Source organism: Osmerus mordax, chromosome 1 (assembly GCF_038355195.1).
Source record: "Osmerus mordax isolate fOsmMor3 chromosome 1, fOsmMor3.pri, whole genome shotgun sequence".
NCBI lineage: Eukaryota > Metazoa > Chordata > Actinopteri > Osmeriformes > Osmeridae > Osmerus > Osmerus mordax.
The window spans coordinates 19,494,644-19,621,549 of record NC_090050.1 but is presented as its reverse complement, the minus strand read 5'-3'; the positions used below and the strand labels follow the sequence as shown (position 1 = coordinate 19,621,549).

Sequence of the window (126,906 nt, the reverse complement as noted above, 5' to 3'; positions counted from 1 at the left end):
GTCGCTCTGGATAAGAGCGTCTACTAAATGTAATGTAATGTAGGTGAGTTAAACCCAATGGCATAAATGCTACACAGTCACTGCATCATAAGAGGGGATGGAGAATTGACACTCTAGAGTTCCTGTGAACACAGTCAGTCAAAGCTGTCTTTTAAAAAGTACAAATTTGTGACGGGGAGAAAAGACCCAGCATTACGTAGGAACATCGGTCTCAGCAGCTTTATTACTGGTGGAGATTTAGAGAGTACTTTATTTTAAGCTGTCAGTCGTAAAACTAAAGGAGAGGAGAGGGAGGTAGTGATATACTAGTGAGGCCGCGCAACATAATCAAACCAAAACAGGAAATCAGTTGGAGGGTCTTTCAGGATGGAAACAGGGAGTTCCAGTGGGATGTCACTATGCAGCTGGATACATGGAGGAGGGCTCTGTCCTCCTACCTCTCTCTAACCCTCACCCCTCTCTCTAATTCTTCCCCTCTCCGTCTCTCTCTTCCTCCTCTCTCTGTCTGACCTTTACCCCTGCGCCTCTATTCCCCTTTCATTATTTTGGTCTGCTTATCTTTTTTCTACACCGTCCTTCCCTGTCTTTCTGTCTGCCTCTTTGTGTTTCCATCCTAAGTTCATGTGTAGCCTACTGGAAGGCTGTTCAGCATACTCGTGTCAGAGCACTCATGTACTCTTATCCATAAGAATGATAATAAGAAAATAAGAGTGATACCACTCTGCGTCGTCTGACTGAAGGATTTATTCATGAGTGTTGCAATGGGGTGTTTTGGAGAAAGCTGATAAGACAAACAGTTGGTGGAGCACATGAAGCCTTCGGGGAGATCCACCTCGTGATAGACACACACAGATAGAGAGAAGGAAAGATGGGTAGGTATGTGTCAAGATTCAGGAGATAAAGTTATCAGCTATTCTGCAATGTCTTTCCACTATCTTCTGAGTAGGTTCAATGCTTTAAATACCTGTAAAGTTCTGTGGAATTTCCCACTGTGTGTGTGTGTGTAGTGGTGGTGTGGCATGTGTAGACTGTGACTACATGTGCTGGTTGTTGGCTACATGGGCCCCTCTCTCGGACAGCATTGTAGAATCACATTGATCTGGCCTGACAAGGCGTTGAGTCTTATCCCTGCAGCGTGAGCTTAGGGGTTGACGCCTCTGGCTGAGTGGGATAGCAGCCGTGGATAAGATGAGGGAGAGGCGAAGATCCACACAGCATCGCCCGAATTAAGAGATGGGAGGAATCTAAAGTGTAAAATCGTACTCTTTTGCGATCAGTTGGGATTTAGCGTTGGGTTGTGGCAGACGGCGAAGCCTCTGAGTTCTTCCTTCTGACAGGGTAATCGCCCAGGGGCTTAGCGCCCCCAGGAAGAACAATACCTCCCACTTCCTCTCATCTCATCTCACGGCTGATCTGGACAAAGTACACGTCCACATCGACCACATCTGGGGAGCCAGGGAGCGAGGGGGAGCCAGGGAGCGAGGGGGAGCCAGGGAGCGAGGGGGAGCCAGGGAAATGACAGAGCAAGGACTGAGAAGTACCGGGGTGTGTTGGCATTGAGGGGAAGGGATGAGGGAGTGTTTGTGTTTATGCGGGTGTGATGTTTGCGCGTGTGATGTTTGCGGGTGTGATGTTTGTGTGTGTGGGTGTTTGTGTGTGTGTGTATTACCAGGAAAAAGAGTGAGAGCGAAGTAGAGGCGAGATCCAGGGGGTCAGTGCTAATCTGGCTCAGGTTTTAGAATCCAGAATCCCTCCTGTTCAGATGAATAAAGCCCCTAAATAAAGCTGTATCTCTGACACATGCAAATGAACCAAAACAGCAGAGAACAGATCAAAAAATGAAAATACAGCTACTACAGTAATCTACCTCCGTGGAGATGAGAGGGGTTTATCTGGCCTGAATTAACTGCCTGATCCGGAGTCCATCAGCTGAAGGATCAGAGGGACGTCAGGTACCAGAGAACCTCACAGTCAGACTTCCAGATGAAACACAAACACACGTGGGGCCTTGGTTTATCAGCACCATGATAACGAAACATAAAGTTTAGTTCTTTACGTTCTCGACGTTCCGAATCAGGATGATATGCGAGGTTGAACTGCTGATCCACAAACTAAATAATTTTCTTTGTTTCAATGTCTGAAGTATTTTAATTTATTTGATCTTTGAGTTAGTTCAGTGCCAGAAATACAGGATACTATCACCAGATACAGTAAATCCTTCATGGGCAATGCTTATCAACAGTGTTTTCTTACTCTGTGTGTAAGATTTTACCAGTGCAGTGTTGACCTAAGGCCATCCTCCAGTAATATTCTCTGTTCACCAACCTCCTAGACTTCTCCAGCGACCAGAAACTCTCTCTCCCCCCCTCCTCTCTCTCTCTCTCTCTCTCTCTCTCTCTCTCTCTCTCTCTCTCTCTCTCTCTCTCTCTCTCTCCGTCTCACTCTCTCTCCCTCTCTCTCTTTCTCTATCCTGTCCAGGTCTGTGATACAGAGCAGACTCTGACCCCTTTCTCTCTGCCAGCTCTGGCCCACACAGACCAGACCAGACATGACTGGGAGTGACTGAAGCTGTACTGGACCTGCTGAGCACAGTGAGGAGGTCTTCCCGCTTCACAGACAGCTGAGTAGGGCTGCTGTGAAGGAGTGGCTTCTTCTGTTAAGGGTCCATAGATATCTGCTACAGGACAGTCTGTTTTATGACGGTGCGTACTGCACTTAGCAGCTAATTGTCATGTCTTTGTGTTTGACACGTGTACCTTGAAGAAGTACCTAATAGTGGGTGTAAATTACCAGGATTTAGTTACATTTAGTCATTTAGCAGACGCTCTTATCCAGAGCGACTTAGTTGCAGAGCCAGAGTTGGTCATTAGACCTCAAAAGGATCACAACAACATTGGGGTGAAGGAAGTCCCTCCATCTTGTGTTCATACTGTTCACTAATGAACACTTTCACACTCACGTCTGTCTTTGACCTATGCCCTGTAAGAGCTGCTAATACCCTCAAACGACTGCCCAACTACTTGGAAACATCAAGTGCCTGACTGCTCAACAATAATGACATCTGCCTCGGACTATCCAATTAGCACCACAAACGGCCACAAGAGGTCCTGCCACAATGTGTGTGTAGGTGTGTGTGAGTGAATCTTTGTGCTTGCTTTCCGCTTGTTCAAGGCTGCTTTGTGTGAGTTACAACATGTAAGGGTGCTTGAATGTATGTTGCCATTTGTGTAAGCATTATGTCTGTGTGTGTCTCTGTGTGTGTGTGTGAGGATGTGTACGTTCATTCATTTGTGTGTGTGTGTGTGTTACCTGCCTCTCTTGGCTGGGAACTGTCACTGTCTCTGACTAATCGGATAGAGAGAACACCAGTGACTAATGCAGCCTGCTGCCATCAAGTCCTCCATTTAAAGCAGCACTGATCTGATTGCTCGACTTTATTGGAAAATGGAGGGAGTCAGAGTGGGCAGAGCCTGCAGTGCTTCTCCAGCTTATTCAGAAAGTGGACACAGGGAAGTGCTTTAGTCTTTACCTAGTTAGCACCCTTATCAGTTAGGGGTCACTTTGGATGGGGAGCTACAGGGAGATGTTTTAATGTAATTTCGTTGTAGATTCTGACAGGAAATAGGCCAGTCAATGGTTCTCTGCTTGATCAAATACACGTAGGACAGGTAGACTTCAGACCAGCTATGGACTGTTGGGGTTCTCAGTTATTAACCGTCATTGAAGCACATTGTTTACTGCTAAGCACATATGCTGCTTAATGTGAGCCACTCTATGGGATTGAACAGAGTGTATCAAGATTGTATTAGTGTGTTGTTTTTTCCCTGGGAAAAAAAGTTAGTCAAAGTTGCTGTATTGTCTTTCTCCACGAATAGAAAGACACATCCTCACTCAGAAAAAAGACAGAATGGTTATTTGGTTTGAACGAATGAAAGATGTGTTGTATTTTTAAATTTTGAGTGGCTATGTCATTATTGTGCGTGTAAAGAAGAATTGCCTGAGAGAGAAAATAGACTGGATGAAGAAAAAAAGTATTCTCCACTGAATTGCATCAGGAAGTGTGTATGTGTGCATGGGTGTTTGTGTGCTTATGTGAAATTGTTTCTTTTAAATCTCTCTCCTTTCGCCTCTCTCTGTCTGTCTATCTCTCTCTCTCTCCGTCTCTCTATCTCTCACTCTCTAGCTTGCAGCCACCTTTTCCCTAGTCCCTGAAGCCCCCACGATCTTATCACCACTTCTGATTTCATTTGGCCGTCGCCAGCTAATCAGGGGCCAACATCTGGATGGTTTCCTTGGCAACCAGCTCTACAAAATATCCAGGGCCTTAAAAGGTGGGTCGAGGTCTAGGAAAAGGCAATGAGAAACAGTGCGAGATTGACAGGCCTGATGGACAGAACCACGGTCTGAATAGTAGCCGTAGTGTGACGTGTGTGTGTTTGTGTACATGCAGGATGTGTGTGTGTGTGTTACCTCATCCCCCATGGGTCCAGTGCCCATCCCAATAATCCATTGGGAGAGGGGGGACAGGGGGGACTTTGTATTTGCAAGTGAGGGTGTGTATGTTTTTCGTTGTGTGTGCGTGTGCGTGTGCGAGTGCGAGAGAGAGAGAACTGGGAGGGCGGGGGGTTCACGGAGGCTAAATGTAAAAATGAAGTTAGAGTAATTTCCCTTTCCCCAGGGCTCTCTGAACCAGCGATGGCTGTGCATAAACAGAATAGGCTTCTGAGTGAGAAAAACAGAAGCAGACCAGGATAGTGGACATACAGAGAGCCAGGCAACACTCTCACTCCCAGCCCTCAGCCCTTCCCAGCCCATGTCCATCCGGATAAGTGTGGATGTATTTGTTTCGCCATTTGCCTAGCCTGTTTAAGGTCCAGCTTCACTGATTGGCTGTTTGATGTATTTGTTTTGTGTGTTCAGAGAACCTGCTGATCACTATGCATTGGTTTCCCTCCCTCTTGTTGGGTAGGCCTCCCTCTTTTGACTGGTGCTTCCCCCCTCTTGCAGACTATGACTCAGTCTTATGATTGGTGCTCCCTCCCTCTCATTAGGTAGGACTCCCTATTTCGACTCTCCTCCCTTATTCATGCACACAGCTAATAGGGTCCATTACACTTGGCTCCCCGGGGCAACTAAAAACCTCATTTAGCATGGCCTGCCCAGCCAAGACGGGAAACGCCAGACCACCTCCCCCTAACCGGATTAAGAACCGGCCAACGGATGGGCCCAGGGACAGGACTCCCTGGTCCAGCCACTTAAGACCACTCCACACCCCTGGAACCTTAGGGGACGGAGGGGGGCACAGAACCACTTGATGAACAATGTTTCCTGATGTAACTTGAGAGTGGGTGACATATTGGTTAGTTTATTTGTTTCTGCTACCTTAAGCTGTATGCAGCAATAAGTTTTTTGTTGTAAAATTGCCTGCTTAAGTACAGACAAATTATAACCAATCTTCTCTGGTCTTGAAAAATGAGTCAAATGTTTATTTTTCAACCCAACCTCAATTATGGTCTGCTGCTGTCTGAACAAGCCAGCACAAGCGCTGCAAGTTTAACTTTTAACCCACAAAGATTCCTGTAAACTGAGTAGCTCTGAGTTGTAACTCTCCTTTCTCTCCTCTCTCTCCATTCTCTTCTCCTTTCTGGTCGTCTATTACATGACTGACTGCCCAGAATCAGAGGAAAGGTGAGGTTCAGAGAGCCCAGTTGAAGTTTTCAGAAGTTTTTCACATGATTTACATCTCTTCTCTAAGTAGGCAAAGACACATTGTGCCCAGTCCAATACCTCTCCACAACATATTTTCTCTCCTTGATACAGTCATGTGACCAATATAGTCATGTGACCAGTCATTTATTTTGTTATTTACCCCACTTTTTTGGGGTTTGCTTTGTGATGCAATATCAATGTTTTGACATGTTCAATTTGCAAAAAGATGTTTTGTTGTCTTCACTTCGCTTTGAGCAAGCCTTGTGCATTGGGTGGGAGAACCCGGCAATAAAAATTTACAAAAGAATATGAGGTAGATCAAGAAGGTATAAAAATATGATGGGGATATAGATTTAAACACTAAGGAAGAGACAGTAAGATGATGTTTGGGTTTGGGCGGCCAGACAGCGGCCGAGATGAGAGGATTTTCCACAGGGATCACAGAGCAGAGGATACCAAGAAAGAGAGACGGAAAGGGAGGGAGGGAAGGATGACACATTTTAGTTTAGCACTAACAGTAACATTGTTTGATGTTGCTGGGGCAGTAATTCACACAACTATAAAATAAAACACTGTTTCATCTCCTCTCCCTCCTTTTTCCTTTTAGCTAGCTCCCTAAATCCATCTCCCAGTGTGCAGTGTTCACTCTTTCAGAGGTCAACAGAGACCCAGAACATCTCGCTAGCACAGAGGTTGTTCCAGCTTGTTAGCCCTCACCAGCTCTATCAAACATGAACGTTATAACACGTAAAGCAGTAATACCCCAAACTCTTTGTGGCAAACATTTCTGTAAATACAGCCCGCCTTTTGCTTCTGGTTCAGTGTGTAGGTGCATCTAAAAAATAAAACCAAGTTCTTAAGAAGGCACTTGTGCATCACATGCATTTCTTTTTATATTGACTGGTGGTGTTTTTATACAGTTATATCCTCTAATGAATCATTGGTCAATTTGAATCTTTCAAATATACACATGATCCAAGCCAGTAGACCCCAGCCTGCTCTAGACTGACTCTACTGAGTACCGTTACAAACAACCCCCTGGGGAAGGAGGGTCACAGCACAGGGGAAAGAGACAGAGGGAGGGGCAGAAGGATAGAGAAAATGAAAGAGAGTGGGGAGGGGTGGGGGGTTTGATATATGTGGAGATTAGGAGACTGGGGGAATGAGTGGATAACAAAAGGAGGGAGAGGTACCAAGGGAGGTATAGATCTGTTATGGTTAAACCGTAATTAAGAGGGACAAACCGCCAGCTGTAGTGGAGAGCAGAGTGTAACTGCATTAGTACCTGTGGTTCGGCCCGTTAGGATCAATAAGTCTCCATTCACATCAGCTCAGACAGGAGCTGTCCAGCCCTGAGTGCTGAGCCTCTCTCTCTCCATCGCTCTGAGGGAGGCTGGAGGCAGAGATATCCTATTCAACAGGCTCACCCACTCTCACACTCAGCCAGTGAGCTGGAGTGGGACACATCAGCTTCGACTCAGCTGGGTCAAACCAGCAGAGCTAAAGTTTGAGCGTGTGCTTCGCTGAACTCGTAAGGCTCCGTGACACGACGAGGATGAGAGGAGTGGAGGGAGGCAGAGGAAAGATAGAAAGTGGTCACAGAAGAAAGTGGGTAAGAGCCCATGTTGGGGAGATGACAGGCAGAGGCAGGAGGACTGATAACCTTGCTGGTATAAAAGCTTCCTCAGGAGCATAATCAGGCTTCCCAATTACACAGACAAGCTCCTGTCCCCTGCCCCAGAGCCTGATGTTCCTACGATAAACACCATTATTAATTAAAGTGGCCAATTGAATCTGTGTCTGATGGACGAGCTACAGGACGATTAGCTCATCCTGGGGTACCTTCCTTCTGATGGAATCTGCTGGGAGTGAGTCAGCACACCTGCAAAGTCATACACACCGCCACACACATGCACACGTACACATCATACTCCAGCAGATCCATACATCAGCATGTACACACCAGCCAACACGAGAAACATAACAGTTCAAGAAGTTTAACATATAATTATTAACAATCATCCAATCAATGGAAATGCATGGTGCCCACGTTGTGCTGCTTAGGCTGGGGAGGCGGTCTCGGTGACTCACCAGGGGAATGTTTGAGGCTGGGGGTGCAGGGGTGTCTGTATGGTTGGTGGGCCGTGTAGAGACATGGCTTGGCTTGGCTTGGCTGGGATGTCCCCCTGGGGAGACATGAGGGATCTGATACGGCAGTGTTCCCAGATCAGGGCCATATTGACGGCTCAGTGCCTGGAGAAGAGTGATGAGCTTGAGATGGACAGAGAGGCCTCTGGGAACGTCAACGCCCCCAAAACATTGGGGTGACCCTGATGTCACTGATTGCTTGATTGAAGCTAAATTCTCCTTTAGGTTAATGGGTATGTGATTAGCATTGTGGGCTCCTTTCGGCACAATTGGAGGGGTGCAGTGGGACTTAACCGGTCTGGGCGGGGCAGGGCTGGGCTGGGTGGGGCAGGGCAGGGATAAGTTGGATGTCTTGGCTTCACAGGTCCTAGCTGTGCTGTTGTGAAATGAGATTGGCCCATTTTGAGGAGATTAAATCAGGAATCTCCTGGGACCCACTCCTGGGACCCACAAACATGGACAGGCTGTGGCAATCAATTAGTGTGAGATAGAAGCAGGATCCATTCTCACACACACCTACATGACCTCACACCAAAACACCAGCAGGGAGGTCACAGGGTAGGGATGGCAGGTCAAACACCCACAGAACACCTTATAACTATGAGAAACAAAGCTCTGATCTTTCCCACAAGACGTGGAGAGTCTACAGTCACCGGAATCATTCAACCGCACAAGGTTTTCACCTGAGACTCTGGCTCCCTAATGTTGGCGTTTGGTTGTTTTCAGCAATTTAATGGGTCACAGGACCATAGTGAATGCTTATGTTTTGGTGGCGTGTAATGTTTTGATTTTGTTTGCTGAGAGAGTATTGCCCCGGGTGGTATGTAGCCTCTCTTTTCTGTATTGGTTGAGCAGAATGCGATGTCAGCTCGAAAGGGGCCACAGAAGGGTCTTTGAGGAGATGTCTTTAGCCTGCCAGTGTAATAATGTTGCTGCAGACACTGTCTGTATTATTCCTCTAGCCTGCAGACAACCTTTCACATTCTGTTAGTGGATAAGGAATAGAGTCTCCACGTCTCTGTCACACACATACACGCACACACACATACATACACACAATTATACACACATGCTCACGCTCCTTATAACCGTGACCTGACCTATTAACCCAATGCACACCAACTGTGTACGTTCAGACATACACATGCATTCACACCCGAATACCCTCCCTCTTAACACACGTAAACGCACAAATACACGAACGCACGCACACACGCTCAAATGCATACACACACACTTGTTGGTCAGACAGACTAACTGGCTCTCAGGCTAATTGAGTTGGGTGTGTGGCCCTGTGTGGCCCCAGTCTGACCCTCTGTAGCCAGGGACGCCACTGAGCCCTGGCTTTGATACATTTGATACGGTTTAAGTGTGGAATGAGGACCTAAGCCTGTTTACATTTGAACTGGATTAGCTTTGGGGTGACAGTGCAGTAACAAGAGTGAGAGAAGAGTGAAATGGAGAGACAGAGCAAAAGACAAAAAGAGCTGCAGGGAAAGTCTTAATAAAGACATGAAGCATGAAGCAACCATGTTACAGGCTGGCTGGCCTTTCCCATACTGTTTCTAGCTTGCATGCAGCTACATTGGAGTGTCACAGGGAGTCAGATGGCTGAGTGGTTAGGGAATCGGGCTAGTAATCAGAAGGTTGCTAGTTCAATTCCCGGCTATTCCAACCCAATGATGTTGTGTCCTTGGGCAAGGCACTTCACCCAACTTGCCTCGGGGGGAATGTCCCTGTACTTAGTGTAAGTCGCTCTGGATAAGAGCGTCTACTAAATGACTAAATGTAAATGTCACAGGGAACAAGGTGACTGTTCCAAGGTATTTCGCTGGATGCATTGTTTGTGTACGTGTGTCAGTCTGTGTGTGTATGTGTGGTTTGCTTGAGCCTGTGTATGCATGCTTTTGTGTTTTCACAGTCCTGGATGCTAATTTAGTTGGTAATACTGTTTATACTGGGTATCACTGTGCTACTATTAGTTAAATGGGTCCCAGCACATTACTATAATAGAGAGACTGAAAAGAAAGGTAACACAATCCCTCTCCCTCTCTCTTTCTTATTTTCTCTCTCTCTTTCTTATTTTCTCTCTCTCTTTCCTCTCTCTCTCTTTCCTCTCTCTCTCTTTCCTCTCTCTCTCTTTCCTCTATCTCTCAATCCACATTTAACTCTCCTCGCCTCCTCTCTCTGTCTCTCCCCCCCTCCCTTTCCTTCGGGAGGTAATGATTTGATGTTGCTAATGGCTTCCTAAATTTTGTGGAAAGGGCAGAACCAGCAACGTCTAGGGTTTCAGATGTTGGAGGTCGGCCAGACATGGAGGTGGGTATCAGAGAGGAGAAGGGGGGCGGAGGAAAGGGATAGGTATAGAGTAGAGCAACATGAACTTAAGATTGTGTTGCCTGTACACTCAACAAATGTATATCAATGAGCATACAACCATATCCATTTCAAATAAACCATAAATTAATACGTCATAACACATTTCCACATAAAGCATCAGCTTTTATGATGACATTGTTAGAGACAATACAAACTGAATCCCAGACAGACCAGAATGAAAGGGATCTATTCATTTTCATAACTAACACAAGTTAACAAAATGAACCAACAAATCCCACTTCAGGCTCTCTGTGTGAGCGGTGTTGTGCTCCAACGTTGTGCTGACATTGAGCCCTCAGGTCCCCGGCCAGCCTGACATGTAGACGGACCGACACACAGCTCTCTGATGCACCACTATAATGGATTGTATTGTTGGAGTTCCCATGGCCACCCCGAGATAAAAGAACTAACCCATTCAATTGATTTGAGTCAGAACATAAGCTTGATATTTGTGAGTTTGTACATATTTTACTTGTGCTTTAACATTGTGTGTGTGTGTGTGTTTGTGCGGGTGTGTTTGTGTGTGTGTGTTTGTGCGTGTGTTTGCGTGTTTGTCACATGATGCCCTGTGGCAACCCTTAACTAACCGTGTAGGCGCCAGTGGGAGGGGGGTCTGGGGGTGGGAGACGGGCACGAGAATACGGAGGGGGGGGGGTAAGTTGCTGGCTGACTCCTGTCACATGATGGGCCAGATTTTGAAGCCAAGTTCCATTCATATAACACAGTATTAATAGTGATGACACATGACCTGGCTGGTGTTGTGCAAGTCCAGTTCTTCAGGAGACACAACCGTCTCTCCTCTGCAGTTACCTAAAAACATGAACCCACTCACACTCAATGCACTTTCTGACACAATTTATTACTTATGTAATAAACTGTGATACCCATTGGAACCTTTGGACATACATTTAAACAGCAGATAATACTTAAATATTTCTCACAATGTGGTCAACGTTTCACCATGAAACAGTTTTTTTTCCCCAGAAGGTGAAATAGAGAGAAAGAAAGTGAGAGAGAAGAGTACATCAGTGAGTTTGGTGATCTCTATTACACGGCTTGGCAATGCTGTCGTCTGTAATGCTCCCAATCCATTAATCATAATGTGTGTGTGTGCTGGTGTGTGTGAATGAGGCATATGTGGTGTGAGTGAATGTGAGTGAGAGTGTACTAGTCCGAGGTGGCAGCGTTTACTCAGCGCTGGATAGATGATTGGCCCCAGGCCTAGGACAGGGGCTGTGAGGAGGCTCTGTGAAATGAGCCTGACAGTGGGTGGCCACTGTCGCATGCTTGTTTGTGTGCGCGCGTGTGTGTGTGTGTGGTCTTGTTTAACTACTCTTGTAGAGACCAAAAGTACCCTTAAGGATGGTAAACTAAGGGGAAAAAATAAGAATTAGGCCCCCACAATTTCAAGTGCTATTTGTATGAGGTTTTAGGGAGTTGCGGGTTAAGGTAAGTTAGAATTACATTGAGGGATTCGTTTAGGGTTAGGGGTTCGAGATAATACGATTTTGAATGAGAGTGAATTATCTGTCATTTCTGGGATAGTAAAATAAATGCGTGTGTTTGTGTGTACATGTGTGTTTGCATGTATTTCTGAGTGAATTAATTTTGAGGTGTGCATGTGCGTTGATCATGAAACACATTTGCTCAGAAATGACCACTGGGTTCTATAAGCCAGGTTCTTTACCTCCATCCTCACCTCCAGAAGCCCAGAGACAAGCAGACAGAAAGGTCAATTGTTCTGCTCCTCTTCCTACCCTTGAATTGGCTCCAGCTGTAGAGGCTGAGAGTGGATGGAAGTAGATCTGTCCACATCTCCCCCCTTCTAAAAACAGTGTAGAGCGAGAAAGAGAGCAACTGACAGACAGACAGACAATGGGAGATGGAGAAGTACAGTGAGAAGTGAGAGAGACAGGACACAATGTGTGTGCGTGTACAATATGTGCATGTATGTGTGTCTGTGTGTGTGGGGAGGGTACAAGTTGTGTGGAAGGGAAATGAATAAGGAAAATGCCTTCTTGACATCCTGTCCTATTTAACAGTCCTCACTCTTCCTTCTTCTCAGTTTCCCCTTTCCTTTTCAAGCTCTTGATCACTTCTCCCCTCTTGCTTGCATTCCTAACGCTTTTGTCATCTTGCCAAGGAAACTAATCAGAAAGCTCTCTCTCCCTGCACTCTTTTGCTTTGTTCATCTGGTTTCTCTCCTCTCTTTCTTTCTCTCTCCCTCTGTCTCACTCACTTAATTCCCTTCTGGAACCAACGTTTTGCCTGGAGTCTGCTATCCCTACACACTCCTCCAGGATTTCCATGACATTGGGGTGTCACACAAGGTACAATGTTTTTTTTGGGAGATGTTCTTGTGAAGCAGTCTTGTGTTCAGCTGTGGAAAACCTTTCCTTGTATGGAAACACCTCACATCACAAACCTTTTTCCGAGTTTCAAATGAACCAAATTAAACTCCATTCCTGAAACCTTATTTTGTGGCTCTGAAACAACCTGCTTATCATATTCCACCTACCTATGCTTGTTTGAAAGTTACCAATAATTAAATGAAGTCGTTTACATCACTGACTTTTAATTAATTTTCATATTTAGTTTTTTTGTCTGTTCTCCAATAGACCATGGCAGAAAAGAAATGTTTTAATCTTAAGACAAAATTGAATAATTCAATCAGTAATTTTGGTCTTGTCTTTTTTCACATGGGTGATTAACCTTGCCACCAAACCAATGAGTGTTGTACTGCCTGGGTGTTCCACACTCTTACTAGGTGTGTGTGTGTGATTGTGGTCTGCTCATTTTTTACATCTGTCAGTGGAAGGGAGGTAGAACTGTCAGAAAAGTTATTGTCCCCAGACTAGATCACTAACAACTTGATCCACGTGAAGTAGACCTAGTGTCCTGGTCCACAGGAGATCTTCTCAAAACTCAGGAGGTGTGTGTGTGTGTGTGTGTGTGTTACCACAGTCCTGTGTGAGTAAAGGGAGTTTTCAAGGCCCTTCTTCTCTGAACTCTGGGTCTCTCCATGCTTTGTAACCTATAATGCCCTGACTGGCTCTGTCCTGAGAGTCTCTTTCGTGCTGACTCTGACTCTTATCTGTCCAGATAGACTTGTGATAGACACTCATACCCACACAGGCAGGACCAGCAGGGGCCACATCCTCTTGATAGACAAGATGTAACACCGTGTGGATGAAGACAGGGCCTTATCAGTCGCAATGGTGATGTCGATGATGGAATGATGACAATCTTCTCTGAGCCAGTGCTCCCTCATGTACCTAAACACACACACACACACTTACATATATAAAGGCATGCATATAGATATATACAGTATTGTATATGCAGAAATTCTATTAAACATGTACTTACAGTAAGCATTTGCTGCATTTGTTATAAATGACAACACTGTGTAAATGATGCACTATATGCAGACGCAAAAGACGAATGATGCATAACAAAATGTTTTCTCTTGTAAATAGTCGAGACGTGCACAATCAACTTATCATCGGGAAGAAACCACAGACGTCAGTTTATGGTGATGCTCTGTTTTTGACTCATCATGTTATTTTTTTCTTATGTATTTTTGCACTTTCAACAAAATGTACTGATACATATCAAACAACACCGCCTGCTAGAGGGAGATAAGACCCAGTTAGCTGCTGGAGTTGCAACATCCCAGTGAGCGAATTTGAGTGCAAAACTCTCTTCTACAGCCTTTCCTCAACAGATAGACCTGCTGGGGTTTGTGTGTGTGTGTGTGTGTGTGTGCTTGCGTGTGCGTGTATGTGTGTGTGTTTGATAGCACCAACAATCTTATTAATATATCTGATCTAGGTACACACACCTGACCTGATCCTCTCCTGGTGACAGTGGGCTAGACGGGGGTTGGTGTGGGGGGGTATCTATCTAGGAAAGGGTCTACACCAGGTAACACCATAACACTTATGTTGAGGGTTCAGTAGGAGAGATCTTGAGGAGTCTCAGGACTCTGATGGACTGCGTGGTCAGGGAATGTTGTTTAGGACACTGCCTCTCGTCTAATGTTTTAACGCTGCATTGCTCTACATAACCTCTTGTTGTAGTTAAGGAGGTACAGTATGTTCCTTGTTAAGGGCCCTGGGATACAGAGTTCCTCTCCTGCGTCATCATAACATTGGTTCTTTCTCCTTCCCAAAAATCAGATAAGGTGTGTTTACCAAGAGGCTGTTCGGGTGCTGAGGGTGGAGACAAAACAAACAAGAGCCGCCAACAAAGAATGACTAGTGTTGTCTAGGAATGCCCTCACCTGAGTAGCAGGATGTATGCACGGGTGGCACGCCAAGGACAACTGAAATGAGGCCTAACCAAATGGCTCCGAACTTGATGTCTCGTGGATGAGGGTGAATGACAAATCTAGATGCTCTGAATACTTTTCATGCATGAGAAGGGAGATCGCTCAAGGCTTGTGCTGCTGTCCTCCTTTATCCTCTCACCTCCAGTTTGGTTATCACTTCCTGGGTGCCAGGAGGACCATCCAGGGGTACGCAGCTGGCTCCTGCTCCACAGGCCTCAGATGCAGCACTGGGCCAGGCTGCTCTAGACTCCCCCCTCTCTACTTGCTTTCTCCAGTTACCTGCTGGTGAAAGCTGGAGAGAGAGAGAGGATGTGAATAGTGAGGGTGCAGAAGAGGACAACAGGTCCAGACGCCCACTCCCCTGAGCCCTCCCCAAGCATTAGTACAGTACTTGCCCCCTGGTTTGAAAATGGGAGCCTTGGATGAATGGGCTCGTTTGTCCACAGACAGTGGGGATGAATTTGTCTGCCTTACAGAGGAACAGCAGGGCCTCAACAAGGCCTGAACGATGCCTGAATGGTACCTGAATACTACCTGTCCCAGGTGAACACTGTGAATGCTGTCTTTCCCAGGTGGGCTGGGGCCTGACCTAATTTTCTCTGGGATCAAGGCGAGGGTGCGGTGTCCTGCTTGTCCTTGCCCAGAGACACCCGCTGCCACCTGGATTACATTCTCCGCTCTAGCTGGGTATGCATGAATGGAGCCGAATAAAAACGGTTGGATGACTGATGCTAATTCTTAATAGTCTTAGTTTGAATTGAAGCAAGTTCATGTGATTAGAGAGCTAGAATAACGTTAGGTTTTCCAGACTCATTTTAACAGGGATTGTGATAAAACAGAATGATCCAGGCATTTTAGCAGAGCAATAACATCTTCATCTGCACTGTGTGGGTTTTTTGATCTGCAAAAGTGTGTTTGAGAGGATAATCATCGAATACAACACACAGGCTACAAAGCGTTGAATTTCAATGCACTCAACAACAGCTCACTTTACAAGTTTTTAGTCTACTCTGTTTAAAAACCACAAAACGTAGCAATTGTTGAGCCCCTACCCAAACCACTAATGAATGATGTGAAACACTTTCTCTCGGTTCCTTCTTTCACTTCTCTGCTTCCATTTACAGTACTGTACACACGCTAATTTAATGCAAAAGCATTACTGTGTAGCTTTATATTTAAAACCCCAATTCTCGTCAATCGTTTCTGCCCATCTACAGTATGTCAGATTTTTAGCCTCAATTGGTCTTAATAATACTGTGTAAGTATTTCCTGTTTGAACTTTTCACTTCCTGTTTTTCTTTTTTTCATTGGTGCTTGGAAAAATTAGGGCGCAGCCAGGCTTGAAGTGCAGCTGTAACCATAGGCCTTTTAAAAGTGGGTCTAATGGTAAAGAAGAATGAGAGCAGGGAGGGGGGCCGGCTCTGAGGGGGGAATCTGACAAGAAGCTTGTGGTATGCAGAAGATAGTTAAACGTTTGGACGACTAATTTGTGACTAATAGTAAAATGTGCTGGATCTGAAACCTCTGTCTCTAAACATCAATGCTGTACATTCCACCAAAGTTTGATATGCACACTGATGAGGAACTGATGAGAGTATTTGTGTATTTGGGGATGTTCTGTGTCATAGGGATGATGACAACACCCCAGGCCTTAATTGTCAAGGGACAGTCTTTCTATTAATCCTCCGAGTGAGAGGAAGTTTACCTATGAGCTAAGATCACATATCTAAACGATGACTTGATGTGGAACCTGGTTTTAACTTGCTTTAAACAGCCACAGATATGGACATGGGTACACATAGAAACAGAGATACCATTTATTTAGGAACATGTACAGCATACGGTATAGTACATTCAGTACATGCCAAGAAATCTGTCTTTGTGAATTATGCTGAACTTCCTTTCATCTTTCATGTCTGTCTCTTTCTAACCCCACTTTGAGAGGGGAGGATCTTGGTAACTTCTGATTTTGCTAATTCAATTTGATGAAAAAACAAATACGTGAAGGGAGTGAGAGATGAGGAAAGAGTGGGAGTGGGCGGTATGGAGAGGGGAGAAGAATAAAAAAGAAAGGATGACAGTGTTATGGAGAGTGGGGAGGGAGAGATGGTACATGAAGTCCACGGTTTAGGAATCATAAACCTTCAAGGTCTTTTCATCTTCTGTATACAGCTATGGTTTATGACCTTTCTTCTAACATTCAGTAATATAATCTTTCATGGTTGCATATTTTGTTCCTTAATGTGTCATACAACAGTATGTGATTGGTGAAAGTTATAATAATTTCTGTCACGTGGTTCCATTCTGGCAGAAGCATCTCCATCCTTAATAACAATAATGTGATACATAGCCAGTCCATTAGAAGGACCTGAGGCAGAGCTAGCTCTGTGCATCTCTAAGTGGGTAGCAGCAGCTATAAGTCCCTCTCCCTATCCCTCTGAGTAAACCAGAGTTTCTCTCTCCCTGTCTCAGCTCCCAGACACTGGCATGCTGCTGTATTATTTTTGGGAGGACTCCTCCTTCCTAGTGGCGGGCCTCGTAGAGGGCTGGCCTCTGGGAGCCTCGCCAAGCAGAGCCATGCAGCACTGAGTCCAGGGTGGCCTAGTCGAGAACCGTGAACTCTCAGTACTGACACTCAAACACACTGCTAGTGGCGTGCAGCAAAGGACCATTCTGATTGAAAATTGACAAGCATTGGCTGAAGTGAATTTCTCAGTGAAAGTCATTTTGAGCGATTTGAAATTAGGCAATCCCTTGTTGTGAGTTGAACGCAGGTTATTTTTCCAAAATGGTTTGCTAGTGCTGTAGTATCATGTTCACTGATATAAATTCACTGATGCAGAGCTGTTTGCTTTAGACAAACAAATCAACCTCCTGAGAAAACATCTATCGTGAAGCTATATTGCCAGGGACTGTTTTGATCTGTAGACAAATAAGGCACTGTAGGGAGGAGTTGCAGTTCTGATTTGGGTTACTGTTGTGTAAGGGCTATGACGATGACCTTAAACTAGCCTGAAATGGCCAGACTTACAGAGTTGACTGTGCTGATGGTGTCCTCAGGTCCTTCAATTTACCTAATGGGAGAATGAGAGAGAAGGAAAAAGAGAGAGAGCTGTTTCCTGCAGCCTTCAGCTGTGAGCACATCTGTGTGTGAGGGGTCCAAACAGCCCCCCACGTGTTTGCTCATGGGTTGCCTGATTGCCTTTCCTTCCTCTTTTCTCTGCCACTAAAGACCTGCTGTCCTTCCTCTCACTCCCATCGCCACAGCCCTGAGAGGGGCATTCTGGAAGAGGCAGGGCAGAGGGACGGGAGGAATGGGAAAGGCTGCGAGGGACGGATAAATTAAGTTAAAATAAATGTTACGCTAATGTGTCCAGTACACATGTGCTTGCGTATGTTTGAGAGGAGGCATGTAACAAGATAAGAACTGTAGTGTGTGCACTTGGAGAAGTGTCATTGTCTATAGTCATGACTATGCTTGTGTGTACGTGTGCGTGTGTGCATGTGGATGGGTGCGTGTGTGTGTGTGTATGCGTGTGTGTGTATGCGTGTGGTTGTATGTGTGTGTGACGTCAGGGCCCTCTGTTCACCCCGACTTTGGAGCCTGCTGTCTGGGTCAGAGTGGTGCACCCTGAGGACTAGGCTCCACAAAGAGGCCTTCTATAAACACCACATCACACAGGGGAGAAGCTGAAACAAAACCATTTTCTGCACTTTTGAGATCACAGAGCTGGCTTCATTACATCTGATATCACTTAAATTTAGATTCAAGAATCGAGTATTCTTCATTTAAGGTTGAATTTATTTTGATTTGCGATCGTGTGTGTGTGTGTGTGTGTGTGAGTGAGTAGTTATGTGTGTGTGTGCGTGTGTGTGTGTTTGTTAGAGCATCTTGCATTGAAAATTGAACTGAACTATGATAAATTTTGCATGAAGAGGTATATCAAATATATATTTTGGTGACACAAATACATTAATTAATTTAGTATTAAACTTTATTTCCTTTATTTTATGAGATGGAAAAAATGATAAAAACGTACAGCTCAGGAACAACTTGTCTAAGATAGGTCAGTTTTTTTCTGTTATGTAATAACAATGACATTAAAATCAATGTGTCTTTGAAGAAAGCAAAAAAGTGAAAATAAGTTATCATAATAATTATAACATCAATTATAACAACAATAATAGCAATTAAGCATTTATAAACATTCTATTTCCTTGTGTCTTTTTTCCATCAAAGTCCTTTAAAAACAGGTGACCAGGTTCTTGGTGTTTTATCCAGCATGTGGTTGGGTCCACGGTGGGTGGTTGGGTCCGGACGTCTTGATCGGCCACAACACTACACAGTCTGTTCACAGCAGCCATAGATGGAGGCAGGGAGGAGAAGAGAGAGGCAGGGAGGATGGGGGGGGTCTCAGTACAAGTTGGAGGTCTAGGAGGTGAAAGCAGTGGTTGTGGAACCTCTTGTAGTCTTCTCTTTCACAGGATGGTGGACACAGGGGTACCAAAGTGACAAAGTACAAAAAGGCAAAACAACTATGAGTGTCCCCATTCACGCCCATCAAGCTCAGACACCAACACACTCGAGGTGAGAAACTCTCTCTTTTTCTCTCTTGACAGAGACGTGATAAAGTTGTTGTCCTTTTCAAAATTCTCTCAACAAGGTCATGTGAGACAGAAAAGTCCTCTACTCGCAGTCTTTCCACATGAAGCTGCACATAAGGCATCCCAGCTCCTGCCCGGGGAGATCTGACACTGGTGGAGATGCTGGTGAAGGGCCTGTGATAAGGGAGGGAGGGAGGCGGCTCTGGGAGAGCTTCAGTGTGGTTCAGCCCAGGCTGGCGACCGATTTGTGTGGTGGGGGTGGGCAAAGGAGGGATGGATGGGCGTGGGCGTGGGCAGCATGTGTCCGGAATGGCTGAAGGGGGTTAGGTGGCTCATATGGGTCATGTGACTAGCCAAGCCAGGGGGACCGCCGAAGGGTGAAGACTTGTCGTGCATGCATTTTGAAAGCTCATCAAAACCATCTCCAGCCCGCTTGCTTCTCTTGGACTTGCTGGACATCTTGCGGTTGCGTGTCTGAATACCCTCCTTCTTCATGGTCAGAGGCCTGTTAACCTAGAGGAAGCAGAGGAGCTGAGATATTACCCACAGAGAAACCAGACAGACATGTAGTACATAAGAATGCAATGTCTTGGTGCATTCTAGCATTTAGCACTCTCAATCATGTTTTTCATTTTCATTTATATATTCAACACAAAATAATACAACCCAAATTCAAGTCAACAATTGAACTTTGACTCACCTAGCTCTATTATAATGCTTAACAAGTCAAAGAAAATTTTATGAATTTAAATCTAGAAAAACAAAAGTCTCAAATATATAATCTACTCTTGTGTGATTTGTGTGACTGCTTTGTCTCGTTTCAAATAAAATGTTACCATCAAGGCGATGAGCCACGCTGAACCTGAAAGGTCTTTCAGACTAGTTTGCATCAGTGTAACTGACGCTTTTGCACTAAATGACAGTCCCACCCTCTATCCTCTCCCGGGAGTAACGCCCACCATTGAAACAAAGATGCATTAATAATAAGAAAAAACGACTGGCTATTCTGCTTGACGGGGAAATCTGGCTCCTCACTCCCGGTCTCTCTCTCCTCTGTCCTAAATCGATGCAAGCTGTCCGCCCACTTGACCAGCTCGACCCGCAGATTCTAACGACGCTGTTGAGCTACTTACGTTATGCAGTTTGTAGTAGAGCCCGCAGGCGTTGCACACCGGGTCGCCATTGCCGTTGCGCCTCCAAAGAGTGGTGGTGGTTGTCTGACAGTTAGCGCAGCAGGTGCCAGCTCGTCTCGCAGCGGACTGGAAGAAACGCATTATGTTAAAACATTATGAATAAATCTATTAAATTGTTTAGCTGAATTGGATCATTATGTTTGAGAAGGTCAACACAGTGAACTTGACATAAATACAATTGACATGAAAACCCATGACCGTCTAACCTAAGAAAATTGTCACATTTTAATGTCGTTAAGAAGTGGTACGTTTTTACTCATTTAAAATTATTAAACCTATTTTGCCATTTAAATTATTCAATAAATTGTTTGTAATAGACTACCTTCTTAATTAAATGCTTTATTTTATTTGGTAAAATACTATAGTCGTATATGTGTAAAATGGTTACGGCATGTTTCACAGTCCACTTTTCAAGGCTTTTTTCAAATAAAGCAGATTGAAACTATAGTCCTAGTCTTTAAATTACTTACAGGGATTTGCCTCTATTGATTCGATTGAATATATCTGATATTTATAGGCTCACAACTTTCATTTTGTATACACTGTTTGTCTCCTTACAGCAATTGCTGCCATAGGCTATTGCATTCAATTGAAATGCATTTGATGGGTGACAGTAATAGTTTGTCTCGTCATTGCAGGGTAATTGCCAAAGATCTTGAGAATCTCACGACCCTGAATGTGGGCCTAGTGTCTTGTCTGCGCACAATCAAGCCACGTGTGACCATTACGGATTGATTTTTACACAAACTAAGAAACGTTTAGGGTCACGACGCAGTAACCCTATTTTTCTATTTTAATCAATTTCAGGTTTTTTACAATTGCTTCATGGCGCTAGAAAAGCAATGATGTAGACTGCAGACATTTAACAGCAAAACAGACAACAAAAACACTCCGCATTCCGACACACATAGATTGTGCCACTGCCAACCGAGCATGACAAACAAGCGACCAAGAACATAAATCCATTTATTTTCCAATCCCCACTGCCGCCATCCCTTCCCCTCGCGTTCTCTCTCTCTCTCTCTCTCTCTCTCTCTCTCTCTCTCTCTCTCTCTCTCTCTCTCTCTCTCTCTCTCTCTCTCTCTCTCTCTCTCTATCTCTCTGTGTGTTGCTCTCTCTCTGTCTCTTTCTCTCTGTTTCTCTCTCTCTCTTTCTCTCTGTTTCTCTCTCTCGCTCCACACATAACTGGGTCCTACAGTGTTGTGATAATCGCTTTACAGTACAGTATATGTCAACGTCTGGCCTGCCGGGGCCATACAAAATGCAGCGGGGTTTGTTGAAGGAGGAAACACCCGGGAGCCGAGCTTCCTTATCGGGCCCGGACAGATATCCGGATAGGAAACAACTGGATGCCCTTTGAACAGAACTCTGAAAACACTTCAGCTGAAAATCCAAAGCTGCAGCCACAGAACCCATGGAAAATGTTATGGACTTCGTCGGAGAACAAGGCTCAGCGAGTGGGGAAATGCTAGGCTACGTGTTAATTCGCAACAACATGCTAAATGACACCAAAGCACCCTATAAGCTTGACTATAAATCGAATAAGTTGTGCTACTAAAGCCGAAAAAAATCTAGGGTCTAGGATATATTTTTCTTTTCTTGTAAACAGAGAAAGTTCTCAATCCTACTGAGGGGTCGGACTCCGATAAAACAGTGCCATTAATAGATTTATAAATGCGTCGTTTAATAACATTTCAGAATGTATTCAAGCCTATTAGCCGTATGGTTTGCATGCCTCATAATTTAGCCTATTTTCGACGCTTCTTCCAAAGCTTTTAAGTGATTAAATAAAATATAGGCCTAGTAATTTCATTAAATTTACCCTACAATAAAGTGATTAATATAAATGTAGGCTAGTATTGGTCTAAATTATGTTTTATGTATGATTTAAGGCTATGTGACGTAGCCTATCCAATGGAAAGTTTGGGTCGACATACAAATACAGTGCCACAAATTTGCTTAGGTCTATTTAGCCAAGGTCTATTTAGCCAATCAGGATCAATATGTCATTATATTTAAGGGTGGGCTGGAAATTAAATAGCTGTACATGGGGTAGCCTGCCTAGCCAACAATTTAAAATTAAAGGAAATATTTAAATCCTCCATCCCCATTTTCATTAAAATTTTCAAATGTTTTAAATGTGAGAATCTTCCAAAGAATCTTCAAAAATCCATCTATAATGTTAAAAAAGTGATACCTGAGTAATAGGTGTAGAAGTTATTAAAAAAAATGGTAGAGCCCAACCATGAAGTATAACCTCACAAATAATTAGGAGATCATTAGCATGGATTCATAAAATGCTGAGTGTGTAGCAGCAGTTTGTTTATTCACTCAAGTCTAGTGATAACTAAGCAGTATTGGACATTGGTATCAGTGACAGTATCAGAAGTACCAGCAATAATGATAGCAGTAACAATGGCAATAGTAGCAGTATTGTCACAGGCTGTGCAGGGGATCACCAGGGGGTGAGAGGGACAAACAATTACAGGAAGATCATAGGGAAAATATAACTTTCCTGGAATTGTGCAGGCAGCATCTGCTTTGTGCTCATATTTAAGACTCTTTCTCAGATGTGGAGCTAGAGAGAAAGAGAGAGAGCTAAAACTCACCAGTCTGCGCTTGGGTTTGATGAGGGGTCGATTCTGGCCATTCATCTTGTGATACAGGCCGCAGGCATTGCACAGGTAGTGCCCTGTCCCATCACGACGCCATAGGGGTGTGGAGGTGGCTCCACAGTTAACGCACTCACGCCCCTCTGAGTAGAATTCAAGTGGAGGAAAGACAAAGGGACATTTATATAATTAAAAAGTTCAGACTCTATTGAAAGACACAGTATTTGATTCATGCATGCAAGACTAACGGCCTGATCTGATTAAAACTGCTGGGGCATCAATTAACATGAAATAAATAGACCACACTTCATTAGGAATGTAATATGAGTCAGCGCTTCCCTGTAGGGGTGCGACACAGCACACAGTACAGGTGTACAGGTGTGCTGGCCAAGAGCAATCCATATGACTGTCATTGGTGCTCCTCTGTGTGTGGCGAATCGCCATGGACACAGACACCTCTATGTAAACTGATCCAGAGTGGGAAGCCCAGAGGCTGCTAGAACGTGTCCAGAGGTGTCCAACGAGAGGAATGAGACACACCATCAAATTAGAGCTTTATAATTCATTAGCTAGATAGAAAACATGAGAGGAAGTGTGTGGTATTTTTACCAGGCCACACTGTGGTCTAAAACAAATATGTGCCCCATATGTCACTTAACAGCTGATAAACTCATACTTTAGGTTGTTTTGCTTTAAAATGGCATCATGAATTGTCTTACAATACCCTTATATTGTTTTAATCTGTTGAGCTCCATTGTGACCACCACATTCAAGGCATAGACCTCTGTTGGGCACAAGGCTGTGCCCTTTTCACCTTTAAGCTTATTTAGACATTTAAGTCAGGTATGAAAATGGTGGGCGTTCCCACTTTGTCCTCTCCCAGGTTTCACTTAGTTAATATGCGCAGTCTCAAATGGGTTGTTGCGAAACAAACCAAAACAGCCCTGTTTAATTCATGTATCCCTCTCCCCAGAGCCCATCCCTTTATTCCTATTATAATGTCAGCGACACCCACCGTCCCACCCAAACTTGAAAAAGGGATCAGGTTTGTACAAAGCCAATGTTCCGTTTTGATGTTCATGCTGAGGTCTGTAACTCGCCCCTCTGTCTCAGGCACGCCCTCTCTTTATGGATGGCAGTGTAGTAGCAATATCAGTGCAAAATCCTCTAGAAGTTGCAAAAACAGTGACTTTCATGTGTTGCACTGTATTGTCCAGGAAAATGTAAAGGTTTGAAGAGCATTGCAGTGCCCACAAGGCTAATGAAGAGAGAGAGAGTCAGAAGGGAAGAGAGACACATACAAACACCCCGTTTTGAGAAAGAATGCTTGAATGTAAGCAAGTCAAGCTGGTTTGAGGTTAGTAAAACAGGAAAACACACAAGGTGTGCTGACTGCCAAAGTGTCATTGTGGCATTTTATACAACAATCAATCACAGCTAATGGCACTGGACTTTATGAGGTCTGATAGATAAAAAGCTTGTTTCATGACAGGTATGACATTTATTTATTTCATAATTGAGGAAAATGTTATTTAAATTAAACATACCCCCCTTGTTAAACGGAACTTGTGAAAATGTATTGATTAGGAATACTTTTTTTTGATAACACTGAAAATCCACCCAAACAGGATGTTCTGATATGAATTGGATTAAATATTGCTTCTGTAACCCGAAAGCTGGACAGTCCGTTTTTGTATAGCTTTACTATTCTGACCAACCAGGCATCAAACCCAAGCCACACTGTAAAATCATGGTTCTAAACTTAATCTACCATCACTAAAGGAGGACATAAAAAGGCATACAAATATTTGCCAGGTTGAAGTCATGGAGACCTATGCTTTTTTTTGTGTTACACAATACGACATGTACTATTGATGACAGGTCATCATAATATTTCCTCATCATTTATTATCTTAACATCAAGGTATTTAAAGACTTTTGTTTTTGCTTTGTTTTCTCTTATGAACAATGCTGGCAGATGTCTTCTTGCTGGCCGTCAATTAGGCTACCTAATTTCAACTAAATGAAAAAAAAACACTGAGAAAGCATTATGTATATGCTGCTATCCATTTATAAGTAAATTCTCTTTTTGTATTATTCAATATTATTGACATATTAACAAGACCTACATTAGTACCAACAGTGCTGAAAAGTTATCCTTTCATCTGGGGTAGCCTTTTCTGGGCTTGATTTTTTCTCGGCATTTCAGTGGGCTGGACCAAGGCCATACTTAAAAACACAAACAGCAGGGCTCTGTCGCCTGTGACGGTGCGTCCCGACGGTGCTTTGTTAGTATTGGGGCAAACAGCGGGCGGGGGTGGAGGTCGTGATTTGTTCGCTGAGAGGTATACAGGATATGGCAGGAGCCAGGGCGTCGTGACTCCTGCATTTTAAGCAATAAAGGCCATATTTGAAAGAAAACAAGCCTAAGCAGACAAGCAAAAGCAAAGCCTAGGTGAGAGGCCAAAGGCAGACTAAATGCCAGGGAATCACGGTAACTGAATGTATTAATGACAACAAATATATAACGACTTTTCAAAAAATAACATTAGAACCACACAGCTTCTGACTAAAGTTTTTACATAAAATTAACGTGAATTTCCGTTTGAAAAATAGGTCCATACGCTACCTTTTATAAACATTTGCCTGATGTCTGAACAGTTAGTAGGCTATTGAACGTTATGTCGCATACATCTTTGACTTACTGTCTAATTTAAATTTCGAATTATTTTGACTGTTTAACTTTAATCATCTCTCCTGTTAAATGGTTTAATGTTGAATATTTGAGTTCGAAGCCTAATCGGTGACCGTGATTAGCCGTTTCATGTTAAATTCCCCCTAAATGATCCTTTTAAGTGGATGATGTTTACAAGTGGTGACGAATGCGATCAGACTGAGATAAGAGCAGCCAGGACTGGTTTGGCCGAAAGAAAAGCTGCGGGCAAATAAACCATGGACCTATATTGTGGCTAAATTGTTCAGACACCAATAAATGTAGGTATAGACTGTTATTTTAAGTATATTGTACAACGTTGTCACATTAGAAATCAGTGAATCTACGAATGAACTCTTTCTTTACAAACAGACATATGAAACTCACCTGAGCATGACCGGGCTTTGCTTTTACACTTCGGCGTAAAGCTGGACGAGGATCCACCTAGCAGGCTCCCGGGGTGGAAAAGACTGCCACCATACTCGTGTGGTGTTGGGAGAGGATATGCTGGGTATGTCGGGATAGGATGGTGAGTAGCTGGAGTTTGGGCATTCATCGAGACTAGGCTGCTGCGTAGGGGACTGCAGTTCTCCATTTTCATTCCATCCGTTAGAGTCACTTGGTACTTGATAGACTCTTTTTCATCCATTCGAGTTGAGGTGGAGATTGGAGATGTAGGGCCAGGGTCTGGAGATACGTCTTTGGGAGGCGTGGGAGGAAAACTGTAGAGGTGTGGGCTGGAGTGGGACGCTGGGGTGAGCGACGAAACCGGGGCTGTGCTGGAGCTACTGCAGGTATAGCCTGAAGTAGCAGGGTGCAGTCCAGGTTTGCCGAAGTGGCTGACCGCCCATGCGTTATGATGGTGGGCAGCAGTGAGAGCCGCTTTTCCAGGGTCCAGCCACGAAATGCCCGGGCTGTGGATGAGGTGTGGCCGACAAACTTGATTTCCAGAAAGTCGAGCTTCAAACAAAAAGTCAAAATGCGAATTAAGTTATGCGGGATCAAATTTGCCAATGCTTAAATTGCGATCAATCCTCACCTGTTGATAAACACTCCAACCTAATTGAACTCGACATTAAATTCCAATACTGAAAGCAATTTCTTTAAATATTGAATTTTCATCGAGTTTTTGGACAACATTTCTTGGTAAAATACAGGCCAATCTAGCAGATGCAAAACGTTGGGTGAATAGAATGCTCAATGAGAAAGAAGGCCGTGCCGGCTATTTCTCGTCATTGCGCCTGTTCGACTCACAGACTAGAGATTGTTATTAGTAATTTTGCGGGTTTTATTTAGGCTGTATCCGGGAAGTGCCTCTCTCCCTCCCTCTTGAAACCCCTGCCCCAATAGAGAGGGGTAAAATGACATACTTCCCTTTCTCATGCTGTCATTTGCTAGAAATTCCTGGGCTACAGCTCAAATATGATGTTTAAGTATGGACAGACAATGCATTTATGGTTGAATATTTGGTTTTGGAAAGCAGTCTAGGCCTATAATTAGCCTATATTTTTTTTTTATTCATTAGTGTAAAATTCGATCCTAAACAAAGCTGCGACCAAGGAGAAATTACAGAAAAGGTTGTAGTTTAGTAATTTAGCATGCGTCATGCAAACTGTAGGCTTTGTATCAGTCTATTAACACCCATTATGCACATGGGTGCTATAACATCAAGTTATAGCTCTAATGCTCTTCACAGATAGAGAGGCCTGTGAAGTCTACTATCTAAAACGCATCGTAAATTCATACGGAGAAAGAAGGCTACGCGTCTTACCATGTGCAGGGCTGTACGTGACTCTGGCCCTAGAGTTGGTATAGTAGGGATTTCCTTGAGAGTCCAAATGATTTAAAAACATGTCCACTTCGTCCTGGGGCAGCAGCGGCGCCATGGGCTCCATGTAGTTGTGGGTCAGGCCGTGGTGATGAGAGTCCGGGTGCTGACCGTTCAGCACGGCGTGGTGATGCGCCATCCACCGAGACTGGTCGGCTGCTACTTCCATGGTTCTGTCTTCCTCAATATTCTAATCTCTGCTTCCAAAAAATAAACACGTTTGTCTCCAAAAGGGCACGTTTCAGTCCAAAGAAGTCAGCCCAGTCAGTACTGAGAAGAGTTGCGGTACTTTCACTGGCTCTCTCCTGCTGTTGTATTTGTTTCAGATACAGAGTCCGTGGATCGTACTCAATGACACCTACAACAGAAAAAAGGGTTAAAAATGTTTGCCCCACACTACAAAACTATGTTGACATTTAATCCACTAACATAGCCTATTATTACCAGCGTAACGATTAGCCTATAAATGTCATGCATTTAGCTACGAGGAAAATAGGCTACTACTTACAGTGCACGGAATCATCGTTGTAATGTTGTTGTCTGTTGGGTTAAGAAAAAAAGGGAAAGGATAGTTTCCACTTGAATTTGGATCTACGATTGCGATCAGCTGTTCTACACTTCTACCTCTGAAACTCCTGCTCCGTGAGGTACTCAGGCATACGCTCATTAATGAAATGTGGCTGTACCCTGATGCGACTGGCGCCAGTATCCATATCTAGGGAGCCGGGGCGGAGCCAGGGTCCGGCAGTGACCTCCCGTACACCAATCACAGATCAGCATAGTTACAATTGGCTAGTGTGTCTCAGCTCTTTCAATTCCCACTTGAAACAGCTTTTTCCCGCATCGAAAAACTAAAAGACTTATCAATCAGCGCTGTAATTTGTCTGGGTGCTTTTCTCTCTCATGAAATTTACTGAATGAGCAATTGACTCTGAATAAAAACATATTTTAACACTTAAATAATTTGATCAACTATGTGAGCTTCCAGCACACAGAAAAAACACTGTCATATAAAGCTGACTATTAGCCTAATCGTTTTTTTTCTCCTTTGGAGCATAATAGTTAATAAACGATTCCGTTGAGTTTGCTCTATGATATGATATTCATGAATCCATGAAGACGGCTTTAGTGTAACATGCCAAATTATTAAATGTGCTTTAAAAACATTCAGTCCCAGAATCTATTGTAATATAAAGTTGTTATGCAAATAAACACTGTTTCCAGCACCTCCATAGAGACCTAATAGAGGCGTTTTATGGCTTTGAAAGTGGGGCTATTGTTATGAGTGCCTAATTGTCCTTAATTAGCAGTCACGACCTTCTTGAGTTTTTGTCTCAGACACAGAGCGATCAAACACATTTTGCATAGTAATGGCGCCCCTTGCTCACTTGGTGGTGCATAGATGGGATTGAGACCTCACCTTCAAAAACCAAATGGTGACCATCAACGAGGCCCTGTTAAAAATTACTCTCAATCATAAAATATCGAATTCAGCACATAGAGAGAAGTTAGTAAGCTCCAAATCCTGCACACACGTGCAACATGTTAATAACATGTTGTACCTGTCCATTGGTCAAAACATTGTGGAGAGAAGGGCTCAAAACCATGGCATACCCTCATCGGTTTAGATCGGTTCAAGTTTCTGTTCAATTACGTTTGTGTTTTATTTATGTAAGTTTATTTTCTACTTTGAGTAGGCTATGTTCCCTATAGCCTGTGAGAGCGCGTGTGTGTGTGCGTTCGTAGCCTACGCGCGTGCGTGTGTGTGATTGACAAGGAATAATTGGAGGGAGTTCGGGGTCCAGACTAGCCGCCTTTCTGACGCCGTGACTTGTAGCCTACGTCACAGTATCACATACAATATCTAGGGTATCACTAGAAAAAAGACTATAGGCTAATCTCTAATCAAATCATCAAAAACATTCTAATCTAACTCCAAGAGTTTGTTACAATGTCTGAAGATGATCTCGTAAAATCCACAGCCCACTTAAACAAATGAAAAAAACGTAGGCCTATTTATGATATTATGTTATCCCGGATCATGGACTTGTGCTTAATGTAAAATGTACATTACAATGTAATTGTTTCTGTCCGTGTTGTTGTAGGCAGTGTGACTAGGACAGAGTGGGTCAGGCTCAGGAAGCAGCCAACCCATTGTTGTTTGCATGTTTGCCAAATGGATTACTCAGCAGGATTTACCCCTCTGTAATTTATACCTTCATTAATCCCATTTGTATCTGTGGTGTAACAAAGGATAGTTCTGGAGGGGGTAGGTGGGTGGGGTTTAGGTTCTTCTCTCTCTCAAGGACACAGCAGCATTGTCTCTCATAGGGAGATATCCTTGCCCTGAGTGAAGCCCACAAATCCTCACTGACTGCATCAAGCACAGAGGTTGATAACAGGTACAACGTGTTAAATTCTATACATCAAATGTGAAAAAAAGAAAGAAATTTGGCTGTTTGGGTCCTGCATGTCAGAGCTGGAGAATCTAGCTACCATCCTTCCATGGGCTATATATTCTAAGCCAGAGAAGCAATTACAGTGTGCTATTAAGAATCAAGATTGTCTTTCTCTACCTGCTTGTTCTCTTTTCCATAGTTTAGCTTTCATTATTCTGGGATGAAGGGTGAGGGGAGAAGGGGAGGGGAGAGTCACAGAGGGGTTTGTGAAGATAAGCAGAACCAGTGAGAGGAGAATGACACAAACCAGCTGAAGCATTATTGTCCTTACTCACGGGTAATTAGATCGAGCTAGGCCACTGAGGGGCTATAGACACAAGCACACTGGGTCCATCCTGAATGTGATCAACAGCGGTGAAGACATATTTCACTGTATTTACACTAATATGGAAACATTTACAATGAATTGACCGCAAGTTATTTGGTTATATAGTCAAAAAATAGCCTACCTCTGAATGACATTTTGTCACTACCCCATTACTTAAGCCAACTGACAAAAAAATAGCCTAAATAAAATTATTGAATACTTCCCGAACGTTTAGGCTGATCAAGTGCCCATAATCAACATATGAGTTAGGCTAAACATTCACTAAATAAAAGTGATTAACTCTTCAACTACAGACACACAGTCACAATATGGCACATTCTGGCGCACGCGCCCCATGCTAGTAAAGGTGTAATTGTATGTGCTGGTAATAGTCTGGTGCAGCCTGGTCAAGACAAACATTGTAGAATGGAACATAATTGAAGATAAAATAGACAATTTAATTGTTACATCTGCGTTCATTAGTCCGATGGCGCATGTGTCCCTAACTCATACCTAGGCTAATAGGCATGTCTTGTTCAAAGGCCAACTACCAAGAAGTAAATTACAGTCTACGATGGCTAATGCACGTTTGTTTATATGCATATGACCATTTATTACTGTGAAGGCATAGGTTACAAATTCAATCGTTTTCGTATCAGGCTAGTAGTCTACCTAAATGACTAATTTAATTTCTCAAATGTTTGACTCTTAATGTGATTAAAAAGGCAAAAAGTTATACCATCAAAGACAGGATATCCATTCATTTGACGGCATTTGCGTGTCACTTACTTCGTGGTTATGCTCGAAGCCGAGGCGTTGATCAAGACGGTCACATAGTCTCGTGCAGCGCTGTCTGAACGCTGTGAAATTAGTCTACTCTCTGAAAAAGTAAGCTCGGTTCAAAGTGTTTCAATGTAGACTCTCTTTCGCCCATACAGTATGTTTATCGCGTTATCTGATAAATTGGTAGATGTGGACAACTGCATGAAGAAGCTTGTTTAAGATGGTGTCAAGGCTAAATGAATGCTGCTCCGTCTTGAAGTAGGACAGCAAGGCTGTTACAGCAGTCCAGTGAACTCGCACGCTGTTCGTTTACTCTATTTTCTATCCCCAGAAAAAGTGAGAGAAGAAAATCCAACAGGCCTAGGGAGCTGTAGCACTGTAAGGCTGCACCAATAGCTACTCTGTCTTCCGTTGATGGTACATTTTTCTGAAATATCTGGAAATATTGGCTATCGAACTGAAACATAAAGTTGACTGTCACTTAGAATCCCTAAGCCACATAACTGATGGTCCCTTTTATGGACAGAGATTAATGAATTCCGTTTCAACAAACTAATAGGCATGTCAGTTACCATATCAGTCCCTTTTATAGGCTATAAATAGGCCTAAATGAATGTGGTTCACAACAAATGCTTTTGTGAAATAAGAGAAGGCTATCATGTAATGTGAAGGCAAACATATCTTTGTCTTTTACTGTCTAATTTTGAGTGCTTAGGCTATCTCGACAAATTGTCATTTAGACTAGGGCCTATACTGTTAGGCCTATTTATTATTTTGGAGCTTGTCTTTTAGGTTAAATGAACTGCGAAGTCTGACTTCAATCAGATTGAATTCCTTACCCACCCATTGAGTTTATTAATGTGTTAAGGAATAAAAACTCGGAACGCTGTGATCGACCATCCCTCCTCCCGTTTTTTTTCTGCTCCACACATTAACAGAAACTTTTAAAACATGCAAAGCCACAAAATCTCCAGCACGCGACCTGGGCTAGTGCACTGCCGCTGAAGCGAGGCAGGTGCAAAGGCGCAAGGACTGCTGCATCCCGGGCTCGTGTCCCCTAGAGTGCACACACACAAAAAGAGAAAACAGAGCTTAGTTAAAGAAAATGTGAACTCTGACAGGATTAATTGAATTAAGTTGAATGCAATCAGTGCAATGCCACTGAAAGCCACGCGAACATTTCCAGTGGTTGTCGTCGTTTCAAAGAGAATTAACTTATCAAATTGATATTCTAAAAAATATTGTCTAAATAAACGTAGATCTACATAAGATATCCCTAACAAACAACGAATGAGAAAGAGAACGTGATAATTCATAATGTAGGCCCGAATAGACTGTTATTTTGATCAGATTTAAAAGCTGTCTTAACGAAAGTCCATTAAATACATCGATCTGATCGAATGTTCTGTTAAGATTAGAACACAATTGGTTACCATCAATAAGACCTTAATCCAACACTAAACAAAAAGCAAAAAAATCAGGGTCGCAAACCTAAAGAGGCTATATTATCTAATTGAAATAGAAATACACTTTTTTAAATGGAAACCAAGATACACCTCTGCTAAAATCAAAATGTAACTCTGGGACTAAATAGACTAACTCATGATATTATGATATATTATTAGTAAGCCTATTAGTAGCCAGGTGTAAGGCCTATTCGCATATTGTTGTTGTGATAGGTTATGAACCTTGTCATAGGCCTACAAAGCATTTTGGATTAGCCTTCCAACAAATGTTTATGTAGGCTAGTAGGCTATATCGTATTTAGGCGCAATATTTTATTTTGTTAAAGCCTAGCCCACACGTTAGGCTATATGCCTATAGACTACAACATAAACATGTTCTGCAAGACGGTTTTGTGAACTGTCTCAGCGTTAATATTTATATGGATGCTGCATTAGATACCAAGGCTCTTCTTCTTCTGATTATTACCGGGGGTAATATTTCATCGGCACTAAGCAATCTTTGTTCTCTGTGAAGATAATAAATGGCCTAATCGTTATCAGCAAACTGCTGGGGGTGTCAGCACCGACCGAGGATGGAAGCGGGGTCCAAAGTGCCGCTGAATAAATTGGTGTTCCTTATCTCCCTCTCCCAGATTATCGCTGCCTTTTCAAACTTGCACAACAAATACATTCAATGCATCTAATGCATCATTTGTGGGGGAGGCGGTTGGGGATGCGGAGATCACATAGCTTGATAGAGACAGATAGGCTCAGGCAATGAGAAATATTTACACATTTCACGCACTTTTTTGAGCCAATATTAGCTCCAATGGTGTTTAGGGTGGTTATGAAGTAGGCCTTTGGTATAGCCTACATCCTTTACATATCAATGCAGGCTTTATTAAACACATATCACTGTGAACTGACATGATGGTTATCTTATTGATTAGTCCTGTCTCCTCATGGCGGCAATATCAACGAAATGGACGATGTTTTTGTACACCGCACCAAAAGTTTGTGTCGAATTTGAGATTTTTTTTTTGTATTAGCCTCTCACATTGTTAAACAACTCAGATAGCTCTGAAGCTTTATGCCATGCTCCCTGAAATTATATCCAATATCAATGATTTATGACATCATGATGACTATAATGATAACAAGAATGGATGATGCGGTTTCATCCTTAGTCTAATAGCCTACATTGTCATTAGCCCATCACACCAGGTAAATGACAAAACGGGCTGTAGCAATAAATGTGGAATAGGCTAATCCTTTGGTCAAATTTACGAAAAGATGCGCCAACTTTTAGAAGTATTTACTTCATTAGGAATTTTGTGATTGCACTTTATATCGAATAATAAAATTTATATTTTATATTTGACTACACAAACAAACATTTTAGGTGATCCCTTCATGTTACTTCACTTTTCTGGGATATAGGCCTAAGCCTACAAAAGGATTCCTAAATTCTCTGCTGAAAATGTTTCTACCCAACATGAAACAGGTTTCCACTTGATGATACAGTATTTATGAGTGACACTCATGGCAAAAAATGTTTTTTTCAATTCAGACAAACTCTTCGTTTAATAAGGTATTTCCACCGACCCTGCATGCTCTGATGGTCTCCCGGACAACTAAGATAACGCAGCAGCAGTTTTCCATATCGGCACCAGGGTCTATTATATTCCAGGATTAACTCTCCTTCCGAAAGGTCATACACAAAGTCATGAAACCTGGCATTTCCCCCATAGTCGTGAAGACATATTCATACAACGCAACGATGTCACTTCATCCGTCATCATAAACCTAATGCACCTAATACAATTATCTTGTTTAAGTTGTAATTGTGCACATATGTGACTTACATAAACTGGTCATTTAGTTTGTATTAATTAGACCTCTTAGACTGAGGAAGATAGTCCTTCAGTTTCTTACATGAAAATCCCTTGCCTGTTGAGGTAGGCCTACACAATGGAGTCAATATGCTGTTATGCAGGGACCTCTGGTGGTCTGATTAAAGAAGTAAGGGAAAGACAAGAGTAAACAAAGAGAAGAAGGACGAAGAGAAGCAGGCACAGAGACAGACACAAACACAGAAAAACAATGACAGAACGAAAAAGTGAGAGAGCACTCTTAGTACTAGAAGGACATATGGAATGTTCCAGCTGGGATTCCCTGTGGCTGGACAGGAAGAGAGTGAAGTTCTGACAGGAAGCGTTTGCTCTGGGAGGGCCAACCAACACTGGGTGGAGAGAGAGGAGGGGTTTTTCCTGTCGGTTCATTAGCCACATTTCAAGCTTTCTAACGTTGCCTTTATATCTCTCAACTTTATTCACACACCATATATAACACAATAAGATTACTATAACATCTTAGTTTACTCCAAACCCATCCCTCCCCCGTATGGAGTCAGATGGCTGAGCAGTTAAAGAATCAGGCTACCAATCAGAAGGTTGCCGGTTTGATTCCCGGAGGTGCAAAAATGAAGTTGTGTCCTAGGGCAAGGCACTTCGCCCTACTTGCCTTGGGGGGAATGTCCCTGTACTTACTGTAAGTCGCTCTGGATAAGAGCGTCTGCTAAATGACTAAATGCATAAATGTAGTATAATAACACGCCTGGGTTTGTGTATGTATGGAGAAGTGCAGTAGAGAAGTTAAGAAGAGGAGAGTGGCTTAAGATACCAGACAGTATACATCAACAGTGGCATGGCAACTAGGTGTCAGCACCTAGATGGGACACTTCCTGACCAACGAGTTAATGACTACTTTTTGGAGTAATTATATCTCATGGGCGTGTTCCAAGCAACAACAGAGTAAATCCAGTCTGAGAATTAGAAGAAAAAAATTTAAGTGGAGATGTACACCAAGTGTGAAAGGAAACATTTCTTTGTCTCTCCTGAGCTCAGTGAACAATCAAAGTTTCCTATCAGCTCTAGAGTAGGGGAAATTGGCTGCCCTGGAAAGGAGAGGGCCACTCTCACCGCCAATGGGAAGTGCCCCTGTCACTCTAATCAGGACTGATAGAGGGAGAGGGAAGTGTGTGTGTGTGTGTGTGTACATCTGTACTGGCTGTTTGTGAAGTGCTGTGTGAGCCGCTTGATTTCTTTCACATTTCTTTTACAAAAGAAATGTCTATTTCACACATTCTGCAGTCATTATAGAAAAATTACCAACATGTACTTTGCTTTTCCTACAGAGGTATATGAGCTAACCGGGAGATTTTCATTTTCTTTTGGCAAAACTTCTCTTACAAGGCATGACCAGCAGTGCTTTGATGGAGCGCCATGTGGCAGAGATCAGGGGGTCTTAGTGGGAGCTGTGGACAGTTACACATAACAGGAGGAGGGCAAGAGGATTACTGTCTCATTGATACAAATCCATACAGAAAGAGAAGAGGCAGTCTGACATCATTACAGACAATAGCTTAAATGTAGGCAGCACATGAACTTTTAAACTAAGCAGTGTATGTAATTTGTTTACATTCACATGACAGTTTTAAACGGTTATCCTCCTGCAGTCCATTTACCAGCCATACCCTGATCAATCACCTCTTTCCAAGACAAGAATGCATCTGTTCTCACCCTTGACACAATCCTCTGTTTGAAGTCCATCTCCATCTCTCTTTCTCTGTGCTTTCCTTCCCCTCTTCTGTCTATCTGTCAGCCATATTTTTCTCCACCCCCTGCAGCTGCAAGGGGGCTACAGACGCTCCCATTGTGCTTCTCTTTTTCGCCCTTGCGCGTCTGCACCCACCACAATCACACCTGCCACCTGCCAAGGATACAGGGCCAGGGCTGGGTACACTTTCATCCACCTCTCCCCTGGCCCCCCAGCCCCACTCCTGTCACTCTGGAATGGCTAAAACAGAGAGTTGAGGTGGAACTCAGAACAAGGGCTGCCGTTGTAGCCTTGATTTCTGATCTTCAAGTCAGGTTAAAATGAGCCTGTTGGTTTAATTTGGTGTGTTTACGCATATTTGGGTGAGAATTTTGTGAACTTTGAGAATTCATATGGTTGCGCATACCTTTGTGTGTGTGCATGTGTGTTATGAAGATGGGGCAGTGAGGGCGGTGTCTCTGTCTAAGTGATTTATGAGCATGCAATATGAAGGCTCCTCAGTGCTGGATATTGTTCTCCGACGGGTGTCTCTGTGGGGACAGTGTGTGTGTGTGTGTGTGTGTGTGTGTGTGTGTGTGCAAGTGTGTGTGCATGTGTGTGTGAAAGACAGGGAGAGTGAGAGAGAGAGAAATTAGATTAGGTAGAAGATTATTCAGGTAAAGCCTTCACATACCAACTCATCACACCACAGTTCTCTGGATTTCCCAAAAGATTTCTGGCATTTTGTTCAGATGTTTGCTCATTCACCAGTTGTGATACATACCACAAATGAAAATGCTTGCACCATAGTACTGCAGCAATCCAAGAAAAGGAGAGAATAATCCTAACCTGAGAGACTATGACAGGCCAACCACATGGTGCCCCTAATCCCCCCCCTTCAGCCTTCCCCCACACCTACACACACACACCATCACACAAACATACTGGTATGTCTCTGCTCTCAGTTTGCCACATCAGGATACAGTGCTGTTCATGAATTCCGGTTCAAACTGTATTTTTCTCCGCTTTTACCAACAGCTCAACCGCAACCCTGATGTGACCGGTAATCACATCTCGTGACAGCAGACACAACCTAACAGAATATACAGTACATAACCAATGTGTACTCACCACAATCCACCACATGCATCAAACAGCAACAACAATGTACATACATTTTGTCAGTCACTACTGAGGCAAGTTGCCCTACTATGTGTACCAGAATATCAAATAGCTTAAAGAATTGCAATGTACATTCAGCTGTGGCCTTTCCCAGGAGACCTATAGTTAGCTTTTACTGCTGAAGTAAATGTGTTATTAGTAAATATACATTGGTATTTGTGTAATTGGTAAATATGAATGTGGAGGTGCCCTAGTGGCTCTCTGGTCAAGTGCACATATCATGTACCCTAAGGCTTTACTGCAGGGTCCCGAGTTTGAATCCAGCCCGGGCCATTTCCTGCATGTACTCCCTTAAATGTCCTGTCTCTCTTCACTGTATTGGACTCAGATGAAAAAATACGTAATACTGAAAAATTATTACTAAGTGTGTGGCAAGTAGGAATGCTACATTTGGTCTAACAAGGCAACCAAAAGCAGGGACGTGTGGCGTCTAAAGCTCTCTGTAGCAGTGTGGTGTGAGAATGATACACCACGGGGGGCTCCCAGCCCTGACGGCAAATCTCCAGTGGCAGTGGAGCACAAACACTCAAACAAAAAAGCTATTGTGCAGCCTTTCATTGCCACAGAGCATCAGTGCTAACAGACATTGTCTTGGCCTTCCTCTACTGTGTATTTTCAGAATGATTATTGTATGGCATGTACAATATGTTAACCTTATCATGGCGTCTAGAGCGGAGTCTGTTACCATGGCACAGGAAATGACCTAGCGTGGCCCCTTGTGACCCATGAGGGAAAGCAGTGACCTCAGACTAACCCATGTCTCATCTCCTGTTTGTCCTGAGCTCTAATTGTAGGTAGGGCGGGTCTCCTCCTATATGGGTGGCAGGGCGCTACTCTGCTGTAGCTGTTTCTGTGAGGTTGTTAGGTGTGTTCTCTCGTTGGAAGGCTACAAAGCAACATTGTGTGCTGGAAACTCCCTATAAAGATTGTGCAGAAAGGAAGACCTGTAGTTATTGTGGGACCATAAATCAAATTTCTCGTAACTATCCATGTGAAGCTGTCTCAATGTCACTGGCACCTAAGAAGATATGCCTTGAATGACCTTGAGGTAACAAATACACGATTGGTGACCATACATTTCAATCTTGTATACTGGGAGCAGGGAACCATGCTGAAACAAGATTGCGTTTGGCCTCCACATATTGCAGAGCAAGAGCACCACTTAGTGGTGATACAATGCGTCTTGAGGAATCATACACTTCACCTTTATGAAGCTAATAAACATGTAAAACTCCAAGTATGGGAAACATCCACTACTGAATTATCGTGTTTTACATTTTTATTTCAAATTTGGTTTATTTTCCCCGCATTCCATTTAGCTCTGGATGTACACATACGTTTTCCACATTTTCCATAGCCCATGCCCTTCCTCAGTCGTTCAATCAACAATCTCATGAAGACAACAGATATCCTACCAAAAAACTATGAAAATAAAGTTCAACAATATCAAAGTGTGACATGATGGTCTACACAAGTATAGGATACATGTATCCATCAGGTTTAGAATCTATATAATATCAGTGCCTCACCTTTGTTCAAACATACAGTATTAAAGAAGGGCAAGTAGTGTTAAATGATTGTAATTCCAAATCGGATAATAAAGATAATCGGTGCCATTTTACTCAGATGGGGCACCTCAGGTTCAATCATTTTTTATTTCTCACCCTTTAAAGTACAGCCAAGATAAAGAGGGCATTCTGAGGACATGCATGGGAAACCCCTTGGAACAAAAAGAAAATACAAAAAAAAATTTTTTACAATCATGAGCATGAAAAAAAAATACAAAAAAATAGGATTCCAAATTGAAACAATGCTTTATCCACACAAGAGATGGCAGAAAAGTTAACACAGGTGCAGTTTAACACTTGAAATGTGTTGTGAGGTGTGAAAGGGTCACTGTAGTGCTAAGCATTTTTATGTCTAGGCACAAAGGCACCAGTGTTTTATGCACTTACAGGTTACTTAGCATGTGTACTTTCTGTCTGGTTCTCAGAGGATGGAGAATGATCGCGTACAAAAGTGTGTTTTGTTTGAAACTATATTTCTACAATGAACGCAGGGCAGGTTCTACATACAAAAGGTTGGTATGTATTTGTGTGTGAGTGTATGGAGAGACTTGTGTATTTGTATTCAGAGAGCATCCAAGAGGCTGTCAATGCGAGTGATCAGCTCCTGTCTCTTGCTGGCTAGGCCCTTTTCATTCTCGATGTAAGCTTCCTTCTTCACCTTCCCTGCCACCAGGCGCTCAGCCTCCTGGCAGGAGCGACACACCAGCTCCTTCACCTGGCCATCCAGCTTCTGCACCTCGCCAACCTGAGAACAGACAGCAGAAGTTGAGACTACACTGTAGCGGTCACAGTACACACATTATGTGTAGAACCTAAACAACATACGAGTATTAATAATGATTTAAACTGAACTTAAATAACATGAGTATTAATAACTAAACTCATGTTCTTCAGGGTTGCCAATTGCAAAAGGTTTAAGAGTGATCCTTGGAACACGCCATTCGACCGCTCTTCTTACCTTGTCGGCAAGGTCAGAGCCCTCTGCTTTCAGACGGGCTTGCAAAGAGCTGATGTCGTTGGTGAGTGTGCGGTGGTCTGCCTCCAGGGTCTTGCGGCCGCTGTTCAGGGCCCCCGTGTCCCTGGACTGCTTATAGCGGTTGACGACTTCGTCCATGTGGCGGTACAGCCCCAGGCGCTTGTTCACTAGAGTAAGAACCTGCTCTGTGATGGAGGCCACCTTCATGCGCACCTCAGCAGCAGGGTCCTATCACAGAACATAGGCAGATACCATCCAGTGGAAGTTGACATCAAGTGAACATTTGAAAGTGTACAGGATTTAGTAACAGTAACAGGCGGTTTGGTGTACCTTTGTGATAGCAAAGTCCAGGCGTACATAGATGATGACAGTGAAGAACAGAATGTAGAAGGCCCCCACCACCAACAGGGGCTCCTGCAGCATCAGGATCTTATTGAAGTTATAATGGACCTGAAAAGAGAAAGGAAAAACACAGGAATTAGACATTGCATTATACAATTATGAGGCCCTGTTTGGAGTGATACATTACAACAACTCAGTCCAGAACAAGTAATTATCTAATAAACACGTTCCTTCAATCCCACCCAGCCCAAACCCTGATATTCCCTGGAAGACAGCCCATGAGATCATTACCTGAGGTTGCAACACAGAAATCTGAAGGCCATCTGTCATTTTGACAAATTAGAACACAGCGATCTACCATAACTTTAATTCACATACTCACATGTATCGATTTGTTTTCTGGCATTCTTTAGTCATTGCATTGGTAGGCTATATCACTACCACCAGAATAGATTGACAGAATTTCTTGTACGACCTACAAGAAAGTCTAGCGCAAACTCTGCTCACCACTACATCCTGGATATGCTGTTCCACCAAGTTGTTCTTGGAGGCTACCAGGACTGGACGGCCGAATGTGTCCAGGTAGGTGTAGTGCAGCTGGTCAGGAATACGGTCAATGGGGTAAGGGGTGTCCACGTGGATGTTCCTGAGGATGAACATAAAGAACATTGAAACAAATCCGAACAATTTAACAAGAATTAAAGTTGCGTATTTCAAGTACAAACAACACACGTCTGCTTACCTGGCACCTTCTGGGAGTATGAGCTTCACAGTGAGGGAGTCAATGACCTGGTCATCATATACATGGTCTACAAGCCTCATTTTCAGAGCATACTGATCACCTGAGGATCAGAAAATTTGATTAAAAAATAACAAACACTGGCATTAGCCTTCAGTGAAATGGACGAGAACGATCCCGGGGATCCCAGTTCATTGCAGGACATTAACAACTCACCTAGAGTGTAGAGGTACTCATAGCTGGGCAGATTGTAGCCGATGATGTAGTGAGTCTTCCAGCCACCGAACAAAGGAAAGCGGGGTCTGACCTCAACCTCTACAGAGTCTTCAAGAATCTGGAGGTGGGAGGTGGAGATGTTGCCAATCTCATCCCGGTAGTACACATCCTGAGCAGAGGCAGGAAGGATGGTCTGTAGAAGAGGGAGACAAGCAGTTATCATGCAATCTGCACAGAGACCACAGACCCTACCAGCTATTGGACAACAACAGAGGGGTCTTTCTGATGTTCAGCTTACCTTGAAGGACTTGACAGATGAGATGCCACTGTCCGACTGCCGCTGGTAGTCATACCGTGAGAAAGGCCCTTTCAGAGATGCCCCTGTGTGTCTCAAGTCAATGGTCTCTTCCACTGCGATGTTGCCCCAGTGAGAGACCTCAATGGTACGAGTGATGCTACTTATGGTAAGGAAGGGGCTGTTGTTCTCGTAATGGACCTTCATGGCATCCTAAAATGAACAGACAACATGAACAGATAATATAAGACCATAAGATAACATGCAGAAAATATTTGTATAACTCAGGAATATATACTGTCAATTGTCTCAATCCATATCTCTATGGATATGAGGATATATGTTTGAGTCAGTCTATGTCTCTATACCAGACAGGGTCTTTAGAAGCTATACCTCACTGAAGGGTCCAATGTCACGGAATGGTCCATACTCGATGACCTCATCGTTCTTGCTTGGGTTACCCAGCTTTGTGTAGCTCTCAACAGTCTTGGAGGCAAGACGGACACGGGTTGTCTGGCCACGGGTTGGGTAGGGAGAGTAGAGGTAGTGGTTACCCTGGAACACTACCAGCTGCCTCTCAGCCTGGGTGATGTGATTGGGGAAGGGCTTCAGAACATGGCTGAAGACAGTCTCCACCTTCACCCGGAGTTTAGCTCCACTTGCCAGACTGGAGGGCAACTGCACCTTGTAGAACTCCCCACTGCAGATAAATCATAAAAGGACTCATGAACAGACCCACAGAATCCCTTAAAAGAACTCATGGTGTTAAAGAACGGTTGGGGGTGAAACACCCCTACTGCCATAAGCTCTTAACATGAATCATCTCCACTTCATGAACAGTGTATGAAGGATTATGCATTTCCATCAACTTGCATTCTACTCCCACCCATCCTTTGTTAGCAACACTTTGCTGTCATACAGACGAAGATTATCTATTTGATTTGTTTGTCTTCTGTGGAGTTAATGTGAGAACATCTGCTATTGTCTGTTTTTCATTGTTACCTTTGACCCTGCAGTGTTGTCTGTTTGAGTTCCAGAATGCCATCCTCCTCTTCGTCACCTTTCACCTGGAAAAGACACTTAGGTCAGCCTAACGACACTAAATCAACTAGAAATCGCTTTTAGACTATGGCCAACGTGAGCATCATTGAGGTACACAGAATGCAAAGCTGCATTAATCAGGTGCACAATGCATACAGTTACACCCTCTCTCACAAGTGCAGGCAATAGTTTACATTGTAAAATTTAAAATCTGAAAACTATAATACAACATTCCAAATATTCACTAGGAGGGTGGTGGACACGGAAGTAGCTTTGCTTAGCGCCTACTACGTGTCATTCGGCCACTGACAACTTGTGCATTGCGGAAGAGCACCCGCTCGCTCGCCACATAGTGCCAATCAAAACGTTCCACGACCACTGCGCCATCATACATTTACCTCGTTGGCTAATGCAAATACTGTATTATCATTTTAAGTAACGTGTCTCGAATAAATGAATCGTTAACAAAAATGGAAAAAAGAGCCAATGTAAAGCTACGACGTGCATATATGGGCTAACCACGTTAAGAAAGCTTGCCAACAAGTTTAAGTAGGTTTTAACTTCGATGTGCATTTACAACGACGTAAATCTTTGTATCACCTCCATGAGGTGCAGACTTGGTTATTTTACAGGACAGTTTTTGCAAATATTTGCTTTGGCTTCGTTCGTACAGATACATGCTTGCAAAACCAAGCTAGCTAAACTAGCTAGCAAGTTCGCGTTAGCTCACTAATATCGGTCAGGCAAATAATGTATAATTCACTTACTGAAGCTCCGATGTACGCAAGATGTGAAACTAGATCTGGCTCTACTGCTAAAATAAAGTTGTGTACAGCAGAGTCACCCTGGTTTGAAAGAAGAATCTCCGCTGTTATCTTAGCAAGATGAGTGCTAAGATCCACCGTACGTTTCACCTCATCGTTGACTAACCCGTTGGCTGCCACTCGTTGGCCTAGAACAGTTATAACCAGAAGACATATACAGCCTAGAAGACGGTTCTTTTGAGCCATGGTTAGTGAGATAAAGGAAGGATTACTGGATATATTGTTTAATTGAGACAGAGAATGAAGAGCAGCAAAGTAAGGCCGCGCGCAGCTCTACAAAGCTGCCTGCAAACGAAGGAAGGATGACGCTTCATTCATTTTCACGTAATGACGTATGACCGGCACTTAACGTAAGGTATGTCTAGACCAGACAGGATCCAGATTGTGCTAAAATATTTACGGTTTACTCAATTCGGTTTACCCCCCCCCCCCCCCTCAATACCGCAGTTTTTTACTGTATATTTTTTGTAATTTCACACACACGTACACACACATCTTTGAAAATGACACAGCATTGTCCTCAGGGCGTGTCCTGAACATCTGTCTGATTACGTCAAGTACCGCTAACACAGAGCAGAGGTTGTTTTGGAAGAAGCTGCTCGCTAACCCAAGCCTAGAATTAAAATTGAGATATAATTGTCACCGGTTAACACGTAGCTCTCGGGCTCAGAGTACAACATTTAACATTACATCGCAGACCTAGATAGGTAGCTAACTAGTTATTGATAAATATTACAGCTCACTACTAAAACTAGCCATCACTACTGTGAAGTAAAACTAGCGAGCTTCGCCGTCGCCTTCGCTAGCTCCATAGCGGCTGTGTTGTTTCATCACAGCAACTAAAAACCTTTGAAGAAAGACCAGTGTCATAAGACAACAAACGGTGAATTTGTTTTAACCAAGGTAAGTGTTGTCATGTTTTTTGTTTAGCTGTTTTGAAATGAGATTTAGTAACAGGCTACTGTAGGCTACTCAGCTTTTCAGCCAGGATGAGGAGGTTTTCAATGTGAAGCTACAGTAGCTTGAGCCCTCAACTAGGTAGTTACTGCTTAGCTAGAATACTAACTAGTTAGGCAAGCTAGCTCGCTGCTATGTTTGACGCTAAACAGCTCGCGGGGTTTGCCTGTAATGAAACGGTGATACACTTTCAGACGTAGACACGCTAGGCTACTAGGCAATATTGCAGTATCTACTAAATATTTGTTCTCTGTTTACCATTGCATCAGATGTACACAAAACAGTTAAGAACAAACTCATGTAGCTAGGCTACATAAACAAGCCAAGCTAACTAACTTCTCTGACACAGGCAGAATTAACTGTGTACATACTGACGTTGTTTGGCTTTGTAGTACAAATTGTACATGTTGTACACATTTTGTAAGAGGCCCACACCATCCAGTAACTAGTCTTATCTGCTTGTCTTGAGCTGGTCAGGAAGGCAGTTTTTTGCCACCGTATAGTAGATTTTCTTCCGAGATTATTAAAGTGAATTTAATTAAATTGAATAGACCTGAGGTGGTATCCGTTTTATGAATGTCAGTGTCGACAAGCTAGTATCGAGGTAGGAAACCCAGTAACTGTTCTCACACTCACAATGAGTCATGAGTTAAAGATTAAACGTCGAACTATCAATTCGATTGACAAGGCAGAGATGCAATAAAAGTCCCAATCATGCATACAGTCCTACCATAACTTTAAAGTATCCAGACTTGCACCCTGTAGGTGAATACATCGATTAGGTTTCTTTTAACTAGGCCCATATTAGTGGCTTCTTCTTGGCAATAATCTTTGTCCACCAGCTACTGCTTTTTTCTATGACTTGCAACACTTCAGTTAAACTTCAGAAAGTCAGTTAATAATGAAACTGATGATTTATATATTTATTTACTAGCCTATATTTTGCCAGAATTCTATGTTTCTGTTTGGGGGTGTCCTTTATGTGACTACAAAGACCATTTGCAAGTGTTGTGAGCTTAACTTAATTGAGAAGTGACAGAGTCAGCTGTTGTGTTTGTTGTTGTGTTAAAAGTTTTTCTCTATCTGGAACATGCTTGACTTGGTTACTTTCTGTGAGCTGTTCCTACTTGGAAGAATTTCAACACGGAACACACTGTGCCTGTTGTCCAATTATGATTTCTGTTACGTGTGCTACACGTTAGACTGGCAGGCTGACTTGAATATGAATGCAGATTGGATTTAACCTTGATTTGTGTTTTGTGAAGTCAGTTAGGCCGACCTTTACTTTGGAGTGAATGTGCTGCACTGACATGGTGTCATAGACATTTGACTCAATGACAGTAACAAGATATGGTTAGCATATCTGTTCATACATTTATATTGTTGTATTTTTTTAAACTATTTTTCATCCTCCCCGTTTGCTGCAGCACTATGACATCTAGGAAGAAAGTCCTTCTTAAAGTCATCATCCTTGGAGACTCTGGGTTAGTGGCATATCTACCTTCCACAGCGATAGGCCCTAAATGACAACTGGTTAAAAATCTTACAAATTAAGGTCAATTGAAATTGAAAAATGTAGTATTTACTAATCTGTCCTTGTCTCCCTTTTTTTTCAGAGTTGGTAAGACCTCATTGATGAACCAGTATGTAAATAAGAAGTTCAGTAACCAGTACAAAGCCACAATAGGAGCTGATTTCCTCACGAAAGAAGTGATGGTGGATGACAGACTTGTCACAATGCAGGTACTGGGGAAGCAAATGCAATTCACTTGCATTTCCTATCTGTATTGAGATAATTTGAGAGCACACAGTATGTCAGTGAGTCCACTTTATAGGCTCGCTCATGTTCCCTTTTCCAGATCTGGGATACAGCAGGGCAGGAGAGGTTCCAGTCACTGGGGGTAGCGTTCTACCGTGGGGCTGACTGCTGTGTGCTGGTGTTTGATGTGACGGCTCCAAACACCTTCAAGACCTTAGACAGCTGGAGAGATGAGTTCCTGATCCAGGCCAGTCCCAGAGACCCAGAGAACTTCCCCTTTGTGGTACTAGGCAACAAAATCGACCTGGAGAATAGACAGGTCAGTTCTTCCATCCAAATACTGAAATATTTCCTATTTGATAATTGTTTTGAAGGAGTTTCATGTTGGACAAATTATAATGTAATGCATTGCTTTTATCCAAAGAGATGTACAGGGGATATTTCAAGCCGCAACCTTTTGATCCGCAGGCAAATGCTCTACCCCCCCCCCCCCCCCCATCCCCACACTGCTGTTTCTCAACACTGCTCAGAATACAACCTTCCTATTTTCTTTGTCCTGTAAGGTAACAACCAAACGAGCACAGGCCTGGTGTCAGAGCAAGAACAACATCCCTTACTTTGAGACCAGTGCCAAAGAGGCCATCAATGTGGAACAAGCTTTTCAGACTATTGCGCGCAACGCTCTGAAACAGGTAATCTCAAAAGGAAGTAGATGAAGGCTTTGACCAAGATGTTTTATGTTGCATGCTTCTCTTGTTTTTTGTCTGTATTTTATTGTCAGTCTTCTTTCATTTCCAGGGTCGTTTAAATGTATGTATGTATGTATAAAATTGTTTGTTTTTTTCCCCCCTCTTTTGTGGGGTAGGAAACTGAAGTGGAATTGTATAATGAGTTTCCTGAACCAATTAAGCTGGACAGGAACGAGCGAGCCAAGCCATCTGCAGAGACCTGCAGCTGCTGAGGGCCCTGAGGTACACACTGGCCCCACTACCCTCTCTTGCCTTGTCTATACCCTCTCCCCACACGCCACTGTGTGCTCCCCTCTGCCCCAATATTATCACTGGCCTTTGTAGATAGGAGCAGGGTTTCTCTCGTAGAGTATACCACACACACACACACACAAATAAAAACACACACTGTACTCACATCCATATGTACACAACACTCACTCGCTTTGAGTCTCTAAGGCCAAAAAAACACCCATAGGAAAATGACCATTTATTTTCAATGTATTGTAATACCCCCTCAGATAAGTTTTCACCAGGCTCAGACACCTTTCTATCCTTGTTTCCATGGCACCATCAAGCCTCACGTGCACTGACTGAAATAAATTCCCATGACAGTTTAAGGGCAGGTTTAGACATGGCTGTTCTTTCCCAGTGTTTAAGTGTGAAGAAAGGCTGTTGTGACAGGTCAGAGTGAGTAATTTATATCAATGTGTGAACGTATGTGTGTGAATCCTGTTGATGTGCAACCCACAGATACAAGTGATAATTGGCTTGGAAGTGAAATGGCAACTCTGACAAACTGTTTTGTTTGAAGCATTACCTTAGCACTTTTTCATTTAAACACAATCAAAGACTTCAGATGAAATCCAAGTCAAAATTAACTATTTCAGCTCAAAGCTGTAGCAGTGTGGAACACTGCTCCTTTACCTCAATGATACCCTAACAAACTAGTCATTTGCTGTTTCTGAATGGTCAAAATGATGCTTTGCCTCAGATTGGAAGGTAAGTCATTTTTGGTCAACATTCAGAGGTTTAACGTGAGGGGTACAAAGGAAGACCCTCCATGATGTATAACATGGTACAATTGGAGAAGTGACAAAGTGTTTCTGTAACATGAATGTGACCACTAGTCATATTAAGTACCTCTGTATGGTCTTCTTTCCTCTATCAACTGTTGTAAGACTTTGTACATCTGCAAACCTCTTTCAAATTCATGGCAATGGCAAAAAAGCATGTCTTTGCCAAACTCCATATCTCTGCCGATAGCTCAAGTTGGCAAACAATTAAAGTGCTTGATATTTCTTTTAACAGATCTGATCTTTTATTGTTTGTTAATACGTTACATTTAAAATTAAATGGCATCCTATCGAAAACTGTAAAACCATGGGGGAAATGTAAGGATTCATCATCTTAAAATGGTAAATGCATAGCATCTACATTCTTTGAAAAACTATTTGCCATGTTTGAGGTAATAATGATAATAAAACAATTCTTGAATAAAATGTTTTAATTCAATATTGTACAAACGTTTAACAGACCAAATGCATACCTACCATAGGCAGACATGGCCTTGCACATCATAGTTTAACTACAGAAATATATACGTTTAATGAAATAGGGCAGGCTAACCAGCCCTGTTACTGGAGACTTACAGTGCTGTAGGCCGCTGGATACATGACAAAGGAGGGTTGGAGACAGAACCTGCATGATGGTAGCTCATCAGGAACAAGATTGGACAGCCCTGCACTAAATTAAGATGAATAATCTGCCCTGCTCAGTTAGTCCGTGGCTTCTTGCCAGCTCCCTGCAGCCACTGCTGGAGGGACCCTGCAGGCTTGGTCTTCTTCTCTGGACTGGTCTTTATAGGGAGGTTATGAGCTCCCATATGCTCCTCCTCTTTGGTCTCCTCAGAGTCTGGCTCCTTCCTCTTGGAGGATTTGCTACCCTTCAGCCAGCTCATCATCATTTTACTGCTGGCTGTGGGCTTGGGCTCCTGGAATAGTTGTATAGATTTCAAAAGAAGATTAAAAGGTAATGCATTTTTGATTAACTTTGTTTAATGGATATTTGTTTAAGGACATCTCCGCCAGAAACCATTTACCACTAAAATTTGACATTTATGTTATAAGATATAGTTTATTAAATCAAATAATTTGAATCTGTGACAGTTACCTTCTTAATCTGAGGATCCACAGGTTGCAGGCACTCAGGAGAGTTGTTGCGTGAGTTGTTCACCAATGACGAGACACAATGATAGGTCAAAGTGTTTTTAGACTGAAGCAGGTGAAGGGCTTCTAATGACTTCACCTCACCGTAATCCAGCCATCTTCTAATCTCCTCCTCTCCATCCAAAATAGCGGGCATCCTACAGTCAAAGTATAGTTCAGTGTTAATATCACTCATAAGAACTTTAACCTGTTGTTCATACTGGTTTACAAATGTTGTTGGTAACATTCAGTCTTACAATGAGCCTCCCTTCTAAAGCCCCCAAAATATTTTGACAAAGCAAACATGCACAACACATTTTTGCAAGCTGTTGCTGCTGGTGAACAATGGGATGCCTGCCCAATGGAATCGTCCTTACCGGTCATGAATGCACTGCAGGTTAGGGGATGCATCTACAGTGATGATAGTGTAGGTGTAGAGAGGATCTCCACCACCTGGGGGCATCCAGCAGTCAAACAACCCAGCAATGGTTAGAACCTTCCACCCTGTCCACTCTTGGTCTTCCTACACAAGACAGCAATGTTGTAACTAAGCAGAACAGACACACAAATTCAGACATAACTGAATGTTATCAGTGTTACTATTGTTAATGGAGCAGGTGAAGATTGAGCAGACCTTTTTTTAGCGCAAGAGAACATACCTCTAGAGAGCACAGTGTATTCTCCTTTAGAAGGGCCTCCGGCTCCTCGGTTTTCTCCTGCTTGTGTACCTGTGGAAAATATATAAAGAACGGCTGCTTGTCTTTCTCCTGTCTCCTCCATTCATAAAAGCCATCGGCCAGAATGACACACCGCTGCCCTTTCAACAGGGGATCCTGGGGAAACACAAACATTGGCTTACAAACACAAAACCAAAGTTGTCTACAGCGAAAACACACTGTGGAACATTATCAGTGGGATATTTATAACAACTAGGTAACGTATGACTCACTCAGCACCTTGTACGACTTCTTCTCTAGCAATGTATCACTGCGGCAGTTGTTAGTATTGTATTGCATCTTTCTTGGGTCACTTTCTTTGAACCAGGAGGGAACCAGGCCCCAACGCATTGCTGCCAGCACACACTCGTCAACTGGGGCATTCTTTAGAAGAAAAAAATTGTAATTGTGAATTGTAGCAGATTTTCTAACAGGGTGGGATGGAATTGGTTGATCTGGATAACCTCATACCTTATCAAAATGTCTCAGGGATAGCAAGACGGGACTCATGGACTGAGGACTTTTGTTGTAGGAGGGTCGGTATTTGTCAGAATCCCCATCCTTCCATCTCGGTTGTCGACGTTGCCCCGCTCGGTCTCGGTAGCGAGAGGCACGACAAACTTCGTCTGGCGCTAGGGTGCATGCGGTCCTTCCGCACATCTTCCTTTACCTCGTTGCTGCACGACTACAGACAAGTCGATGCTACAGACACACAAAAACTACGGTCGCACGATGATACTAGTAATGCAGCATCTGGTCTACGCTGCCCCGGAAGTGACACACACAGGAACGGAAGCGAAGCAGGACACCCAGCTAGCTTGACAGTGGAGAGGCAACTAGCTGTCTGCAGCAGTAGCTAAAAACCCTACCATTCCAACCAAGCTTATTTCATTTTAGCTGTGGACGGTTCATCTCGTTAAGGATACAACTCCGAAAGGCAGAGCCTCTAGAAAAAGTGATACGGGGTACGTTTGTGAAGCAAATATTCCTGCCACACAAGCCACGTAGCTAGCTAGTAGCTTGTAATAGTGTGAGTGGCAAGTGTTTGTTTGACAGCTAAAACTAGCTCTGTAGCTTCTAGCTCAAACGTCAAGTACCCAGCTTGTTCTAGTGCTAGCTGCCGGGCAGAAGACGTGGTGGTCATGTGGTGGTGGCCTTGACTGTCGTAGCATTGATTTCGTGTTTCGTTAGAAAAATTGAAGGTGTCAGACTAGGGTAGCTTTTAAATATATTTGTTTTATTTTATAAGTTAATGCTGACTACAGTCCCGGGTTCTATAGTATGACATAGCAGGTGTAACAACTAGCTAGCTTGTTGTCAGGCTAACGAATAACGAGGAGCCGAGTACGGCTCCGTTTGTGTGGTTGAAAGGCTAGGCTACGCGTAGTTACTAAGTGAGATCAGGTGGCTAATACTCGTTAGCTGCTACAAAGTTAGTAGAATAAGCAGTCTACCTAACTACTAGCATTAAGCTGGTTAAACTAATGACTAGACTCAGCGTGCAATGGTAATTCAAGCTAGAGATGGCCTGTTACTGACTGGGAAACTTTAAAAAAAAAAAATTCGTTTGATAGTTAGGAAGCGTTATAACGATTAGAGGCCCGACCTGTCCAACAATGTCTATGTTTGAACATAACAGTGCAATAATACACTAATTGCTGAAGATGACAGGCGCATATCTCTCCCTCTGTCTCTCTCTACCTCTCTACCCGAACTGCTCTTTTTCGCCCCATTATTCTTTAGACTAATTTGCCTTCAAAACTGTGTGCGTACTCTGGAGTGCTCTTTCAGAGGGCTACCTGCGAATCACATCACCATTGGGGGCACTACGGCCACGTAAATAATGTCCTACAGTTGAAGATGGGAGGTAGTGGCTCCAAAAACAAAGGTTATTGGCCTTTTGCTGGCTCAGGAAGTGTTGATGATCCAACCAAAGAAGGAAATGAGCAGTCATTGGCAAAACTTCGAAGTTTCCGAAATGCGACTCCGTTCGTGTTTACTAGACGAAGGTAAATATAGCCGCTGAGGCATGCTCTCAAGGCACATGCAAGCCAGATAACTATTTACTGGGAAGCAGTTTTATGAAGGCAATAGAGCAAGACTTATTGCACTCAAAGAAGTAATGGATCAACATGTATTCTGTTGTACAGTAGTTCTGTATCAATTAATGACACATAAGACATCCAAGTTGAATGAATTCTAAAGCATTTCACACACTAAATTCAGTGTTATAATGTATCTTGTCACATACATTTAGACATTTAGCAGACGCTCTTATCCAGAGCGAAGATACACGGTACACATACAATACAATATAATTAGATGAGTGGAGAGGAGCATGATCAAACATTCAAATGTTCCTGTAACTTTACACTTTACACTACGTTACAAATGGCAAATAATGATTACCGTGTATCTTTTGTCTGCAGCTCTCTATACTTTGATGAAGATGGTGACTTGGCCCATGAGTTCTACGAAGAGACAGTTGTGACAAAGAATGGACGTAAAAGGGCTAAGTTTAAGAGGATTCAGAAAAACCTTATACCTCAGGTAACAGCCATATCGCAAATCCTTCTGAAGCCAGAACCATAAGGACTGCAATAGCATAATGTATTTTTCTGTGTACAATTAGAGAAAATGTACTGCCTGTATTGAAATGGGGAGACAATGTCTCTGTTTGGTAAGTGATTTTGTTCGCTTTTCATCCTCCCCACAGGGAACCATAAAGCTGGAGAACCCCTGCATCCATGTGGATTTTCCAGTTGTTCTCTGTGAGGTTTGATTCAACCTTGGGCACATTTTCAGACCAGACTCAGACTAGTCACTGTGTCAACTCCGTCCCAGTTTCCCCTTCAACCTAGCCTACACCTGGATGCCCCCACCCGGATGCCCCCACCCTGCTATGAAACGCCATGGTGTCCTCTTGACGATATTTGATGCCCCTTTGTGGAAAGGCTGTCTTAACAAGTGTTGAGCCTCTGCATGTGAACTCTATGGTGTGGCTTCTGTGCAGTTTGACACAGTGGAAGGAGGATACTCATGGAGACGTGATGTATGAATGATGTCTTCAACTATGAGAACTTTCTTCTTTTATGTTACACTAAACATCAATATATACAGTGCAGGTCCTGTGTGTATGATCGTGTTAGTGAAAATAGGATGACGGCTAATGGTCCCTTTTTGTTTTACAGCAGTGTCTTCTGGTATAATCCACCAATCCCAAGGAGAATGTACAAGTCTAGTCTAAATTGAACTGTGGGCGTTAAGATGATGCTTCCTTATCTGTAAACCATGTCCTAGGGAGGGATTGTCCATCTGTACTGAGAAGCAAGGGGCATTGTGTAGAATTATGTGATTTTGCTGAAAGCCCTCAGAGCTTTCAGAAAAATGATTAGGATTCAAGATCAGGGTCATGGGGTTTGAGGCATGTGTTGTGGAAACGAATGCTTTCAAGGCCTGCTTAAATTACCATCATGCATGAAGCTGGCTATGCTTATCAGTAATATCCCCATGGAGTAGACAATCACTGGTCATTGTGATACGAATAATTCAACATGATGTTGTGGTGTTCGATAAATTGGCTGTAGTGATCATGATGTGACCAGGACTTAGAGACACATGCATGTACAGAGTTTAAATGAATCCCACAAGAGATCCTCTGTTCCTTTGCTGCTGTGGCAGAAAACATTTCACTGTTAATTTATTACTGTTACAATGGCATTGTTTTTTTTAATAACAACTCAATGTACTACTATGTCTGGGTCTCTTTTTTTATGTAATCACAAAGCCAATGTTTCTCTACCATGGTTAGGATATTTGGATATATATGTGACAATGGATGATATTTGGAATAGTTGACTAAAACTTGTGCTCTTAGCCTTTTATATCCTAAATTAACTGTAAAGTATAATGTAGAGGCATAGTAAACATGTTGTCACTGTATCGCACTAGTCCAAGTCATCATTTGTGTACTAGTATATCTATGTTTCAGATTCAAATTGTGTTTGTATGATTGCCACCAGATGATCCTCAACAATGGCACTGTGACTTAATGTACTTTAAGAAGCTAAGCTAAAAGAAATGTTTGTTATTTCATCTTCACATTTTGTTTTCTTCCCCAATGTTGGCTTGGAAACGAAATATGTAGCCTACTACACTACACTTGTGTATGTTTTATTGTTGTTTTGACTCATGCACTGAATGTGGAAGCAGGTTTTTCCCTGAAAGCAGCAGGTGCCCGCCCAGGGCCTGTATAGTGGACTGTGGCATGTCCTTGGCACCGGGGCCTTTCAAGGCATTCTAGGACACCTTACAGCACAAAAAAAACAAGATGAAAACAATACAATCAAACATACAGATCAAGGAATAAATTCAGTAAAAGCTATTCTAAACATATGTTTTAATCGCTCTGGATAAGAGCGTCTGCTAAATGACTAAATGTAATCTGAGTTTTAACCTAGGAAAGTTTGCAAGTCTGTGTTGATGTACTGTGTGGTTATCTCTCACATTGTCACGATGGGCACAGTCAGGCAGTGTTCCTTTGTTTTTGTCAGGCCTTTCCTGTCCTACTGTCCTGCATGAATCCAGAAGCACAGAAGGGAATGTGTACTGTAGCTCAGAGAGGACTGCAAGTACTGCACAGGAAAGAGCAGCTGTGTGTGTGATGGTGTGTTATTGAGAAAGAAAAAGACACAGTGTGAAGGATCTATGACCATGCATCCTCCATGGGAAAGGGTTTCCTGTTAAGCTGCCTGTGTTTTTGTTTTCTTAAAAGATAAAAGAGTATTGGATTTAAATCCACTACATGTTATTAGAATTATGTAATGGTTTTGGTCTATGCAGAGGAGCAAAAAACTTTTACTTAAGAGACTTTGTTTGCTGCACCACAAGAGGGAAAGGTAACAGTGCAGTGTTATTTGAAGATATTTCCACAAACAAATAGGGATTGGGTTAACAAAAGGATGCATATTGGTAAGTAATCACATTCACTGTTCTACAAATGTGCCCTCTTCATTTGAATATGTTTTTAGTTACATGGTAAGTTACATGGTAAATGAGGAAACGGGTTGAATGATTTTGTGTGGACTCCCTACACAATCTGAGAGTTCAGGCAGCTTCCTTACGACACTGCATGTGTTGTTGAATGAAAGATTATTCCCAAGAGTTGCAAAAGCATTTGTGAAAGCAAATGTACATTGTCCCAGTTGAAATACATTACGAAAAATACATACATTTGTAAAACAATATTGTATAAACTTGTATGTCACCCTTAGTTAACATCTGGACAAACTTCTACTTTACAATTGTTCAGTGTTATATCAATCTATTTGTCATATGAATAAAGTCCAACAGCAACAAACTGTGCATGCATTTACTGTTATTCACAAGTCCATGTTTCTCTTATGATAGTTTGGCAGTAACCGTTGACTCATGCGCTTCTGCACATGCCCTGGGTACAAGACCAACTTTTTATTCTGTACATTACACATTACACACCGACGGTAAACTTGATCACTCTGTCCAAGCCAGATAGCAATTGTAATATAGGTCTAAATACAATACAGTGCTAGTGAGCTTCTATTACAGAGCTTTATTTGTGCATTGATGGTAGCCACCCAAAGCATGGAACAGAAAGGCCAGAAACATCTCTTTATACACTCTAACAATAGAATAGATGCATAAGTAGACTACTTTCTCTGGATAGATTGAATTATGGTTATCTTGCGATTTCAGTTCAAGAAAGAGGTCAGTTTCTGTGGGAGGGACTGAGGTGGGGTCTTGGAGAGGTTGCAATATAATTTGAAGGTGGATTTAAGACTCAATCTCTTATTGCCTCTACTGCCTATAAGCAAAGAGTAAAACATCCCCTTCAAGAGGAAAAAAACTACGCTGAGAGAAGGACCCTATTATTTGGCAAGTTACACATTATTACTATGTATGTCGACAACTGTGTGCCTGTATGACATTTACCTACCAATTATATGGTCAGAGTATGATTGTTTTAATCCAGTAGGACTTAACCCTGTAAGACCCAAATATAAAAACAATGTCAACATTTTTTTGGTTGTAAGTCAGATGATGTTGTAGGAGTCCTCTGATGCAGATAATGAAGGATTCATTTTAAAAATATGTTTTTGTACGTTTTTAAGGAAACGTTGTAATATTGCAACGTTGGGCCTAGTTGGGAGCAGAATTTCAGCATTTGCTGTCAAACTGTCAGAACAAATACACAAAACAACTAATGGTTAATTTGGAGTGTGGATTGCTTACATAGCACTATAACAGTACATATCATTAATAATAATCACCCAACAGTCATATTTTGATGAATCAGAATGTATTTTTTTCCCTCTGAAAAGCAGAGACGGAGATTGCACTTTCTGCAGGGCGTATTAGAATATCCTTTTACGCAGTGTCTACAGCGTCCTCTCGTTGTCTTCACCATGTTGTATGTTGCAAATACAAAGTAAGACGTGAAATCGTATGTGGCAAAGAAACTGTCAAAACTGTGAAATTGTATTTGTTCACACTTCTTAAAGGTAGAATAAGAAGGAGTTTCATTTATACCAGATACTCATATACATTTTTACATTGATATACATACTGACTGTGCATGGGCATGTTTCCCTCATATTATTAAATATATTGTTGGATTAAACCCCCATTCAATTCGATTTTAGCATTATAAAAAGTCTGGCAGAGGTAAAAAGAAAAATGCTTTGCCTTAATGGTATGACTAAACCAATAATCCTTTTGAGAAGGGGGACCAAGCATGTGTTAAATCAAAAGCTAACATTATTTAGGGTCTTTGTAAATATTCTGTGACATTTTAATCAGACCAAAACGTCAGTATTTTTTTAAAATTATATATATATATTTATATGCATATAAAATTGTATTTTACCACACTACATTTGAATGTATGTAATATTGTGTTGCAACCCTGTACCCGGAAGCAAACAGCAATGAACTCACCCAATCACGCTGTGCTCTGTGATCAACCCTTTTCACGAAAATTTCGCCGAAGATGCCACGGAGGGAGGAATATACAGAGAGAACATTTGATGGATAGGCAAGCTTAAAAGGATGTATGGGAATAGATCCATCATGCTTGGATACACAGGTGCATGTATGGGAATTTATTTCCATTTAGTTATTTATTTGACCCCCCACGAATCGAATAAACCGGTGTCCTGAGATTCTCTCCCTCAAAACAACAGCACAGCAGCAGGTCAGAGTAAGTGGGACCAAAAAGTATCCTAAAAGTTACCTAAATACTTGTTATTTAATACTTGCTAGCCATGATCTATGTGCCGCTGCTAGCTTGTAGTTGACATTACCCCACAAACACTTTCACCTGTCTGCTGGATTTATAATGTATGATTTGTAGCTAAAGATAGTGTCATGCTGTTCTGGTTTGTATGCTACAAAAGTAGTTGCTTTGGTTAGCTAGCTACTTACGTTATTATACTTTGAAGTTTACGGTCTTGGATTTGTGCCAGACAGTACTCATTTTTTAAATTTCCTGTCGGTTTATTAAGCATGCTGTCTATGATAGCTCGCGTTACTTAACTGGGTAGCACTCGCAAGCTGTAATCGTTAGCACCAATCATCGTCCAAAGCTAGCAAGCCACGTTAGCCTTCCTAGCTAGCCACGTTTACTGTTCAGCATTACCAAAACTATTTAATATCACAACAATGTAAATCTGAACATGAAAAATACTTGTACAACACATGGGCTCAACTTAATGTCGTGATATTAAAAAGTAATGTAACCTATGTCTTCAATTGGGTTTAAAGTTGATACTGTATGGAATAAGGCGCCTGGTGTGGTCTTGGCAATGTCCACTGTTGAGCTCCTAAATTTGACATTTGGGGAGGATCTGCCCTTTTGTTTGGTGTAACTATACATATGTCTTGATGGATGATGAAATTAAGTAGAATATAGTATTATAAAGTGTATTTTCTTTCTTATTTTCTGTCTCCCCCCACCTCCCAGGGCAGATGGTCATGGGTGTTGCATTATACCCTTTCTCAGCCCTGGTTGGCCTGCTGCCCTGGTTGCTTCTGGCTATACTCGCCCCTTGGAATGTCCTCCTTGCTGAAGAGCTAAAGCCAACTACATGGCCACTATTTCCCCAAAAGCCTGTGCTCCTTGCATGGAATGCACCAACAGAGGATTGTGGCCCACGGCATGGTGTTCATTTCCCATTGGAACAGTTCCAGATTGTCGCCTCACCTAATGAGGGGTTTGTTCGGCAGAATCTCACAATCTTTTATAAAGACCGTCTGGGGTTATATCCTTATTATAATCTAGATGGCACTCCAGTGAATGGAGGCCTACCACAGGCTGCCAGCCTCACAGAGCATCATGAAAAGATGCCTGAAGGTGTGCAAAAATACATACGTGAGACAAGCGCCAAAGGACTTGCTGTCATTGACTGGGAGGAATGGCGTCCTCTGTGGATTCGTAATTGGGATGTGAAGGACGTGTACAGAAACAGATCTCGTCAACTGGTTGCACAGAAAAACCCAGACTGGCTCCCTGAGCAGGTGGGCAGAGTGGGTCAGCAAGAGTTTGAGCTGTCAGCCCGTAGGTTTATGCTGGAGACCCTGCGACTAGCCAAAAGCCTACGGCCCAACCAGCTGTGGGGGTTCTACCTCTTCCCAGACTGCTACAACCATGATTACAGGAGTGGTCTACTGAACTACACTGGTCGCTGTCCTGACGTGGAGATGGGCCGCAATGACCAACTTACCTGGCTGTGGACTGAAAGCACAGCCCTTTTCCCGTCTGTATACCTGAGTACTATGCTGCGCTCCACCACTTTTGGACGTCAGTTTGTCCGCAATAGGGTGAAAGAGGGGATGCGTCTAGCGTCTGTGGGGGATGGATTGGCACGTCCTGTCTTTGTCTACACCCGGCCCACATATTCCAATGAGCCGACACGACTAACTGAGGTGAGATTACACAAAAGGATGAAATTGACTGTTTAATACACTTTTCTTGTTTCTAACTTAAAATGCATGGTGTTACGTGGCCTGCTGAAAGAGATGATACTGAAGAATAAAACCTTTTACCAAATTTATCTTAAAATATTGATCAATTGAGAGCATTGTTGGATCTAATTTGCTCAATGCAAACAGTTTCCAGTGTGTGTTTTTATATTTTTCAATAGGGTGCATTTTATCTACCTACAAACTTCTGCCAGTACTGCAGATACTAGCATGTACAACATGTGGCTTAATGACTTTAGGACTATGGCATACCTGCATGAAAAATCTGTCAACACAATTATGTCTAAAATGATTAAATATAGAAAACACACATTTTCTATTTACTTTCTTCCTGTTGCATGTGGTCAGCTCAACAAGAGTGGCCTCTGTTTCCCTCTAAACCTAAATATGGCTCAACTACATCTACATCAAATAGCATTAGGCCTACCCAGGGGCATACACACCAGAATGCCTGTAGTGTTTTTTTGGCTGTAATAATAATGTGTGTAAAAACATTGGGTTACATCTTATATATATTTAATACTCTACCGAACTGGAATAAACATGAAATTGTCATAATGTATTATTTGGCATAGTTTTCCAAGAATGAATCAGTTCTACAGTATCTGAATTGTAAATGAGATAGCTTGAATGAACACTCAAAACTTTCAGAGGTTTTTGTGGGCAACTGTGGATGAATGAGCTGCTGTCAAGCAGCGGGGGCGTCAATGTTTACTTTCTTACTGGAGCCCTTTCCGCTTGGACACCTGTCTGAGAGCGCAGGAGAGAGAGCTTGCAGATTTTACTGCAGTACTATTGTTATGCAAGCCTATATTATAAATGGTAAGAACTGGTGAAAGACTTAACCAGTACAGGTGTGGTGCTGAGGAGAGGGGAATGGCAAGAGACATGTTGTTGGAAGAGAGGAGGGGTACGCTGTGTTGGAGTAAATAATTGTCCTATGGATTGAATTGTCAATCCTTTTTTTGTGTCTGCAGACAGACCTGGTGTCCACTATTGGCGAGAGTGTTGCACTAGGAGCAGCTGGGGTGATCTTCTGGGGAGACTCCACCTATACCAGAAGTAAGGTAGGTGTCTTGACTTTAATTGGCATCTGTAGTAGAGAGGCTACAAGCCTGCCTATGTCATCTCTACTCTTATGCATCCATTATCTTCCAATCTGTCTGTTTTGCTTTGTCTCTTTGTTTGGATGTTTTTAATTTACTAACTCTGTACATTTGTGTTTGTCTACAGGCCAGCTGCTCGAGCCTCAATGAGTACTTGGGGGGGCCGCTGGGTCGGTACCTACTCAATGTTTCCACAGCAGCAGGACTATGTAGTCAGAAGCTGTGTGGTTACCATGGCCGCTGTCTACGCAAACACTCAGAAAGCGATGTGTACCTGCACCTTAACCCCTTATCCCACACCATCAGCAGCCAGGGCAGCAGCCTGAGAGTCACAGGCCAACTTGGGCCAGAGGAGCTGGGACTTTACCGTACCCACTTTCAGTGTCAGTGCTACAGCGGGTACAGGGGCAAAGGCTGTGCTCAGAAAGAGCAGGGCCAGAATGGAGCTTCACCCATCCTAACTGTCTGGTCCCTAACTCTAATAATACCATTGGGACTCCTCACCCTGCTACACTGATGCAGCCTGGCTTCAGAAGTTATATTGCACAATGATGGAGAGCCGAACCATACAGCAGAGGACACTGAGGTTTCACAGCTGGCTCAGCGGGAAAGGAGAGGTTAATGAGGTTAAACTAATTTCTCAAGACATGATAAACAACATGGAAGGTTAAGAGCAATTACTAGAGCTTGGCTTATTATGTATACAGTAGTAGGAACAAAGGACAATGGTAACTTATTTCTGGCAAGGAAATGTATTGATCCATATTGTAACATGTAAAACATGCAAACTTAAGGAATGAAGATTTAAAATAAATGTCTGGATGTTTTGTGTGCCAGTAGCCTAGTTTCCATTCACCTGATTTCAGATGTCATTTTCTTGTCTTAAATAGGTGGATGGAAACCTGGAGGTCTGTGTATGATGCTACTGGTGGAAGTTTGTTGCAGTGGGTTTGTTGAATGTTAACATGTCAAAGCAGTAGCAAATGTAATAGGTTACACAGAAATGCTGCAATTGTAGAGGTGCCTTTGCCACTGTGAAGCTTTCATTTGAAGTGAACTGTGCTATTATACTACCTCTCTTGGCTCTCCCACGCAAATTGTAATCAGTAAGAGACAGACTTTTTGTCAACACTGCCTTATTCTAATCATTTAGCATTTTCATTGGTCATTGACTGTCCTCTAGCAGTAGAAGAAAGAAAACTGGAAGTACTTTTCTATTGAAGCTTCATACATGCTTGACCTCTGCATGATGTGTGTTATATGGAAGACATTTACATTTTGTGGATTGGATTACTAGATTTTACGTTTTTAAGTAAGACATCACACTTGTTTTTTTTTAATCATGAAATGCATACAGTGCATTTAGTGTTTTATGGGTTGTAAAAAAAAGCCTTCTACACCGTGTTTTAACAGTTTGTGCGCCTTTTATGCTGCAATGGGCTTTTCATGTTTACTGAATATGAAACTTGTGTCCAGAATTCTGCCGCTATGTATCCATCTTTCACCAGTGTTACAGTACTCTGTCTAGGAATAAGAGTGTAGTGTTACTCTTGTCTGCTTTTCATAGTTGTATACATTTTGGATATCAGGATAAACCAAACTTGAGCTTACAGTCACTGTAAGCTCAACTTTGGTTTATGCCATTTTGTCATTGTGTTGCGTGAAACCAAAACTGTTAAATATTCAGTCCTTTGTGTTATTGCCTGCTTTATTTATGTTTCAAACATGACTTCTGTATCCTATGCTTGGATGCAGTTCCTGATTTGTAATTGAATTACAATATTTATAAAATTTGGATTTTTTAAAATAATCAATTATGGAGTGGATTTATGAGGTTTAAATAGTAAAACCATACCTATAGTAAAACCAGTCATGTTTAATACGGTTTTGCTTGAAAATCAAAAATCATGCCATGTGTAGCCTATATCATTTCTTGTTGCTGCTGTCACCAATTGAATGTCTCTTTTAAATTTCACATATTCACAGCATATTTTCCGTTTATATGGGGGGGGGGGGGGGGGTTCATCTCACAGTGCCAAAAGCAATATTATGGGCTTGGGAAGACAGAGAAAGCCCTGTTTCATAACTAAAACCAGACTAAAGCCTCAGCTTCACAAGATCCCCTATACAGTTACTACCCTCTCGCCCGGTCCTGCTTTCTGTCATTGTTCACTCGTTGTCATAATATCAAATTAAGAGGGGACTTTTCTTTTGACTATCTCGTGTCTTAATGGTAAACATGTCGATATCTTACACCTTTTCAAACAAGGAAGAAATGTTTTATTTAAAATTACAAGTAGGCCTACTCTTCTTTTTGAATAAAGTGACTTTCCTGACTAAGAAATCTGCTCAATACTTTATTGTGGGAACGCGGAACCTTTGTGCGCTAGAACAGTTCCCTTTGCCTTCCACTGTCACACATGGGAGCTGTTTACAGACGCGTCAACGTCGATAGCTTGCTAGTTATGGGGGTTGCTAGTTAATCCTCTCTGACGTGAGATTCAATGGACAAGTAATAGCAAACTATCTAGAAAACCAATGGACCCAATGGATTAAAAATATCAGAGACCAGTTATCCAGTCCTGTTGTCGATGTATGTTTGCTTAAGTTATCATTACCTGGCGTCATTGACATTGCTTACTTTTAATACTAGCCCATTAACTAGCCCCATCATCAACTCCTGTCTTCCGATAATTCTGAAAAAATCATTTATCGCGTTGTTCTAACTTGTATTTGATCATGTTGTAAACGTTGCTAACTACTGGTAGACGTGTTGAAGCAGCTAAGGAAGCCATTACCAACAAGCGACAGAATGTAGCTAAATGATGGATAACCGTATGTAAATAATGACGCAGTTAACTATCTAATACACCTCTGCTTTCCCTACCCAGGTCATCTCGCTGAAATGAATTTCCTGCGTAATCGTCTTGTTGTGCTCGGGCTGGTGTTAGTGGCTACGGTGTTGCTGTACCTGCTGCTGCCATCTATCCGACAGGGCAGCATGGAACCCTCCCTTGATGTCCAAAGAATGGGGCTTGCGGTCGCCTCTCCCCCTCCTCCGCCATCTATCAATGTGTCCATTCGCACAGGGCATTTACCTGGGGACCCCCCACTATTCTTTCGGGAAGCTTTGCCCATGGATGTATCTGGTAGGCAGATTCTTCCAAGGTAAACTGACCATCACCAGAACTGACTTTCGGTCCTGCAGCCTATTCCATTACCTAGCCTACTCTTCACGGTTGTTTTCAGTGTAGAGGTTGATTTCCCTACTACAACTTTCTATGTCTGATAGTTTGTTATGTTTTACATAATTTCTTTCAAACTACATCTTATGTAAGATCTGAGATTTCTCCAACTGTCAAATATATCAGGCTACAAATTGTCCTTCTTTTTTGAATACAGGCTACAAATTGTCCTTCTTCATGGCCAGGCCTTCTCCTCTAAAACCTGGGAAGAACTTGGAACGCTTGCCTTGTTGGCCTCTAATGGATATCAAGCGTTGGCAATGGACCTTCCAGGTAGAAGTGCCAGTCACATTCTTCTAACACAATGACAACAGTCTTAACATTTTGTAGACTTTTATCCGAAGTGATATGTTAAAAGTACATTTAGTTAGACAAGAAATTCTAACCATGTTCCAACAGTAATACAGTATTTAGTCACAGGGCACAGTGTTTTAAAGCAGTAAATAGCTTTGAAGACGCATTAGGATTTTCATGTAAGTCCTCTATTATTCATGCAGTACAAAATCAAATAACTACTTGTTCCTGTTTTCATTGATTAGAATAGAACTGAACATAACATGCCTGGCCTAGTGAATTATTTTAATTGTGATTTATCTGCCACTTTTTCATTCTGTCTGACCAATACAGGATTTGGAAATTCACCGGATTCTGATGCTGTTAAGACTGATCAGAATCGGGTGGATCTTCTCTGGAAGTTTATGGAGGCACTGGGTGTTAGAACAGCAGTGCTGCTGAGTCCTTCTATGAGTGGACACTACTCAATACCCTTCCTCATGAAGCACAGCACGCAGCTGCATGGCTTCATACCCATTGCACCTGTAGGAACACGTAGTTATACTCCTGAACAGTACCAGGGCATCCAGGTGAGATATCCTGCAAATGTGAAGATTGAGGATGCTCAAAATGTAGCAATTATATTTCCAATGCATAATGAAACCGTAAAAGCTAATAAGAGACTGAGAGTATTTAGGATCTGTACAACTTCAATTTATATGAAAGCAAAAGGGCACAATTCACTATCTTTATTGCAATTGTAGCAAGAATCTGGCTCATTTTCACTAGCTACCTCTTTCTTCATCATCTACACAACATTTGATAGGCTTATATGAACATAAATTAATAATTTGTAAAAAAAAAAAAAAAAAAAAAAAGCTCAATTATTGAATAGAAAATAACAGTGTTAAACTAAACTGGATGATGCACTCTAGTGGGCAGCCTCCACGAGACACAATTTTTCAAGGTTCACAATGTATATGCTTGTTATCACAGTTTGAGTGTATACGGTCACTGTAAGTTACAACAAATGATTGTAAATATATAATTAATGTACATATGCTAATGGAGCCTTTTTATTTTCAGACTCCTACTCTGATTGTATTTGGGGCGCTTGACACCAATCTAGGGGCCCAGTCCCACAAGAATCTTATTCAGCTCCCAAATCACTCTGTGCTCAAGCTAGAGGGCGCACGCCATGCCTGCTACATGGACAAGCCTCGTGAGTTCCACCAAGCACTGTTGGACTTTCTTAGCAAATTGGAATAAGATGTATCGTAGAAATACCTGAACGGTAACAAGCAAACTTACTTGCAAATAAAGTAAGATGTGGAATTGTGTGCAGGTATATAGCATATCGTATGCCGATTTGAAAATAGAAGGAACATTGGTCCTTAGGGTTTATGGGACATGCGTTTGATGTAATAACCTTTCATTGGTGGTGAGTCGCCTCTGGTTTTGTACTGGACCTATTGAAAAACAATTATAAAAGAGGTATTAAAAATAATAGGTGTTACTAATAGAGTTAAGTTCCTAACGATAACAGAAGATAATTCAGTTAATTCAGTCAGTCAATCTCAACAAGTAAAGAGATTCACAGAATGAAGCATTTGTAACAGTAGGCTAACCAAACCACAATTGTTTAGCCTGTTCCTCATGCAGCATGTTCCACTTGGCTCAGAATTGTGTGATTGAGTGAGGTAATAAGAATATTATCCTCCGAGCTGGACACACTATATTTCAAGTCCTGCCTGTTGAATTATCAACAGGTTGTTATACATAACTTTTCAGAGCTCTAGACCAACAAGCTCCCTTATTGTGCTGTTATTGTCACTGTCATTTCACAACATTTTCAGCAAAATAATGTACATAATGAAGAAGTACCAATAATAACAATATCTGTTACATTTTATTGTGATGAAGATAATTACTTGAGAGTACATTTTTCGTTTTCCCAATGGACAATCAATGAATTTTCAAAGTAAAAAAAACCCCTAAAACAGGGTGTTACGGTGTCCTATGTATATTATAAAGTATTTATGAAACGTGATGTGTTCTTGCGTGTTGATTTTTTACCTGCAGCTTCCTAAATACGTAAACTGTAGCCTACAGTGGTAGCTTGCCTGCCTAGCCTATTTCCTCAATTAAAGACTTTGGTATCACTTAGGGGTGGGCGGATCGATCTAAAGTATCGATACCAACGTTGGTATCAGTATTGATCGATACTCGCGTGATGAGATTGATACTTAAGTTTTAATTACTCATCTCTACATTCAGTACACTACTCCCTTTATATCATAGTGGTTGTGCAAACACCGCTCAAGCTCACTTTGCCCCTCCCCCACCTCCCCTGCTATGTTGTGAGTTGTTGCCGATGTCGTGCTAAGGCATACCCTGTGTTATTTTCTGTGAGGGGTTACACATTATATCAGCTGAAAAAACGGCCTGTATCCCCTCTGTAACTTTTGCTAGAAAAGAGCAGACATCTCCATATTATCTCAGGTTGTTCATTATGACCAAAAGAACACAGAAAACTAGAGAGGGTATGGTGTGCTTGCTTGCGTCGGTTGCACAGGGGTCCGTTTTTAATGACATTTTTACAACTGATATTTCTGTATTTTATATAAAAATGCATACTTATTATTTATAAAGATGACATAGATTTAAAAGCATTTTTTTTTTGCTGCTCATTTACAACTGGAGTCCATTGTGTTAATTGGGTGTGCTCAAGCCTTTGGCGCTTTTTTTGTCCCATTTGGTCACTGAGATAATATGGAGATGTCTGCTCTTTTCTAGCAAAAGTTACAGAGGGGATACACATTATATCAGGCCGTTTTTTCAGCTGATATAATGTGTATCCCCTCTGTAACTTTTGCTAGAAAAGAGCAGACATCTCCATATTATCTCAGTGACCAAATGGGACAAAAAAAAGCGCCAAAGGCTTGAGCACACCCAATAATAATAAATATATGAGAGAGAACAATGGTTTTGCTCGCCTAAGGCTTGAGCACACCCAATTAACACAATGGACTCCTTCGCGAGGATCAGGACTGCGCAGTCGAAGGTTATGCTTGTAGGCAATTGTGGGAATAAATCCTGTCTTTTCTCCCTCAACCTATCGGACGGCCCACACGCACACTATTGTTTGACAGGTGGCTCGTGGCTGGACTGGTAGACCGAAGGTGGTTATTTGGTGCTGCAGCAGCCACCTTGAGATGCTTCGCTGTCTGCAAAAGCAGCACGCAGGCTGGAAAAAATGAAGTAGGAAGTGTCCCCCAGTGAAATTCTTTGTATTTGTCACATGTCACACAGGCCGTTGTAACTATCACCACTTCATAAACTGCTGCAATCGTGTTGACCAAGAGACAGGTTTCAAACAAGTATCGAGTGAACTTTAATCTCCAGACGTAAGGGATAAAGCAAGGTGAGTAATGGCGAACTGTCTTAGCGTGCAAACTTACACGCATTAACGAGTGGTAGCATTAACGAGTGCCTTAGGAGTAATAAAGGATATACTGGCTGGATCAAATCAAGCTATCTTTTTTATCTATTTTATAATCTTAGCTAGATGTAGAGGCCTATTATCCAACATCTCAGTGGTGTAATGGGTAAACTAGCCAATGTCAGTTTGGGTTGTCATACAAATATTTTGATTGTTTACAACCAACGCCCGTTTGCAGGGCAGCGTAGCGTTTGAATAAAAAAAGCAGTTAATTTGCTAGATACCAAACACAAATAGCCTTGATGACCTTGAAACGTATCCCCTGTGTTGTGTCATCAGAAGACCAATGTTGCCTGATAAGGATGGTGTAGATGTACGTGGTGGGGTGACCACTGAGACAGGAGAGGACCCTTCAGTGAGTCTGTTCAGAGAGTACCTTCGTCTGAGAACTGTCCATCCAGAGCCTGACTATGGTATGAAGTGTCTTTGATCCCTCAACACTAACTTGTGAATCCTTTTAATGTATGTAGTGTTGCATGAAGTAATATATATATATATATATATATATATATATATATATATATATATATATACTACATGCAACTACAACTAATATTACATTCTTAATGCAGAAAATACATTTAAGTGTGGCTCAGGAAGGAACCATTGAACATTATTGCATAATGCAATCTAATTAGAATCTCAAATTTGATCACACGCATTTCTTTGATACAAATACATTGGACTCAACTTCCTCATATGCAATATTGAGGTCCAAGTCCATTTTAAGGTATTGGAAACTAACTTACTGTACTTAATTGCAACAATGATCTGTATCTGTTCATATTATAGATGCTGCTCTTAAATTCTTGGATCGGATAGCTGATGAGCTTAAGCTGCCAGTGAAAAAGATTGAGGTGTGTATAACTAGCCCTTTTGGAAATGTTCTCACTAATTGAAGTCATGACAAGTTTACATTACTCCTTTTCTTAGGTTTGCCCTCATCGAGTGGTAACTATCATGACATGGGAGGGGACAAGTCCTACCTTGAAGTCAATCTTGTTGAACTCCCACACAGATGTTGTGCCGGTTTACCAGGTAAAGTGACAGTCCATATTAATGCATATGTTTGTCCCATCTAAGTGTAAAGGAGTTTTAGTCATGACTTTATTTTCAGGAACACTGGAAGTATGATGCTTTTGCTGCAGTCAAAGACGCTGAGGGCAACATTTATGCTCGGGGAACACAAGACATGAAATCTGTAACTATACAGTGAGTTTGGTGTTGCAGTTTCCTGCCTTGTTGGATTATGCAGATATCCAATTGGTTAACCGTATGGGTACCACCAGTGGGCTACTTAATAAAGATAACCAACAGACCCTTAAATGTCCTATATTTGCCTTTCTGGTTACAAGTATGTACTCCTGACTTGCTTTCTCGTTCCTCTTCTGAATATTCCTGTACATACCCCTTTCAAATTCTTATATCTGCTTCATCTGTCCTCAAAGTGTGATCCTCACCATCAGTCACAGGCTTCTGCTTTCCATAGGTACATTGAGGCCATAAGAAAACTGAAAGCAGAAGGAAAGAAGCTGACTCGCACTGTCCACCTAATGTTTGTCCCTGGTATGATTTATGCACCTTTCACACCAACCTAGTAATGGGTAAAACACATGTGAGTTGTTGCTCTGAATGGGTTGACCTGTGTTCACTTACCCCAAACACAAACAAGAAAGTGAATGAAGAAAAGCCATGAAGTTAATGAGCTTCTCTCAATTTGTGTGTTTTATGTTCTGTGCAATATGTTATATTATTCTTTGTGAACCAATAGCCAATGTGGATTTTATGTGCTCATACACTACTTTTTTGTTTTTCAGATGAGGAGGTTGGAGGTCATAAAGGAATGGAAACATTTGTGAATCATCCAGAGTTCAAAAAGTTAAACATTGGCTTTGCACTTGATGAAGGTAAATAGATCATCTTCAAACGTAAATAATTACTTAGAAATGCACTTTAACACAACATAACTTTTAATTCATAACTGACAGTGATCTTTATCCAGAACTTAAAATCGGTGTCCTTTTCCCCTTTCAATTTGCTGACTATTATAATTTGCATGTGCTTGTTATTACAGGTCTAGCTAACCCAGGGGATACTTTCACAGTGTTCTATGGCGAGCGGAACCCTTGGTGTGAGTATCTCATCTGGCAAGGTCTTTTACTCCAAGGATCGATGAAATACTCATGACACGGACAGAGGAGGGGCGTCTCTGGCCTACATTTGTCTGTTTTCTGCCCGTAGGGATAACTGTCCACTGTCCCGGCAGTCCAGGCCATGGCTCCAGGTTTGTGGAGAACACTGCTGCAGAGAAGCTGGTAAGAATAACTGGATAAACGTCTCAACATTAACATTTTCACGTGTGCACTATGACAAAAAAAAAAAGAAGTTGCCTGAAACTGAAAGTCACATTCCAATTTGCCTCTTTTAGCGCAGCATTATCAACTCCTTTCTGGACTTTAGAGAGAAGGAGAAACACAGGTAGGTTATTGGAGGAGAGCTTATGTAAGGTCCCATCTGAACAGGGAAGGGGGATTTAATTTAACTGTGTGTGGCTTGCAGGTTGAACACCAGTGAGTGTTTCACTCTTGGTGATGTGACTACTATCAACATGACCATGGTGAAAGGAGGGATGGCTTACAATGTTATTCCTGCTGAAATGGATGTCAGCTTTGACCTAAGAATACCACCGACAGTCAATCTCCAGGTGTGTGTGTGTTTGTTTTATGTTAACCCTTGTGCTGCCTTCAGGTCACATGACCCAAAGGTTCATAACGAACCATCGTTGTGTTTACCCAATTTTACCCAATACAAAAACAAATAAAAATAATTTTCTTTTAACCTTCGCCATGTGGGGGGTCTGAGACAGCCATACGGTTAAAAGAAACTGCTTTACTTTGTTTTTTTATGCGGTAAAGTTGTCGCAATACGACGGTGGGTCACAACGACTGATGGGTCAGAATGACCCGAAGATAACACAAGGGTTAAATAATTTTAATGGTGTCCTAATATTGTATTCTTTTACATAATTCTCTTTAATATAAATCTCTTTGTCACTGCCAGGAGTTTGAGGAGCAAATTAAACAGTGGTGTAAGGAGGCAGGTGAAGGCATCACTTATGAGTTTGCTCAGGTACGTTTACACATGAAACTGCCTGATGATGGTATTCAAGCACAACAATTGAAATGCTCAGTATACATCATCTGTAACAACACAATTTACAAATATAATTAACTTTTACAGAAACACATGAACCAGAATGTGACATCAACAGATGATAATGACCCCTGGTGGAAGACTTTCAGCACAACCTGCAAAACTATGTGAGGACACACTTGAAGCTTGCTGACCTACGAGCACACTATATTATTTGTATTTTCTTAGTTTACAGAGTTTAAAATAGGAAATTGACACATGTTTTTGTTGTGTTTTTTGTCTATAGTTTATGCCTGCCAAAATGTCAAATTTTCACCCTCTAAGTGCAATGCCTACTTTGTCAATATTCAGGAGATAATTGAATTAAGGAATTCAACTATCTAACTGGCATTGAACAATACATTTGGTTCTTTATTTTTGCTCTAGGAACATTTCTTTGGAAAAGGAGATATTTCCGGCAGCCACAGATAGCCGTTTCATCCGAGCTGTGAGTATATCTAATGTTGGTGGACCCTTGATTTAAATCAAATAGACTCATGATTTTATACTAAGTAGTCCTTTTACATGAAATACTTCACCGTTTCACTCTTCTTGGAATTATATCAAACCATCATGTACAATTTGAAACTTTAAACTGTAATATTGAAAAGTGATTTTTTTTACAGGTTGGTATTCCAGCCATTGGGTTTTCCCCAATGAATCGGACTCCCATCCTACTGCACGATCATAATGAATACTTGAACGAGAAAGTCTTCCTCAAGGGCATTCAGGTCTATGAGAAACTGGTCCTAGCTCTAGCCAATGTGCCTGCCCTGTCTGGAGAGACTTAAAGATTTGTCTGTTTACATCTGAAGCCACACGTCAGTACAAAACATTTTCACTGATGAACTGATACTAAATAAACCCAATGCTTCACCAAAGAATGAGAGAAGTACATCCATAGATATCATCTATAGGTGAACTATTAAACAGCAGTAAGCCACCCGTCAGCATAACAAACGTAACTATTTACTCTAAGAAACTCAGGATCTATTTGACATTACACCAAATCGTAACAGCCTTCTAAAGAAGTCTGTCTAACTGTAGAGTTGCAAATTATGTTTACTTTAATGTTGAAGATTACCATTCCTGTATTATTTTAGAATCTTCTTAAGAATCATAAAATGCTTGCCATCTAACATATTCATTAATGAACAAAGTCTTATTTTGGGAAGTCATTTGTATGCATCCTTGGAACTGATTTGACTGATTTGAATAAAGTCAGTGTATCAATGTAAATGTTTTACTTATTGTATTAATTTGTGGCCTTGTAGACCACCACATACGCCAACTTTGTTTATATTCATGTAAAAGAAAATGTGAGCTTCATCTGGTTTACATTTACATTTAGTCATTTAGCAGACGCTCTTATCCAGAGCGACTTACAGTAAGTACAGGGACATTCCCCCTGAGGCAAGTAGGGTGAAGTGCCTTGCCCAAGGACACAACGTCAGTTGGCATGACCGGCAATCGAACTGGCAACCTTCGGATTACTAGCCCGATTCCCTCACCGCTCAGCCACCTGACTCCCTGACTTTACCTTGGTAACTTTATTTAGTCACAAAATGTTTTGTCGCTGACCTGCCTCCTGGTGAACATAGCTTTTAAACATCATGTTAACATAAAGAACGCAGTGGAGAATGTGAGCAATGCCGCATTTAGGTTTTGTGTCTGTACTTACACGTACAAAACTGGAGTATATTTCGGACTTTAGAGGTTACATGTATCTAAAATACAATGGATCTAACAGAGACACATGGTCTAAAGTGTGCTCTTAATGTGGCATGACATTAGAATATTATTTTAAATAGGACTACCAACATAAATAAGCAATCATAATACTTTTTAATCTACTGTAGATTTTCTCCCCAAAGAGCAGCAGGAGGACTGTGTGGTCAGTAATTAGACTACCCAGTAAGACATGGCAGCAGGATTATCTTCTTGAGCTGTCAGGGAAAGGCCAATATGCCAAACCTCCTTGACTGCAGAGACAGCTAACTGGAGCTGTTCCTTCATAGTCTGTTTGCACAGTGAGTGACTGAAATAATAGCATCAGCACTGCTCACATTCCTAGGTAGAACTAGGGGATGGATAACAGTGGTGTATTGTAGTACAACAGTATGTTGTAGTACAACATAGTGAATGTTGTAGTTCTGACGGTTTCAAAGTATTGATTCAAAGTATGTTTGAAGTAAAGCCTACCCTATATCTGTTGCAACACTCCATTGCATCTTATGCATTGTTCCATTTTTAGTCTCTTCTGTTCTTTGATGCCTATCTGGTGGTCCTTGTCTGTTTTGGGTCATTATTTATTACACTCATATGCCAGGTCAAAGTCCCAATATGGTAATTTATGACCTCTTGTTAATTAACAGGCTGTTAATATGGATGTTTTTTTGCTTACCTGAAAATTTGACTATGGCGTATGCAACATTGGCTACTCTATGGTATGTTATAACGTGGTTTATCTTGAGGTTTCAAGACTTTTGTTGTCAGTATAAAGCAATACAATTCAATGTGCGATATTAGCGATGATTAGTGAGTGCAGCCTTGGAAGCACGACTTGACTTGAGGCTCGTGCAGAATGACTTGACAACCCATAGGATACTGATCAGACTGTTGAAATAGTGGGCGAGTGAGGCAGCGCGAGAGAGCAATCGAGCAACTGCGGTATCTAGTAACGCCGCTGCATCAGTGCAAGTGCAGTCCATTGAGAGTCCATGAAATCGTTTTGTTTTAACGTCGACATGACCAGTGGAACGTAATAACAGAAGCAACTGAGCGTTGCAACCTGACAAGACTTGATCGCATCGTCAACTGTTTATTCACATATTGAAATCCCGTTCCTGAGATTTTTAATGGAAAATGGCGATAGGCATACAGTCTTGCAGCATCGTCTGCTCGGTATCTTTCCAGATTATCTTGATATTCAATGCACCGTGGCCTGGAGCGCAGGGTCTCACATTCCCTCAGCAATACACGTAAGTACCTAAATGTCGTCAAAGCGATAGAAAGCTAAATGTTTACAATTGTCTATATAATATAAGTGTATGCGACTTAATATAATTTTGATCTTCAATCAATTTCTCTTCAAGTATTGGTGATTTAGGAGACGCTCATTGGGTTCTCTTTGGATGCACTGTCGTTGTATAAGATCTGCATTAGGCTCCTATATCCAAATGCAAATCAGTTTTTATTCAGGTTGTTACTGTTGTTTGTTAACATAATACAATAAATCAAATAACAGGAATTAAGTGTTATGTGCATGATTCAAGAATAATGATAAAGAAAATGTTCAATAACCTACACAATTTATATCTTTGCAATTAAATGATATATGGTTTTAATTTTTCGAATCTGAACACTAGGGAAAATATATCCCTGCGTAACTCCATTTGCAGTAGACCTATTCTTTGGGAAATTCTTTTTGGGAAATTCATATATAGCCAACCGTACTCAACATAAAATCAAAAATGTATGCTGAAAAGAGATTTAGTAGCCTAGTTAACTTTCTCCCAGATCTTGATGCTTGTGGTGACCATTTCTCAATGAGATCAGTAACATAAGAAAATGTTATGTAACAAATTGTTTATTTGGGATTTGGAGAACGTTAAATCATGTATGGATAACTCAGGTTATGGAATGAAACAACCACAAGGATTAACAGAAGCTGATCTATCCTATACAGTAGAACATGGGTTTGTATTCAAGTTAACCCTATTTCCAATCGGCCTGCAGTGGAATCTGTTTACTACTTTTAATTATCCCCTGCTCGGCTCTCCCTTTTCCCCCTTTAAACCATCACTCATAAGAACAGCTGGCACATGACAACAGCTATCCGGGCCTTTCTCCAGGCACTGTAGTCAGGCAGCATCGGTAAGAAGAGTCGCCAGATGGAACAGAGATCTTTAGGACTGTGTGAGGAAGTTCTGGCCAATCACAGCTGCAGTTACTGGGGAAGTCAGTGCAGTCTATGAAGCAGGGAGGTGTGTGTCCGTGAGTGTGTGTGTGAATATATACTGGGTGTACATGAGGCGTTCATTGTGTGATGAATTGCCAGAACGGTAGCCTAATGTTCCTCCTGATTTTCTGCTGAGTGCCTTAAAACAACACCACTCTGTCTGCTCTGGGTCTCTTCATGTGAGCTAAATGAAGCAGAATCACCACACTGAAGAACAGCAGCTTCTACCAATTAAGAATTAATACTGCAGCAGTCAGGATTTATTCCCTCTTCTTCTTTCAACCCTCTAACCCTCCCTCCCCTCTATGGCTTTCTCCCACTCCCGCCCTCTCTCACGCCCCTCCCTCTCTCGATCTCCCTCTGTCTCTCTCTCCCATCCTGTTCCATCCTTTTTTCCTCCCTCCTTCCCACACCTCTAAGTGAATATGGGTCACATCATGTAGTGTTACTTTCTTCCTCATCCCAGGGGTGTGTATATGGCCGGTAAGAAAGAGTAAGAAAGATGTGGTTCAGTTCCATCACACGTCTGCAATACAGGGTCCCACAGGGTCTTGGAGGAGAAGAAATGGAACACACTCAGAAAACACAGGATTGTACTTCAGCTGCTCTGAGTCATACAGTTTAGGTCTACTCTGCAGATCTGTGGGCAGCAGTCATGTAACAAAGACTCTTTAGTAATGCACTATCATTTACATTCCCTTATCACTCTCGATTACAGCATATTGTATTATTCAAACGTTTCAGATTGTTTGTCTTCTATTACACTACAACAGTGTCCCTGCATCTTATTTTTATGACAGGACAATAGGTTTATTCACTGAAACAGTGGTGTTGTTTTTCTATTTATGTACTTGTCTTCAGCTGTAATGGTGTACGTGACAGTACATTATGCTACCCATCCAACCAAAGTGTAAATGGTTTACTTTGAATGTCATGAAGCATTATATTATCTTGTTTCAGTCATACTTTGTATGTACTATAGCCTAATCAAAGGAGTAATTAGAAACCTTTTCACTGATACCACATATTTAACATGCATTATTTCTTCTGTCAATTCTTTAACTTGCATTGTTCACCTAAACCTAGTCTTGTATTGTCTCCAGGATAATGCACTGGGCCAGGCGTATCGAACAGGAGATTGACAGAGTCTTCCAGCACATCAGTGGAGCCCAGCAGCTGAAGTCGGTGAGGACGGTCTCCTGTGCCTTTATAAATGTACTCAGTAAAAGAAGCTGTGTTTTTCTCTGAGAGTAGCCATGTGGAGTCCTCTGTACTTTGATTTGGTTTGTCCTTCATGCTGTCAGAGAGTGAATGAGCCTGTCATAAACCTTCACTTGTCAAAAATCGAACCCTAGCTCTTCGGTTAGCCACAAGGCTACTTTTGCTGTTACTCCTCCCGCTGTGAGAGATGCGTGGGAGCATATCCCTTGTTGTTTGAGTAATGACTGATGGCCATGGCTCGTGTCCTCTGTGTTTGTGTCACAGCAGAGCAGATGGTCTGGCAGCCTGTACTAATGCCTATATGTGAGCCATGTAGTTTCATTTGGTCATTCATCCATAATTCTAGCCAGTGTCTGAAACAGGCTGGATGTAATGGGGACAAGGTCCCACAGCCTCATTCAGCAAGCACACCTCACAATTTCCCCAGAAATTGTATCCTCTCTAGTTATTAATTATTTGTACATTAATTTGATGTTGACAGAGCTTGAAGACATTGTATGACTCAAGATTACTTAATATATCTACTGGCAATACAATTTGAGCCATAAATGACCATTGCGACTGTGACTTTACATTAAGGTTATATTAACTACCATGTCACAGCATAACAATACATATAGTAACAAATTTGTAGGTACTTAAAATTGCTATTTAATTAAATGGCATTAAGTGTTACTGATATAGATCATTCCAAAAGTGTTAAGTCAGGCACAGTATGGGTGAGGGGTGAAAGGTTAAGTGGAAGTTGTAAAGAGGCAGGGGAAAGTTGTGTTACCAAAACAAGATCAATGTTAACATCCACTAGGCCTTGGAATGCCCAACCTCAAAGTTGATACTATACTTACTGCTATAAATTTATATGGAAGTTAATGTAACGTTATGTTATGTTGCCCATTTCTGTAAGATTGAGTTTCCAAATGTCTTTCCAGATCTACAATGAGAAAATAAGGCAGTTCAGCCTGGTGAAGAATTCACCCCGAGAAATTGTGGAGAAGGTGGCTTCAGATATAGAGAAGCTGCTGACCAAGAAGAGGGAAGCTCTTGATGTAAGTCAGTAAATTCTTACCTTCACAGAAACAGATAATAATGAGATAAAACAAATAAAATATCTCATAGGAACCCATTACAGAATCTCAGTAACAGTTACTTTTCATTTACTTTATTGAAAAATGTAATGTATTTACTCCAGATTTAGTTTAATATCTGCAGTGAACATATTAAGTAATGTCATCCTGTGTGCAGTATTAATAGAGGACTTTTAAACACACATTCTTCTCTAAGTTGAACATATTTGATTTGCAGAAGCTGGCAAGAGAAGCAGAGCGCCTTCAGAGGGAGCATCCATGGCAGGATAGCAAGGTGAACCCCAAAAGAACACACTGTATTAGCCAGACACTATCCTACTCAGCAATCCTCAGTCAACTGAGAGTGACAGTTAAAAGTTTGAGTAAGTAGTGGAATAAGTCATCAATGACAATTTATAAAATGTTAACAGTCGTTAACAACCGTATACATCACTCATTCCACTATCCATCATCCTTAAACAGAATGAATCATAATCTGAGTCCGGAGATGATCAGTTAGGCAAAGCTAGAAGATGAGCTGGTTCCTGTAGTGCTATACTGGCTGATGCAGCGGCCTGAGTGAGCTCAGCCAGGGGGCTCTGTTGAGCCCGACACACATTGGCATTTCACTTTTCCACTTGGTTTGGCCCATTAGCCCACTGATGCAGGGCTGGATCTATGGACTCAACCACATTTTCCCACGTGAACTCATCTTTCCCCAGGGCAGTGACTCTTGTTATGAGCATCACCACAGAATAGCAGTCCCTGTATTTGGCTGAGTAAATCACTGGGATAAACATTCTCCTTTTGCACCAGCCCTTTGTTTGATTGTTTTCAACACTGTCAAGATTAATGAACTGTGATGTGCAAACCATGACTCTTATTTAAGATCCGTTCATGGTAACCTTTTTTCTTTGTTCTAAGTTACAATTGTGATGTCAAGAAGTTACACCACACTACCACAGTAGTGATAACAACTAAATGGATTTAACTACACATCACATGGAAAGTGTTCAGATATTTAGATAAATATTTAGTTACCCTTATCAGAGGACTTGATGCTTGAAGATTTGTGTTGCAGTTTTAGTTGCAGTTAAAAACTGCAACTACAGATACGGATTTACAATAATTTTTCTGTTTGTTTTGTACCTTTTTTTAGGAATGGGACATGAAGTATTATGACTCAAAGGCAGAGTTGGATTATGTGAGTCTGTACTGTGTGTTCATAAATTTGGCAATTTGTTAGGATTTCTTTTGCTAATGTATTAAGAACATTCTAGTCACACTCTTGATATTTTTAGCATCGGATGTTTCTGTTTTTGTGTGTCTGTGTGCTTGTGTGTGTTTGCTTACTCATGTATCTCTGTTTTTGTTTATGTGTGAAGTATTCCTTACAGGATGGTGAAGGGGAACCCAAAAATCCCTATCACCGAAAGTTGGAGTTTGTATATGACCCCTACTTCAAAAACAATGTTAACTACTCTAGCACAGCAGTTCAGATCCCCACAGACATTTACAAAGGAGGTACGTACACATTTTAGCTAGTGTTTAAAATTGCAATTTGTTAACAACTTTCTCTTGAGAAAACACATATGTCCACAGTTGATAGTTTTTTGTGGAGTTAAGTGTGTGTCTCATTTAGCTCCAGTGATCCTGAATGAGCTGAACTGGACTCAGGCATTAGAAAAGGTGTTCATTGAGAACAGTAGAGAGGATCCCTCACTTCTCTGGCAAGCGTTTGGGAGTGCTACTGGAGTGACCCGTTACTACCCAGGTAGGTTCCCACCTGTCAGCAGAGCCTCAACACACCTCAGACACATTCCTGTGAAAATAAGCTGAACTAAATGAAACACCTCAATGCCTGACTCTACAGCCACACCTTGGAGAGCTCCTGATAAGATTGACCTATATGATGTTAGGCGGAGACCCTGGTATGGAAAGATTTCTTATCTGCTAAAGTTTTAAATAAACAACTAATTTAAATATTTCTAAAATGATTATCTGAGAATGATCTACTGTGTCCCAGGTACATCCAGGGGGCGTCATCACCTAAAGACATGGTTATCCTTGTGGATGTGTGAGTGGCCTTTATAATGTTTACAGTTTTCTGGTGGACATGCATACGTGTTGTGTGTTTTAAATTATTAATACTTGTGCTGATCTTATTCTATACCCACCAGGAGTGGCAGTGTGAGTGGACTTACTCTAAAGCTCATAAAGGCATCAGTTATGGAGATGATGGACACCTTGTCTGATGATGACTATGTCAATGTTGCCAGGGTGAGTTTGTATTTAATCTTTACACTTTTATCCCTTTTGTCAACAATTCCACAGAGTCTTTCTGCAGACCTCACTTGTTTGTTCTCAATTATATTTCCAATTAACATTAATATTCCAATTATGGGATGATATATTGAAATGTTCCCCTTTACTTTTTGTGTGTTTCAGTTTAATGAGAAGGCAGAAGCTGTGGTCCCGTGCTTCACACACTTGGTTCAGGCCAATGTCCGGAATAAGAAGATCTTCAAAGAGGCAGTGCAGCAAATGCAAGCTAAAGGCACCACAGACTACAAGTCTGGCTTTCATTTTGCCTTCCACCAGCTTTTAAATGTAAGTAACTAAAACCTCTACATTTAATGCACTTCTATGGATGTCCATATTTATGACTTCTATTTAATCGGTTGTTTGTGTCGTTAAAAAGACAACTTGGGGTTTATATGTAGCTTTGGTCTGATTAAATAAAATCATAATAATAATAATAATAATAAGTATAGTAATTATTATAATAATCTATTAAGTATTGTGTAACAACTTTCTACTAAATGACTTTCTTCATCTTCATTCTTTCTATTTTTTTAATCTTTATCAGAAGACTAATGTTCCAAGAGCCAACTGCAACAAAATAATCATGCTGTTTACTGATGGTGGGGAGGACAGAGCTCAGGATATCTTTGAGCAGTATAACAGGCCCAACAGGACGGTTGGTTTGTCAAAAAATCTATTTTTTATTATATGTGTTTGTTAAATGTTTTGTTGAACCTCCTCTGCACTTTCTGACGTTCATTATTTGCATTAAACTTCATCTGTGGTTCAACATGTCTTTCTCCCAAGGTACGAGTGTTCACATTCTCTGTGGGACAACACAACTATGATGTCACACCCTTGCAGTGGATTGCCTGTGCCAATAAAGGTGAGTGGGCGTTTGTAGAGGGTCTTTAATCTAAACAGGTTTAGAAGATGCCTCCTCTTTAAAAAATCCTTGCATTATAACCCGCTTGGTTATAAGTTCCTCACATACTGTAGCTCTCAACGTTGGCCTTTCTTATATAGTAACAGCCATAAATATGTGGTGTTTCTCAACCTTCCTCTCTCCCTCTATCTCTCTCTCTTCCTCTCTCTCTTCCTCTCTCTCTCTCTCCCTCTCTCTCTCTCTCTCTCTCTCTCTCTCTCTCTCTCTCTCTCTCTCTCTTTTCTCTTTCTCTCTCTCCCTCTCTCCCTCTCTCTCTTCCTCTCTCTCTCTCTCTCTCTCTCTCTCTCTCTCTCTCTCTCTCCCTCTCTCTCTGTCTCTCTCTTGCATGCTAGGTTACTATTTTGAGATCCGCTCCATCTGTGCCATAAGGATTAACACCCAGGTGGGTTTGTCTAGTGCCTTTTACACAGCTGATCCCTGGTCACTGTCCCTTGTTCTTCTTGGGATTCTGATTTCTGGAGTTGTTTTTGCAATGGAAACATTTAATGAAGCGAGTAGTTGTATGCTACACTGTATGGTGCTATGAGTGTTTTTACGTTCCTATGTGTATGTGTCTTCAGGAATACCTGGACGTGTTGGGCCGCCCTATGGTTCTGGCAGGCAGCGTTGCTAAGCAAGTTCAATGGACAAATGTCTATCAAGATGCATTGGTGAGACCATCTAAATGAGATGTTATGTTATATGTTATGTTTGCTTCAACTACCAATGGAAATTCAAATGAATAGATTTTACACAGTCATCTTCCATTTCCTGTAATTAATGCATGTATCTTTTTTAGTTTGCTACTATCAATAAATATTATGTTTTTCCTTTTTAGGGTCTGGGGCTCGTTGTGACTGGGACCATGCCTGTATTTAATCTGACGGTGGAAGGCAACTCACAGGTACAGTTTAAAAAGAAAACGTATATTGCCCTTTGCTGTTGTATATCCCCCTGTTATTTTCCAATATACATATGTGGTGATACAATAAATAATAATATCTTATTGTCCCCCAGAATCAACTCATATTAGGAGTCATGGGAGTGGATGTACATCTGGATGAAATAAAGAGGCTAACACCGCGATACAATGTCAGTGCAGATCTCATGAACTTTCACTTCCTCACAGTCTATGCAGTAGATTTACAGGAACAAACCTTTTCTGTTCTCCTTTCTTCCTCAGCTTGGAGCAAATGGATATATTTTTGCTATTGATCCAAATGGATACCTTCTTCTGCACCCCAACCTTCACCAAAAGGTGATTCGACTTTTGATAGAACGTAATTCAAAAATTCTTATCAGAAAATGACTGTAAATAATGTGCAGTACACTGCACATTCCGTAGTCGTATTATACATTTTATTTTAAAAATATTCTCTCATTGATTATCTCAGGATCATCTTTGTAAAAAAATATTTTTTACTTTTTGTAATTTATCTTTTGTTTGCCCATGTGACATTTACTAGCTTGTGGATCTCCCAGAGCCTGTAACGCTTGACTTCCTGGATGCAGAGGTGGAGGACAGCAGCAAACAGGAGGTGAGGATGGAGGTTCTGGAAGGATCTCTTCTGCTTTGACCTGCTGTGTGCAGGCCCAACTGATATACTGGTTGTACAGGTACCACAGGGTGAACAGTTACTATGTTGTTATGTTTTTTATCTCCAGATCCGTAGACAAATGATTGATGGAAGGCCTGGTGAAACCCAGATAAAGACGCTCATCAAATCCATGGATGAGGTATGTCATCGCTGTCTTTTTGTGTGACGCGTTCAATCATTCAGATAAAAGCGTATCGTCATTTATTTATTTATTCCATTGCAGCAATATATTGATGAAGCATTTCGAACTTACACTTGGACACCAATTAATGGCACAGATTACAGGTGACTGTGCATTGAATTATGTTTTCAGAATACGCTAATGGAAGCAAAATTGTTAGATATTTCTAAGAGTCTCGACTATTTACCTTGTGTGTGACATCCATCCCTCTGCAGCCTGGGTTTAGTACTGCCTACCTACAGTGAATACTTCATCCAGGCAGACTTGAGTGATGTGATGCTGCAGCTTAAGTGTGAGTATCTGTCTGTTAAACCCCACTCTTATCTCCCTGCTCGACTGCCAAAAGAGGTAATACTCTGATACCTCTCCCACTCATATAGATCTACAATCACTGCTGCCCAGCTCCTTTGAAGAAGGAGGTCATGTGTTCCTGGCTCCCAGGTAATGTATGCATGTGTGTGTTTATGTGTGTGTGCGGTTTGTGTGCGTGTCTGTAGAGGCTCAAGACGCACTTGTTCCGGGAGTACAACGGTACTTAGGAATGGTTCGCTTGACCCGATGTTAGTTCCCTCAAGGATCACAATGACTCTTGCTCAGAGACTTGTTGCTCTTGTGGTTAGTGGTAACTGATTTAAAATTGTTTGTGCTCGCTGTGATATATTGTTTTTTATTATTGTTGCTTGTCTTTTTTTTTCCACAGGTACACTTGCACTTATAGCAGTTCATGTTGTTTAATTGTAACTTGTTTAACTACATGCTCTTATGGTTCTTCCCTTTGGCACTTACTTTGGTTGTTCACAATGTGTGCTTCATGTTTTTGTTACTCGCAATGTTTTGTGGCTATCTCGTTGTTATGATCAGTGACCTATGCACTTTGTAAAGCTCTCTCTTGGAAGTCGCTTTGGATAAAAGCGTCTGCTAAATTAATAAATGTAAATGTGTCTGCAATATAACAATCTCATATTTATTTGATCTTTCCTCCAGAGAATACTGCAAGCGCCTGCATATCTCTGACAACAACACACAGTTTCTGGAGAACTTTGTGTCCCTCATGGTAGAGATTACCCTGGAGTCTGAAGATTGTGAGTTAATCTGTTTCTATGTACTTGAAGAACATGGATGTGTGCTACTTAATCATCAGTTTCACTGACAACATGCATACACTCACGTCAAGAGTGGACACTAACATGTTGACAGAATTCTAAGCCATTTAGTTATCAATGGTGTGTGTGATCTTAGGTGATCAAGGCCTCATCCACAACCTGATCTTGGATTCTGGAATCATGTGGCAGCTTGCATCCAGAGTGTGGAAGAACAAGGATCTAAATTCGTAAGTGGACTAAATATAAATTGGTAGCACAAATAAGCTTTGCATGTGTGATTGTTTATTTTTTATAGCTACATAACATTGTTTCCCAAAGTTTCTAAAGCTAAGACTAGGACCTTTGTTTGATACAAAAAATGATTGGTTCCGTAATAGGTTTGGTTTTGGTTATTTCCAAAGAGAGAAAAAAAAGAGATGAATTTTGAATGTTGAATATGGTTTGTGAGAGTTTGTAAAACATCATACTTATTGTCTCTTGTCCTACTGTATTTTAAAGACAGTGACACTACTGTATCATGTGCTCCAGGTATGGCTTCCTGGCTTTATTTGCTGCAACAGATGGGGGAATTACTCGGGTTTTTCCAAACAGGTGAGAGAAGAAGTGGGTTATGGGACGAATTCTGCTTTCATGTTGTGTTACTTGACTGTATCCTGATGCTGCTCAGCTAGTGAATGAGCTCTCTTTTATACGGCTCAGTGCTGCTGAGTCATGGGATGAGGACCCGGAGCCCTTCAATTCCAACTATTATCGCCGCAGCCTGGACAACAAGGGATACATGTTTAGACCACCTCTTAGAGCCTGTGAGTCCACATTTATGATACGTGAAAGATATCTTAGATCTTGTAGATCAAAGATCCGTATTTTCTATTTGGTTCAATGTAAACCCTGTCAACCTCTTGTTGTAGCAAAGGAGGAGGCAGCAAGCTCAGAGAATGGCTCTTTAGGGATTCTGGTCAGCTCCTCAGTGGAAGTTCATTTTGGAGTCAAGATTCTGAAACCAGCAGGTGGGAAATATTTATCATTAGATTTTTGTGAGATTATTTAATGTCTGTTTGGTGCAGAGCAGCTCACAGTGTCTTTCTTGTTTGTCTTCATTGTTAGTGGTGGGAGTGAAACTGGACTTTGAAGCTTGGGTAGATAAGTTTAAGATCTTGGCAAGCAATGTTTCAGACAGTCGCCAGGGCTCACACAAGGTACCTAAATGCATATGCTCAATGTAAAAAAGAGAAGTTTTTGGCATGACTGTGAAGTGGTTTTAACAGGCTAAATTTGTAGTCAGTGTAAAGAGAGATGATTTCAGTTTTGCCTTCCTCTGGACAGTGTGGTCCTTCCAGAAGCTGTGAGATGGACTGTGAAGCTAACACTGATGTAAGAATATATTTTTCTGTTTAAAACATGATTTATGCCTGCAGCAACATAGAAACGACAATGTTGTGTTGGATAGGGTTTAAATTAATAATAATTTAAAGGAGGGAAGGGAGTAAGATTGTCAGATGCCTTAAGCATCTGTCACTGCTGTAATAATCCGTACAATGCTTTGTCTGTAGGACCTTCTGTGTTATCTGATTGACGATGGTGGGTTCCTGGTCATGTCTAATCAGAGGGATCACTGGAAAAAGGTACGCTGTGTCATTTGACTCGTACAGTATGTAGCTCGTGTGATTAAACTGGTTGTCTTTTCAGAGGATCAAATAGACCAAACCGACTGAATAGGGTCTTGAAATCAGGTTACAAAAAAAGTTTCTATTACTTTTGCAGGTGGGCCTTTTCTTTGGTGAAGTGGACCCCTTCCTGATGCACGCCTTGTACAACAACTCCATCTACGCCCGACGCCAGTCCTTCCAATACCAGTCAGCCTGTGAGCCTGTCAGCAGCAGCCACACAGGCGCTGCACCGAGGGGCATTTTTGTGGTCAGATACCCTACATACATCCTATTATGTTACATCATCAACATAGACGTGCTCTCGTTACCATTATAAATATGAATGTTTTATTCTCTGTCACTCCTTTCTCAATGGGATGTTTTAGCCCTCAATTGCAGACATCCTGAGTCTGGCCTGGTGGAGTTCAGCAATGGCATGGTGAGACACTCTTGTTAGCCCTCATCATGATCTGGAGGCATGGTCAGATTGTAACTGAACCTACAGAGTTGTGTTTGCTATGGCCACAGTAGTTCATAGAATGACTGAGAGGCACAAAACAAGCTACGGATCAGCCATTTTACCTCGTCCTTCTCTGGGATAATTTCCTTCCACAATGCCATTGTGCTTTATTCCCGAATTTGTGTGGTAATGTTTCTAGCACATCTCCTCCTTGTCTCACTGTGTGCTTTCTGGTCTGTTTCCCAGGTCTTTAATGCAGCAGCTACTCTATGGATTGGCTTACAACAGTTGGCTTTACTCAGGTTTGTGCTCCCAACACATGCGTGTGTCCTAGCCAGCTTGGCTCATTTGCCATGTTAGTTATACTGTGTGTGGGTGTATTGCAGGCGATATTCTGGCTGAAGGGTTCGATATCAGGGAAAGCAGCTGTGTTACCATCCAAAGTCAGTTTTACTTCACCAATACTACCAACTCATACAATGTGCTGCAAGATTGCGGAAACTGCTCCAGGTTTGTGTGTATGCAATTGCAATTTGTCCCCACCACACATTTTTTGTATACACGCCAGCATTGATGGTTTTTATTTCCATAGGTTGTTCCACGCTAAGAGAATAGACAACACCAACCTGCTTTTTGTAGTGGCTGAAACATTGCCCTGCAGCTCCTGTGAGATAGAGAAACTGACCCAGAGCAGGACAGAATGTATCCTTCCTACGTTCAATGGGTTTAATGACTGAACCGGTTTATAAATGACCCCCTATATTCCCATTTACTGCCTTCATTAACCAGTCAGAAAGCTTCTTAACCCATGTTTACAGTTCAAGAGGAGAACCCCTGTGAGGTTTTGAGCTCTGCACGTTATCGTAAAGGACCGCCTAACTGCTTTGACTACAGTGCTGGGGTAAGGAGATGTGTAGAGTAACAGATATGTTTACGCTGGTTATCACTATCCCAATGTAACACATCTTTTTTTATTCCCTGATGAAGGAGAACACTACTGAGTGTGGGCGAGGCCATTCCCTACAGACTTCCGTTGGAATCCTAATTTCTGTTCAGTTGATCCTGGTTCTCCTTTGTCTCGAACACCTGGGTTAGATCCAAGTCAAGGTCATATTCCTGCCATTTCCGTAACTTTTTTTCATGTTACACATACTGTAATCACCTCAGGTCATTTTTGACCTCTGCCAAAACAATAGGTATGGTGTCTTCCACAAATGAAAATGTATGTGCATCCTTCCTTTCTACCTTGCCATTCTGCCATCTTAAACCTCAAGATTTTTATGACAGAGGGATTAACTTTAATTATGCATATCTCTGAAAAACACTCAATTAGTTTACTTTAATACTTCCACAAAAGCTTGGTAGGATTGACGTGCTTCCAAAAGCCAAGAAGGCTCTGAGAGATCAAAACTTTGATAAGAATAGTTAGTCAGTTGTCGAATACACATTTTGGTCTCTTTAAATTTCCTGTCATCAAACATAATATATATGAACAGATGCACACACTGTGTGACTTCATTATCATACTGTACATTTTGATAACATTTGTTATTACATTTGGAACATTGAAGCCTCAACTTGCATCTTGTACAATAATTAATTTCATCTTGAAAGCTCATGCACTTGTGTATGCTATTGTATGGGGAATGTAGCTTATTGACAGCTTTTGGTGTTTTGCTTTAGTTATGCAGCTGCCATGCTGAACCTTACTTGTGGATTACTTCCTCGTCTGATCTGAGCGTAGCCCCCAGAGCCTTTGTGGATATACAGTGATATTTTTGACAAGCTGTTTTGATGAAATATTTGTACATTTTCTTTTTATGTCCACCTGGCTTTCCAGCCAGCAGTGCCTTGGTGCACTCCTATTGGTTGGCAGAGACTTGGATCTTATTGTTCCCGCAGCCGCTTGTGAACGGCACACAGATTCTATTTGACTCGTGAGGACTGTGAACCAGACTATGAATGACAGAGTTTGATTCTCTGTATTGATTATGTACTAATGGACTGCAGAAGGTAAGCTGGTTCAGTCCTGGACTGATTTGTACATTTCCTGTTTTGGAGCTAAGCACAGTAGACACACAGTTGGACAACAGCTGCTGTATGACTTCTCTGTCCCCGGGGAGAAGAAATATTTTACCCATGTTTTGTTTTTTTATGATAATGGAGAAAGGTGTGGAGCATGGATGAACAAACAGAGGTACTTGGTGTCATCTCTTGGTTCTATGGTTCGAAGTCAACCCGGACCAAAGCACAGACACTGTCCAATGACTGGAATCCTCATTACCTTCATCAAAGTGGTATTGTTTTGCCAATCATGAAGACTCTGTGAAGCAACAGACTGAGGCACACTAACTTCTTCAAATAATGGCTTCAAAGTTACTTGACTAGTATTTTACCAAGGTTTTCAGTATTCATTTTAGTAACATTGTGTTATTGATTAAAACAAATCTGTATGCATTTATAGACAGCATTTTGTGACACTAGTCTAGACTGTTTATTACTTACTTTTAAGGTCAGTGTTATAATTGAATATGTTGGGTTTTAAAGATTCTTAACTGCATGGTATTGTCACAGAAATTACAGTCAATGTGAATACTGTAGATTACTGTAGGTACTTTCTGTTTCTTTTTCCTTCTGAGGGCTCACTCCCTTCCAGTGGGAGTGGGATTTAACATGAACGCCACGTTAAGGATATTTAAGGATATTCATACGAGGCATTTGGTAACAAACAGGACAGACGTAATGCTTTAGGATGGATTAAAGTGGTCAAATGAAAACAGAGACTAGTGTTGGATTACATGATAAATTACCGTCACCGTCTGTCCTCACAGGATAAATGCTACATTTTGCGTGCATGGGTAAGAGTTTGTAAATAAGTGGACTGATTGGATACCTGCCATGTTCTACAGACTGGGGGAAAGGGAGGAGGGGGGTTGCATGGAATTTGATGCTGATGTCATGACGTGAGCATTCTTAATCGTACCTGTGGTCAATGAAGTAAAGTCATTGATTTATAATGCACACAGTTTGTTTTAATGAAATTCAAGGATAGTTGAATGTTTATGAGGGTTTTGGCTGGGCATTGCAGTTTACATGAAGTATACAGTATTTTTATTTATTAAGTATGAAGTAATATGAATGTCAGTGTATTTCTGTGCAGTTGATTTGGTTTGCTGCTACTGTTGTCATTTGCTTGGGACAGAGTTTTCCTCTCTTTGTGCCAGCCATGTCACCTCATTTATTGTACAGCTGACGCCAATCAATCGTTGGATGAAGACCAACTTTGTAAAGATTTACTCAAATACATAATACAATAATATAAATGTTTATATCTGATATTTGGTGATTAAAAGCTGTTCATATTTTTCACTTTAGCTTTATGGTGTGCTCCTTTTCTCATGTCCATCATTTACTTTCAGTAATTTATTTATTTTTTAATTACATGTCTGTGTCCATGAAACTAGTTTATTTTACTGGTAGTGCCACATGACACAACATGGATCTCTTTCTGAAATAATTTGTCGGTTTCGCTTAGTTACTTTTTTGATCATTTACAAAACTATACCTTCAACATATAGTTTGTGGAATAAAAGAATAACTGGCTAAATGGGAATAATGCGATTTATTAGAAACTACAACTAAGCACATTTCTCATTCACATCATATTGTATGATTGATAATGTGGTGACCTTGTCTGAAGGCTTCACTCAGCTGCCTCTTTGCCCTAGAAATAAAGCCAAAGGAGATAAAGTCAGTAAGGCTACCTTCTACACACTTGTAACTACAAAACTCATTCTTCACAGAGCTTACAGTAAGTTACGATGATACAGAAAGTTTTAGATTTTTGTCCTGATTGACAACCACTACAACCTTTACCTTTCCAACATCACGGCTCTTGGCTCTCATCTTTCTCCTTCTGTTCCCTTCCCGCCTGCTTCTTGCGAAGTGCAGCAGCTGTTGATTCATGCTGCAGGGTGGACTCTTCAAGATCACGCCGCAGCTTCTGGAACTCAGCCTCACGCTTCTTGTTCATCTCAATCTGAACAGATGTTGCACCTCCAGCTTCTTCAAGTCTCTCACTGATCTCCTCTAGTTCCCTCGAGAGATCAGACCTCTGCTTCTCCACCTTGGCCCTGGCAGCACGATCAGCCTCAATCTCTTCCTCCAGCTCCGAAGATGTGAGGAGGAGCCTCAATCCTCTTTTTGCCTCTGTAGGCTGTTACAACCGCAGAGTCATACACTGGGAGCCACTTGTAGGGGTTCACAGTGACGCAGAATAGCCCAGAGTAGGTCTGAGAAAGACACAGAGATTGGCTTTGAACAACAGTCAAACAAGCTGTTTTGGCATCAAAGGGAGAATTTTGCGCCTCAATCCTTTCTTTCTCTGGTTTCACTCTGGATAAGAGCGTCTGCTAAATGACTAAACATGTAAATGTAAAATTTCCCAATACACAACTTCTGTGTGTCTGTGTTGCAGTTAAGATATCAGTGCAATAGAGGGAAGCAAAGAGCATTGCATAGCAGTCAGTACTGTATCACAATTAACAAGTTCCAGTCAATCTCCAGCCCTAGTTTAATCAGGCTGTCAAATAATGTATGATTACAGTTCACAATCAGAAACTGTATGGATAAGTAATCTTTTCATCCAAGTCAATAGTGTGAATGGTTAGTCAAAGGCAACAATTAAAAGTTAAAATGTTAAGTTAATTTGTTAACAGCTAATTATTAGCACAAATATACATGTAATCGATATGTACAATAAATGTATCCTTAATCATGAACAAAAGACAACAACAACACAAACAAAAAATTAGCAAATGGCTTTTTGTCTACCCTGTGTTAATATATTTACTGAACGTACATTCATGCAAGTTTAAAAAAGCAACAAATTCTACATTCCTATGAAGCTTTTATTAACATTGTTTACATTTTCCCTCTGTTTAAAGTTTACCCTACCTCCTTTCCTTCCCCAGAAGAAGTGAAACTGTGTAGACAGTGTGATGATACTGCGGAAATAAAACAAATGAATTAGGCACCTTAAAGTATGCACTTAAAATGCATTGTGTTTCTTGTTTGTCCTGCTATACGCACATAAACAAACATGAATGTTTTGATGTCAATTAAATACTCAAGTTAGTTTATTTTTTACTGAAAAGCTGTTAGCTTTCCCAGTGTTTATATAGGACAAATAACTTACCCTGGGTGGTCCTATGTCAGTCCTTGGGGGAGCTCTGTGCTGCGTCTTGTTTAGGGAGATGAGTGATCAGTCAGCAAAACGGTCTTGCTCTTGGTTTTGGTCATGCAGTTTTACACTGTTTGGGCATCTTTGTTTTGTTTTTGTTGGTCTGTGAGAAGATATTCTGTCAGTTTCATAATTGTAAATAAGCATGATTCATATTTCCTCATCATTTCATTTATTTATGAATATTTATAATTGTTTCCCAATAACATATTTTGTAGGAAATTTTTTATTGTAGTTTTGTTACTTATTGCTTAATACTTTTTACTTTGACACATCAACACATTTTACCTAGAGATAGAGCTATTTTATCATCATGGATTTATAAATGTAGTTTATTTCTTTTGTTCCAGAACAGACAATTGAACACTGCTTTCTTATTTTAAAATGGAAGTTGAAAAGACTAAAGGTTATACAGATTAGGGAATGCATTTCAGCATCTAAATATAGTGTGCCACTTGTGATGTGCGACTTGTTTCTTATCCTTGTGCAACAGTGTGGGAGGGGTATCAGTTACTGAAGTTTAGACGTTGTTTAGGCCTTCTGTTGGAACTAATCTCCTTAAAGCACCTTGGCACTGGGGAAGATCCCTTTTAGCCGTGGAGGAGATCTCAGATGTCACTGACATACTCTTGCAGAAGCCGTGCAAGTCAAGTGACAGAAGAGCAAAATTTGACCTTACAGTTGTCTTTCTGTGAACTTGTGAGAATCATGATACCTCATGACATTGTAGCCAGTTGAACTTGTTTCCACATAAAGAAATACAAATTCAATCAAATTTTCATCTGGTAAACCTAACCAAACAGACAAATGTCACATTGTCTCTTTGTTATGATTGCTTTGAATATTGGTTTTCAACTGGACTCAGAGAAGCTTGTCAAAAGTGTTGTTGCATCAAATTAACCTTGAGACATGACACTTTTACTGGGAAGTATTTGAAATGCTCAACAACAAAAGGACAAGTGTCATTTAGGGGCCCATTTGTTAGCCGTGTTGACGTTAGAAATTCCATTGACAACCTTTATAACCTGCTCTCTAGACACCTCATAACCTGCTCTCTACACTTCATAACCTGCTCTCTAGACACTTCATAACCTGCTCTCTAGACACTTCATAACCTGCTCTCTAGACACTTCATAACCTGTACTGTAGATTTCTGTATTTTAATAAAGAATAATTACAGCACACTGAGACTTCCCCTTTGGAATGCTTTCATCTCCATTGTGAAAGAGGTGTTGATACTGTAGCTCTGATGATGCTGATATGGGGATCTTTTTGTGTTCCTTAATAGATACTGTGGTAGAGCAGAGGGAAAAAAATACGATTATGGTACACAATTGTAGATGACATTGCCACACATATTGTTCATTACCCAAATATCGCTATAAAAGCTGAATGTAAAACCTCCATGGCTCTCTTAATGGTGATAATCTATTTATCTAATTAAATAATCCACAGTGGAATACTTCGAGGGTCTGTACTGTACCTCACTTAATGTGATAAGGATTATGTCTGTCACTGTTGGAATCAGTCACGTGCCATCTTTAACAAAATGCAAACCAATAACATGGCACTAGTATGGAGAATATTTTAAACAGCTAATTAAGCACACCTATAATGTTATTCAAAATGGACTGGATGGATAACTTTCTTTAATCATTTTGGAATAGTTTGGTAAATCTGTTAATGTTTGGAAACACTGCCCAAAGGATGACAGATCATTTGTGGAGTAAACTTTTCTTTCTTTACAATGTAAAATAATCCCCCATTGTTAGACACGGAATCCTAAGAGAACAGGTGCATGCAACATAGTTTCCAATTTAGTCAGAAGAACTAACAGTCTAGTCTTGTCTCAAAGGGGAAGGTTTATTCATAGACCACTTTTAATAATGGTGTTGGTTCAGTGTATCTTGATGAATGAACTAGAGACAAGACTGACTTTGCAGCTTGACCTTCTCTCTAGTGTCAGTGTACATGATGTACGGGAGGTCTCAATATTTTCCCCAGGTAAGTTGACACTGAACTGGACTAGATGCTGTGTGGGGGGTGTCAGAGTCTAAATTCTGAGGAGGTCACACATGATAAAAAAGTAATATAACCTCAATAAAAACCTGATACTTGATCTTCTATCCTTTGGTACATTCTTATTTGGGTGAATTACATATATAGCTGTCTGTCTCAGCCAATTCTCTCAGAGCCTAGCTATCTGTCACTTGAGCTTTGAGCCTTTAAACAACCTTTGATATAAAAGTGTCTTGCCCTTTACTCTGGCGCTCTTTTCTTCTCTTTGGCAATGCACTGTAAGTCACACTTTTACTTTTAATTCAAGGAAACTTACATTAATACACATACGTCCTTAAAATGTGTTAAATTCTTTTGTTACACTACAGCCAACAATCAGCCTACTTAACATACATATTTGCTTTTGAAATACTATACCTGTCTATGGTAAATCATGGATTTGCTTGTCGGACGTATATATCATAAAGTAAGTGGACAGAAGACATTTCATGCAACAATTGTTAGATTAATATTTTACATTTAAACATACAAAAATAATTGAAGTTAGATCAGTAGATCAAAGGTGTTTGGTATCAAGAAAGAACATGTTGTGTTATTGTTCTGGAAGATGCTCTATTCAGTATGCACTCTGGGCTTCTCCGCTACTATTTTACGGGCGAAGCCTAAATCAGGCATGGCACTCGGGCAGCGCGTGTCATTCCGCTCATCAACTACACCTGTGTTATCCTGCTTCAAGCCCATTGGATACGCGTACTCACTACCGGTTGTTATATTATTGTGCTGCTGCCACTCTCCACCATCCCCCTCTCGCCCGTTTTGTCTGTATGTTACTGTCCATCAGGTTTATACTCTATTTGCTCCCTGCCTCATATTTTATGTATGTTGCTCGCTAATGGTAAAGGCAGGGAGTTCTTACCCTACATCCACTCCGCCAAAGTCAAACCTATTTCAATGTTTATGGTAATCAATAAATGCTCGAATCAAATCACTTGAGTGTCTGGACTGAAATTGTGTGTTTATTTATTTTATGCATGCTATTGTGCCCCATACGTTAGCTAGCAATGCTAAGAATGTAAAAAATATCAACTTGAAATATGGAGTATATGCTGTATAAAATGTCAATGTGACAAATCACCTTCTCTAATTAACTGAAACTTTCAGGAGTGTGTGTGGGGCGGGACAGCAGAGAGAGAGAGAAAGAGCAGCTGTCCATGGAATGGAGAGCTGTTCAGGAAATAATTTCAATGTGTTTGCAAATACGTTTTAAATATTGATGACTTTCATTTTAGTACAATAAAAGGAGACTAGGTATTTATAGTTTCCAGATTTATTTATAGTTTAATATGCAAGAACAACAACCAAAAATCATATTTTATGATCTCTTGGTACTGTTACTCGTGACTTCATTGTTCATTCCTCAGCCTCTTTCCCCTATAAGTGAATTAAAAAGAAAAACAAAACTTGTCGTCAAAGATCAAAACTTTTCTCGTCTTTTCTTTGCATTCTGAAATATAAGTCTAGATTGTTTAATTGATACACTGTATCCATTCTACCATCTTCAAAGTGATCAGTTAAATATAAAAGATTTTGTGAGAACTTTTTATCTTGATATTTTCACTAAAATACTGTAACACATTCATGGTGTCTTTGGAAGTAAATGGCATTTTCCCTTTACCTTTCCAATTTCACGGCTCTTGGCTCTCATCTTGTTGACCTGGGACTCAGCGATGTCAGCACGCTCCTGAGCTTCCTCCAGCTCATGCTGCACCTTCCTGTACCTGGACAGGTGAGTGTTGGCTTGCTCTTCCTGTTGGAGACATAAAACAAAAAGTTTGTAAGAGGTATATCCTATAATTTAGGATGACTTTCAATCTGTAGTACTGTCAATTACATATGAGTGTATGAGATGACAATCAATCACAAAACATTTTGGACAAGACGATGTAAACAATTATCACTACAAACTTTTTATCACTAAAAAACTTATGGAGATTACTCACAGCTTCCTCAGACTGCCTCTTGTATGCTTTTACTTTCAGCTGCAGCTTGTCCACCAGATCCTGAAGTCTGGTCACATTCTTTTTGTCCTCTTCGGTCTGTAGTGTTTCCAGCAGATATATATATTACATATCCTTGCTCATGATCCTCGAAGTACATTCTAATCCTCCTGTTTTTCATTCTCAATAGTTTTTGTTTAACTTTACCTGATAGCTGAGCTCCTTCACTCTCCTCTCATATTTACGGACGCCTTTAACAGCATCAGCTCCACGTCTCTGCTCAGATTCAACTTCAGATTCCAGTTCACGGACCTTAAATATTGAAATTACAATCTTAGCCAATAAAATCAATCTACAGTGTGGTATTTCAGCATCGACAATATGATTTGAGATACTTATTATGCCCACTGAATGTACATACCCTAGCCTCCAGTTTCTGGAGTTGTTTCTTTCCACCCTTCATGGCCAGATTCTCAGCCTCATCCAGACGGTGCTGCAGGTCCTTGACTGTGACCTCCAGGTTCTTCTTCATCCTCTCCAGATGACTACTGGTGTCCTGTTCCTTCTTCAGTTCCTCTGCCATCATGGCAGCCTGTATTGTTATTTTGTTTTGTATATTTAATGTGCATGTAAAAAGGCCAACTCTATGGATACTATTATCTATAATAAATTACTATATACATTATTATCATATACACAGAGAAATGTAAACTTACATCAGTGATGGCTTTCTTGGCCTTCTCCTCTGCATTTCTTGCCTCTTGGACGATATCTTCTATTTCACCTTGAACCTGGGCAAGGTCGACCTCCAGCTTCTTCTTGGTGTTAATGAGACTTGTATTCTGATTAAATTAAGATCAAGCAATAATACATGAAAACTACATTGTTTTCACCCCATCTATTACTATAGTATAAAAATAAAACCATATTTCTTTTGTTTAACTACCTGACAATGAAGCAGTCCCACACGCTCACTAGCATCAACCAGCTCCTGCTCAGCCACTTTGCGGCTTCTCTCTGTCTGCTCCAGGGCAGCCCTCAGCTCTTCAATCTCAGCCAGCATCAGAATGTTCCTGCGTTCGACCATGGCAACCTGCTCCTTCATGTCTTCCTGTCCTCTCAAAGCTTCATCAAGGTGCAGTTGGGCATCCTGATGTCAAAATCATTTACATTAGAGACTTTTATCCCACAGTGAACCTTCCACAGTGTATATAGCCTACAATGAATGTACTTCACCTTGAGATGTCCCTGGACATTCCTCAATTGTTTCTGAGATTCAGCAGCTTGACGGTTGGCATGGCTCAGCTGGACCTCCATCTCATTGAGGTCTCCCTCCATTTTCTTCTTCACTCTCAGAGCATCATTCCTGCTCCTGATCTCTGAGTCTAGTGTGCTCTGCATGGAGTCAATCACTCTCTGGCTGTTCCTCTTGATCTGCTCAATCTCTTCATCCTTCTCAGCCAGCTTCCTGTCAACTTCACCTTTAACCTGTGTGAGCTCCAGCTGGACACGAAGAATCTTGGATTCTTCATGCTCCAGTGTAGCCTTTCCAATGAAAACAATAATTATGTTAACTGAGTCTCCATGAACTTAATAACTGTGTCTTTAATTTTACAGGTCAATTTTGTGAATACCTCTGCCTCCTCCAAAGCTGTCTGGAATTCTGCCTTCTCAGTCTCCACAGTCTTCTTTCCTTTTTCTAGTTCATGGATGGTCTTTCCAGTTTCACCAATTTGTTCAGTGAGGTCAGAGATCTCCTCTGTTTAAATGAAAAGCACATTTATATCTAATTTCTATTTATACACACACATTTTTATATAGCATTTGTATCCCAACCCATTTCTCATACGTTGAAGGTTCTTGTTTTCTCTCTTAAGTGTCTCCAGGTGGTCTAGGGCTTCTTCATAGGAGTTTTTCAACTTGAACATCTCCGTGCTGAGGGAGCGAGCCTCTTTCAGAGACCCCTCCAGTTCTGCCTGAGCCTCCTCGAACTTCTGCTTCCACTCTGCTATAACCTGAAAGCATGATGACATAAGTAAACAAATTATTTCTGTTTCAATGTTCCACATTACATCCTGTACTCGTGTCAAACTCTTACTTTGTCAAAGTTTCTCTGTTTCTTATCAAGAGCTGCAGCCAGACCATTAGCTCTCTCTACATCAATCATGAGGTCCTCCACTTCACCCTGCAGTCTCTGCTTGGTCTTCTCCAGGGAGCTACACTTAGAATTCACAGCCTCAATAGATTCCTCTGCATCCTGAAGACGCTGGGCCAGCTTTTTCCTATATATTTTAAATAAACTTGTGTATTAATAATGGATACATTTACATGATAAACAGATTGATAAACACTATGTAATTGGAATTACTTGGCCTCCTCAAGCTCCTCGGTGCGCTGGATGGCATCAGTCTCGTATTTGGATCTCCACTGAGCCACCTCACTGTTGGCCTTAGACATGCCACGCTGCAGCTCAGCCTTGGCCTCCTGCTCCTCCTCAAACTGCTCTCTGAGCAGGTCACAGTCATGGCGCGCTGATTGCATTGAATGAGCCAGGGCGTTCTTTGCCTTTTATTCAGAAACAACATGTATAACAATTTTAAATGAAATGGACAAATATTTGCTGTTGCTGTTTACAGTATAAATTATTATGATGAAAAGAATTACATAATAATTGATGGAAAGAGAGATTTTAGTACCTTAACCTCCTCTTCAATTTGTCTCTTGAGCTCCTCAATCTGCTGAGTGTAGGCTTGTTTACCCCTGGTCAACTGGGAGACAAGAGATTCTCTCTCCTCCAGTTGACGGCTAAATTCACCTGATCACACAGATAGATAAGAAATTGGTTTTTGATAATGGATTGATGCTAATAATGTAATATAATGTGTGTGTCAATATATATATATATCCCACCAAACCTGATAACTTGGTAGAATTTGCACTTACCATTCTCAGTCAAAAGCCTTGCTCTTTGCACACTCAAGTCATTGACTTGACGTACATGTTCGTCATTTTTGGTCTTCAATTCGCTTAGCTGATCCTCAAGGGTGCGGCACATTTTCTCAAGGTTACCCTGTCACCAATTGAACGTTTTAACACAATTTTATGATCAAATTTTTTTAATGTAAAAACATTTATGTAATGCCTAAACCCGGCTTTTACCTTTGATTTAGCAATAGCCTCCATATTGCTGGAGAGGTCATCAATCTCCATCTTGTATTCACTCTTCTCCTTCTCCAACTTCTGCTTCACACGCTGAAGGCTGTCGATCTGCTCTCCCAGTTCGGCCACACTGTCGGCCTGCTTCTTGCGAAGTGCAGCAGCTGTTGATTCATGCTGCAGGGTGGACTCTTCAAGATCACGCCGCAGCTTCTGGAACTCAGCCTCACGCTTCTTGTTCATCTCAATCTGAACAGATGTTGCACCTCCAGCTTCTTCAAGTCTCTCACTGATCTCCTCTAGTTCCCTCGAGAGATCAGACCTCTGCTTCTCCACCTTGGCCCTGGCAGCACGATCAGCCTCAATTTCCTCTTCGAGCTCCTCAATGCGGGCCTAAAATAAAAAGTTACAAACACAGATTATGTATTGCGTACATGCATATAAATAGTTTATTTCAGGGAAAGCCATTTGTAGAATTTTTATTTGTGTAATTGTTAGATCCACCTGGAGTTCCTTGATTTTCTTCTGAAGCTGAGCTCCAAGAACCTGTTCATCCTCAATCTTACTGAGTAGTTGACTTGTCTCAAAGTCTTTTCTATTTTGGTAGTAAAAAACAGGCAATACAGTAAGAACAATTAATTATTTTGGGGATGTAATATACAATTCAGTATAAAAAAATGCCATACTCTGCCATACTGATCATTATTTAGTTATTTACTTTTTAATCTTCTCCTCTGACTGTTGTTTGTCATTCTCCAGATCCATTAAGGATTCCTGAGCAAGTTTCAGATCTCCCTCAAGCTTCCTCTTAGCTCTCTCAAGGTCCATGCGGAGCTTCTTCTCTTGCTCCAACGAACCTTCCAGCTAGTGCATTGAGAATATAAATGATGAGTTACAGTGTGCTGAGCAGAAGTGCTTTAAATGAAACATTTTACATAATTTAATATATTTAACAACAACAATAGCAAGTGAATCCAATGTAACTCACATCATCCACTTGCTGCTCCAGCTTGGTCTTCGCTTTGGTCAGAGTGTTGACTTTGTCTTCCTCTGCCTGGAGATCATCAAGAGTCTGCTGATGGGCCTCTTGGAGGGCTTTCTTCTCCTTGGTTAACTTGATAATGGTCTCATCTTGTGATGTCATCTCTTCAGTCAAATTTTTTACCTACAAAAAAACAAACAACACAATTTATATATTTTTTGTCATACAGGTTCGATCACCAGTAAATTAAATACTAAAATATCATTAACCTTGTTTTCAGTGGCATGTTTCTCCTTCTCCACTTTAGCTAAAGTGAGCTCTAAATCATCAATGTCTTTTTTCAGCTCAGAACATTCATCCTCCAGCTTCCTCTTCTTGGCTGTCAGCTCAGCATTCATCTCCTCCTCATCCTCCAGCCTCTCGGTTGTCTCTTTGAGTTTGGCCTCGAGCTGGATCTTACTCTTAATGAGCCCTTCACACCTCTCCTCAGCATCGGAAAGGTTCTCGTTTTCCTATAGAAAACATTTGCATTACACCTTCACTACTAAACAATATCACAGGGTCTGAATACATTGGAGCGAACTTGGTCAAACTGAAGTGGAACATTGATCAATAAAATATTTTCATAATATTCTTGAAGAGTGCCTTAACATCAGAATTTAAGAAGAGGACCAGTTCACTAAATGTTTATTTAACACATCCGTTTTCGAGTTATCTATTGGGTTTTTACAGTATTAACTTACAGATTGAACTTGTAACAGCAGATCATTCTTTTCCTGCAGCAGAGAAACCATCTTCTCTTCAAGTTCCTTCTTCTTGGCCAGTGCCTTAGCAAGATCTTCCTTTGTTTTTTCAAAGGTCTCCTTCATCTGGGCCATTTCCTTTTCAGTCTCAGCACTCTTCAGAAGAGGCTTGATCTTGAAGTACAGCTTCATCCATGGCCACGTTTTGACATTCATGAATGAGCGAATATTGTATTGAATGGCAAAAATTGATTCTCTGGGGGGGGGGGGGGGGGGAGGGTAATCTGTTTACTCTATAAAATTGCTAAGTATTTCATTTCATAAGATTTTTCATCTTAATGACAATTAACCACTGTACCTCCTTTCCATCATCTTGACAAATTCTTTCCTCATGAGATAACCTCGGCAGAGAGCCTGAGTCATGGTCACCAGAGTTGCCAGCTTCTCATCTCTCATCTCCTCCAGGATACCCAACAGACCAGCTTTGAAAAACACCTGTTGGCAAATAACAACAAAAGTTATCTTATAAAAATGTTAGATATGAAACACTTTTGTGTCACCTTCATCTTCAATATTTACGGCATGCAGAGCTTCACCTTTGTGTGCCCAAATTTGTACTGAGTGTGGTCAATGTTGATAGACCCTAAGAGCTTCTCTGAAGCCTTCTTGTTGTCAATGAACTGTCCTTCAGGGATGACACTGGCATTCAGTACTTTGTATCTGAAATGAGTTACATAACAATGTTTTGGTTTGGAAATATCTCTGTTGAATCGTGGTGTAAATCTCCTTTCCAGATGAGTAAACAGTTGATAGTACAGTAATTACCTCTGCTTGAAGTCACCATAAAGGATTCTGCTGGGGAAGCCCTTCCTACAGATTCTGATGCCTTCAAGCACACCATTACACCTCAGCTGGTGGATGACCAGGAAGTTCTCCATCAGACCTATAATAAATAACTCATCAAATAAATCATGACAAACATTGCAATGTATAGAGACCTAATGGATTTGACAGTAAGTATACTTTGATTCTCTCTTGATCTATAAATGCCCACCTGGTGTCTTAGATTCATTTGGAATCAAGCAACGCACAAAGTGAGGGTGAGTGCTCCTTAGATTAGTCATCAGCTTGCCCAAGTTTTCCTTTAAAAGGAACATGATTTATTCGGAATGTGTTGAATTAGCAAATTTTTAAGTTGTGTATTTTCATGACAAGGGCTTGTATCGTGAGTAAAATTATGAAATAAATCCACCTTACCCTGAACAGAGCAGACACAGTCTGGAAGGAACCACCCTTCTTCTTTCCACCACCAGCCTTCTTGCCTTTTGCAGCATCTGTGCACAAATTACACTTTTAAGCCTAGTATGCATTTGTTATCTTAAACAAGAGACAATTTATTAATCATGAACAAATTGCTATGAATAAACTTAAGCGTGAATACCATCGTCTGATGAATGAGTTGCATACAGCAGAGCCAACAGTTTGACTGAAGACTTCTGGTAGAGCTGAACAACAGAGTCATTCAAGGGGTCCTTGTTTTTGTCCAACCAGCCTGTGATATTGTAGTCCACAGTGCCAGCATAGTGCACCAGAGCAAAGTGGGCTTCTGCCTTGCCCTTGCCAGGTTTGGGTTTCTCAAAAGCCTTGGTTTTACCAATATGCTGGTCATACAACTTGTTCTTGAAGGTAGTGTCTGATGCCTTGGGGAACATGCACTCTTCTTCAAGGATGGAGAAGATGCCCATTGGCTGTTGATGTATAATTATAGATCATGTAAACCCCTAAACTTGAAAACAGACATGTATGGTCTTGTAATGTTGACTTTGTAGCAATCTCACCAACCTTTTCGATGAGCTCAATGCAGGCAGCCAAGTCCATACCAAAGTCAATGAACTCCCAATCAATCCCTTCTTTCTTGTACTCCTCTTGCTCCAGTACAAACATATGGTGGTTGAAAAACTGTTGCAATTTCTCATTGGTAAAGTTGATGCATAGCTGTTCCAAGCTGTTGTACTAGATTTGAGAAAAATATGACATGTATTTATTGTTAGTGTGTGAGTAGATTAACAATGATGAACAAAGTACTGACTAAGGACTAACTGAAACATCAGACTAACATCGAAGATCTCAAATCCAGCGATGTCCAGCACACCAATGAAGAACTGTCTGGGCTGCTTTGTGTCCAGCATCTCATTGATACGAACAACCATCCACAAGAACATCTTCTCGTAGACAGACTTACAAAGGGCCATAGTTGAGTTGTTCACCTAAATGAAAAAGATTACACAGATATTTATACATCAGAATGTAGAAAGTAGAATGAGTGATCTTTAGCCGTTATCATTTGAATGTTTAGACAAGCATGTGGAGGTATTTCTGCTCTACCTGAGGCACAGTCTGTCCCTTGGTCACCATCTCATTTCCAACCTTGACTCTGGGGTAACACAGAGCTTTAAGCATGTCTGCAGAGTTCAGGCCCATGAGGTAGGCGATTTTATCAGCCTCTAATGAGGAGAAAAAGCACAGATTTAGAGTTCACAGTTTTTCAGTAAAAATAGAAAAATGTGTTTTTTTTTAAACATGTGGTGTAAGCTAAGGCGAAGCGGGGCAGGTTTTCCTCCTCAGCTTATTTTGTGAAACCACTCTCAATCAAACCCAAGCTTAAGGGAAAGCATGCAAAGTCAGCCAAGAATTGGGGGCACTGTTTCTCTTTTTTCATATTTTTTTATTCTGTTACCTATTGCAGCTTTAATTAATGTTAATTAATGTGTATTGTATCTAAATAGTATAGGTAAAGTCTGTAGCTATATTTTACTTCATGAAAAAATCGGATTTTGGACATGAACTGACAATATAAATAGCAATATCGGTCATGCCCTGAAAGGCTTTGGCATAAAGATCTTAAATTTAAACTCATACCCTCATTGCCATCAGGCTCAGCCTGCTCCTCACGCTGCTTTTGTTTGAACTTCATACTCCCATGATGCATCACAGCACCTGTTAATTTATAGATGCCCAATTTCTCTTCTGCATTGAAGCCCAATATATCAATAGCAGTCTGTGGAAAATGAAAAAGACTGATAAAGCGTAAACACAGCAAAGTTTAATGTTTTTTGTTAATGTATCATTGAAGTTGAATAGAGAAAAATATATTAATGGCTAATAACATTGTTATCACTACAGTTGTTATACTTACGTCAGTGGCAATAAACTCCTCCACATCATCAATACTCTTGACTGTGATTTCACCCTGACTGATCATAGGATAGTCAAAGGGGTTGGTGGTGATCAGGAGAGCCTCTGGACAAGAATAAGTTACTGTAAATACAAGGTCTTTTAAACTCAATTTTCGAGATTTCCTGTCCTGTCAACCATCTCACCAAGAAGTTCTGGCTTGTGGCCTGTCATTAGCTGATAGAAGATGTGGTAGCTCCTCTCAGCTGACAACTGGAATGTTACTCTAGACTTCTCCAGCAGGTCTATGAAATAAGGTTTTGTGTAAACAGATTTTTGCTATCATTTTGTCATTATACAACAGCACATTGTTCATTGATCAGAGAGACTTACATGTTTCAATATCAGCAGAAGCCAACTTTCCAGTGGTTCCAAAATGGATTCTGATGAATTTACCCTAAATATTGCATACAATATGAATTATATTATAACCATCACAACATATAGTTTCTTAACTTCAAGATTTGGATTATAAAAACTTACAAAGCGGGAGGAGTTGTCATTCCTCACAGTCTTGGCGTTACCATATGCTTCCAGCAAAGGGTTAGCTGCAATGATTTGATCTTCCAGCGACCCCTAAAGATGACACAAATTGACATTACCTACATAGATTATGTAAATATCCCCATGCATTTCAATAACTTTTTATTTATTTTGTCACACCTTGATTTTGCCAGCTGCAGGCTCCACTTTCTTCTGTCCTCCAGCCACTGCGATTGTCGCAAAGTACTGGATAACACGTTTGGTGTTTACAGTCTTTCCGGCACCAGATTCTCCACTGGATAGGACATGAATTATTGTAAATATCATGTTAAAAGGCAGCTGAAACATTAACAACCGAAATTACTTTTTGATTCATACTTACGTGATCAGAATTGACTGGTTTTCACGGTCTAGATAAAGAAAGATAAATACAAGTTAGGTGTTTTTAATTGTCATACTTATCATTATATTATTACATCAAACATTGGGGATGGTTTACCAGTGAGCATGGACTGATAGGCATTATCAGAGATGGAGAAGATGTGAGGAGGAGCCTCAATCCTCTTTTTGCCTCTGTAGGCTGTTACAACCGCAGAGTCATACACTGGGAGCCACTTGTAGGGGTTCACAGTGACGCAGAAGAGCCCAGAGTAGGTCTGAGAAAGACACAGAGATTGGCTTTGAACAACAGTCAACATACATTTATTTCATCGATGGCCACATGAACCTTTTGTGGAACTCACATAGATCATCCATGCTGCATAACGCTCTTTGAGGTTATACAGCACAGCAGGCTCGTTGAGGTGGGTCATCATGGCCATGTCCTCAATCTTATCATACTTTGGAGGGTTCATGGGGTGGATATCATCCTCTTTCACAGTGATGGTCTGAAATAAAAATTATTTAAAAAAAAACTTACAATACCAACACGTGAACATAATGTGAACATTATATGCTCACTATCTAAATTGTCGACTTACTTTTCCACAAAGAGTTTTAACAGTGGCTTTGCCACCTTCTCTGCTTTGAAGCACCCCTTTGAGATACATTTCACTAGGCTCAACCACAAAGTAAGCTGATTTGGCATCAAAAGGAGTGTTTTGGGCCTCAATCCTCTCCTTTGCTGGCTTCCGGAGGAATAGGGCCGCTGGGCCAAAGACCTCCATCTCTGCATCCGAACTCATGATGGCCCTTGACAATAGACAACAGACACTTTAATTTGAAAGCAAATACAATACAATTCTATGGATATGTATAAAACATGTTTTTACTAGTCCCATTGAACACCATCATGCACTCCAAAATGTGGGTCATTCCATCCCTCCACATCACTCCACATGTGATCATTAAATGTTAAACACATCAATCAAATATTTGCATGTAAAAAAATGTGTAAAGATTATTACCTTTTTTATGGCCAAGTAATGCAGTTGGTATTGGATGTTGAACTACTGCATAAAAGTCAATACAATGTCAATACAAATCTTGCCAAATTATTGTATTGTGAATCTACAATATTGTGCTGACTGCATGTATAATATTAGTCATACTATAGGTGTTTGCACAATCAAGTAAAAATAATACAAAGGACAATGAAACAACAATGAATGCTACCAGTTACAAAGATAAATCTCCTTGGTCAGTGGGAATATCACAAGAAGTCTTACTCACCGTTGCTGCGTGCCTGCTCTGTTCTAGGAGGAGTCTTAGCCTTCTTCTTATATAGAGACATTTCTGTTCACTCAGCATTCGGCTTTCCTGTTTTGGTCATGTAATTCATCTTCTTTTGGTCATGTATGTCTCCCCCCCATCTCAACTGAATATCACCACTGATGTCATACTCTCCTCTGGAAACAACAAGCATTGACAACATCGACTTGAGCCTCAGGGAACAATGCCAAGCCATTTATAGATTTGGCTTAAGGGATGTTAAGATAAAACACTCCAGAGCTTTGGGGAAAAAACTGTTTGACCTTGTCAATTGCATATTATTATTTTTTCTAAATGTCATGTAGATTGATGAAAATGTCTCTATGTTCAAGTTCAAGTCTTTTATTGTCAGATGCACAGAACAACACAGGGTCAGACTGGGCAGTGAAATTCTTTGGACAAGACAACGCAAAGCAACCTGGAATAACATGACATATATGTTGAAACTCATAAATATACAATGCCCAGAGTGTGAATCTGAAAAGGCAAGTCTGAGTCTCCAAAATGACCTTGATGGATGACATTGTTTCAAGTATTTTCTAAGCATTTGAACAAGAGATCAGTTGATGCTAATTTAAGACCTATTATGCTTCTGCGCCCCATCTTTCTTCCAAGGAAAGATGACACTATTTCCAAAAGGGGTCTGAGTGTTAAAAGTATTCTCTTGTGGCCCTCTGTGTGATGATGTTACAATAAAAATGTGATACTCAATATCTTAGGCTTGTCTTTATGATCTTATTTGGACTTAAAATAAATATAGCCTCTTGCCCATTAATGCCCAAGCACTATAGAGATTGTTGACAAATGCATATAGACTCAACTGTTAAGTATTTGACATACCTTTCAGCATCTAGCTATATACTGTAGTATCCGAAACACAAACTTCAAAACTGGGTGTATGCTTTTGTGTGGCATTAAGCTTCTGAACCTAACAATGGACCTAACTGTTGTCTTTTCTCCAGAATGTTATTTTGAAATTATTTAATGTAACTGTAATGATGTTATACTTCTCTTATAAATGGACACTCCAAGAAACCCATACAATGCTTCGAGGTCCAGGTCCATCAATAGAGGATGTGTAAGTGTGATTAAGTGTAATTTAGAATATACTTTCTATATATCTGTTATCTAATATCTATTAATTAATGGTGTTGCAGGGTATTTGGTACAGTCTGTTCCTTTAGAAGTATGAATGGATTGTATTTATTAATGGAACTTAGATGATACTTTTACTGAAAGTGACGGTGACAAACTGCTGCAACTCGCTAGATGTCATTAAAGCACTTAAGGGAGCAGCTGGTGTTCTCTTGGATGCAAACACAGATTGAGCCCACTGCATCATATCTAACACTTTGTGGTAGGCTACATATTTGATCTGTTAAAGGGATTTAACCTTTGGTTGATCTGTGTAAATCCATTCTACCTAAAATATCTTAATTTCAAATTCAGTTTTTTTCCGTTCACTTAATTTGCATTCATCACACGTGTTTAACAAAACCACGCAAGCCAAACACTTCAAAGATAACATCAGCGCCACAGTAAGCACACATTGTAAAGAGAGGTAACCTGCATAACTACCACGGCAAGGCCATGTCTAGAACTTCTGGTGAAGTTAAAAACGTGACTTTTATTAATCAGAATCTGACTGATCTGTATGTCTGCATGTATGATAGCCTGCAGCTACACCTGGATGAGAGGGGCCTGAGGAGAGAGGTCTGCAGTTGGACACTTCTCAGAGAAGTGAGATGGTTCAATTGCATTCAGGCTTGTTGCCTTACCTATCCTTGGTTTCCCGGATGTTACAATCAGATATTTTGCGTCTTTCATTTTTTGGGTTTGAATTTTTGGGATCTGAATTTCACCATTCGAATTTGAGGAGTCTGATTTTGTTCTATTTCAATTTATGAAGCATTAATGTTTTTGTTGTTGTTGAAAAAACAAAAACTTGCATAGTCCCACTTCAATCCACTGTGCACGCATGCATCATTTCCGCATATTGCATAAGACAGGTCAACAAGTTCCAGTGTTACGGAGAAATCAGTTCCCCTCTTCCCCCTTCATTGCGCGTGCGCAAAATCGTTACAATTCGTTACAGAATACATGTTGTTTTATTATTGTGTGTGTCGTTTTTAATACACAACCTTACGTTTTAGGCACAAATAAACTATTGTACTGTACATTAAGTAGGCAAGTCGGTGTTATAATTTTAGGATACTCATCTGTCATTCATTATTTTACAGTGATCATAATGTGTAATACATTTCATCTATACGCCAGTCCTTTACACTGAGAACACAGTGGGAACAGATTTCCCTGGAGGCCTGAGGAAAGTATAAGTCTTAATTATGGGGGTCAAACCCCCCACCCCCAACCCCCTCAGTAATTCGAACACTGCTCGCACAGAAAGTCGCATTGCCTCTATCTCAATCTACTCAGATCAATTGAAAATGTATTGATATTTTTCAATAGCTCTGAATCTACCACCGACCTAATAATAAGGGAATCTAGGCTTCTTGTTCGTGCGGCATCCATGCTTTTTTCTTCTTGTCCATTTGGGATACACCCAAGAGGCCACCAGAGGTCAGCATTGTACGAGTTTGCTGAATTTGTCTGCTTGCTGTCAGCGCGATAGTTTGAGGTGGCTACGCGATGCTGCGTAGTAGGGCAAAACATGAGATAGTGTTGTCTTCGAAAGCGGCTCTGAGATTTTCTGTCAGGAATTTTGCGTCGTATATTAATCTATACAGATATATTGAAATATAATGACTTTTGCTGGCGATCGTTACAAGTTTTAAAATGACCTGTCTCCTATATTTTGGAAGTCTGCGCAGTCCTGTCTGAAACTGCATGGTAAACAAGAGACGCTTGGTGCTGCGGTTATCTGCATTGCCGTGGTACTGTAGTCAGTGTGCTGTGTGATGATGTGATGAGTCTGCGTTGGAACCAGCTAGCTAGCTAAAGTAAGCTTGCAGGCACAATGCCGTCTCTTTAACCCAACAATTGAATGTGTAGCAGAGATACACTCTGCTTGTTTTGTCGGCTTGCTATCCAATGACTTATTGAGATAGCTAGCTAGCCAAACTAGCTTAGGCAGAGGCTGAGTGAGTTAAACTGTGTCCAGTCATGCGGTAACTTTGAGCCCTCCTCATTCAGCAAGACAACACTGACTTGCAGGGATGGCGGAAGTCCTTATTGTGGTACTTACACATGATCAGAATGGCTATTGATTTCTTTCTGTTTCATCTGATCAAGTTAAAGATGATTGAGTCTCAAGGAAGCGGGGACGATGAAGCCACTGAGACTGCTCCACCGCCAAGTCCAACCGTTCCTCCCCGTCCACGCCAGCGAAACCCCTTGCAAAAGAGTAGCGTATGCTCCCGATCGTACTTCATGGTGGTGATGGTATTTTTTCATGTATACATCATTAATGTCATAGCCCTACTTCTTTACGTGCACTATAACAATGGCCCAGGAGAAATGGTCGTTCCGACTCGGAATGCGGCAAGCGGGACCAATAATCATAAACTCCCGGAGTCTCAGGTTCAGCAACCTGGATCAGAGTTTTTACATCACATGTATCTTCCACGGATTGAAGGGATAAGGGTGAGACATTTGTGACGTTGTGAAAGTTGAACCTGGATTTTTGTCACAGCTCCAGAAATGTATAATTTATTGCACCTTTATTATGGATGCCTTATATATCTCAGGTTGGACATGTCCAGAAAGTTTCACTGCTGCCAAACAAAGTCCATGAGATGCGAACATTGAGCCTTAAACCACTGCTGTTTGGTAAGAGTTGTTTTTCCACATATCTCACCTTGGCATTGTAGTCTTGTTCAACAAAGCCAATAATTAAATGGAAATATCAGTATGGGCCTATGTGAGTTGGGCATGAGGACAGTGCAGGTTCTAACCATTTCAACTGGATGGGGCCAGTTGTATTGTTAGAGGAGCCAGTTACATTCAACATTATTGTTGTCATATAGTTTCCTTCACTACATTGCATAAAGATCATGTTTTTAATTATTTCACAATTTATTTACATGTCCCTTACATTTTCACATTAGCATGACATAATCAGTATCAGTCACACCAACTGTGTTCTACCCAAAAAGATCATGATCCCAAAAAATTATAATGTAATTATTAATAATGACTATAATTATTTCAAACTCTTCATGAAGAGTGTGGGGGGTGACTCTTAACCCCCCACCCCCTGAACGCCCCACCCTGCATGGGGTCGTACTGGATTCAGTTCTTCCTCACTCTCCACTTTCTCATCCTTGGTTATGTGCAGAAATTCCAAACTTCTTGTCTGAGGAGGAATGTCGTGTGGTGATGCAACTTGCTCAGCTGAAAGGCCTAATGGAGAGCCAGGTGATGGTGCCAGAGGGCCAGGAGGAACTGACAGAGCAGCTCAACCTCAGCCCAGAGGAGATCTTCAACCTCCTGGATCTGAATCAGGATGGTCAGCTGCAACTCCAGGAGGTATTGTGTTTGTTCATTTACATTTTATTACATAACATTTTTTAATAAATGTGAGAAACCACAACCACTCTTACATTTATTTCTGGTCTTCACACAGATATTGACCCATTCACGGGTGCGGGATGGGATCTGGCTAACACCAGAGAATCTGCGTGAGATTTATACTGGACTTAAAGCTGACAAGGACAATAATGGTAAGACACCGCACATGTTAATGGAAGCATTCCAGCTCTTAAACTTAGAAACTCAGTCACCATGTATAAACTATTTGAAAAACTACCACATTCAGAAGGGTTGCGTTGATGCCTCCCTTTGTTGCGTAGGTTTGCTGAGCCTGGAAGAGTTCAGGCAACTGAGCAGTGATGCATTCCAGCGTTTCCTGCAGCAGCGTGGGCTGAAGAGCAGCCAGTTGGTGAGGAACAGCAGACACACCTGGCTGTACCAAGGTCAGGGGGCACACCAGGTCCTCCAAGATCTCAAGAAAAGGTGAAAAACCCACACAAAACACAGTGTGACTCCTATAAAGAGAATATGCATATTACTCACTGACATGGGTGTGCATGACGTTTACTGTTACGTTTTAACAACCAAGATACATATAATCTGACGTTTTATTCCTCTTCCTCCCTCTGTGAAGGGTAACACGTCTCACTCGGCTTCCCCCTGCACTGGTGGATCTGAGTGAGCCCCTCCAGGTGGTGCGATATGAGCAGGGGGGTCACTACCATGCCCATCACGACAGTGGACCTGTCTATCCAGAAACCGCCTGCACTCATACCCGCCTTGCAGCCAACACATCCACTCCTTTTGAGACCTCATGCAGGTGAGAGGGGTTTAAGACGATGACAGGTTTAAGTCTTTTTTGACTACTTCAACTTTGACTGCATCCGACTTGCTAGGCCTCCATACAGTACGTGAATGGAGGGAGTCAGGTGGCTGAGCGGTTAGGGAATCGGGCTAGTAATCTGAAGGTTTCCAGTTTGATTCCTGGCTGTGTCAAATGACGTTGTGTCCCCGAGGCAAGTAGGGTGAAGTGCCTTGCCTCGAGGGAATGTCCCTGTACTTACTGTAAGTCACTCTGGATAAGAGCGTCTGCTAAATGTGAATGTGTGTGTCTGGGATTGTTTGTGACTTTAAGGAACATCCATATGACTCCTGAAACTCCTTATTGTGATCATGCAGAATAATTTGTGGAATTCATGTACAAAACATACAGTTGATCCTCTGTTTTGACTGACTTTGCGTGCTGCCACCTGCATGTAAGCTGGTGGACAACAGGTGCCTAGAGGTCATGGTCAGGGTGCAGGGTGAAAATCTTATGTTGAGATAAAATCTCGTTATAGCATCTGAATTTTCTCTTGTGAAAAAGCTTTCTAGTTCATTTGGATGGGCCTCGATGCTTAAGTGTCCATTTTGTGGGGTTATTTGTCTGTGCATGTGTGTGTGTCTGCGTGTTTGTACGAATCAAATCTGTGTTGTACACCCAGGTACATCACAGTTCTCTTCTACTTGAACTCTGTTGAGGGAGGCGGGGAGACCGCATTCCCTGTGGCAGACAACAGGACCTATGATGAAGTGGTGCGTAATTTTGTACGTGTGTGTCTGTATGAGTGTGTACATAGTGTTCATGTCAGTGGTATATCATATGTGCATGAGTGTTTGTCTGTATTAGGAGTGTATCTTTTTGTGCCCTACTGTACAGTGTTTGTGTTTTAGTCTCTGATCCAGAATGATGTGGATCTTCTGGACACCAGAAAAAACTGTGACAAGAGTAATCTGAGGGTGACACCTACGAAAGGGACAGCAGTGTTCTGGTACAACTACCTTTCTGACGGAAGAGGTATAATCCTCCATCCTGCGCTTTAGGGAACTTGTACTGTATGCATAAAACACACAGTACCAATTAAACACCACTGGTGTTTCAGAGCGTCGTTTGAAAACGTATTTTTAACTACATGTACTGGCCCGTAGGGTCTATATTCTGTGTCACGCACATTTGATGGCACAAGTACATTGTAACTGTACTTCATTTTCCTCCTAGGATGGGTGGGGGAGCAGGATGAATACTCTCTACATGGTGGCTGTGTGGTCACCCGTGGCACTAAGTGGGTCGCCAATAACTGGATCAACATTGATCCAGACTACCAGCGCCAGGCTCGCTTCCAGCAGCTGGTGTCACAGCTGGAGAATGAGGACGAGGGGGCGGAGTCAAGCCCTGAACGGCACACTGATACACACCAGGACTTGTAGCCTAGAAACCAAAAAAGAAAGACTATTTCCTGGCCCGTCATTCCTAAAACTTCCCTACCTCCACTACTACCTAACTTGTCCTGTGCACAACTTGTATCATTACACCCCTTGCGACCAGTAAATATGTAAACATTCAGGGACTGAGGTCACTTTGGGTTTATGCAATTGTAAAGATAATTGTTCTTTTGATTTTAATGTATGGGTTGTGTTACCTTATGTTTATGGTTTCTGAGTGATTATTCCATACCATTGTTTACATGAATGCACAATGTCCCTCCCTACTTACATTTGGGAAGGGGAGGTTGATAATTAAGTGTTGATAAATATTGCATGTGTGAGCTGCACAAGTAGCAAAAATATTCATGGTACTGTTCTAGTGTAATTACCTTGAAGTGAATTGTTTAATCACCAAAAGTTGTTTAAGCACTAGTTTTGTCATAGCACTTTAAATGGCATTGCTTTATTTATTTATTTTATTTATTACCTATTTTTAAACATTACGTAAAGTACTTTAACCAGCATTGAATGTGCAGTATATTTATTGTTTACCAGTATATTGTGTACCTTGTTTGTTTGAAAATGCACTGAATCACTTTCCTGTGTTACAAATAAAGTATTCTTAATTTTCTGATAGTCAGAGAAATGTCTTGTTGAAGTGTAGTTATGAAGGAAAATGTGACAATCATACTAATACATTTTAACAGTTTACTTTTGACATCGACTTCAACGACCTAAAGTAAACATTTTAACATTAATGCGGAAATACTTTGTAGTAGAACATAGTTAGGATCCTGCCCTAAGAATTGTCATCACTTGAAACTATAACTCTCCTACTCAATTTACATTTTCCCGAGTGGTGAAATCATCATACATGAAGTATGCAAAATATATTTTACAATAAATAACGGACATTTGTCATGTGACAATGTCCTTCCACACATCCATATTGCATGCAGGTCAGAATCTTCATAGTTTTGTGCTGCTCTGCATATTCTGCAATGAGAGAGGTAAATAGGTTATACAGTATGATTTAACCATGTTGGATATTTGCAGAATGTGTGTATTTGAAGGAAATCACACACCACTGAATCCTCGTATCTGGACAATGGTGATGCTCCATGATGATCTAGACAGTGCAACACTGCATCGTGGATTGTGGCAAACAGAAGTCCTTTGGTGATGGACTTAGAGAAGAATCCCCCCTGCTCCAGCTGCTCCACAACAGAGGCTGCACAGAAAAGGTAGTTAGAAGCACAAGACGGGTACAGTTCCAAATGATTAGCTCATAATGAACTTACAGTGAATGATCTACAAAATAAATATTCTCTTACCCTGACACCCAGCCATGTAGACATCAACATCAATCTCACCAAAGTCACGGAATATCTGTCAACAGACAAGACATAGGTGTGAGATCTTGTCTAGTCTAATGGTATGCTTCTAAACTCTACTCTACTTTCATCTCTTACTCACATTTTGCATGGTCTTGATAGCCACTGTGTCTATGAAGTTGGATGCTGAGAGGTCCAGTATAATGGAGTGAATATCCCAAGACCACTTTCCCAGAGAGCCCAGAGAGACTCTCTCCAGGTCACGGCTCAGGGTATCCTCACTACTGGAGCCCAGAGTTGTGGTGTCCCCGTCCTGCAGTTCAGACACTGACCCCAGAGTTGTGGTGTCTGGATCCCCGCTTTTGAGGTATTCCCAGCTGCAGTGGCTCTCAGGTGTCAGAGGTGTAGTGGGCATGACAAACACAGTGCCATTTCCCCGCCCTCGATACTGCTGTTGGGACTCTGCATCCACATTTGTGTCCGTCCATTGAGCCACCTCTTCCTCCACTGAAAACACTGGCCCTATAGCACCCTGTTTAGCTGCTATCACCTTAACCTGAAGAACACAAGGGTGTGACTGACTATAAAGATAACACTGTCATCCACTTTCAAACAATAACCTACTGTAGGTTTGACTAAAACATGTTGTTGCAAGTTATCCCATACCACACATAGTAATTTGCATAGTGCAGGTTCCAGTAAATGTTTGGTACAGAACACAGTATCTCACCTGTTTCTTGGCTTCACGTTGAGCTCTTCTCTCAGCTCTCTTCTGTCTACGTCTCTGCTTAGCTTCTTGTCTCCTCTTGTAGATTACAATCTTGCTGATGTCCAGTCCACTCTAAATATATACAGGCACAATTGTTGGGTGTAGTTTGAATCACATAATCCACATTTGAGACTGTGACAATGAAGTAAGTTCAAGGTATTGAAAGATTGTTTGGAGTTTTGGAGAAGGGGTTTATAAATGAACAATCTGAGGGTTTTGTGATAGTTTTATAATAATACAACCTTTTGTTTGAGAGCCTCCAGGTAAAGTTCAGCATTGGCAAAGTACACCGTGGCAGACGAGCGGAAGATTGTGATTCCAGGTACTTCTCTCACCTGGCACAGAACAAAAACAACCTTGTTTAATCTTCCTGGTGTAGTACACCAAGTGTCACAATTCATGTCCACTGATCTCACCTCTCTGTTGGTCTCCATATCCAAGTACAGCTCTGTTCCTGGAACATGCCCCAGAACAGAATACCTTGGACTGAAAGTTGATTTATAATTAGAATGCTTACCATAATGTGATCAAGAATAGTCTACCAAACAGTGATGCACATGTCAATTTATGATTTTGCTTTCTCTCTATTCTCACAGGATCATTGAAATGAGTGTGATGTGTAGCTTTGAAGAAATCTCTTACAGTTGGGTTCTTAAGATCACTGTTAGTAAAGCAAAGGCAATGGAAAAAGCAAGGCCCATGTCAAGATTGAACAGCATTGTGGCTGTCCAGGTGAATAACCATAGCACCTGGGAAAAAGGCAAAGTGTACTTGTCATTGTTTAATTATATGACTTCACTTTAATTACATCATGTCTCAGGTAAAGTTTGTGAAACAGTGTCAAATGTGTACAACATTGTGTAATAATCTCACCAGATCAACTTTGTTCGTCTTCCAGAGAGTTATAATGTCATAATATTGTTTAAACATGCTCTTTAGGTTTACTAAGACTAAAGCTGCAAGTGTTGCCTGAAAAAAAAATTAACACATGGGTCCATCAGTAACATTCTCTCCCACCATATTTATATCAACAGACTTGCAAAACAAGTCCTCTTCAAGCACACAGAGTAACTAAGATAGTACCTTGGGCAGTTCTTGGAAGAGTGGTCCAAGTTTCAGTATGGTTACCAGTACTATAACAGAAGAGACTAATCCAGCAATCTGCAGAAAAAATACACTTGGTATAAGAAGGAACACTAAATGTCAATTTTGTCTTTACACATTTTACGTTCAAAATAACTGACTGTGTGACTATGGTGTTCTTCTTTTGTTCTTACCTGTGTTTTACCTCCAGTGCTGTCCTGGATGAGACTGCGTGACATAGAGGCGGAGACAGAGAAGCATTGGAAGAAGGCTCCTATTGCATTACTGAGACCTAACGCCACCAATTCCTTCAACAGGGAGAGAGCATAGACAACACAGCCAGGCGTTGACACAAACTACTCTCCTCTACAGAATGGTATGATATGCTATAGTATGATAAAACATGTTAGGATACCGTCTGGTGTAGTGTGTTGTGGAGGGGTGTTGTGAGATCATGGTCACCTGGTTGCTGTCCACTTTGTAGCCGTGTTTTATAGCAAACGTCTTCCCTAGTGAGATGGAGATGGCATATCCCACCATCGCCATGGCAAAAGCATCCACAACAACCTCTCCAAAAAGGCTGTAATCTGGTATGCTTGGTGGACTGAGGCTGTAATGAACAAAGGATGGTAAAAGGGTTGTGGTAAAGGTATGATGTCATTCACACACAAACAAAAACATTTGCACACCTGTAAGCGCACACACACATACACTTATGTGTAAAATATGTCAAACTAAACCATTACTCTGTGTACTCACCCGCTAGGAATTTCACCCACTACTGAGACAGTGTAGTTGCCATTTAAGTTGGTATTGGATGATATCAACGTTGCCACCACAATCTAAACACAACACACTTCTCTCAGAACAAACAGAAAACTTGAAGAATTTGTCAATCATTTGGCGAAGGAAAGTTAAGACCTAGTTAATCATATGCAGAGTGTACCTACTTATTAGTCATTAATACCATGTATCTGCTGTTTGTGACTGAAAGGTGTTTGCTGACATAGCTGAATTGCACAAGGAGACAGAAATAAAGACTGACTGCTATGAGTTCCACTGGGATGGGTACAGGAAGTCTTGGGCCGAGCAGGGAGTGGAGCTCCTTGGCAGCGATGAGAAACACGATCGATACAGCACTGACCAGTAGAGTGGGAAGGTGGGTCTGAGGTAGCAGGGAGCACACATCCACCAGAGTCTATGGGCGAGAGACATTCATGATCACAACACTTGCATTTACATCAATTGTAAATTTGCCCATGTATTCATTTGCTTTTAGTTTAAATTACTCACGTAAACCAGTGAGAAGGGCCCTACGTGACGTGTCGCTGACACCCCAAATAAGCTCTTAATTTGTGCAACTACCGCATGAAAAGCAGCTGCAGTTGTGTAGGCCCGCACCAATGGCTCGGACAAGTAGGTCCCCACAAAGCCAAACTTCACTAAACCCAGTACCACCTAGAAAAAGACAAAAAGCATTTACTGCCATTACCTTTACCAGAACAATTGTATCACTTGGTGTGATTGTTTCTGTAAGCGTGAACTGATTGAGAGCTGTTCTGTTGACAGACCTGTATAAGTCCTCCCAAGAGAGTGACTGTAGCTGCTACCTGAACCCTATAGGCGTCCCGGGCAGTGATGTCCACCTCCGCAGTAACGTTGGTACCATTCATGATCAAGAAATTCATGTCTGGAGCTAATCTCTCTGTCACACTGCCCACCATAATGCTGACCACTGTAAATGTGCCTGGAAAGAAACCAAAAAGGAGTTATTCAACTATCTACAGGTGCTTTAAAATGCATGTGGATTTTTAGTATAAACTGTTAGCTCATATAGTGAACCGTATAATAAACCAATGTTTTAATTTAATTCTATATGAGAAAAAAAACAATAAGTACTTATTATTATTTTGTCCTCTTACCAATTGAGTTATGACGGGATGTCCCAAAGAATAAGTAGACCAAAGTAGGATAAAGCGATGAATAAAGTCCAAACACTGGGGGCAAGGAGGCCAGTAGCGCATATGCCATCCCTGTAACATTGAAGTACATGCTGTAGAAACATGAACTGTCCCACCACAGTGTAGGTGAATCTAAATGATTTTATTGTATTAGTCCATTTTGATCTGGATTTTACCTTGAGGTAGATGCATGATGCCCACACTGATACCAGAGATGAGGTCAGCCATGCCATAATCAAAGATAGAGTATCTGGGCAGCCAGTAAAGTATAGGCAGACAGCCCACCACAGCTCTCTTCAGTTTGGTTGTTGTGCATCTGAAGGGGTTGGAAGAGCCAGGGACAAACATAAAAGGGAGACGCATGGAAATATTCTCTCACATGCTGATTTAGGAAAAGACAGATAAAAAAAGAGAAGATTAAAATGCTAATCTTTATGAAATATTGCACCCTTTGTTTGCCTTACCTAAAAGAGTTTTTCAGGCGCTCAGTCAGGGAAGGATTAATGTTAGAGTAGTCAATCCTCTGAGCCAACTCCTCCAATCTCTCTTCATCGATGATGCCCCTCTGAACTCTGTATCTCATTTCTCTCTGCCCAGCCATACCAAGTTATCCAAACGAGCGTATTCTGTATGTGTTCTGAGAAGCAAGATGTTATTTCTTCTGTCACTGTCCAAGTACCCCCTTTGGCTCTTGCTCCTCTAAGATGGGTTACACAAAGTGTATCTCAGACGTTTGGATATCACTGTCTGTACTGTCCGTCTGGAAACAGCAGTCACCACTACCACGCTGTCTGTCTTCATCTTTTATGTGTGTGTTTGTATGTGTGTGTGATTGAAGGCGAGCAGGATGCATTATCTAATGTCTAACCACAGTAGGGTAACACAGGAAGTTACAGGGGACATTTGGGGGGGGGGAAGCAACCTCATCATGGAATATGTCGTCGTCGTTACGACTCATTAGTGATGTGAACTAGGTCTTGAGATTTGTGTGAACTCATAGTCAATGTACCCTGCTGCAGAATTCAACAGTTCAGGCATGTCCACACAGAAGGGAGGTATTCAATAACTTACACAGTCAAGAAATTCTACTGAGTCATGAAAATGATTGCTTATGGAAGGCAAAACCATATTGCAGACACAGAGCATGGAAAATGAGAAACCAGGTTTTTTTTATGTGAAGCGTTCGTGCGTCTGCTGCTGTTAAGTATTGTTTCTCCTTCTGACGTCTTCTTACTTTCCTAGTGGGTTCATCAGGGTCATTGTTTAATTCACACTATTTTATGTGCAAATTTTTTTATTGGTTACATTTGTACTAAAATATATTATAGAAGAGTAACATTGTTGGAGAAACCATCTTTGTAGGACTGTTTACCAGCAGATATATAAAAAATATATGTTGGCTCATCATGTTGAAGAATAAATGACGATATATTCCTTTAAGTGAGTTGAGGAAATGTGATTCCAACATGCAGCATGTTTCAGTACCATTCCAGACACACGTGATTGAGCCACCCTGAACTTAAGGACAAAATACTTTGACTGGTTTCTTAGGCTTGAGAAATACAAACTCTGTCTGTGTAAACAAAACACATTTTGTGTTTAGTGAAAACTCCCAGAAAAAAAGAGGAGATTTGCTTCTCTTTGCTTCACCCTTTCTCTGACCCACTTATCATTAGGCACAGCATGGTCTATTTTAAGGTTAGTTGCTCAGTTGTCCAAGGCCGGTAAGGGAGGGTAAACATTCTGAGTTACTGGGGTAAGCTAGGCTCCTCTGTCTATCTAATACTTTTCCATATATCAACAACGACTGTAGCTTGGAGAGAGAATCTACCCGTCTCCTTAGGGTACAGAAAACAGAAGAATTCCCACTGAACGGTAGGAAGTGGTGAGCTCAGCTCAGGGACATTGGCTTGGCTTGGTTGATCAATGGTAAAATGCATGGTGGGTAAATAGCACTTCAAAGGAGGGATCCCATGTTGCACCACTGGGAAGTGGTTTGGTGTTGTTTTTCTCTGTGCTTTTGCTGAATCATTTAGAAATACAAACATAAAAAGAACAGAGAAGATTAAACAAAACTTTTTAAACCACTTTAAGTATTTACCTTTTGTTTTAGTTACTGTTTATTTCAGATATCAAAAACCATTAAATACATAGATTTTTGGACTTTGACACTTTGTACAGTGATGTTGTATTTCCTTCTGCAGTTTCATAAGAATATTGCTGCTAAATAGGGAGCAAAATGGATCTCCGGGAAAAACATGGCCTGGTACTCCTGGACCAGCTGAGGAAGATGAGGGAGACAGAGATGCTGACAGATGTTGTGCTGGTTGCCGAGGGCATCAGCTTTCCTTGCCATCGTCTTGTACTGTCTGCATTTAGCCCCTACTTCCGTGTTATGTTCACCTGTGGACTGCGTGAGTGCAACAACAGAGAGGTTATTCTGCGTGACACCCCTGCAGACAGTCTTGGTCTTCTTTTGAACTACATGTACTGCTCTGAGCTGCCTCTCTCCAATGACAATGTACAAGGGGTCTCCATCGCTGCCTTTCTCTTGCAAATGGATGAAGTGTTTTCCCGCTGCCAACTTCACATGAGAGAGAACATGGATGCCTCCAACTGTCTTGGAGTGTATTACTATGCCCGTGACCTGGGAGCAGAGCAGCTTGGTGACCACGCCCAGTGTTACCTGCGGCAGCACTTTGTGCGGGTGTGCCAGAATGAGGAGGTGCTGGACCTGGAAGCTCACCAGCTGGGGAAGCTGCTGAGCTCTGATGACCTCAACATTTCACGTGAGGAGACCATCCTGGATGTGGTGCTGCGCTGGGTCCGTCATGACGTTTCTGGAGAGGTTGATGGAAGGAGCCGGCATCTCCCAGAGCTCCTTCGAAAGGTCCGTCTACCACTAGTGAGCCCTGACTACCTGAGGGAGGCGATGAAGAGGAATACATCCCTGTTGGCCAATGCAGAGTGCATGGAGATGCTAGAGGAGGCTCTGGAGGTCACAGGGATGCACCCGTCAGCGGCTCCTAGACGCCTGAAGCTTCGCTACGGCATGGAGACGACAGACCTGCTGCTTTGTATCGGCAATGAGGGCGGAGGGATCAGGTCTCGATACGGCAGCTATGCTGAATATAGTTTTTGCTACGCTCCTTCCACAGGCCGCACCCACTACATCACATCTCCACGCTATGGAGAGGCTCTGGGTTATGTGTGTGCAGGTGTTGTCACTGAGGGGAATGACATCATAGTGGCCGGAGAGGCAGGTGCACGCAAAATGGCAAGACAGAAAGACAGAAATGTTGAGATTTTCAGGTAGGCAGCTTTTTTATTTGATTGTTTTATATATCAGTTAAATAACTAACTGTATGTATTATATCTGTTACACTGAGTTTTGTTAAGATTATCTGGATCAACTACTGTCAGGGTAATAATGTGGAGACTACTAACCCTTGAATTTGTCCGATCTGTGTTTCTCCATGGTGGTGTGTTTCCTCCCCAGTTATCAGGTTGATACTCAAGGTAGCTGGGAACACCTGAGCTCAGCAGAGTATCGTGACTCATATGCTCTGGGTTCGCTGGGTGACACTCTGTACCTGTTAGGGGGGCAGATGAAGCTGAAGAACCAATACCTCATCACTAACTGTGTGGAGCGCTGGTCCTTAAAGGGTGGACCCTGGCGAAGTGCTGCCCCATTGCCTCTACCGTTGGCATATCACAGTGTCGTCAGAATGAAAGGTCGTCTTTATGTGCTGGGTGGTCGAACCCCACAGGTATGTCTGTTGTTACATTTATTGTTTACACAGTAGAAGTAGCAGATGTACTGTATATAGAGGCCATTTCAGACTTTTCTGAATACTTTATTGGGGAAAAATGACTAAGTGGTGGATAGGTAAATGAATCCAATGTTTTCTCCCTACCTTTGCACCTGTTACTATCTGTCATGTCTTCCCTGTGGTAGTCCTACCGAATGGATGACGAGCCTGACCGCTTAAGTAACCGGCTGCTGGAGTATGACCCAGAATCAAACAAGTGGACTGAGCTAGGTCCCATGAAGTTCTCCAAATATCGTTGCAGTGCTGTGGCTCTTAATGGGGAAATCTATGTGTTAGGTGAGACGAACAGACCAGACCTCAGTATGATGATGAGAAAACTACAGCACAACACACATTTGTTTTTTCTGATAGTGAACACTGTTGTGCCACAACAACAATAAACAGTTATTTAGTCTTCATGATTTCATGTCATTGTGAAAAAATCATCAGTGATCACCCAGATTTTCTCTGACAGGGGGTATTGGATGTGAGGGAGTGGATTGTGGCCAATCACGTCGCTGCCTTGATGCTGTTGAGATCTACAACCCTGATGGAGACTTCTGGAGAGATGGACCGACTTTGCCCTCTCCCCAATTGTCCTTGCGCACCAATGGTTCCAATGCTGGTGTGGTGGGGGGCAAGCTATACATGTGTGGATATTACAAGGGAGCAGGTAAACATGATTAGTGTTACACATATTTTTACAAATATTTTGGTCACACATTTAAACCTGTTGTACTGTAGCCTTTAGTGATTTCTCCATAATGATCTCCCCAGATCGTCATGACAACATAATAAAGGACATCCTAGAGCTGAACCCATGGGAGAACCGTTGGACAGTTGTGCGCCGCAGTGTTCTGATGCATGACAGCTATGATGTTTGCTTGGTGGCAAACCTCAACCCTAGAGGACTCATGTCCCCACCTGTTGACTTGGTCACAGAGTGACATCTCAGACAAATCAAACTTTCTTTGGAATTTGAGTAAGCAATTGTCTCTGGGCCAGGAGTCAACATAGTGCTGCTCTTTGTGTTGTTTGTGTTTAGATAACTGATGTGGAAGCCCTGAAAGTAATGAGGCAATGTACAAAAAACACTTTATAATTCATTCACACTCAATAAAACTGAAGTGAGAATTTAATGAACAGTGGTTTATTACAGCAAGTTAAAACAATTTTGCCATTTATTTTGTTAAGTTAAACAACCCCCAAGGGTTAATGGATTGGGCATGACCATCACTCACTACATTAGTCAGAATCACAACTTATGTCAAACAGCTGCCAGAAGCCCCTGGCTCTCCCTGTGACCTCAGTTGTGGGATCAGCTGGCAACTGTTCCCATGCAAGATTCTCACTCCCTTTGATGCACAGAGAGCTGTTACTATCCTGGGACCAGGTGAAAGGATTGAGGAAGCCTTCCTTGCCTTTGTTAGTTTTGGTCTCCCTATTGTGTTGTTTCAAAGGTTCTGGCTTGAGACTGACATCCTGCTCTTTGACAGGTGATTTATCAAATTCATCTTTAATTACTTCTGTTGGTTGTTGGCTGTTTTCATCCCATCCTCTGCCCCTGCTCCTGGTCTGTGGTGGTAGCAGTGCTGGCCTTCTGTTCCTGAGAGGCTGCTTCCTGCGGCCTCTTTGAGTGAATCTGTGGCCAGCTGTGATGCTCTTGCCCCAAGGGCCTTTGGAGGGAACTGCAGGCTGACTGTTGTTAGGCTGGGTGAGGTCATGCTTGCTGTAGTCAGGCTGTCTACTCTGCTCAAGCTCAAATGGCCTCTCAACCAGACTTGGCGATGTCTGGACCATACTGTTGGTCACTATGACAGGGGTCGGCTTTGAATGCTTGGAAACCAAAGTGCCTAGTAGGGATAGGGCCTCTTCAAGCATGTTTTGGTCTCTGCCTTGCTCTTGTCTCAAGGCCTCCAGGTTCTTCTGCAAGTTATCCACATTGGAATGCAGTTCTGTGGTGGCCACTCCAGTCTACGACAAAATAACAAAAATTTTGTTTGGAAATCAAAGGATTCTAATGAAATTGATTTTTTACACAAAATGCCTATGTATAAAATCTGGCTTCATAACATATGCACATCACACAAGGTTAACAATTTCTCACCTTGGATACCTTTTCCTCAAGCGATGCAATGCCATCCTGCAGGCTGTAAATATTTTGTTGCACTGCAAAGATATGACACAACTCCAATTTAGAGGCATATACTTGTAGTAGAAAGGCTTAACTGGTTTGAGTTTGTAAACTACAATGCAGGTGAGAGTGTACCCTATTTTAACAATGAATACCAATGATGTCCACAAACCCATCAAAGTGAATCCTTATGATCCCTTTCTAATACAAAGTGACAGAGTGGGGATCCTAAGAGTAACAGAAGTGAGACCAATTTATTTGTTGATCAAGAGCACTTCCTACTGGTCAGAAAATATCCTTAGAGACTGGAGAGAAGATTTATGCTTAATGTTAATGCTAAGATGTTGATAGAAATAGAAATGCTATCTCTGTCATTGTATATCAATTTAATTTTGCTTGGAGGAATTAATGCAATATAATTTCAGATATAAATAATGACATCAGAATATCACATTGTTGGTAAAATATTACTGCAGATGCTGTACTTTCTCTTTATTATAATAATGCAATGTAATTAATTTAGTAACATGCATTGCGGGGTGTGTGTGTGTGGGGTGATTTGAACCTGCACCCTCTTAATCTGCAAATGCTCTACCACTGAGCTAAACTCACACTTAATGGACTGAATATCACTGTATCAGAATGTTACCAAATTCTTAGTTACACCTAAACTTACATGTCTTTGTCACATTTTTTAATTCTTCCAATAAGACTGTTTTGCCCATGGTTGTATTTTCTTCAATGCCAGCAAGTGAGCACTTCATCTGGAAAAAAAGGTTGCTTTATTAATAGATGAACATAATTATCTAAAAAGATTACGTTATGTCATTGCTTACATTTTCAAGGTTTTCCCGAAACTGAAGACATTCTGTGGCAAGGATATCACTGATAAAAAATAAAACATGAACAGGTTATATGCTTGCATTGTTGTGTTAATATGTTGATGAAGAAAGGATTCAAAGGAAATGTTTAGGATTGCTCATACTAAGAGCATTAATATCAGTGTAGACCTTTCCCTTTTTCCTTTTGCCTTTTTCTTGTCCTCTTCGAATCGATCCAGAATGCTAAAAACCTTTCCAGTAGGGAAATGTGGTACTCTGAGTTTGTCCTTGCAGTCTCTCTCAAGTAGGAATGGTTTTGTTTGATAGTTGATTGAGATTTTTGGATCACTTGCCTAAAAAGAAACAATGTCAATATGCCATTGAGAAATTGTGATCTACATGATTCCCTGTCTTAATTGGTGCTACAAAGAGGGATACAGTCGAATTATCAAAGCATGGACTGAATAAACTTTTAGCTAATGTGACCTATGGTGATACATGAGATAGATACATTGACAAATGTTTTGCCATAATTGATAGCAACAGGTTACAGAGCTATTTGAGTGCATAACTTGCAAATCTAAAATGACAAAAATGCATGTTAAATCTTCGCAGAAAAAAACTATATTTGAGCTACCTCCTGTGAACTTTGTTGGGAGGCTCTAGATGAAAACGGTATCTCCTGAGACGTGCCCTGTGAGTTTTCAGGCCAGAATTGAGATCCGAACAGAAACTGTGAGTCTGATATACTGGAGTAGTCACTGGTAGCCCCATTCCTACTTAGACTCTTAGTTCCACTATTTTTAGAGAGAGAGAATGGAAAGAGATTTCAGTATTTGCATATGAACTAAGTAACTTCGACAGCTGTAAATTAGGTTTTAAAAACTAATTTTGTCATAAGTAGTTGCCTACCAAGTTCCAGTTGGGAGGCTTAGGATTTCCTTTATGTTCCACACATTTGGATTCATTTTACACACCTGTTGCGGTGAGAAACATTGTATACTAAGAAAAAACAATGTGTACAGCAGCTAAAATGAACTGGGAAAGTCTGATTTTGATGCATTCAAATACAGCAGTCAGAAATAATACTGGAGCTCAACTGTAGCTAGGCTAACTAGCTAGCTCACTTATTACCGGTGGCTGGCGCGGTCGCACTATTAGACTAGCTAATTTACCACCAACACAGTAACTTAGCAAACAGTACATTATAAAATGAAGTGATGTGTATAACCAATCCAAACGAACATTTATAAACCCATATAGCTCTAACTAGACAAGCTAACGTAAATCTAACCTCACAAAAACTCTACTAGGAAATTCTAAGAAGTGCCCTTCTGTTCATTTGTAGCCGAGCTGTAGAACGCTAGTTTTCCTGTATTGAATAACTAACATTAGCAACTTACTAAAAAACCCAGCTGTGTATTGCTTGAATAATTAGCATAGTTTATTGGAACCCAGAATAGCAGTGAGATGACAACTAAGGACATGCCAACTGTCTATTCTTATTCCCGCCATATCAGCGCACCCGCGCTGTCTCGCGGGACGTTTTTAAAATTAATTTCCCTCTGTCATCCTTATTTAAAACATTGGGACATTCGCGAAAATATGTTCTAAAATTGATTCATGGATGCTCATGTAGGCTAACATGTTTACAATTGTGCATTCTGTAAAAGCTAAAGTCGCAAATGACCGCACATTACTCACTTCAATGTTTGTCTGTGTGCAGTAGACAGCTACATTTGATAAATTGTACAGTTTCCCAGCGCCCTTTATGTGAATTTCTGGAGATTATCTGGAGCAATACAGGAGGCATGGCATCGTGATGGGGAACGACAATCAGTCCTTGGCAATATCCTCATTCAGATTCTGGATGGCCTGAGGATAAAATGTCAAGGCCTCAGGATAGATCCTTAAGGCCCTATCCAAGATAGTGCCGTTATCTTGGATAGGGCCTACTGAATCCTTAATGATTCTGCTGACCGTAACCTTCCCTGTCAGGATGCTTTCGATGGTGCACGTGTTTACGGAGTATGTGGGGAGACGATTAATTTCCTGAAATGTCTGAGGTAGTACAGTCTCTGCCATGTCTTCCTCACCACAGTGTCTGTGTTACACAACCAGGTCAGGTCCTTGGTCATTTCAACACCAATTTACTTAAAGGTATCCACCCTCCCCACTAGGGACCTATTATCTATTTTGGGGGCTGTAACAACTAAAGGCATGACTTACCAAGGACCCATCCCTTATTAGCAACTTTTAGCCTACTGTTTCAGACTGCCTTCAATGCCCTCTTGCAGTATATGAAGTAAGGTCATTAGTCAAAATTTGATTTTAAAAAATTGGGCTATGCATTTCTTTATTGGGCCCCATCAACCACACTAACTTTGACAAAGGTGCTCAATTTGATGCAGGTGGGTATCATGCACCTCACTTGTGTCAGAACTTTTAACTAACTCAGAAGTACTCCTGAAATCAATTATTCTACACCGAAGTATAGGCTACATCATGAAAAACACACTCCTCAGTCCTATGATATCATTAGGTGCTTTCGACTTCATGCAGCGCCGGCGTCGCCTGCAGCCCGGCTGACTTGAAGCAGCCAATGGCATTCTCAGCTTCAAGGCAGCGGCGCCGCCGGCGCTGCATGAAGTCGAACGCACCTATTAGTATAGAGGGTTTTCACCGACGTCACGTTCTGGGCTTTGTTTCTTGTGATTGTTGTGGTGTCAGTGTAATTGAAGTGAAATGTTCATTCTGCATGAAAAGTGACAAGTTAGAGAGTGTATCTTACTTGGAGAAGGACAGTGAAGGGAAACTGACACTTAACCGAAACCACCAGTATTTCAGCAAATTTTATTTGATGAAGAGTTCTGGGGGTATGATATGCCAGAAAAGCAAGAACATTTTCGACACAGCCATTATGCCAGAGTTAGTTAGCAAGTTTTACACAAGGCTTTCATCTACCATGGCCACTGTGTCCTCACAACCTGGAATATTTGCCTCAGCTGAATCACATGGCTCTGGTTGTGCTGCAAGTGCCAGTGACCAAGAAAAAACCTGGTGTTTCTGTGGCCATGTTGAGTTTGGAAAGATGATTGTATGTGATAATGCAAAATGTCATATTAAGTGGTTTCACTACTCGTGCATTAATGTTGTCGTAGGCCGAAAAGCTAGCCACCACAATGTTAAGATTGCACCAAAGGGAAAATGGTATTGCCCACAGTGCCAAAAGCTACCCCAGTCTCTGCCAAAAAAGGAAAGAAACCTCCAAAGTAATAAAACAAAAAATACAACTTTTTTTTTAGTTGGCTGCTGTGAAGTTTTGCACTTTATGCACTTTGTTTTAATGTAGGTTAAAGTATATTTAATTCATTTAGAATTGTGCACCTTTTTTGAAAATGTGACATGTTATTTAAATATTTTTGGCATTTGATTTGAAGTTGGTGAGATTTTTGTAAAGCTATGCTGAAAAAAAAGTTTGACTCAAGTTACATACAAAATTGTGTTTACAGTTAGTGTATTACACTATATTATAATGTATAATTTATAGTAGTGTATAGTTTATAAGTGTTCTGATAAAAGTGTTTTTCCTTTAATAAATCTGTTTTCTGATGATAGTGATATGCTGTGTGTTGTAGTCCACAACATAACAATAACAATGACCTAATGACTGTAAATTAACAATCATTTATAGATCAGTTTAGGCTATATAGACAAGTCCAGACATGGATTAATTTACATTTTTATTGGCAAAGTGCATATAAAAATATACTTTGGTAAAAATCAACTACTGATGGACAAAGGTTCACCAGAGCAAAACAGACAAGTCCAATCTTATCTATGTTACAATACCCATCACTATCTTTGCACATCAAGAAATCGTGTATTGTATTTCTGGCGCACACAACCAATCACACGCTCAACATGAATCCTGACGTGGGCAATTTTCTTTGTGGTTTCTAAGTCAACAGGAGCTAACTGTGACTTTCCACGAGCCATTCTACAACCTAAGGTGGCCTGAATATTAAAGCCATGGTCTATAGCAAGAACTATATCACCAGGAAGTATGTTGTCCAAAAAGCCACAGTTTTCAGTTATGTATTTGTCACTTACTCTCCCTCCCCATGCATTTGAAATGTAGGAGACTGCCCTGGGGTGTAATACCAATCAAGAATTTAACTGTGTTATGGTGCTTATTCATGCAAATAAACATTCGGTTCATGCAACGCTT

General features: G+C 41.3%; 13 protein-coding genes across 16 annotated transcripts; 8 read left to right on the top strand and 5 right to left on the bottom strand.

The window, feature by feature from the left end:
* Positions 1 to 18,431: 18,431 nt before the first annotated feature.
* gata2a (GATA binding protein 2a) lies at positions 18,432 to 28,191 on the bottom strand. The gene is made up of 6 exons (XM_067229405.1): positions 28,029 to 28,191; positions 27,464 to 27,878; positions 26,080 to 26,652; positions 22,977 to 23,122; positions 20,308 to 20,433; positions 18,432 to 19,687 (listed from the first exon to the last, which is right to left on the bottom strand). Exons 2-6 carry the CDS (start codon positions 27,687 to 27,689, stop codon positions 19,388 to 19,390), a joined length of 1,371 nt encoding a protein of 456 aa, XP_067085506.1. The 5' UTR covers positions 27,690 to 27,878; positions 28,029 to 28,191; the 3' UTR covers positions 18,432 to 19,387.
* Positions 28,192 to 38,554: 10,363 nt separating this feature from the next.
* On the bottom strand, positions 38,555 to 43,581 carry rpn1 (ribophorin I). The gene is made up of 10 exons (XM_067245607.1): positions 43,238 to 43,581; positions 42,432 to 42,496; positions 41,823 to 42,129; positions 41,433 to 41,642; positions 41,135 to 41,327; positions 40,922 to 41,021; positions 40,687 to 40,825; positions 40,168 to 40,287; positions 39,820 to 40,065; positions 38,555 to 39,606 (listed from the first exon to the last, which is right to left on the bottom strand). The coding sequence occupies exons 1-10, from the start codon at positions 43,478 to 43,480 to the stop codon at positions 39,424 to 39,426; spliced, it is 1,806 nt and encodes a 601-aa protein (XP_067101708.1). The 5' UTR covers positions 43,481 to 43,581; the 3' UTR covers positions 38,555 to 39,423.
* A 263-nt stretch (positions 43,582 to 43,844) lies between these two features.
* On the top strand, positions 43,845 to 47,740 carry rab7a (RAB7a, member RAS oncogene family). Its single transcript, XM_067250350.1, has 6 exons — positions 43,845 to 44,197; positions 45,679 to 45,735; positions 45,868 to 45,994; positions 46,111 to 46,329; positions 46,574 to 46,702; positions 46,876 to 47,740. Exons 2-6 carry the CDS (start codon positions 45,683 to 45,685, stop codon positions 46,969 to 46,971), a joined length of 624 nt encoding a protein of 207 aa, XP_067106451.1. The 5' UTR covers positions 43,845 to 44,197; positions 45,679 to 45,682; the 3' UTR covers positions 46,972 to 47,740.
* A 492-nt stretch (positions 47,741 to 48,232) lies between these two features.
* On the bottom strand, positions 48,233 to 50,431 carry hmces (5-hydroxymethylcytosine binding, ES cell specific). The gene is made up of 6 exons (XM_067250252.1): positions 50,133 to 50,431; positions 49,902 to 50,045; positions 49,605 to 49,778; positions 49,323 to 49,468; positions 48,911 to 49,103; positions 48,233 to 48,731 (listed from the first exon to the last, which is right to left on the bottom strand). Exons 1-6 carry the CDS (start codon positions 50,319 to 50,321, stop codon positions 48,513 to 48,515), a joined length of 1,065 nt encoding a protein of 354 aa, XP_067106353.1. The 5' UTR covers positions 50,322 to 50,431; the 3' UTR covers positions 48,233 to 48,512.
* A 56-nt stretch (positions 50,432 to 50,487) lies between these two features.
* tusc2b (tumor suppressor 2, mitochondrial calcium regulator b) lies at positions 50,488 to 53,412 on the top strand. Its single transcript, XM_067250462.1, has 4 exons — positions 50,488 to 50,626; positions 51,405 to 51,670; positions 52,091 to 52,211; positions 52,378 to 53,412. The coding sequence occupies exons 2-4, from the start codon at positions 51,522 to 51,524 to the stop codon at positions 52,441 to 52,443; spliced, it is 336 nt and encodes a 111-aa protein (XP_067106563.1). The 5' UTR covers positions 50,488 to 50,626; positions 51,405 to 51,521; the 3' UTR covers positions 52,444 to 53,412.
* A 3,308-nt stretch (positions 53,413 to 56,720) lies between these two features.
* LOC136941970 (hyaluronidase-2-like) lies at positions 56,721 to 61,776 on the top strand. Its single transcript, XM_067234679.1, has 4 exons — positions 56,721 to 56,898; positions 57,661 to 58,622; positions 59,657 to 59,746; positions 59,913 to 61,776. Exons 2-4 carry the CDS (start codon positions 57,666 to 57,668, stop codon positions 60,300 to 60,302), a joined length of 1,437 nt encoding a protein of 478 aa, XP_067090780.1. The 5' UTR covers positions 56,721 to 56,898; positions 57,661 to 57,665; the 3' UTR covers positions 60,303 to 61,776.
* A 450-nt stretch (positions 61,777 to 62,226) lies between these two features.
* abhd14a (abhydrolase domain containing 14A) lies at positions 62,227 to 64,710 on the top strand. The gene is made up of 5 exons (XM_067237597.1): positions 62,227 to 62,378; positions 62,677 to 62,953; positions 63,188 to 63,303; positions 63,658 to 63,893; positions 64,390 to 64,710. The coding sequence occupies exons 2-5, from the start codon at positions 62,691 to 62,693 to the stop codon at positions 64,570 to 64,572; spliced, it is 798 nt and encodes a 265-aa protein (XP_067093698.1). The 5' UTR covers positions 62,227 to 62,378; positions 62,677 to 62,690; the 3' UTR covers positions 64,573 to 64,710.
* A 1,898-nt stretch (positions 64,711 to 66,608) lies between these two features.
* LOC136942443 (aminoacylase-1A-like) lies at positions 66,609 to 71,233 on the top strand. The gene is made up of 15 exons (XM_067235352.1): positions 66,609 to 66,727; positions 67,085 to 67,218; positions 67,598 to 67,662; positions 67,739 to 67,843; positions 67,923 to 68,017; positions 68,295 to 68,371; positions 68,623 to 68,712; positions 68,880 to 68,936; positions 69,047 to 69,120; positions 69,234 to 69,283; positions 69,365 to 69,509; positions 69,866 to 69,934; positions 70,046 to 70,125; positions 70,385 to 70,445; positions 70,624 to 71,233. The coding sequence occupies exons 2-15, from the start codon at positions 67,092 to 67,094 to the stop codon at positions 70,786 to 70,788; spliced, it is 1,260 nt and encodes a 419-aa protein (XP_067091453.1). The 5' UTR covers positions 66,609 to 66,727; positions 67,085 to 67,091; the 3' UTR covers positions 70,789 to 71,233.
* A 1,709-nt stretch (positions 71,234 to 72,942) lies between these two features.
* On the top strand, positions 72,943 to 85,582 carry LOC136936818 (voltage-dependent calcium channel subunit alpha-2/delta-2-like). The gene is made up of 38 exons (XM_067230497.1): positions 72,943 to 72,978; positions 75,062 to 75,143; positions 76,109 to 76,225; positions 76,482 to 76,538; positions 77,403 to 77,447; positions 77,629 to 77,767; positions 77,886 to 78,017; positions 78,117 to 78,174; positions 78,270 to 78,320; positions 78,424 to 78,523; positions 78,692 to 78,853; positions 79,116 to 79,223; positions 79,355 to 79,433; positions 79,826 to 79,875; positions 80,054 to 80,143; positions 80,311 to 80,376; positions 80,490 to 80,564; positions 80,656 to 80,730; positions 80,939 to 81,010; positions 81,138 to 81,209; positions 81,294 to 81,355; positions 81,467 to 81,543; positions 81,632 to 81,692; positions 82,236 to 82,333; positions 82,491 to 82,581; positions 82,883 to 82,945; positions 83,054 to 83,161; positions 83,282 to 83,361; positions 83,459 to 83,550; positions 83,678 to 83,725; positions 83,905 to 83,976; positions 84,116 to 84,268; positions 84,387 to 84,439; positions 84,707 to 84,762; positions 84,847 to 84,970; positions 85,053 to 85,162; positions 85,279 to 85,361; positions 85,448 to 85,582. The coding sequence occupies exons 2-38, from the start codon at positions 75,066 to 75,068 to the stop codon at positions 85,553 to 85,555; spliced, it is 3,165 nt and encodes a 1,054-aa protein (XP_067086598.1). The 5' UTR covers positions 72,943 to 72,978; positions 75,062 to 75,065; the 3' UTR covers positions 85,556 to 85,582.
* A 7,448-nt stretch (positions 85,583 to 93,030) lies between these two features.
* myhb (myosin, heavy chain b) lies at positions 93,031 to 103,500 on the bottom strand. The gene is made up of 39 exons (XM_067248045.1): positions 103,297 to 103,500; positions 103,060 to 103,203; positions 102,816 to 102,972; positions 102,699 to 102,726; positions 102,497 to 102,611; positions 102,317 to 102,409; positions 102,167 to 102,230; positions 101,980 to 102,078; positions 101,796 to 101,899; positions 101,519 to 101,657; positions 100,985 to 101,103; positions 100,717 to 100,866; positions 100,442 to 100,612; positions 100,041 to 100,347; positions 99,857 to 99,933; positions 99,654 to 99,741; positions 99,425 to 99,542; positions 99,196 to 99,319; positions 98,958 to 99,094; positions 98,600 to 98,855; positions 98,126 to 98,368; positions 97,863 to 98,039; positions 97,593 to 97,738; positions 97,379 to 97,469; positions 96,878 to 97,267; positions 96,662 to 96,788; positions 96,415 to 96,533; positions 96,087 to 96,283; positions 95,817 to 96,000; positions 95,568 to 95,733; positions 95,353 to 95,477; positions 94,955 to 95,263; positions 94,665 to 94,868; positions 94,435 to 94,560; positions 94,140 to 94,310; positions 93,926 to 94,030; positions 93,722 to 93,817; positions 93,397 to 93,528; positions 93,031 to 93,152 (listed from the first exon to the last, which is right to left on the bottom strand). Exons 1-39 carry the CDS (start codon positions 103,498 to 103,500, stop codon positions 93,132 to 93,134), a joined length of 5,823 nt encoding a protein of 1,940 aa, XP_067104146.1. The 3' UTR covers positions 93,031 to 93,131.
* Positions 103,501 to 106,734: 3,234 nt separating this feature from the next.
* p4htmb (prolyl 4-hydroxylase, transmembrane b) lies at positions 106,735 to 111,337 on the top strand. 3 transcript variants are annotated; one of them, XM_067236708.1, is made up of 10 exons: positions 106,735 to 106,876; positions 107,279 to 107,629; positions 107,734 to 107,815; positions 108,324 to 108,514; positions 108,612 to 108,708; positions 108,838 to 109,000; positions 109,152 to 109,337; positions 110,002 to 110,092; positions 110,231 to 110,354; positions 110,556 to 111,337. In XM_067236708.1, exons 1-10 carry the CDS (start codon positions 106,874 to 106,876, stop codon positions 110,762 to 110,764), a joined length of 1,497 nt encoding a protein of 498 aa, XP_067092809.1. In that variant the 5' UTR covers positions 106,735 to 106,873; the 3' UTR covers positions 110,765 to 111,337. The 3 variants fall into 3 exon arrangements, with proteins under 3 accessions (XP_067092809.1, XP_067092818.1, XP_067092801.1); XM_067236717.1 differs by having other exon boundaries at positions 106,735 to 106,986; XM_067236700.1 differs by lacking the exon at positions 106,735 to 106,876 and having other exon boundaries at positions 107,234 to 107,629.
* Positions 111,338 to 111,457: 120 nt separating this feature from the next.
* Positions 111,458 to 116,509, bottom strand: slc26a6l1 (solute carrier family 26 member 6, like 1). The gene is made up of 19 exons (XM_067233212.1): positions 116,373 to 116,509; positions 116,085 to 116,224; positions 115,870 to 115,980; positions 115,519 to 115,694; positions 115,241 to 115,405; positions 114,993 to 115,145; positions 114,707 to 114,789; positions 114,410 to 114,557; positions 114,142 to 114,255; positions 113,948 to 114,025; positions 113,738 to 113,833; positions 113,507 to 113,613; positions 113,281 to 113,350; positions 113,107 to 113,199; positions 112,826 to 112,936; positions 112,238 to 112,651; positions 112,096 to 112,150; positions 111,847 to 111,992; positions 111,458 to 111,757 (listed from the first exon to the last, which is right to left on the bottom strand). The coding sequence occupies exons 1-19, from the start codon at positions 116,507 to 116,509 to the stop codon at positions 111,731 to 111,733; spliced, it is 2,424 nt and encodes an 807-aa protein (XP_067089313.1). The 3' UTR covers positions 111,458 to 111,730.
* A 1,142-nt stretch (positions 116,510 to 117,651) lies between these two features.
* Positions 117,652 to 122,332, top strand: kbtbd12 (kelch repeat and BTB (POZ) domain containing 12). 2 transcript variants are annotated; one of them, XM_067238336.1, is made up of 6 exons: positions 117,652 to 117,783; positions 118,113 to 119,220; positions 119,408 to 119,678; positions 119,867 to 120,017; positions 120,196 to 120,393; positions 120,498 to 122,332. In XM_067238336.1, exons 2-6 carry the CDS (start codon positions 118,148 to 118,150, stop codon positions 120,665 to 120,667), a joined length of 1,863 nt encoding a protein of 620 aa, XP_067094437.1. In that variant the 5' UTR covers positions 117,652 to 117,783; positions 118,113 to 118,147; the 3' UTR covers positions 120,668 to 122,332. The 2 variants fall into 2 exon arrangements, with proteins under 2 accessions (XP_067094437.1, XP_067094445.1); XM_067238344.1 differs by having other exon boundaries at positions 117,652 to 117,793.
* Positions 122,333 to 126,906: the final 4,574 nt, after the last annotated feature.

Coding starts and splice junctions, on each gene's coding strand:
- gata2a (XM_067229405.1), bottom strand. CDS start 27,689: ATGGAAGTAGCAGCCGACCAGTCTCGGTGGATGGCGCATCACCACGCC. Junction 26,653..27,463: donor CACGTACAGCCCTGCACATG/GTAAGACGCGTA, acceptor TTTTGTTTGAAG/CTCGACTTTCTGGAAATCAA. Junction 23,123..26,079: donor CAAAGCCCGGTCATGCTCAG/GTGAGTTTCATA, acceptor AATTCTACTCAG/AGGGGCGTGAGTGCGTTAAC.
- rpn1 (XM_067245607.1), bottom strand. CDS start 43,480: ATGGCTCAAAAGAACCGTCTTCTAGGCTGTATATGTCTTCTGGTTATA. Junction 41,643..41,822: donor ACATTGGACCCTTCAGTGAG/GTATAGCTTCTA, acceptor TGTTCATTTTAG/GATGCCATGAAGGTCCATTA. Junction 40,826..40,921: donor ATACTCCCAGAAGGTGCCAG/GTAAGCAGACGT, acceptor GTTCATCCTCAG/GAACATCCACGTGGACACCC.
- rab7a (XM_067250350.1), top strand. CDS start 45,683: ATGACATCTAGGAAGAAAGTCCTTCTTAAAGTCATCATCCTTGGAGAC. Junction 45,736..45,867: donor ATCATCCTTGGAGACTCTGG/GTTAGTGGCATA, acceptor CTTTTTTTTCAG/AGTTGGTAAGACCTCATTGA. Junction 46,703..46,875: donor CGCGCAACGCTCTGAAACAG/GTAATCTCAAAA, acceptor TTTGTGGGGTAG/GAAACTGAAGTGGAATTGTA.
- hmces (XM_067250252.1), bottom strand. CDS start 50,321: ATGTGCGGAAGGACCGCATGCACCCTAGCGCCAGACGAAGTTTGTCGT. Junction 50,046..50,132: donor CCCTGAGACATTTTGATAAG/GTATGAGGTTAT, acceptor TTTCTTCTAAAG/AATGCCCCAGTTGACGAGTG. Junction 49,104..49,322: donor CTGCAGTGCATTCATGACCG/GTAAGGACGATT, acceptor CTTTGACTGTAG/GATGCCCGCTATTTTGGATG.
- tusc2b (XM_067250462.1), top strand. CDS start 51,522: ATGGGAGGTAGTGGCTCCAAAAACAAAGGTTATTGGCCTTTTGCTGGC. Junction 51,671..52,090: donor TTCGTGTTTACTAGACGAAG/GTAAATATAGCC, acceptor TTTTGTCTGCAG/CTCTCTATACTTTGATGAAG. Junction 52,212..52,377: donor AGAAAAACCTTATACCTCAG/GTAACAGCCATA, acceptor TCCTCCCCACAG/GGAACCATAAAGCTGGAGAA.
- LOC136941970 (XM_067234679.1), top strand. CDS start 57,666: ATGGTCATGGGTGTTGCATTATACCCTTTCTCAGCCCTGGTTGGCCTG. Junction 58,623..59,656: donor AGCCGACACGACTAACTGAG/GTGAGATTACAC, acceptor TTGTGTCTGCAG/ACAGACCTGGTGTCCACTAT. Junction 59,747..59,912: donor CCACCTATACCAGAAGTAAG/GTAGGTGTCTTG, acceptor GTTTGTCTACAG/GCCAGCTGCTCGAGCCTCAA.
- abhd14a (XM_067237597.1), top strand. CDS start 62,691: ATGAATTTCCTGCGTAATCGTCTTGTTGTGCTCGGGCTGGTGTTAGTG. Junction 63,304..63,657: donor GTTGGCAATGGACCTTCCAG/GTAGAAGTGCCA, acceptor TGACCAATACAG/GATTTGGAAATTCACCGGAT. Junction 63,894..64,389: donor AACAGTACCAGGGCATCCAG/GTGAGATATCCT, acceptor TTTTATTTTCAG/ACTCCTACTCTGATTGTATT.
- LOC136942443 (XM_067235352.1), top strand. CDS start 67,092: ATGTTGCCTGATAAGGATGGTGTAGATGTACGTGGTGGGGTGACCACT. Junction 67,844..67,922: donor ATGTTGTGCCGGTTTACCAG/GTAAAGTGACAG, acceptor CTTTATTTTCAG/GAACACTGGAAGTATGATGC. Junction 70,446..70,623: donor ATAGCCGTTTCATCCGAGCT/GTGAGTATATCT, acceptor TTTTTTTTACAG/GTTGGTATTCCAGCCATTGG.
- LOC136936818 (XM_067230497.1), top strand. CDS start 75,066: ATGCACTGGGCCAGGCGTATCGAACAGGAGATTGACAGAGTCTTCCAG. Junction 76,539..77,402: donor ATCCATGGCAGGATAGCAAG/GTGAACCCCAAA, acceptor ACCTTTTTTTAG/GAATGGGACATGAAGTATTA. Junction 80,144..80,310: donor ATGTCTATCAAGATGCATTG/GTGAGACCATCT, acceptor TTTCCTTTTTAG/GGTCTGGGGCTCGTTGTGAC.
- myhb (XM_067248045.1), bottom strand. CDS start 103,500: ATGAGTTCGGATGCAGAGATGGAGGTCTTTGGCCCAGCGGCCCTATTC. Junction 102,973..103,059: donor ATGCAGCATGGATGATCTAT/GTGAGTTCCACA, acceptor TGTCTTTCTCAG/ACCTACTCTGGGCTCTTCTG. Junction 99,934..100,040: donor AACTCATTCATCAGACGATG/GTATTCACGCTT, acceptor ATTTGTGCACAG/ATGCTGCAAAAGGCAAGAAG.
- p4htmb (XM_067236700.1), top strand. CDS start 107,234: ATGATCAGAATGGCTATTGATTTCTTTCTGTTTCATCTGATCAAGTTA. Junction 107,816..108,323: donor CCTTAAACCACTGCTGTTTG/GTAAGAGTTGTT, acceptor GGTTATGTGCAG/AAATTCCAAACTTCTTGTCT. Junction 108,709..108,837: donor AGCTGACAAGGACAATAATG/GTAAGACACCGC, acceptor TTTGTTGCGTAG/GTTTGCTGAGCCTGGAAGAG.
- slc26a6l1 (XM_067233212.1), bottom strand. CDS start 116,509: ATGGCTGGGCAGAGAGAAATGAGATACAGAGTTCAGAGGGGCATCATC. Junction 115,146..115,240: donor GGCCCTTCTCACTGGTTTAC/GTGAGTAATTTA, acceptor TCTCGCCCATAG/ACTCTGGTGGATGTGTGCTC. Junction 111,758..111,846: donor CCAGATACGAGGATTCAGTG/GTGTGTGATTTC, acceptor CTCTCATTGCAG/AATATGCAGAGCAGCACAAA.
- kbtbd12 (XM_067238336.1), top strand. CDS start 118,148: ATGGATCTCCGGGAAAAACATGGCCTGGTACTCCTGGACCAGCTGAGG. Junction 119,221..119,407: donor AGAAATGTTGAGATTTTCAG/GTAGGCAGCTTT, acceptor TTTCCTCCCCAG/TTATCAGGTTGATACTCAAG. Junction 120,018..120,195: donor TGGGGAAATCTATGTGTTAG/GTGAGACGAACA, acceptor TTTCTCTGACAG/GGGGTATTGGATGTGAGGGA.